This window comes from Elgaria multicarinata, chromosome 3 (genome assembly GCF_023053635.1).
Source record: "Elgaria multicarinata webbii isolate HBS135686 ecotype San Diego chromosome 3, rElgMul1.1.pri, whole genome shotgun sequence".
In the NCBI taxonomy this organism is placed as follows: domain Eukaryota; kingdom Metazoa; phylum Chordata; class Lepidosauria; order Squamata; family Anguidae; genus Elgaria; species Elgaria multicarinata.
Window position 1 is genome coordinate 40,319,287 of NC_086173.1, and position 113,439 is coordinate 40,432,725.

Here is a 113,439-nt window from a genome sequence, read left to right on the forward strand (position 1 = left end):
AGCCTCACTTCCTCGGCTGTTAAATGGGGGCGTTGCCACGTCCTTCAGCTAATCCCCTTTCTGTTTATAAAGTTGGCAAGTTCTTCGGAGAATAGTCTTTATCTTGTTGATGACTTAGAATGCAAGAGGAATCCATTTCCACTCAGGTCCTGAACATTTGTCTTGAAGTGCAACCCTATATATTAAAGCAACAGAGTGGCGCAACTCTGAGGTGGTACATCAACATTTCTCAATAGAGAGAAAACTATAAAGGTTTATGAGCCAAAGGGCATATCAAGAAACCAAACCTGCATAAGGCAACTAGAGAAAAGATTAGATGTTCCGTGTAGTCATTTGAATACTAAAGCTTTTTACTTTTTTTTTTTAAAGGATAAACTTGTCCTATGGATCAGTTGCAAACGCACACACAACAATCCTGTGCTTAGGGGTCATGGCAGAGGTCCCTTTCTTTTCCATAACATATGACTGGCATATCTTTCATTGGACTTCAAAGAATCTATGGGTCTTAAATAACAGAGGAAATTGCACCTTGCTCTGTCCACTAGAATGGCAAAAAATGTCTCTGCTATAGTGCACTTTCTTGTGGTGAAGCAGTAAGAGTGGAGGAGCTTAAACCTGAATTTACCTGCTTCAGAGATAGAGAGCTGGTGCTTAGATCTTTTCTAAACACTGGCTGTATTCAGACTTCACGTTTCTTGCTCCAATCAGGAACAAGCTGTGTCCCTGGGTAATCTCTCCTCCTCCTCCTTCTCCTCCTCTTCCTCCTCCTCCTCTCATGCATCATGGTTTATTGAACACTTCCTGGTTTGCCAACCACACAGACAAATCCAGGTCCGAGCAATCCCTCCACATCAGGGGTTGGGTCCAGATTTAGTCTCGACAAATTATGGTTCAACAGACCAGGAAGTGTTTTATTAAGATGGATGTGCAGGAAGAGGAGGGAGCACATATGCACATGGCTCATTCCCATGGAGCTTCTTTAAACGAGCGATTTATAGCATGCTTGTTACTGGCTACTCAGGGGTTGCTAGCAGGTCCTTTTGATGATGACATCAGCCTCCTGCGCCTCTCCTTTTCTCAGGTTTAGCATCACAAAACAAACCTCAGAAAACCCAACTTTTCTGAGGTTGTTCTATAAAACTCCCAGTAGAGGGCGCTGTCCCATTGAAATGTACCGGCCACATGGTCACTGCTCTTTTCTCTGTGTAATTGTGCTAGTTTCAAATGCGGAAGAGAACCAGGAAGAGAGCAATGGTAAGGAGACGTGATTCCTCCCCACCCCCACCATGTTTTTATACTGTTTTTATGTTTTTTAAAAATTTTGCATACTTTTAATGTTTACTATTTTTAATTGTTGTAAACCGCCCAGAGAGCTTCGGCTGTGGGGCGGTATATAAATGTAAATAAATAAATAAAATCTGAAAATCCTCATGGTTTAGAGAATCCAAGTGCATGGCATTGTAGTGCAGCCATTATAGGAGATGTAAAAGAGGAATTGAGAGTAACTTGAGATTCCCTGTGCTTCTGCTGAAAGATGCAAGATGAAACTTCCACATCTCTCTCTCATGGGCCACACATAGACTATTTCTGCACCTGGAACATCTGCATCTCCCAATGGAGAAGATGTGCACATTTCCCTATTATGCATTACAGCAGAAGGGCAAAACCAGGACATGCATCTCTCTCATGTTTTCTCTTCCATTGTTTCCTGTTAGATTTGAAAGAACTCTTTTGATTCATACTAATTATTCTAGATCATCAAATGCAAGTGTGGAAAATATCCTTTAGAAGTAATGAGAACATAGTTAAGAAGAATTGCAGACCAGCTATAGATATTGTTAATCCATACTGTTAGCGTTCACATTTTCCTCGGAGGTGGGCAGAATTTGAATTATTATTATTATTATTATTATTATTATTATTATTATTATTATTATTAATTTATATAGCACCATCAATGTACATGGTGCTGTACAGAGTAAAACAGTAAATAGCAAGGAATTATGTCTCTTTACATAGCAAGAGAATTTTAGAGGGATGACCAACATAAGCACTTCTGGGTGAAATGTATACAGAAGGGAAAGTGACTTTGTGGATGTATTGCTTAATTATTTCCTTCTTGATTTATGGTTTCTGGTTGTTGTTTTATTGTGGAAAATACGCAGTTTTACTAACTGATGCATTGATGAGAGCCAGTGGGGTGTAGTGGCTGACTAAGGTGTTGGACTGGGAGTCAGGAAATCCGGGTTCTAGGCCCCACTCAGCCATGGAAACCCACTGGGTGACTTTGGGCCAGTCACAGACTCTCAGCCCAACCTACCTCACAGGGTTGTTGTTGTGAGGATAAAATGGAGAAGAGGAGCATTATGTACGCTGCTTTGGGTTCCTTGGAGGAAAAAAGATGGGATTTAAATGTAAAAAATAATAAATAAATAAATAAAATTAGTATGTTATTTTTCTTAATTTTATTGACTATAAGCTGCTATGAGGGCTGCTGAGTGTTAGAAAAGTGACATAAAAATGCTGTAACAATAACAATAGTCTCATTCGAAGGATAACCTCTAAAAGAACAATTTGGTTGTTCTTTTAGATTGGTGAAAGGTTGATGAAAAGAGAGATTGGTGAAAGGTTGATGGAAAAAAGAGATGAATGGTTTGAAAGATTTTATATGAGCAAATATGTTGAGAACTTTTTTTCCCTAACAACAACAACAAAAAAGGACAAAGAATGAGACCTTTGCTCATACATGATGGCATTGTAATCTGGTTAAAGAATATTAGATAGAGTGGTACCAGAGAAGTTACAGGTTTTGAGTTCAATTAACCACAGCAACCATACTTTAGGAATACATTAAAAATCACATCAGTAGAGACTATGCTGTGTGGTGGTAATGTATATGTTAGCATAGGGTGACCATATTTGGGAAACCAAAAAAGAGGACACCTAGTGTGGGGGGGGGGGAAGCAGCTTTGTGAGTCCTGCAGAAAGTACGTTATTCTCCCGCCACCTTAAAGAACCCGATTGGAGTGGAGGAGGGGAAAGGATTTCATTCTGCACCACCACCATCCACTCCAATTGGGGCCTTTTCTATAATGTCCACGAATGACCCACTTTCCCCTTTAAGACCTCAATTGGAGCTCGGGGTGGGGGAATGATGTGCCTCAAGAAAGCATGTCATTCCCTCCTGCCATGCTAATGGCAGCCTTAAAGGGGAAGGTGTGTCATTCCAGGACATTATTGAAAATTATAGAAAATCCCCCCTGACACCATGGAAAGAACAAAAACCAGGACAAATCCGGGGAAATCCTGACAGTTGGTCACCCTATGTTAGCAACAGCAAGCATTATGCTAGCAAAAACATAGCGAACAACTTGAATACCATCAATTAATCAATGGAAAAAGAGGATTTGGACAATCATACTGATAAGAAAAAATATCAGTTACAAATTGCTGTGGAATGGAAGGACAAACTCAGTACAGATTTTTTAAAAAGGTAACCTCTGTTTATTAACCATTGTAATAGGTACAGACCAGTTATATATCCATTGGGATATACTAAATACATGATATAGACTGGGTTAGGACAACACGATAACCCACAATGGGTTAAATAATTATTGTGTTTTGTGGCAGGATTTTTCTAACCCATGCAAATAACCAATGATGTGCAGAGTGAGTTATTTAAACCACCATTGGTTATCATATCATGTGGAGGGCACTGTCGGTTATTTTTGGCAGCTATAGAATCCCTAGGCAAGAGAGGTCAAAGTGGCAGCTTTCTCTCTACTTGAGCTGGCATAACTCCATGTTCAGCAGCAAGGGATGATGGGATAAAAACAGGAGGACTGAGAGGAGAAGGGAGGGCAGGGGATGAGTTCGTCATTGCACCGTGGATTAATAATCCACTCACAGTTGCTTATAACCAACTCGCATTTGGTTATTTCTCTGATCGTGTAGAGCAGTGGTTCTCAACCTGGGGCGCTCCAGATGTGTTGGACTGCATCTCCCAGAATGCCCCAGCCAGCAGAGCTGGCTGGGGCATTCTGGGAGTTGTAGTCCAACACATCTGGAGCGCCCCAGGTTGAGAAAGGCTGGTGTAGAGGGTAGACACAAAATAACTGTGAGTTGACTATCAACCCATTGTTGCCTATCGTGGCATCCAAACACAGCCATAGTCTATATATTGAAGGATAGCCTAGAATCTATGGAAATTCATAATAAAGAAAAGTGTGTGCTGTGTGGGGTGTAGGCTTTACACACTAAGAAAACAGGCTATTTTGATAAGACTATTCAATGCACAAAAGTTGCTCGACATACATTAACAGGCCCAGAATTCACACCTGTAAGTTGGAGCTGCTGCCTCCCTAGATCAGGGTGGCTAAACAGGCACAAGACATCTTAGGTCGGTTTCTTTGCAGCTGGTCTAGAAAGGAAACCAAACACTTTCCCTTTACACTGGATTACTCTGGAAGAAAGCCCTGTTTGTTTGAGATGGCCTGAATAGCGATGTTTGTTTCAAAGAATTGGCTTTGTATCTCTGCCTGTCCTTGAAAGGCTCCTGGAAACTCCAAAGGAAAGCAGCTTCACAGGAAATCAGTTGACATATGAGTCAGATGGACTGAAAACTATGTGCACAAATCTTATAATAAGGTGGGGAGGCAGGGGGAAACCCGAATCAAGTCTTTGGCAAATTATCCTCATCCCACAGGCCCACCCTGCCAAAAGTCTCCACTGTCTTCACAATTTGCAAATGGTTGAATGGCAGAGGCGCTAACATTTGTTTGACCAACTGGTGATGAATCTGATTATTGTAGCATCAACATCACCTCTCCAATAGTATATGTAAGATTAAGATGGGTGCAACCTATTCAGGAGATGAACCCTACCTCTGTGGCAGAGCCCCTGATCTTGCTGACTGGGGCTGGTAGGAGTTGGAGTCCTATTTATTTATTTATTTATTTATTTATTTATTTAATTTATATACCGCCCCATAGCCAAAGCTCTCTGGGCGGTTTACAAAAGTTAAAAACAGTGAACATTAAAAAGTGTACAAAATACCTTCCAAATGATGCCTGGAAGGCCACAGATTGCTCACCCCTGAGTTAAAGTAATCTTAGGTCACAAAACTAGGAAGGGCTGAGGCGCTAGAGCAGAAATGGCAGGCATGTGCCCCTCCAGATTTTGTTCGGCTGGAACTCTCCTCACCCATTACCATTGGCTATGCTGCCTAGAGCTGTTGGATGTTGCAGTCCAACAACATCTGGATGGCCACATGTTCCCCATTCCTGCCTTAGAGAGCCCTTGTCAGTCAGAGGCCTTAGCTAGACCTAAGGTTTATCCCGGGATCATCTCGGGGGTCATCCCTGTTCATGTAAATGACACACAGGGGATCCCGGGAGCAGGCAGGGATGACCCTGGGACGATCCCGGGATAAACCTTAGGTCTAGCTAAGGCCCCAGTCACCGGTACTTGGCTAAAAGAAGCGATGTTCTAACTCAGTAGAAGCCATGTTCATATGACCACCTGCTAATCGCTCCATCCCTCGTGCAATTAGACAGAGGGAATGTGTTTACTGGACCTGGGCCTTTATCGCTTCCCCTTCACCTGACCCCTCCACGTGTTGCATGGGGAAAAGTCTAAAGACTGGAGCCAGTTCTACCCGTGAAGGCTCCCTCCTCATTTAGAATCATGTGAGATCCAGGTTCTTACTTGCTCAGGGTGCCTACATGTTTAGGCTCCCTGCTTTAGACCATCTCCATCCAAAGTGTGGAAGGTGGTGGGGCTCTGAGCGATGTGAAATCATGAGGCGGGGCTGCCAATAAATGCAGCCCCTCCTTCTCCCTTACCCAATGAGGTTGAATGTCCAGATAGGGCTGTGGTCATAGGGTCCAGTGAGACGTAATCATAGCATGACCTGGGGGTTAGACTGTGGGTTAGACCCAACAGTTATAAAGCTTGCGTCGGGTGGGTAGTTGGGTGAGTGGGTTGATTGAAAGAGGAGAAGTTGCCAGCAGGAAAGATGAATGGATCCTTTCTCCAGCATTCCCCACCCACACATTTGACCACCCCCACCCCCCAGCAGCCAGAGCTAGCCCTACCATTACACAGAATGAGATGGCTGCCTTAGGCAGCTGATTTTGGATGTCATAAAAGGGAAGCAAATATTTAGCTTTTTCATTTATTGTTGTTGTGTTTTTGCTCCGCGGCAGCGGCATTTGTGGGATTTTCTGCCAAAACAACTTGGCCAGCCTTTGGTACGGTGTACCTGGACTGGATGGGGGTGGGGTGGGGTGCATTTCCTGCTCTGCTGCAGCTAGCAAAATATTTTGGGCCAGCTTTTTTGTCCCCAGCTGGGCTTACATCTGGTCTCAGAAAGCAAGTAGGAGAAAAGCAGCTGGCGGAGGATTTGAAAGGCAAAATCACGGAGATGGGAAGGGTTCAGCAGCGCCCCTTTCTGCCTCGGCGCAGTGACTTCTGCATTTCTTCTCCCTCTTCTGTTGTTTCTCTTGAGAAAGGTTTGGCTCTGCTACCGAGCACAGGAGTGGAGGAGAGGACACTTGACCTCTTGGACACAGAGATCAGGGCACTTGCGCTGTGCTGCAAGCCCATTATCATGAAGTATAAACTGAGGCTAAATTACACCAGGTTTGAGCATACTGATCCAAACACATTTTCTTGTATCTAGATGGGACTGGATTTTCTAACATCCTGAGAGATTTTCTGGAATCAATCAGGAGCACTGCTACTTTATTTTATTTTTTTAAAGATTTAAATTTAAAAATAATTGTTAGAATTTAAGGAGGCCGACAGAAAGCTCTGGCGTGGGCTGGTCCATGAAGTCACGAAGTGTCGGAAGCGGCTGAACGAATAAACAACGACAAGGGATACAATAAATCTCACTATAGTGTGGAACTGTGACTAGAGGCTTGTCTTGACGATGGGTTTGGCCCAGGGTGGGTTCACAGTAGCGGCAGGTCATCTACATGACGCAGCCGCCATTGCAAAGCCATCCAGAGGCAAACCCCAGAAACTCCACTGAAAAAAAGTTTGGCACTAAACCCGACTTTTTTGGCTGCGGTAGTGTGTCACAGCTGATGGCGCCCCCTGATTGGTTGCCGTCGGCTGGACAGGGAAGGGGCAGACCTCAGGGAGCTCAGCAGAGCCCCATGCATCCCTGTAAATAAAAATAAATAAAAACAGGGGGGAGGAGAGGAATGCCCCCCTGTTTTTTAAAATCTGTATCTGCGAAGCTGTGCTGATACAGATAAAAAAATAATAATTTAAAAAATGTGGGGGAGAGGAACAGGCAGCCAGAGGGAGGTCAGAGAGAGGAGAAGTGGTTCGGGCACTGCCCCTCCTTCTCTTCACCCTCCGGCTGCCTTGTTCCTCTCCCATCCCCCCCGTGCTCAGTGCGGCAGCAGTGGCAGAGGCAACTCCGCACTTGCGTTCCTTCCCATGCAGATGGCCTCTTCGTCACAACAGTTAAAACTGCAGGAGCCCTGCCCTCTTTTGTATCTGGGCACTCTAGTATAGCTGTTGGGAATTTCACCAGGGGCTGCATGCATACAAATGGCACCTGCTATCATTCCCTTTTCTATTCAACTGTCAAAGATACAGGAGTGCTGTCCTCCTTTTCATATGGTCACCCTAACCATACCGCCATGTGTGGCTCTATCATCATCATGAGTTCAGTTTATTTGTATGTCACTTTCCCTTGGTAAACCCTGCTCAAAGCAGCTCACAACACTGGGGGCTAGGCTTGCTCAGTAAAATCTTATGTAGAGTTTCCAGCTCCAGATATAATACCCTGTGGTTTTGATTACTTTTGCTCTAGTCTGTGTCTGTTGCCATATGCCAGATGTGCTGTTATTTTCCCATAATGCCTTATCAGACTAGCATGTAAACATTGCAGTTATGAAGATAGAAGTCACAAGTGCCTACTCATGGCTACAGTTTTGGCCGGCTTGGAGCACCATAAAATTGTAGTCAATGCTTTTATTTTATCTAATTGGGCATTTTTTAAAAAAGAAAAAAAGGGGAAAAAACCCTTTTGATTGTAATCTCTGGAAAATGACCTTTTGTTAGTGTCTAGAAACAGCAAAATAGTGCTGAAATTAAATTATGCATAAATCAAACAATGATGAATTGATTCAAGCATAATGGGAGTGTGTGTGTGTGTGTGTGTGTGCGCGTGTGACCAAAATATTGCTCTTAAAATTCAACTTTAAACTTTATATACCCATCTGCCAAAGTCCCTAAATCCAGCAGAATTCATAAATAGGAAGATGGACAAAAGATGTGAGTTAGAAAACATAATATTGCAGTTTGCCAAGCAAATTTGAGTTGGAAGAATTGGCTCTCTTCAGCCCCCATGTAAATACCTCGGTGTTACTGCTGAAGCGTTGCCGGCAGCCCCTCTGTGAATATGTGAAACAGAGCCATCTAGTGGTAAGTTAATGAAGTGCCTGCTTTCAAACCTGCAGCAGAAAAACGATCTGACATGGGGTGGGGGGGGGTGGGAGAGAGGATACCCCTGCCAGTTAGTTATGAACTGACATGTATCAATACCTGTTAATTGTCACATGTATTAATGACCTGATTGGCTGTAACACATTGCCTCTTCAGTTCTGCCATGAGATTATTTGGACTCAACAGTGCAGTTCCTGGCTGCAGACTGTAATGGTTCCACCGTGCAAATTGTAATGAGGTCATCATAACTTTATTCCTTTCTTTGGCTCTAATCTTTTCAAAGAACAACAACAACAAAAGCATGAAGAGTAAACACAGTATCTATTGTAAATTGGTGGCTTCTGCATTCGAATGATCAAAGCGTATTTCCTACACATGTGAAGCGCAGATGCAAAAAGCGATTTTTTTGAACTTAAATAAATAAAAGATTGAGTTTCATTTTTTTATTGTGATGCAAATGCTGAAAGAGAAATCTACCTGACTTACAGTTAGAGACATCCCGGGGTGGGCTAGTTATTCAGAAATAGTTGTCCTTCAGCTGTGTGATGCAGTTTCTCTTGATATTTGATTCAAGACTTTTTGCTCTCATCTGCTTTCATGTGCTATGATTTTAAGACGGTCCCACAATGAGTGCATATGCTTGTTTTGCTATTCTGACAGCACACACTACTTTTGCTTTTCCATTAATACTTTTATTGAACTTTTTCATTTTTAACAAAAATTGCATCCAAACAATATAAACAATAAACATACACACACATTTAAATGACAATATGAAATTGGGACGGGGGGAGAGAAATGCCAGCCTTAATACAAACCAGTTGTTAATAATAATAATAATAATAACTATGATACACAAGAATTATATTATGACATTGGCGTGTTGTGTGGTTTATGCCAGCAGCTGGCTGGGCTGGGACTCAGGCCCATGAAGGGGCCCACTAAGAGCTGGTTCTCCTTTTACAAATCTCAACCAGGGCAGGAACAGCAAGATCTGGATCCCACTTGGGCACAAAGCCCTCTGCAAGGGATCATGGGGAACATGGGTAGGAACATAGGTGGTTGCCTAATACTGAGTCAGACCAATGGTCCATCTTGCACAATATATCATTTACACCAGTGATCTTCACTATTTTTCAAGCAGGAGCCACTTTGGCTCCAAGGACCACTGCAGGGACCATTCCCTGCTCAGGACCCTCACCTGTACATTCCGTTTCCCCTCCATCTCCAGGGGCTGTGCAATGCACCACTGCAGCTAGCTAATCACATTGCTCTTTGTCTCTTGGGCTCCTCCCCCACCACAGCTAATTGGCTGATTGCTGCTGCATTGTCCTCTCCCGCTGCCCCCATGTCCTAGCTAATGAGAGGCGGGTTTCCTGACTCCCCACCCCTGAAGCCTCCTTTGATAGTCCAGAGCACAGCAGTCACCCCACTGCTAAAGCAAACAACAGGACATAGCTAGAGAGCTCCTACTGAGCTTGAGCAACTGCTGCAAAAAGAGAGTGTGAATGAAAGAGAGAAACACAGACATGTTAGCATGAGGTGATTGGGAGCTGCTAGTGGTCCTTGGGTCTTGCAATGAAGAACATGGGTTTGCACTGACTGGTAATAGCTCTCTAGGGTTTCCTAGCCCACCTGGAGATGTTGGCAGCTGAACCTGAGCAGGGCCAACCCAATACATTTTGCTGCTGGATGCAGAGGACAAGATGGCATCCCCTTCTCTTCCATGTAAAAAACCATGGACTGGCAGTTGAATCTGTATTTGTCTCCTCCACCACACTTGAAGGCAGCAGGCTAGCTTAAGGACCACAGGGCAGGCTTCATGCCCCAGTCCCACAGCTCCCTTCTCCAACAGTTCGTTGCCACTCTTCCCAGCATCTGTTGCTTGGGGGCCACTGCCTCAGTCTTCCCAATGGTAGGGCCGGGCCTGAACCCAAGGCAGGTGCTGTCCCACTGAGGTATGGCTCTTCCCATACATAGGAGATGCTGCCTGGTCAGTTTTAGTCTTGCAAAGAGACAGCGTATCTAAAGAGTTCCCAGACACAGACAGCAGAGGGAGTTCAGGGGATGTGGTTTCCAAATAGAAATGTCCTACAGTGCTTCCATGGGAAGAATTGGATGTTCCCTCCATTGGTTGCCTCACCTAGTTTGGCCCCTCACTAGCCTCACCTCCACCCTTTCCAAGATAGGTATGGAGCCTCCTTGCCAAAGAATTTAAAGGAAAAAAATCACAAAAATAAATCCCTTTGGCTAGACTTGGGCCACAGCTAGATCTAAGGTTTATCCTGGGATCATCCAGGGTTCGCCCCTGCTTGAGCACTGGATCCCCTGTGTGTCACCTAGATGAACAGGTTTGACCCCTGGACGATCCAGGGATAAACCTTAGGTCTAGCTATGGCCTTGGTCTTTAATATTGATTGTGATTCCTCTGGAAAAAATGTGAACCCTTTTAACAGAATAGAAAAGTCTACAATCAAACAAAATAACAACATGGAAAATGGTATGAGATGAAAATGGGAATGAGGAACACCGTTGTCATGCCGGCCTACAGGAAAATGTGTGTGCATAGTTTAGCAATATAATGTAGAAAGCCGTTATCAGATGCACATGGACAATGGCCCCTAAGTTTTGCAAGTAACATCTGTCAGTTGCAACACTAAGAATCACCCTTTAAAAATATTTATTCTGTTCTTCATATAGATGACGAAGAAGAAGAAGAAGAAGAAGAGGAGGAGGAGGAGGAGGAGGAGGAGGAGGAGGAGGAGGCAGCAGCGGCCTGAGCATGGAACTGGTGGAACTGCAGACACTATGGGAAAGGATGAAATTATGGAAATTTTCACATCATATTCCCAGATTCTCCTGATCTGAATGCAAACCAGACCCAGCTCTGTCACAAGTGATAGGAGTGCATCACTGATGCATTTGTGTAAATTAACAAGACATCTATACACATTATATTGGAATAAAGAGAGGTCCAAATAGCTCTAATTTTGGAGGTTGTGAGTGCAAATACACACATTGGAAAGAACAGTTACAGAGGTTGATAAATGAGATAAAAGATCATAATGACATTTATGCCTCCTGAGGATGTTATGCTGGTTGTGAATAAGCTGCCCTTCCTGTGCAACTACCATAAGCTTCCAAAAGCCACCAGGCATCTCAGTAATGCACCAGCAGGCAGTGGGGAGAGACGTAGCATCTACTGCGAATGCAGAAGATCCCAGTTCCAACCCCTGCCTCTCTAGAGAGCCTGGGAAAGACCTGTCTGGAACTCTGGAGAGTCGCTCACAATCAATCTAGGCAACGCTGAACTCGATAGACCAATGGTAGGGTTACATATAAGGCAGCTCCCTGTCTTCCCAAATTGCAAGGCTGGAAATTGGATGTAGCTGCATCTTTGAATAGGATTGTTACATTTTTTTTTCATGACAGCTCAGATGGCTGTAGTTGAAAGGTGTAAAAACAAAGTTACAGACATACTTTGTGCCTGTGTTTCATGGTGATGGAGCACTCTCATTCTTCTGCAGCTATCGTGTTTACTTATGTCTCCTGCTGACATTTATTTATTTCTATATTGCCCAATAGACAAAACCATTTGGGCAGTTCACAGAAGTTAAAACCATAAGTATAGCATAAAATATAATATGAAAGTTTAAAACCACAATGTAAAACCATAATACAAAAATACAACCAAATAAAACTGAATAAAATGCATCACAGGAAAATGAGGTATTCGAGTGCACCAGCAAATATGTGCTTGGGACAGGATCGTTCGGCTGTGCCAGGACAATCACAAAATGTCAGATTACGTCATCAGTGCAGAATAATGGTGATGGAACTTCTAAGGCACCGGGGCTCTCTAACAGTGGAACTAAGAGGTCTCTGATGGTTTGGCAGAGGGAAATACTGCTGGCCTACTCTTTGTTGGACAGCAACAATGGCCAATGGCCATCTCTGCCAATGGCCAAAGGGTGGTATTGCAGCTACCAACTCAGTAGAGATCATGTGACACAAAAGGCCAATAGGCTTCCACTTGGCCCTGTAAATCTGCTCGCTCTGACTGGACTCCTCTGCCTGAGCAACTCATTCCACTGGCACAAACCATAGATGCCACCAAAATTCATAATGACCCAGTCTGAAATGCAAATTTGTCCAACTCATTAAAGCTTAGCTATATCGCAAATCACGTATGATTTCCCCCCAGAAGTTCTTCCCTAGCTAGGAATGTAAAATGCATCTCTATACTTCTATAATCAGCATCAGACTGACCAGGACCCTTCATAAGCACACGCGGTCACATTCTTTAATGTTTGTCCCTTGCTCTCAGTGAAACTCTCATCGATTGCTGTGAACCGCAAGACCAGACCAGCTGACCAAGCAATCTTTGGCTTTCTGAGCATCTTCTTTCTATTTGGGTCTGCACCACCATGAGAACAGAGTGAGGGTTGGGGGAGGGGTCATTCTGACTTCTACTTTCTAGGTTTGATCTAGGACCTTTCTTCCACCACTTGCAGAATGATACTTCCACATCCTCTCCCTTCCCCTGCAGCCCGCTCCTGCCCTGCACCCTTCAAATCTGCACAAGGGTCTCCCCACCCTCCAGAGTGGATTTGGAGGGCATGCAGAGGGCTGCAGGGGCAAGGGAAAGGATGCAGACATCCCGTTCCACCAGAGGTGCCCTTCCACAGGTGGAGCAAAGGATTTGGATCCAACCCAATAAAACCACCTGCCGGAAAAGCCAGTTATCAGAGGCACTGCTTTCTTTGCATCTTTTTTTTTTTTTTGCCACTAGACTGGCAACCTGTGGGGTGGGATGCACAAGGCCCCAAGAGTTTTGGTTCCAAGAAAACTGCACAGGCAGGGAAAGCCGGGCTTGAAGCAGCTCCCTTGCTCCAATGTCACCCCTCCTTCCCCATGCTGCCTCAGCATCCTGGCACTGCTCTAGGACTCAGCCAGGCCATGGGCTTGTAGGTACCATCTGCATGGTATTGGGTCCCATCCATCTGAAATTAAGAAGTCCATTTCCCTTATTTTAGGGAAGAGAGGCAAAGGCAGGGGGTGGGGGGTGGCCCAGGGAGCTGGTGTATCCAAGGTGGCAAAATACAGCCAGTGGCACAGCGGGAGGCAACACCTTAGCATCAGGACCCCCAACTCCTATGACTAGACAGGAGCGCCAGCTTCTGCACTTCTCCTTTTGATTATGTTTCCTCCTCTGCTTTTTCCTTAATGATTGCTGATGTTTGTTCCATCATACTGTGAGCAGACCTAGTAGATCAAAATAGCCAGTCATCTAAAAAAAATGTTTTTTCTTTTGCCCTTTGTTCTTCAAAGGAATCATATAATCTCAAGCCTCTGAAAAGCTCAAAGGGTGAAGGCAAAGCATCGGGGCTGAGAAGAACAATGGGGGTGTATCCCCCAATGGAGATCCGTGTCTACATCTCTGCATGGTTATTACAATAATAATAATAATGGGGAAAAAACTCCACTGCTCTTGCACTGAAAAATTCCTGGGTCAATTACTGTCGCCCCAGGGATATTTCCAAGGATTTCTTTTATTGTTATTTAATGATTCTGTGCAGCTCTCTCTCTCTCTCTCTCTCTCTCTCTCTCTCTCTCTCTCTCTCTCTCACACACACACACACACACACACACACACACACACAGGTGCATTTTTACATTGCACTTTCTGCATCCCGAGTGACAGATTGCAGTAGGAGAAACATTTCAAGAGCGCTTAGGTTGCAATTCGTTGCCCAGTTTCAGAAGGAGGCCTTGTTTCTCTCGCTAGGACAGGCAGGCGTAACTGAATGCAGGACTGCAGGCCTTAAAGGCATTTGCCCTTTCATAGGAACAGATGAGATTGCTCAGCCCAACCCTCGAGCATTCAGCCCAGTCCTGAACTTTCTGCCAACCGGGGCAAGTATCCCTTAAACCTCAGCTCAGCCTCTCGGTTACTGGTATTGTGTGTTTCTCACTGCCACCAGCATTATAAGAACAGAAGCAGTCAGCCATGGAGGTCCAATCTCTTACGCAGCAGGAGGCCCAACACAGATGCAGATCTTCCAGTAACAGGGTGAGAGAAGAACTTTGGACGGAAGCATCTAGTAAGAAGAGCAGGCTTAATTTGCATCCAGTCTCTTTCAGATATGCTTGCCGGGGAGGTACTGAGAATGGCTTGGATCCAGGGTCTGCATTCCAAGGCCAGAAATATTCCTCTGTTTTGTGGGAGATCCCCCCCACCTCCCACAGACACCACAGCTCAAGCCTTTTACCTGGTTCCCCTGATCCTCTATGTAGCATTTTCAGGGGGGCAGGAGAGGCTGCCATAGGAAGCAGTAGGGAGGGAAGTTTGCTTCTATCAACCCAGTTGCAGGCATCTAAATCTGGATCTAAGCCAGTAACCTTAACTTTGGTAGCTAATAACCAATTGTCCTGGGTGGGGGTGGGGGGAATCCCTCTATAGACAGGGAATTGGTGCATTGATACTCTTCAGCCTACGTCCCTGGCAGTAGCCTCAGCAACAAAGGTGAAAGCAAGCCAAGACAATCAGCAGATGATCTGTTCCACAGTATTTCATAGTGGCCTCATTTTGAAACCTCAGGGTTTTTCCATGACCCTAAACAGCAGCATGCTGGCTAAAATCAAGGCATCAGATCTTTTGATAATCACTCATTTGGCTCTGGAATAGCCCAGCACAAGGGTCCCGAGGCCTGGGGCCAGTTTTGTGGTATGTGAAACACAACGCCAAAAAAAATGCTACTTGGTGGGAGGATGAGTAGTTAAGTTCTGCTCCAGAAATCTTAGTGCTTGAACACAGCATTAAGTTGGCTATAGGACATACTATGTGTTGGCAAGATCTAAGGCATCCTTCCCCAACCTGGTGCCCTCCAGATGTTTTGGACTACCATGCTAGCTGGGACTGATGGGAGTTGAAGTCCAAAACAACTGGAGGGAAGCAGTCTGGGGAAACCTATTTCTCTGCTTCTCTGCTTGCAGATCTGGGTCTGCTGTCATAAACTGACTTACAACAGTGTGCTGTACAACCACCTGGTTCAGCTGCCATCACTAGATGCAGCACAAACTTTCACATAAAAACAGCTGGTTGGAGAGGGGACATGGGAGGACAGAACTTGGAATGTTTTGCATAAGCAGCAAAGAATTCTTCACTTCTGCCTGAGGTTTCTTTCAGTGAATCCCAGCTTCTGTTGTTGTGATTCTAAGTTCTAATTTGTAGAAGACACACACACACACACCTGAACCTGCTCTTTAGTTTAAAATGCAGCAATATTAAATGGGTTTCATGTTTGTCGTGGTAACAAATGTGTTTGGGGATGTGCTCCAAATGAAGGCAAACATTAAAAACATATGACCTGGTACTTCAGAATGGGCCACAAGGAGTGGGAACATTATGATTATCATTGGGTTGGATCCAGACCAAGTTGGTTGAACTTAGTTCCCACTGAAACCAATGGGACAAGTTAGTCATGATTTAACTCAAGACCCATAGTTTTAAATGGGAACTAAGTTTAACTTTGAGAGCAATCCTTTATGTGTCTACTCAATAGTAGGTTCCATTAACAGAATGGAGATTATACCCAGGTAAATAAGCATAGGACTGCAGCATTAGTTTGGATCCAATCCGTTACTATTTATAAGATACCTAAATTTGCTAGGTGCTGTACAAAAAAAAATGTAGAAATGGCACAAACCCTTTGTTCAGGCTCACCATTGTAAAGTAAGGTGTTACACAACAGGCAGGAAGGAAAGGAGAATAAAAGAGAAAGAGAATCAATTAGGGAAAGGCAAGAAGTGAATCACTGCCAAAACAAAGTATATGTTTCCCTCCATCCCATATACTGATGCCATCCAAGAGGAAAGGAGGCAGGTTACAGGTAAGCCATAAGAACATAAGAAGAGCCATGTTGGATCAGACCAAGGCTCCATCTAGTCCAGCACTCTGTTCACACAGTGGCCAACCAGGGACCCACAAGCAGGACACAGCTGCAACAGCACCCTCCCACCCATCTTCCCCAGGAATTGGTATATATAGGCTTTCTGCCAATGATACTGGAGGTAGAACACAGCCATCAGGACTAATAGCCATTGATAAGCTTTCTCCTCTAGGAATTCATCCAACCCCCTTTAAAGCCATCCAAATTGGTAACCTTCACCACATCTTGTGGTAGTGATTGACAGCTTTGCTCTCCTGCTTCCTCTTCCCTAAATCTCCCATTGATGACTGTGCAAATGCCACTGCTCACGTTCAGAACGATATCTCTCCATAGAGCTAAGATTGCTGGCTAGTAACACAGAGACTGGCCCTATGAATTGGGATGCTACCAGCACTTAGAGAGAATACAGCTGCTGTCTCTCCTGCCCCATTCCTCCACCAATCCCTTGGCTCGCCATTTTTCTTTGCACCTGCTTTGGGGAAAAACTGGGACCTTGTTGCCATCGTCAAAACTATAGAATTTGCTACCACAGGATGGGGTGATGGCCCCTCCACTTAGTTTCAAATGCACTCATGTCCTGCTGGTGATTCTGTAGTGATTCCAAGACCTCCTGCTGAGATGCAAGACAATAAAGAGGTCTGCCGTGTAATCCACAAAGCTTTATTCAGCAAATAAACATCTCTTTACACCTGAAGGAAGTGAGAATGCTAGGAGCTTTCCTCTAAGCTTAATTAGGCTAACTAAGCAAGGCAGTTGTCCTTACAACTAAAACGGAGAGTTTCCCATGCAGTCCAAGAGCCACTTTAGCTCAGGGAGGGTCTTTCTCAAGAAGTTTGCTTTAAGGTGGATTCCTGCACTGAGGAGGGGAATGGACTCGATGGCCTTACAGGCCCCTTCCAACTCTTACTATTCTATGATTCTAAGTCTTTGGTGTTTGGCTAGCCTGGTAGACCGCCTCTCACCTGCTCGCAACTCCACCTGCCTCTCACCTGCTCTGTCAACTCCAAAGTCCCCTCCCCTTCCAACAGTGGATGAATTCTCAGGGACCAGGGGATGATGGGCGCTGAGTCATTGGCATGTTGAACTCTATAGTGTTGGATGTTTTGATCTGGTAATGGAACCAGTTACTTACATTAGGCCCTCTAACAGTGGAAATATTTAATTTCTTTGAGTGCCAAAGTCCGATTAATGCCACCTCGTCTAAATAATCTACTTTGCCACAATGGGGCCACAATCACACTATATGGATATCAAATAAGAAGAAACTGAATCATGTCTATCAAGCTTGAAGTCTTTGATCATCATCAGTCACTCATTATTTACACATCAAAGGTGGATGTTCAACTCCAGAAGGCTCCAAGTCAGCCAAAAAAGAGAAAAAGGACTGGCTGAGTATTTATGTCTTCAAGAAGTGAAGTCATTAAAAAAGAAAAAAGAAAGAGAAAAAGAAAGAAAGAACCAGTCAACCTCCTGAGGGTAGCTGTGTCTTATGCTCAGACAATTTATGCACGTTTCATTCAGCCTATTGCTCTGCTGTTCTCCGAGTTAAGAGCTCCCTTCATTTCTAATGTCATCAAGTAATTCTACCTCTGTTGCCCCTTACAAAATTATCCCATAGGATATCTACTCTATTATTTACAACCTTCCCTTAAAGTTGATATTATAGATTTATCATAGGGTTGTAGAAGAGAAGAGCATTTGAGTGTAGCGGTGGGCGGAGGCGGGGAGAGGGGGAGCCGTCCCCATTGTGTTTCAGATGAAGAGCTCCTGCAACTTGGCAATGCTTTTTGCAACGCGCATCTCTCCGGAGAGAACGCTGTTTGGAGGCCCAGGATGGAATTCTGGCCCCCCACTGAGGCAACTTAAAAGAATGCTGGGGTGAGGGCTGGAGAAGGAAAGTTTGCCTTTCACCTCCTTCGTATCAGGGGATAGGGAAAAGAATGCAAAATGCAGGCTTGTTTTTTTTGCTGAGAGGCGATCAAAAAGGATGGCAGGGAAAGATTCTGCAGGGGCTTTAGGATTACGCGGTTTCTTTAAAAGCCCTCAGACAGGCTTCCTATAAGGTCAAACAAAGTGCTACATGTCTCTCAGGGGGGAAAGTAGCCACCCGTGTGGATGTAAGGCTCAGTCTGGAGAAAGTTCATATCAATTGGCCAGCTTTCAGCTGCAAAGAGGCATTTCCTTTCTCTTTCAAAAACATTAGTGTTAAATCCCGACATCTCATTTCCACTTGTCTCTTTCTCTATGGGCTTCTCTAAATGAGCAATTTATAGTATGTTCATTTGTGGGTCTGTTATATGAAGTCATCAACAGCCAGAATATCTCTCCTGGAAATTGCACATTTGAAAAACCACAGATAATGGGCTTGTTCAGACAACACACTAAGCCTTGGTTAGGCCACTAACCCTTTTGTAGTAAATGGTTAGTGAGCACGTTTAAACCATGGTTATGTAGTCACCATGGTTAGGAATGGTTCACATGAAACACTATGCCTTGATGTTTAGTTCGAAATGCTTAACCACAGTGGCTTAGAGTGTTGTCTGAACAGTGTCAATATTAGGGGTGTGCATGGACCCCCCGCTCCGCCCCGCGCCGCTCCGCCCATACTCCGCTCCTCTTCGCCGCGGAGCTCCGGCTCCGAATCGGAGCTCCGCAGTGGAGGGGAGTGGTGCCAGGTAAGGCCGGGAGAGGAGGGCGGGGGGGGGGGTTACCGGGCCCTGCCGCCGTCGCCACCCATGCGGCGACGGCGGCAGAGCCCAGTAAGGGACCAAGGGGGAGGGGGGCCTTACCTGCCTCCGTCTGCGGTCCGTCGGCTTCTTCAATTGAGCCCGCGGTTCAACCAGGAAGTCTAGGCCGCACGGCCTAGACTTCCTGATTGAACCGCGGGCTCAATTGAAGAAGCCGAGGGACCGCGGACGGAGACAGGTAAGGGAGAGGAGGGGGGTTTACTGGGCCCTGCCGCTGTCACCGCATGGGCGACAGCGACAGCAGCAGGGCCCAGTAAACCCCACTTACCTTTCCGGCGGAGCTCCGGATCGAGGCGAAGAATCCGCCTTCACCTCAATCCTCTTCGCCACGCTCCGCTGGCCCCCGAATCCTCTTCGCCTCCGCCTTAAGGGGAGGCGAAGCACCCCGCTCCGCTTCTAATTCGCCGGTCCGATTAGAAGCGGAGCACATCCCTAGTCAATATGTGGTATTATCTGAATATCGCCGGATCTCTCTGCCACTAGATGGCACTGTCTCACTAAAACACAATGGAGCCTTTCCAAGAAGGGAACAAATCACATGGTCAAGTGTGAAGGAACGCATCACAGTGGTGGGATTAATGCAAGGATAAAAACCCTGGTAAGGTGCAGGATTTTTCCTGCGTGTAGAGAAGCTCTGAGTGCATGCATGGGGCTTAATCGGAATCAGGGCCAAGCCAAAAGGCATCATAGAATGCCTCTGCTTATCCACTGCTGCACAGCAGACAGCCTTCTCTGTATATCCACCGCTAGAGGCATGGCAGTGTCCTGAAAGTGGCTCATATCCCAAGCAAGACAGCTCTCTTTTTAGGAACTGGTTGCAGGAGCTGTCCGTGTCCTCATCCTGGAGTCTATGTGATCTGTGTGATCCGCAAATAGGAGGACCAGACGTGAAGGAAAATGAGAAGATTCCTGGGCCTTCCAAGGTTGTTTAGAAGGGTTCAGCCAATGAAGCTCTTCTCCTTCCCATCCACTCTCCACATGAGAAGCTGCACCTGTCAAAGTTCCCTCTTCTGCACCACAACTTTTAAGGTTTTTCCCCTCCCTCCCCTGTCTGTTACTGTGATTTTAGATTGCAAGCCATATGGCAGATTGTCTTGTTTTGTTTTATTCTGTACAGCGCCATGAACATTGATGGTGCTTTATAAATAATAATAATAATAATAATAATAATAATAATAATAATAAGAGAGAGCTGACCTCTTTTGTCACTGGCTTCAGCAACTAAACCCCAGGCATTTTGAAAGCCCAGTAAGGAAGTACACTAGATAAATGATCGACTGTGTTCATAAAGGCCTTCATGCTCCATTCCAGCAGGCTGGCCTACACAACCTAGAAAAGCAAACCTATGCCAAGGACTTCAGATAAAACAATCTCTCAGGCTGCCATTCTACATAGACCCACTTACCTGTCAGTAAGCCTTGTTGAATTCAATTAGACTTCCTTCAGAGTAGACATGCATAGGATTTACACTGTCAGAGATTAGGGGGTTTAGGGCACACTTCTATGCGTGTTTGGCTGGCTGGGGGATGCTAGGAGTTGTAGGAGTTATTTCTGTCTAAATATTCATAGGACGGAGCTCTTACTGAATTATACCGCTGGTTCTGTAAATTAAGCAAGAGTACTTCATTCACAAAAATGCAGAAATACTCAATCATTCTGGAAGATGTGGCAATGGCAAAACAAGCTTAGAGGGCTAAAAAATTAATTAGAAAAAATGATGGGGTTGGATCCAGATTAAAGCTGGATCATCTGTGCTGGTAGAAGTGGATTTTTGCACCCCTTTCTTCCCACAGAAGCCCTGCAGCCCCCTGAAAACGATATTTTCAGGGGGCTGGAGTCAGGAGGCCCTGCTGAATGGAGTGGTGGATCCTCCAAAAAACAGTGGAGAGGAAGCTTCTTCTGCAAGCGGAGCCCTTCCTTTTGCCCAAGGCAGATCCGGGATCCAACCCATTATGTGGGAATGCATGATCTAGCATTTTCAGATAGTATCGTTTATACATTTCTAGATTTTGTTTTCTAGTATGGATCCAACCCATGGTTATACACAGCTGTGATGATATCTGAAAAGAACATCTAAGTCTACAGGCAGTCTATGTCTGAATATCAGATGCTGAGGACCAAAGAGCAGGAAGTGATCATCTCCTGGCCACTGTAGGAAAAAGCGATGCTGGCCTTGGTTCTTAGGACCACAGCTGCACAATCTAATTCTGGATATGTTTACCCAGGAGTAAATCCTATGGAGCTGAATGGGAATGACTCCCATGTAAGCATGCCTAGGATAGCAGCCCTCATTGAATTTATTTTGACATTAGGCTGAGGAAAGTGAGAAAGAGAACAATGCCACATGTACGATCAACGTGAGATCATTATATTACAAAAGCTTTCAATGCTGTCTCGTAAAACTGCAGCAGAAATATCTGGATGTATTTATAATGAAAGAAATTTTAAACAGCCATATACCTTTTAACATCCTGGACTTTTAACCAAAGGCTGAACCTGTGCAAGTTACAGCGTCTTTCATATTTAAATCCAATCAGTGTTTTTTATAGAGCAGAAGAAAATAGATCTGTCTGTCTATATATGCATGTGTGTGCTCACACACATATATATCTTGCAAGAGAATGATATGGAAGGTTTAAAATGAAGTCAGTGGGGTGGGAAATTTAATAGGAACATGAGCAGGGTTGTGTGTCCTCTTCAGCAAGAAAAAATAAAATTCTATGGGCAGTGCAACACCACAACCTCGCACACAAGGCTTTGACACGCACACCTCCCTCAGGCTAAGCACCACCACTTAAATACCTGAGGAAGGGGTAAAAAGAAAAGTATAACCTTTTCCTTATAGCAGAGGGGAAAGGTAAGGAGATTTGGAAAAGGCTTTTCTGTGAATATAGCAGGCTGAAGGTTTAATGTAATGTGTTTATTTATGAACTAATTGAGCAGGAGACACAGCCAAACTGACATGAGGTTTTATGGTTGCAAAATAAAGAAAATGTTTATTGTTGTTTTCCGTTCTTAGTTCCTTCAAATTTTATTTAACTCCTGCCTATTCTTAAGAATACTGGTAGTAACAAATCTAATATTAGCCATCTTTAGTCCCTATGATCTTATTTTCACTCACTCCTCACACAACTCCTGATAAGAAATCACTCAGCTAGACACATCTACCCTCCAAACCCAATCACCAACCGAACTCCTCAGACCACTCAGCTCCCCCATATATATACTCCTCCCCCTTTCTACAGCATCACCAGCCACACCCACTCAGTCCAACATTCCGTAGACATACTCACTCAGACATACCTAAGGGAATAGAAATGTGGATAACGCCACAGGCAGCCAATCCAAATTCTGTGGCAAGAAAATCATTGGATTCTGCAACTTGTTCACATTATATCAATTAAGCAAATCTATATAATGTATAGCATTTTACATATTATTCTGCAGTGTTTATATGCTTTACTCTGGCTTAGTCATTCACGGAAACACTAGCCACTGAAGCCCCACCCCTGGCCAATGGAACACTTGGTCGCTTCTGAGATTTTAGCAGGTACTTTTGAGCAAACATTTCCAGCATGTCTGTGCCCATAAAGTCTAGAAAGACTTTGTTTGTTTGTTTTAAAAAAAATGAAGGCCGAGGCTCTCAAGAAGCTTGTTTATGCGAACTTCTGAGAAAAGCCACATTCTGAGTTTTTTTTCCTATGCTCGCATTCAGTTGCAGCATGTACATAAGAAGAGATGTATTGGATCAGACCAAGTGTCCATCTAGTCCAGCATTCTGTTCACCCAGTGGCCAACTAACTGCCCACAGGAAAGCCACAGGTAGGACATGAAGGCTAAACCACCCTCTGGGTCATGTTACCCAGCAACTGATGTACATAGGCACACAGACTGAATATGAAGTTCCTCTGTCCCATGTCCTAAAATAACCCACAACCAAACCATTTTTTAAAATATACAGCTAGAGTTATAGGATTAGAACTCAGGAGTTGGAGAGTGTATAAGCTGTCCATGTTGGGTTGCTCCTTCGTTCCTCCCACAAGATTCTAAGTAGTCATTTGTAGCGCAAGTCACAGTCCACAATGAGTGGAGAAGTTTAAATGCAACAAGCTGCTTCTGTTGAAAGGATGTCTTTCAAGATAGGGGCGGGGGGGGGGGGGAATCGAAAGTAGCCTTTATGTCTATACTACTTTGGCAATCCTGACAAAGTGGAAGATTTCATAGCAGCTTAATTAGATAGGAAAAGCACATGACGCTTATTAACTAATTATGAAGGGAAATCCCTGAAGCAGCTGTCTGTTGTCATGCAGAGTGCTCTTAACTAATGACTTTGAAAGGAGCAGTCCCAAAATTCATTGTAAATTGTTTCCTTTTTTTTAAAGACCCCCATTTATCTGAAAGCTTTTTTGAGAGGAATACACACACACACACATACATACACTGAAATGTTGTGAAGGATGTGAATGCACGATAATAGCCTGTCCTCAGATTTTCCTCAGCCAGAAATAAACTCTGCCAGTCCTATCATCAACTACTACACTATGTTCTGTGAGTGTGCCTTTGGTGTAGGCCTGTTTTCAGGGCCAGTGCTACCATTAGGCCAACTAGGCAGCCGCCTAGGGCGCAGACCTCAGAAGGGCACAGTACTGACCTTTAAGGGTCACATTTTTAAACAAATTAGCTGGTTTAAGAAAAAAATATAATAAGTTCAAGTTTTGTGCTTTTTATTTTTTCTACAAAACATGTTCTTAAAAAACGAAGTTGGCAATTTTGGGTGGTGGTGGTGGGGCAAGTAGCTCGCCTTGCCTAGGGTGCAAAATAGTCTGGCACCGGCCCTGCCTATTCTTTGTGACATGGCCTTCATAACCTGACAATACAGGAACTCCCTCAGCAAGCTGGGGCCATTTCAGATATCAGGTGGGGCAAGGGAGAAGAGGTTCAAAAGAGCAGGCAAAATTTAATGGGACTGAACACTCCGCCCTTAGATATATGTTCACTTCACACAGCTGCATTGCAAGTGAGTTTTCTCTCTCTTTTTAATGTCTCATAGTAAATATGCCAGTGGATAACACACCTGATGAGGACAGAGGACAGGGGTGTGTGCATGCAGGCTGCAACCCCACCCTATATGTGTGGAGGAAGAATAGGGGGGGCTAGAGGACACAATTAGATATGATGTCAGCAGATACACAGCTGTGGCAGCATCCCTATAAATTGGGGGAGGGGTGATTTAAAGTACATTGCAGATGAGCTGGACAGGGAAACTGAACCCTGCCAGTCCCCTCAATTTTCTCTCCCAGCTGATCTTTTGCCCAAAGACTTTGCAACCAATAGCACACTGTCCTCTTTGGGGACCAATTACGAGTGCAACTGAATGTGAAAGCAGATGGACCTAATTTTGAGTCTTGCCAATTTATTGTATAATGGTAGAGGGGTGTGCGTGATATTTAAATGCAGCATGAGTAGGCAAGAAGGGGACATCTAACTCTTCTCCACCCACACTTTCCCACCCAAAACCTTATTTTTATTATTATTATTATTATTATTATTATTATTATTATTATTATTATTACGCTGCAATATTATGCCCACTTACCTGGGAGTAATCACCGTTTAACTCACTTGGGCTTCCTTCTGAGTCGACATGTATGGGGTCATGCTGTTAGCTCTTTTCTTCCCGTGATGGGAAGTAACCCTCCAGGTAATAAACCCCAGGAACCTATTATTTTGAAGAAAGAAGGAGCTATGTCTATGTCTACACTACTGCTTTATAGTGGTATTGAAGTGCACTGTTGGGCCACAATCCACATTCCTTAGACAGCTTTCAGAGTGCTATTTCCTTCTTTTTATTCCACATTCATAATGTGGACCATTCATTTCACACAAGGTGTAGATCTGGCCCCGTCTATTAAAATAGGCACAGTTAAAAGTTATGTTCTCAAGATCTTTCTTGCGTCTACTAGCTTTGGGGATTTTTCTATACTATAAACATTCTCTGAAGACAAGCTTAAAGGCATTCCATAGAGAATCACAGCAGCCAGAGACCTTTGCATTGGCAGGTAGTTTTGCAAAGGTAGCAGTCAAGGCTTTTGATGCAGAGACCTAGAGCTTTATCACACCAGCATTATACTGTACAATCACTGCGAATTGCATGAAAAGGACTGAGAAGTTTTCCACCTTATAATCTGCTTTGATTGTGAAGTACTCCCATGCATCCTGCCTTAATTGTGCAATAAAGCAAAAAGATTCGCCGTATTTAGCCCCTACATTTTGAGCGTATCTTCCGAGCTGCTGCTGGGGTGCAGGAGCAGGATTTTAAAGAAATGCTTACATCTGCGTAAGCTTTAAAGATAAAGATACCAAAATTGGCACAGTAATAGATATTCTGGAGCACTTTAAGCATACCAAATTTGAATTGAAATGGGTCATCCATTGATTTTTTGTGATTTTTTTTTTTACATTTCCCCCCTTAAACTCACTTTCTGGTATGCAAAGGATCGCTGTCACCCGGTAGCAAAAACAAAAACAACCGCGAAAGCTTAGCGCTACAGGGATAATCTGAGGGAAGCAGGTACATGGGATGAAGCTTCTAGAATGGAATACAGAAAAGTGCAGAGCACAAGATTGCCATAAAAGGCAATGGCATTCTTGTCTCCACTTCAGCTGCAAGCCTTCTGCTTAGGGTGACCATATGGAAAGCAGGACAGGGCTCCTGTATCTTTAGCAGTTGTATAGAAAAAGGAATTTCAGCAGGTGTCATTTGTATGCACACAGCACCTGGTGAATTTCCTTCTTCATTACAGCAGTTAAAGCTGCAGGAGCCCTGCCCCCTTTTGTATCTGGTCACTGTCTTCCTTTTCATATGGTCACCCTACTTCTGCTTCTCATACTGACCCACTTGCTCATAAGCATCTGATGCGTCAATGGTGATATGTTGTAGCTGTCATCGCTATTCATACCACAGAGACCTATTGGAGAATCTTGTGGCTGACAAAAACTGAAATGACTTAATATGGCCTTCCACCAACCTGAGGCTCCTCCAGCTGTGAAGGTTGACAACTCCCAATATGTGAGAGTTGTAGTCCAAAACAGCTGGGGGGCACCAGGTTGAGAAAGATTGGCTTAGTAGGTCCTTTTGTCATTGCCTCTTAGTATGTCAAGAGCTGTTTAAAATAAATTAGTGTAAGGAAAGTATCCCCCCATCCTGTGAACAGTACAGCTTTTTTAAAAAGTAGAAAGGTACTGATAAAGATGCTCTTTTTCCCCCTAGCAGCTACTAGGGCTGATAAAATTCTGGGTTATTCAGTTAAATTCTGCTGGTTTGGAACCTTAGAAATAAATCCCAAAGGAGAAAGGGGCTCTTCTGAGCATGAGCAGGGTGCATTTTGCTGAGCACTAATATCGATATCTCATGACCCATATATACAAGCATTTAGTCGTAGTAAATAAATATGACACCCATGGTTTAAGACAGGATTGGAATAGAGAACTGGAGTGTCCTATTTTGCCTAATCAATGGATTGTTGCTCTAGCTTCTGTATCTGGAGCTTCTATAGATCTTAGGCTATGACTTATTCAGAAAAAAAATCTTGTCTCAGGTTTATTGGACACCACAATACCTTTTCTGGTAAGGGTTTGTCTAACTTGCATAACTGTTGGAGATGCAATGCACCTAATGCTTCTTTAATTCATGTGTTTTGGCAATTCCTAGTAGTTGCTTCCTTTTGGAAACAAGCCATAATAAGGATGAACTTTGCACTGAAACAATCTTTAATATGGAATGATGTGCATGTCCTCCTAAGCTACCTACCCCTACCGTCTTCTTGGAAGTTAACACATGGTCTGCGGAAATGGATTTTCAGAGCTTTTATGACAGCTAAAAGACTTGTACTATCACAATGGAAGGACAAATGCTCGCCTCCCATAATGCAATGGATTGAGGACTTAACAATGCTATCAATATTTGAACGGGTGTTATATAGGCACGACTTATGAGTGGATAAATACATGGATATATGGTCTGCTTTTCTTGAAACCTATGCATAACTCCCCCCCACACTTTTTTTTAAAAAAAATGAACAGTATATCTGATAGAAAAAAGATGATATTCCTATATATGTGTTTTTTTTCTTTTTCATGATGTATTTTTGTTCTGTTGTATTAATATTCTCAATAAAGAGGAAAATATTTTCCATTGTGCACTGAGCACAGCCTCACTCTTCCATAATATCTTGCATTTTGTGTATGTGTGTGAGTCTTGAAATCTCAGCTACAGTGTGAAGTAGGATTGTTTAACACCCCCATCCATCAGCTGCCTCAGATAACCAATTTCATGTCTTGAGAGAGAAGCAAATTGTTTAATTTCGTTTTATGATTTGTTTGTTTTCTCTTTGGGAAAGGGGAGAGGTGCTTATAGGATTACCTGCTGAGGATGCCAAAATAACTTGACTAACCTTGGGTACCATGTATGGTGACAGGGAACCATTTGCTGCTTTACCTCAGGCAGCAAAATGACTTAGGTCAGCCCTGGTGAGGAAGACAGACGGTGCACCTCGCTATGGAACCGGTTTTGTGAACCGCCCAGAGAGCTTCGGCTATTGGGCGGTATAAAAATGTAATAAATAAATAAATAAATAAATAAAATAAATGGACACAGAAAGTGTTATTGGACGCTTGGACCATATTCTCTAAACCCTTCCGTGACATGAGGAGCTAAAACATACAGGAGCGCGCTGACACAATTCGCTAGCACGCTCGGCTTGAGAGAAGCCTACTGAGGTCAGTGTGTGGAAATGTTCGCAAAAACTGGTCACAGCATGTGCAACGAATAACAACCTAGTATTCGTTCTTTAAGCATTGGGTCTGAAACAAATGCAAGAAGCCTTCTGGCTACATGATCCCATCAGCAATCAAAGCCCGCCTGCAAGTACTTCTAGGATTCTGTTCCCAACCTATTAGTAAAAGGCCATAATTAGGGACCATTTTAGTCGTGCAATTTATAATTTACAGTAAAAAAAAATTTAAAATAATCAGCATGGGAAACCCCCCTAAATCTGGAGAACTGAGGAGATAGTGGTGAGGAGAAAAGGCTGGGGAAGATGACTTGAGTCACCATATATGGTGTTTTGGGGTTGTTTTTTCTTTGGTAATATGTATACATACACACCATGGAACTCAATCCACCAGTCAACAAACAGATCAGTTTGTAACCATAATTAATAGATTTCCCTGTGGTCTGTAATAATCCCTCGCGGAACAGCACAGCCTCTGTTTTTGCTTAGGTATATTAGAAAGCCTCAGGGCTGTTTCAGACAGAGGCTTTTTCATGAGGCCCATTCATTCAACACCTTTATAAGGGTTGTGGTCATAGGGAGGGGGCAAGTTTACACAGATGCTAGTGTCCCCGGGAACTGCTAGCAGGTGCCTCCTAACTTTTCATAGACCACCCTCACACTGAAGGGATTCTTTTGACTTTGAGCCTGTTTGAGTTACATGGCGGTGGTCTTTTCACCTCTTGCACAGCCGGTGATTTATGACCTCCTTGTTGATAATGCTGCAAAAAGAGAGAGAGAGTTGGGGGTGGGGAGAGAGAGAGAGAGAGAGAGAGAGAGAGAGAGAGAGAGAGAGAGAGAGAGAGAGAGAGAGATGCTGTTCGCAAAGCAGAACAGGTTTCAGAATGCCTTTTAAACATCAGGGATTCGACAATGGCAGTTTCACACACTGAAAAGGTGTGTGTGTGTGTGTGTGTGTGTGTGTGTGTGTGTGTGTGTGTGTGTGTTTGCATGTACAAAAGAACAGAAATATATGAAATTCACCCACATTATTAAATACTGCTGGAAAGGGTGTTTTCCCTGAGCAAAGAATAAGAGCCTTTCTTTTTCAGAATTCAGGTGTAGGTGTGTCATAAGTGGGAGGGGGATGAGATGTTCTCTCTCTCTCTCTCTCTCTCTCTCTCTCTCTCTCTCTCTCTCTCTCGTTCTCTCTCTCTCACACACACACACGCACACACTACATGGAGGGAGGGAGGGAGAGAGAAGCTAGGATCATTTCTTCCTGTCAGTCAGTTTTGCAAATCCCAGCTGCAAAATCAAATCCACACTTTTATCTCTCATGCAAAAGCCAAACTCTGATGGGTTCTCAAAGATCAGGGATTTGCTGTACTACTGTGAATGAGCTTCAGGGACATCACATTATGAGGAAAACACAAGACACCCAATCCCATGTAGTCTTCATAACATTAATGTGAAGACTAGGGTTGTGGGGCAATTGCAGCAATAAGCCTGGCTGGTAGGGGGAACCTCTGAGAATGGGGGGCATTTGCAGAGGAGAATCCGAGACTGCCGGGGGTGGAGTGGGGTGGGGGGAGCTATGCCCTCTCTCCCTCCTGTCCTCTCTCTTCAGTTGCTGAGAAGGGTAGCTCTGCCTTCAGTGTGATGAGGATAAATAACAGCTGCTAGTTGTATTTAGGACCTCTACCCCACCCCCACCATGCGATTCAGAAAACATATATGAAGGGCAGCAAGTGTCTATAGATACATCTGTGAGTATCCCACATCATCTCACAATGAAGTGTTTGGTCCACAGTACCTGCTAAAGTGTCCTATTTTGGATAGCATTTCACAATTCATGAGTCAACACATCATATACTTTTCAAAGTACAGAAGCCAGGAATTGACTCAATATTTCAGTGGTTGCCAGACTCACACAGAGATTATACTAGCTCCTTTGACTTGTAATCATTGCTAGGGGTACAATTGTATCAGTATCCAATAATCTCTGATGTGCTCTTCCACAGTATATTATTTAGTTAAAATATTTCTTCATGGCGCTTCATCAACATTTATTCTAGGGTAGTTAAATATAAGTAATAAAAATACTTGGCAAAAAGAGCTGACCTCCAGAGAAGAGTGCATTTATCAGACACAAACCAATCTGGAGTTGGGACAACCATGGAAATTCTAGAGCTTACACATGCTGATGAGCACTGTCCTCCGGGGATACCTTCTCCTCCACAGACACCCTTGCCTGCCCTGCTTACATATGTTGGATAATAGGAACTATACTCTGCATGCTTCCAGACACTAGAGGGTGAGAAAGAATGCCCTGCAGCTTGACCAATTCCTATTTCCTGCTACCTCATCTTCCTCTTCATCCTTCCTTCCTCTGCCTCTGCAAAAGTGCCATGGGGCCTCTCCAGAAAGGAAGCACTTAATTATATCTCATGCCTTCGCTCACTTATAGTCATGCACCCAGTTTTAGGGGGTGCTTGTAGTTAAACAGTGTTAGATAGCCTTCTTTGATAATGTGTATAAAAGCACTAATAAAGTAAGTTGATTTGAACTTTTAAACTGGCTGTAGCATGCGTTTATTGCTTGCAATACTAAATGCTGTGTTGCCACACTTTCTCTGTATAAAGCAACTCTGCTGAAAGTCACGACAGACTTTCCAAAAACATATACTCCACCTCCTTCCATCATACATGCCTAATGTATTCCACTCCAATAAACTTCTCTTTGCCTAAACATTTTTCCTACAATAAAAACAATAACAATTAGTAAGCAAGATGAATTGATCATGCAAGCTACTATCTATAATAATAAAAGAGGATGTGTGGCTGTCGGTTGTCTGAAAATCAGTACCATCATACCAGGACCATGAAACCTACACACCTGACATGTGGCAGGCATACTAAGGGAATCCTAAGGAGTGTTCATCCCAGGGTAATTTGTTTTAAAAATTTAATTATTAATGTAAATTCATTTAAATATGCCCATATGGTTAACGCCTGCAATAACATCTTCAGCCACTAGGGGCAGATTTGCCAAAACAGCACATAATTTTACAGTCCATTTAGGGCTCCATCACACCAGCGTTTTATCGCATTCTCACATGACTGATTTGCTGTTTTGCTGCGCAGTATTCATATGATGTTGTGCCTGCCCTGCAGTCACTCCACCTCTTCCCCTCCATTTTCTGTGTTTTCCTAGGGTGGGAAAAGTCAGGTTTATTTCCACCATGTGGGATTAAAGTGCCCTTCCGTGTATTGCCATCCTTGCGTTATGTCCTTTGTTTTTTTTGGGGGGGGGGGGTGCATTGAAGGGAGGTCTTGCTGATTAAAGAGAAAGACAGGGCAGTTCTCCTCCAGCACACTGTGTCGAATGAATGGGCTTGTGCTGACTCAGTTGAACGACAAAAACCAATGACCTGGAGGGGGAAGGAGAAGGGGCGGGGTGGAGTGGGAGAGCAAACAAGCAAAAGGAGGTTTCACTGGTACAGTGGAGATACTACAAATAAACATGAAAGGGACCATTAGCTTGACCCGCTAATGAAATGGAGGTGGAAATTGCTGAGGCAAACCAGGGGGGAGGGGAAAGTAGGTGTGATGGAGCCCTTAGCCCAGGGGAGATTAGTGGATGAAGGGACAGAGTTATATGCCTCTCCCTGCAGTCTCCACTCCTCAGGTGAATGAAGAGGACAGAATGGAACTCTGTGCCTTAGTTGCATACGGATCTGACCTCAACGACATTCAGCTCATGCTTCTGGTTAAACACCGGAATATGCGGATCAGTTGTAAAAATCCACTTCATCCCTTTATGCACATTTTCCTCCCCTTTGTCCAGAGAGAAAGAAAGAGGCTCAAATGTATTGCCTGCACCCATTTGCTGGGTCAACCAGCCAGATTCTCTGCAGCCTATAAACATGTTTTTTTCCTCCCTCTCTCTCTCTCTCCCTCCCTCCCTCGGTCCACAGCCATGCTACTATCCTACAACACTCCCTCCTGCTTGCTTCCCAGCAATACACCTGTGTTGCACATGTTTGGGAATGGCACAGGTTATGCCCACCTGGTAAGTTTCCAAGCCAGCTTTGCAAAGCTGCATTCCAACTGGTGCCAGAAACTTTCAGAAACATTCAATAAGCCAAAGGGGCTTGAAAGAAGATGAAAAAGAGCCTTCCTTAGCTCCTGAGCCAGCTGATCCCCCCCCCCAAGCTGTGTGTTTTAAATTACAATCCAGACTGCTCACTTTGTATCACCATGGCACACAGGTGCACACAAGAGCCTTGGGGCTCCACCAGACTCCACTTTCCCAAAGTATCACAATTACAGAGATCTTTCAGGTAAGCCCATTCCTTCTTTCCCTTCCGGATGGAGGCCCTGGGTTTGATAGTGGGATGTTTCTCCTGCTTTCAGCAGGAATTCTGAACTGTTAAGAATGGTAGCTCTTTCCTTTCTTCTTTTTTTGTAATGCACAGGTGCTGAAGGAATTTATTAGTCTGTTAGGGTAGGATGAAGTCAGGGAAAGAATGGTCCAGGGTTTAAGTTATGAATCTAGTCCCTAAGAGTGTTTTTACATGAGGCATTTTTGGTGCGCTTGTGATTGCCCACTTTTTATGAGATCGTCAACTTCCATATGCCTCACTTGTCATTTGTTAGGTTTATTTCGACATTTTAAATATCACTAAAAATGCAGTAACATATAAAAGATGCCAAAAACTGCCATCAAAGAGGTGGTATAATTTAAGAATCATGCCTTATTTTAGAAATCTTGCAGCACCATCTACTGGCTGTATAAAGGAAACTTATGGAATGTGCCCACAAAGGAACTGGGAAAAATGGGGGGGGGAGTACATATATTGTGCCCATTGTAAACCCGTAACGACTCTGGAAGAGGAAGCCCTGGTAAGGTTGCGGGATTTTTCCTTAATGTAAAGAAGCCCTACAACTGCAACACTTCCCAGTTTCTAGTCAGATTTGCCAAGGCCCTGATACTTCAAATGTACATTTTTTGTAAAAACAACAACAAACAAACCTCATATTATTTCAGTGGGGCCAGGCTATTTCAAATTGTCCAAGATGAGGAGCAATTTATTTAAGAGGAAAATTCTATACAACTTCATAATACCCAACGGATATTTTTAAATAAACTACACTTCCACTTCTATAATCACTTAACTCCCCCAAAATTATCCCAGGTAGAGAAATAGTTCAGACACAATTCAGCTTTGGGCTTTGGTGCATCACCAGGAGGAGGAAGTCTGCAGCTTGGAAATCAAGGCTGATTGGTTGCTTTCCTGGATGTTTGAATGCTCACCAACAAGAAAGAAGCCATCCTGCTCTTGAAAAATTAGTATGTCAGGCAAAAGGGACCTCATTGAGCCTAGCCTTCTTTCTGGCTAATTTTTGATGTGCAGGGAAACCATTCAAACATGTAATCGCAAAGTGATAGAGAGAGTCCCAACAGGGCTGTATCATGTGCTTTTTCTGCATGCACAGGCTAGCTTTCCGTCATTGAGAAGGCGTCAACCTTGCTCTATAGTTTTGTTATTTATTTATTTATTTATTTATTTATTACATTTTTATACCGCCCAATAGCCGAAGCTCTCTGGGCGGTTCACAAAAATTAAAACCACAATAAAACACCCAACAGGTTAAAAACACAATTACGAAATACAGTATAAATAAATAAGAGCTCCCAGCTAATGTGAGAGCGATCATAATGGGATACACAGGACAGGAAACCTACAGCACTGGAATAGTGTCTCTCTCTAGTTCTGCAACAGCACGGCCCATACAGTGCAATCCTATACATGCCTACCAGAAGTAAGATTCACTGAATTCAGTGGGACACACTGCCAGGTCAATGGGTACAAGATCCTTGCAGGCGCTGTGGTTGGGCAGTACACTCCTTTATATTTAAATATTTATCAGCATCATTAGTGTTTCGATGCTTGCAACCAGCATCTGTATGGGAATAAAGCACTTTTCCTGATCAGGAAGTTGAGAGATGCTTTGAGCTCACTAAAGTCTATGAGATGCTCAAGTACCATAGGATGTTAAGATACTTATCGTGGTAACCTGGAATTGATAGGTGAATAGGGACATAACCGTAACATTGTACAATCCACCCCGAACGCTCAGGTCCTCTGGGAAGAATCTACTTCAGTCAGCAAAGATTAGGCTGACAACCATTACCCAGAGGACCTTCTCTTCTGCGGCTCCCAGACTGTGGAATAGCCTGCCGGAGGAGACTCGTCAGCTTGTCTTTTAGCATTCAAGAAAGCTATCAAGACTGATCTCTTCCACAGGCCTATCCAGTGTAATTTTAGGATACTTTAAGTATACTTTTGGGATGTTTTTAGGATGTTTTTTAACAGTGTTAAAAATATTTTTAATCAATATTTTATGTATTTTATGCTTGCTGTTGTTCCCCGCCTTGATCCAATCGGATATTATCATCATCATTATCATCATCATCATCATCATCATCATTTCCCTTTAGTATCCAGGAGTGCACTTTGCTTTAAGGCCCAAGGGTGACTGTACAGCAGCTGACATCTAAGTGGGACCACAGGGTGAGGCTGCCCATTCCAAATTCTCCAACTACTAATTTGTAACCTTATGAACATCAATCAGATTAAATAGTCTTAAATTCTCTCTGGGTGAATTGGTGTCAGGGTCCCATTCATTTCAATGGGACTTCTGGAACTGAATTCCAAGTGTTCCAATCTGCAGATTACCAGATTTTTCAGGCAGTTTCAGATATCGCCTCTAGCTTCCTAACGTTGGCTCAAGCCCACACAGTTTGCATCTCCTGCAAGCATCAGTGCTGAGGTTAAGCGTGTGGCAGCTGATGCTGTCCCATCTTCAGCAGTCATCGGGATTCATTTCTGGGTTTACCAGAAACCTGGGATTTCAGTACCACAGGAATATTCCTTCAGCCCTACCAATGTAAATACTAAGGCAAATGTTTACATTTGAACAGTCAGCCACACCAAATAAATAGGCAGCAGTGGTGAGCCACAATGAAAACTTGATTTCAAATTAGTTGTTGTTTATAACCCTAGTCAGTTTTGCCAGACAGATACCTTGAGACAAGAATACAAGGCCTTAATCCCCACCCCATCCTTAAAATGACCTGTTGCCAACTCATGTTGCCATAGAAGCAGTTTAATCCACACCCTGCATGTATTTGTTCACAGGGCACAAGAAAGAACCCCTTCCCCCAGGGATTATTTTGGCCTGAGGCTACCAGTTCCTGTCCCCTCCCCCTCTATGATCTGTTAAATTATCTTGGACAAGTTGCAGGGCTTATTATTATGATTGTTACTACTGTGGGATAGATAAAGCTGAGAGATTGTAAATTCACTGAGGATCTGAACTATAGACCTCATGCATATGTTCCTGATGGGCTTCCCTGTGGTTTTCCCATCTCACTAGTAATGCTTGGATAGAGGAATCATGTTGGATAGGTAGAGCACAAGAGAAGGAAATAACCACATCAGTGCCATTGCTCACCATGGGTTGTTCCAATGACAACCCACACCGTGTAGCTTATTTCACAGGATGGGTTGTCATGTCATGTGAACTCAGCCACAAAGCATTCTTCCCCAACCTGGTGCCTATCAAATGGTTTGAATTACAGTTCTCAGCATTTCTGATCATTGGTCATGCTGGCTGGGACTGATGGGAGTTGAAGTCCAAAACAGCCAGAAGGCACAGGTTGGGGAAGAGCCATTCTAAAGCAACAAAGACTCTTGTTGCACCTTAAGTGCTGTCCACTGAAAAGAAACAATCCCACTGTACAGGCAATAAATGAGAGCTCCATCAGATGAGTGTTTTATTGCACACTCGTTATTGGGCACTCACATCTTTTTGCAGGTCCCTCCCACAGCATTGTTTGCCTCCCATGCACCTTCCGCCTCTTCTAGCCTTCTTTGCGGTGGCGCCACAAGAATCCCAGTAAGTCTGACTTATTTTTAAAGATGGGAGTTTCCGCTAACTCCTGCTGTGAACAGGAGAAGCAGCAAGTTCAAAACAGCCCACTGAATGGGCCACGTACAAGTTGCTTACTTCCTCTTTCAAAAGAGGAAGTAATGAGGGACAAACGCATGGGTGGAGAAGCGTTGGTAAGGAAATGTGATTTCCCCCGTGTGATGAGTCTCTAAATCAGATCTCATGGCCCAATCCTATACACACTAACTTTAAAGTAAGCCCCACTGAATCCAATGGGAGTAACTTTCATTCCAAGTAAATGTTCATAGGATCTTAAGTAAACATGCTTGGGACAAAATTACACATTTCCTGTTCCCAAACTCAGCACTTTGTCTGTTGCATCACATTTTCCATCTCTTTCCTTCCTTCCTTCCCAACCCAGCTTGTCAACAACATCCTAAGCTCTGTACATCAGAGCCCAGATTGTAGTGATCTGTTCTCAGTCACACAAGACTTAAAAAATCACAATGCACCTTACATTTTTAGCATCTCTACAAATCCTTGAAAACCCGTTTGGTTCGCTGCCAGTGATGTATCCCTTCCCCTCACCAAAGCTTACCAAATCATTTCCCCCTTGCTTGAATAACTCTGCAATGTGTTTGAAATTCAGATGTGGGCTTGTTTTTCTATAGAAATGGCATGATGGCAAATGATGAGGGGATTAAATTTCACTTCAATCAGCTCAACCCCAATCCAGTAGGGAATGAGGTCCCTGTGGAAAATATACACAGAGTTCCTTAGCTTCCTGATTTGAATCACTTTGTTTTCCTTCCAGACAGAGGGAAAGGCGGTGGGTGGGGGGGAGAGGAGGAAAATATAAAAGGGGGAGGAGACAGAATTTGGCCTCGAATGAAACGTTTTCTTTTTAAGTTGAGCACTTGAAAATGGCTCAGAGGAAAGAGCTGGAACATTGTAATACCAGATACTGAAGACTAAACGAGCAGGCCAGGATGTTCGCTTTTTTTGATTTGGTGGGAAGGAGGGGGGAGAGGGAAGAAGCCAAGGAATGAGCGACAGGACGGAAACAAAATGCAGCCCCAAGAAGGAGGAGAATTGCTGCATTTGATCTCCTCAGTCACTGAAACTTCCTGATTAGTTCCACTGGGACCTTCTCATTCTTCTCAGTCCACTGGGGAAAGACAGCAGGCACTGCAGGAGCAGACATGTTATCACTTCCTAGCATTAACCACAGTGGCAAAAGCCCGTTTCTGAAGTAACATTTCCCACTCACCCAATGCCCTTCTGAAGTTATCCCATAAGCTGCTATTGTATGTGCCCTGCTGCCTCTGGAGCAGTTGCCTTATAACCAGGTTCCTGGGACAGTCCATTCCAGCGAAACGTTCTCCTGTGTATGTCTTAGCATGTACAGGAAATGTTACAGAAGAGGTGGACCGGAACTATTTTTCATTCGTGGCACCCTCTCCTTTTATTTTTTTCTTTGCTAATTCCTCACACCCATAGCTTGCGCATGAACGACGTGCATGGCATCCTCCTGTGTTAGAAAGCTCCTTTGCAAGTTGTGTCTGTATGTAGAGGTACATCACTGTTTCAATTCCCCTTCCCAGTGCATTGATCCTTTCCTGTCTTTGTAATAGGGCCTGTGCCCTCATTGCATTGACAGGGAAACCTGAAAATGACCCCTGAAGCCCCTCATTCCAATGTGAATAAAGATGCTCAAACACACTTTGACACTTTCCTTCTAGCCCCCACCTTCATGAAGAGACACAGGAAGCCTCAAGGCTGTCCTGATCTCTTGGCTCCTTATCTGCCATGGTCCTGTGTTACTTTTTTCAAAACCACATCTGCTTGTGTTTGGGAACCAGGCTGGGTAACATAGACTTAGAGGCACATAGTGTCATCTATTTACCATCTAAAGCCCTCTGACTAGGCATTTCTGAAGGGTCAGAGCATATTTTGGAATTCTTATTTCTCCTTGAGGTGCTTATCAAAGAACAGAATGCAACATTTTGTCAAAATATGGCATTGTTTATGTAAGAATGGGTTTCTGTTTATGGAACGTGTATAAGACTTGTGATCAGTCACGGGGGGAGAAGGGAAAAGTAAGACTTCATCAGAGCAACTTGGATGAGTGTAAAAGTATGCTGATGTGGATGATGGGTAGAGAGTCTTCGCCATCGGTTTGTATGATGTGAGCGTTCTCCTATGTACATAGTAAATAAAGAGCCTCTGTGTCTGGACTGGTTGTGAAGTCGTTCCTTCCCTATCAGGTTAGGGGAATTTCCCTAACGCCATGCTTGCTTCACCCTTTCCAATTAGCCAAGCAGGATCTCAACACTGTGATGAAGACCTCCTGGCCAAACACTTTGGTTTATTTTCCCATTTCTGTCCCCCACCTGCTAGCTTACTGAGTGCCCCCTGATGTAGGAGGACCACTTAGAAATCATGCCCCCCAAAAGAGGAAACATATCTCACACACCCCAAAAAATGACAAAAGAGGATTGTGATTTGCATAACATCTCCATAGGCTAATTTATATGGACAGTTGCTAATTTAGAAGTAATTATTTAATTTAAATAAATAAATACAGTATATCTCACCATAGTGTGGAACATTGTGACCACTTGCCCTTTGTGCCTGCCTCTTCAGCTTGCTGCCCAGGTACTCCCTGTTGATGGGCAACGGTTCTTATAGCTCGTTATCTTTAAACTGGAGCCCACTGACTAGAAGACACCTTCAAATAGAGAATGGTCCTCTGGCAGCCCTTCAGACAGAAGACTGTTTTCTGTAAAAGAGGGCACCTGGATGGGAAGTGGGGAAAAGAGACTCATGCTTCTTCTTTCCTGACTTCTGTGTAACAGGCAAAGTGGTCCCCTTGTCTCAAGGTCTCCCCAACACGTTGCAGGAAGGAAGGCATGGATTGCAGAGGGTCACAACAATGTGCAAATGCCCCTGCTGGAATTCAGGCATGATTATTTTCTCCGCTTGAATTCTAGCCACTGGAGACATCTCTCCATTTGAAACTCTTTATTTCTTATCAATGTTCTCTCTCAAGGTAATAGATTTCGCCAAGGAGAGTATTTTCAGGAATAACTGAAACAATAATTCCCAAGAAATTGCTCCCTCCTTCTGTTTCATGTCCAAGCTATTCACATGACACCTCCACTTTCCAAAGCAGAAATCAAGGAGAACACTCGGGGTGAGCGGAGGGTGGGGGAGGAATCCAGCACATTAGATCCAAATCCGTTCAGCCTCTGAGGGTAATAAAGACTCCGAAAAAGATGTATAAATTTAAATGGTTTTTGAATAAAGGTGGCATTTCAAACAGCAGCGGGATTGTTGCTTTGAAATAAGCCATTATTTTCCACTTTTAAAAAAATCGCTTTCTTAGATGGGCAATGAGATCTGGACCACAGAGGAGCGAGGAGAGTTTGTGATGCAAATGAAATTGCAGGGAGGGAGGCAGAGGGAGGGAAGGAGGATGGGTATCTCTGTGCTTCACTTAGGCAAACATTTCTAAAGCAATTCTGGGGGGCTTCTGGTCTTTCTTAAGACCGAGAGCCAATTCATAGGTCACTGCCAAATGGACAGATGCCGCATCACCATATGCCTCCTAGTAAGTGCCCCAGGGCCTGAAGGGTCGCTCTGTGTAGGGTTGCCAGTTTTCCAACCAGCCCTTGTAGCTGAGCCTTTCACAAGCACTTGATCTGCAGGAATTAGCAGGTGAAGCTTTTCATAGGGTGGAGTTAAACATCCTCCTCCTGCTAGCGGCTGCAGATCACAGTGCAGTGAAAGGCACAACTACAGGGGCCGGCTGTTAAGTTGGCAACCCGAACTCTGATGTCCGGAAATACATACGGTGGGTATGTGTGTTCTACATATATATGGTGGTGCACATCAGGAGGGAAGGTTGCAATAGCTGTGATTGTTCAGCTCTGGAAAAAAAGGAGGCTAAGGGGACACATGATAGAGATTTACAGAATTATGCACAGTGTGGAGAATGTGAATAGGGAGACATTTTTCATCCTCTCTCATAATACTAGAACCTGGGGTCATCCCATGAAGCTGATTGGTGGAAGATTCAGGACAGATAAAAGAAAGTAGTTCTTCACACAGCGCATAGTTAAACTCTGGAATTCACTACCACAACATGTGGTGATGGCCACTAATTTAAATGGCTTTAAAAGGGTGTTGGATAAATTCCTGGCGGAGAAGGCTATCAATGGCTACTAGTCCTGATAGCTAAGTGCAATGTCCAGTATCAGAGGCAGTAAGCCTGTATACTAGGGCTGTGCAAGGTTCAAAATTCAGCTTCAAAAATCAAAGCACGACAACCATTTTATGATGGATCCAACAGATCCACCATTTTAATGAAGAGCCCTAGCCCCCTATACAGCCTACAACTCCCAGCATGCAGTGCCTGCGAGGACTATACTTACCAGGGCCCAGGAACAGAGGCTATACATGTCATCGCCACCACCATTGCCTGCTGCTTGGTGTGATCAGCAAGGTCGCAGGGCTGGCGGGGAAGCCGGCGATCTCGCAGGGCCAGCAGAAACGCTGGCCAATCTCATGGAGACGCCAGTGATCACGCCAAGGAGTGGGCATTGGTGGCGGCAATGACATGTATAGCTTCTGTTCCTGGGGCACAGTAAATACAGCCCTCCCAGGCACTGCATGCTGGGAGTTGTAGGCAGTATGGGGGCCCAGGGCTCTAAATGAAAATGGCAGATCTGTTGGATCTGTCATAAAATAGCTGTCGTGCTTCAATTTTGAAGCTGAATTTCAAACTTTGCACAGCCCTACTGTATAATTTAGTTACTGGGAAAATGGGTGGGAGGGTGCTGTTGCACCATGTCCTGCTTGTGGGTCCCTGGTTGATAGCTGGTTGACCACTGTGTGAACAGTGTGCTGGACTAGATGGATCCTTGGTCTGATCCAACATCAGGGCTCTTCTTATGTTCTTGTAGAGTCATGTAGATCAATGTTGCCCAACCTTGCACTCTCCCAATGTGTTGGGCTTCAACTCCCATAATTCCTAGCCCAATCATACACATGTTTATTTCAAAGTAAGTCTCAGTGAGTTCAATGGGGCTTATTTCCAACTAAGGATTGCAATTTTACAGAGTAATCCCAGTGTGGCAACAGGCAGGGGGAGAAGCAAAGCTGGAGGATCTGGCATATCCAAAGGCCAGGGAAAAGAAAACAGGAGTGGCCAGGTTTGACTTCATCAGGAGAGGGCAAATATTGTTTCATGTCTAGTCCCCTACATCATTTTCTGACCCCTGCTGCTTGATTGCGAACAGTGGTGCAGCTAGGGAAGGACTTGCAGGGGCCCATAGTCCAGAGTCACCAAATGAGCACTCACAGAGTGGCAGGTGATGGGGTCAACAGCAAACAGGTTTGGGGACAGCTTCTGGGACCCACTTATGCTGACCATTTCAGCATATATCTCAGGGTGTGGCCAGGCTGGCACGTACAGATAGGTATAGATAAAGGTGTGTGTGTGTGTGTGTGTGTGTGTGTGTGTGTGTGTGTGTGTGTGTGTGTGTGTGTTTTGCTAAGTAAATATGTTTAGCACTAAGGTAGCAGAAGTAAATTCCTTTTTATACCTGCAGACATTATGGTGCTATGATTTAAATGAGTTTAAGTGACAATTCTTTTTCTTTCTTTCTTTCTTTCAATCATGGTTGGCAAATACTTTTTGTTGGCTTGAAGGGTTTTCTTTTCTTTTTTGCTCTAAGATATTGTAGAACACAAAATGGTGGTAGAGAGAAGAAAGGTGTTCGCAGAGGGTTGCTAGCACTAGCAATCAGAAGCATAACTATGTTAAGGGGAAATCTATTGCTTACCTGGGACTTTGTGCTTTCTGGTTCTTTGGTGCAATTGTTATGGGCTGTATTACACTGGAAGGGTGACCATATGCTTTGAAGCAAATACTTTCTCTCCCTTCACTTCTATTGAGACAGTGCCATCTAGTGGTGGAAGATCCCGCTTTCCCCCGGATATTACCACATTAAAAGTAGTATTTTTCATACCGAGATTTCCAGGTGATATTGCGGGAGACATCCTGATTGGTGACGATGTCATGTAATGAACCTGAAATTTCTGTGAGTGGTCAATCACAAGTGTGCAATACATTGCTTGTTTAAAGGAGCCCAGAGTGTAGAAATTCAATATTTTATTACTTAACTGGATAGGGAAAATGTGCACTGGGAAATGGCAGGAAAACCCAGGAGGCCTATGAGTGAAAGATGAATAGTCTGAAAACTGCTCCCACCCCAGAAAATAATGTGAATGAGGCAGAACAATGGTGAGATAAAATCCTCATCTCGGAAGCATCTCAAGAGAAATGTTAGCCATACCTGTCTAAAGCGCCACCTGCCTCAATAAAACCATTAAGTCTAAGGCATAAAGCAGGGGTAAACAATCTCATGCCCTTCAGAGGTTTTGGACTACAACTCCCAGAATTCCAACCATTGGCCATGCTGATTGGGGATTATGGGAGTTGTAGTCCAAATCATATGGTGGGCACCAGGTTGATCACCTCTGTTTTGCAGTTTGGATGGGCATGATGTAAAATTACTTAACTGCACCACTGGTTGTGACATTTTACCAGATCCCTTAAGCCAGTGAGAGCATGGGTCTGTGTGTGTGTGTGTGTGTGTGTGTGTGTGTGTGTGTGTGTGTGTATGTGTGTGTTCCATTTATCTTTATCTGAAAAAAGAAAGAAATTGGGGAGAGAAAATGAAAGGATCTTAATAAAGCTGGCTGGAGCTCAGAGCAGAAGGCCCAACCTAATTCATATACATCTATTTAACAAGCGAACTCATTGATAAGCAAACCACCTGATGCTTGCACAGCAGAAAAAGAAAACACCTGGTTCTGCCCGTGGCTTGATAAGCCAATATCTTTAATCTCAACCTTCTTTCTCTCCATCCCCCCTCCTACCCTTGCCTCAGATGACTGAAGTACACACTCTGTGAGACCCTCTGCTCCAGCCACACTGGTAATAGTGACAAGGCTTTGATGTGTCCCCCTCATTCAACAGAATGTTGTTTAGTTCAAAGCAAAGAACAGAAGCGCTTCTTTGCTTTTAAATTATTAGCTCCCTAAGTCTTCTGTAATGATATAGTTTGACTGAAGTGTGCAGTTTATTAACTACATAAAGACGATATTATTAGAGCGGAGAAAGGCAGCTGAAAGTTTTGCCTTTCAGTTCAGCAGCAGGGGTTTTAAATACTTTGATCTCAATCAATGCTAAATGTCTTTGTATGAGAGAGAGAGAGAGAAGCTGAAATTACCTTTGGCACTGGGGCTGCATCAATTATTTAGCTCTATTTCTTACAAATTAAAGTCTTCTTCAACTTTTACCCTAATTTCTTCCTGAGCTCCCCCCACCCACCCACCAACCACCATTTTCGGTTGACTGGTGGGAGGAATACAAATTGGAAGACATTTTGCTGCATGCATTAATAGTGCCCAGGCTGACCTTCCCCAAAACTTGGCAGCATCCTCTGGTTTTGAATTTGCTGTAGGGATAAAGCAATATTAGCAACTCTTTAAAAATGGCTGACCTTAGTTAATTGGTTGTTTAGCCCTATGATGGCCAAACTTGCCCATGACAAGCAGACAAAGTTTCATCCAAGGATTTTATTTTGTCATTACCATCAAAGGCCTCCATGTCTTACCACCGCCAAAGCTCTCTGTCTTCATATTTCAGTCCACCCCTGTCACCTTCACACTCCAACTAGTACCACCCATTGATCAAATTCCCTTAAACATCTTTGAAATGCATTGGGGTATTATACACTACCCTGAGCGCCTCTGAAGAAGGGCAGGATAATGTGTGTGGGTTAAGTCCAGATTTAGGTGCCTGCAACTGGGCTGGCAGAAGCTAACTTATCCTCCTCCTACTCTGCATGGCAACTTCTCCAGCTCCTTAAAATCCTACACAGAGGGTGGGGGCCATGGTGAATGGGGGGAACTCTGGTGTGGTGGGGGGAGCACCCAATTTTTAGCAATGGAGGTACCATCCATGAGCAGAGTTCTGTCCATGGAAAGCAAATCCTGGATCCAACCCAGTAAAACTAAAATATGGCCATAAACTTCATAACCCAACAAGAGGGTAAGACCAAGGCCAAATCTACACCAAGCAGGATATAACACATTGAAAATGGTTTGAAAACTGTATATGGAGTGTATCTTGGGCCCCAACGGTTGTCACTACTGTTATAAACCGTTTAAGGCAGTAGTGTAGATCCTGCCCTAATCAGCTAAGATTTGAGAATGTCAATAACCAGCAAAAAACAAAATGGGTTGAATCTTGTATCTGCCTTCCAGAAGAGCTCTGCTTATAGAAAGTCCAGTTCCCTGATTTGGGGGGATTCCCCCACCCCACATACACCAGCATCCCATTCAGCAGCATCCCCTGACTCTATGCATAGTATTTTCAGAGGGCTTGAGGGGTTGTCATTGGAAGGAGGATATGGAGAAGTCCACTTCTGGCAGTGCAGTTGATCCAGAGTAAATCTGGATCCAACTCAGTGTAATAATTCAAATACAATACACTTTACTATGATGAGCAAAGATGAGATGAGTGAAAATGAGTACATTAGGAACTCTACCAAGTTGTTATGGCCACAGGAATTTTAATGAGTAAATTAGCTTAAAAGAAACACACACACACCACGTTGGAACAAATGCTAATAAAGGGATCTGTTATACATTAATAATAGCAAGTTGTGAGCCATTTGCAAGCTTCATACAAGTGTATGTGTAAATGTACGGCTGTTAAATGTGCCACAAAGATCTATTTAGGCCAGATCTATACCATGGGGCTGTCTACACAGTGCTGAGTTGGCGCCGCCTTGCACCCAAACTTCATGGTTTTAGTCCCCTGTGATGGGGTTGAGTAATCTCAATGCCAAGGAGGAAGTGTGGGGTTTCCGGCGGCCATCTGGGTACCGGAGCTACTGCCCCTGCCCTCTTCCTGGTGAAAGGCAACCAATTGGTGGTTGCCTTCCACCAGGGACCAGCCCCAGATTGGCCCCAGAGTGACCTCAGATGGTGGAAGAGCCATACTGACGTTGCTCGCATTGAAAACGTCAGGGTAACTCCCTGACTTTTTCAGTGCGCAGCTTTGTGAGAAAGACCCATGGTGGCTGCGAAGCTGTGGCATATAACTGACACAGCACAGATTTGTAGCCCTCTCAGGGCTTTCCTTACAAACAGACAGACCCCTTGTGTCAAATCATTATGAATGTGGAATAAAAAGCAGGATATAACACTATGAAAGCGGTATATGGAATGTGGATTGTGCCCCAACAGTTATCAGGGCACTTCAATAGTAGTGTAGATCTAGCCTTAGAGAACACAATGAAGAAAAGTGGCCTCTTCCACCATGATCCCTCACATGAATATGAACTTTGTTAATACAGGCCTGTTCCACCCCATGGCTATTAAACTGTGGAGTGGCACCGTGGTTGTGGAATGCCCTCCCCTTGGAGGCCTGAGTGGTACAGACGCTGGCTTTGTTTCGGCACCAAATTAAAACATGGCATTTTATCAAAGCCTTTGAAGGATAAATCTTCCTAAAGGTAGTTTTAATTGTTTTAATTGATTTTAATCTTTTAGCTTGATTAACAGTGTAATATATTGTTAGTTGTATACATTATTTATAATATTGTTTTAAACTGTTGAATTGGTTTTATCTGTATGCCACCCGGAGATCTCAAAGATATAGGGCGAGATACAAATATTTTAATAAATAAATCCATAAATAAATGTGATTTCCTCACAGGATTGCTACGATGGTGAACAAGATAAAAGAGAAAAAAGAACTTTGCAAATTCACAGTTGCCTATTAGTGATTTAAAATAATCATAAATCATAATCAGGGTTGGACTATCAATTAGTTAAATTAAAATGCTTTGGTTTAATTGGGATATGGATTATGTTGCAGAGTAGCCAACATGCTACCAGCATTTCATCAGCCTAACAATTATCCAGACATAGCGTTGTCCAGAAGGCGAGTATAATTTAACTAATAGCCACAAACTGTCTATCAGAATTAGGGATGTGCTCCGCTTCTCCTCGAACCGGAGAAGCAGGAGCGGAGCGGGGGGCTTCGCCTACCCTTAAGGCAGAGGCGAAGAGGATTGGGGGGCCGGCGGATCGAGGCGAAGAGGATCGCCTCAATCCGGAGCTTCGCCTGAAGGTAAGTGGGGGGGAAGGGGACTAATCTGGCGCTGCCGGCGCCGCCATCCATGCAGCGGCGGCGGCGCCAGGTAAGGGAGCAGGGAGGAGGGACGCTTACCTTCCTCCATCGCCGGCTTCAATTGAGGTCCCGGTTGAAGCTGGAAGTGAAGGCTGAGGCCTCTTCCGGCTTCAACCGGGGCCTCAATTGAATCCCGCGATGGAGGAAGGTAAGGGGGCGGGTGGTTTCTGTGCCGCCGCCACCGTTGATATAGTGACGGCGGCGAAGCCGGATCTCGCTCCGTGGAGCGGAATGGGAGACGGGCGGAGTGGTGCGAAGAGGATCGGGCCTGATCCGGATTTTCCGGATCGGGCCATGAAGCTGATTGGGGGGTCCATTCACACCCCTAATCAGAATGCACCCGTCCTTGACATCATCAAAAGTCATATGGATATGGCAAATAACATCTGGCATGAAAAAAAAAATGAACAGAAGAATGTGACCAATTGCAATAGAAGTTTCCAACATGATAACATTTATTTTTCCTCCACTTGTGTTTGTAAAGGACTTTATAAAGGGCAATTGAAAATCAATGAAAAAATAATACCTGTCTGATAATGTTACACCAGCCATATCACTCCACTGCAAGACTTCAGTCTAATCCAAGGTTAGGTGCTGGGCCTGAGGCTGTTATAGTGTTGAAACTGAGCAGATGTCAACCCTATCAATTCCTGTATATGAGAACACGAGGAAATACATGTAAAACTCCCTAACCTTATAAAGTAAGGAAAGGAAAGGAACCTCTCATGCAAGCACTGAGTCATTACTGACTCTTGGAGGGACGCCAGCTTTCGCTGACGTTTTCTTGGCAGGTCTTATAGCGGGGTGGTTTGCCATTGCCTTCCCCGGCCGTTATTACCTTTCCCCCAGCTAACTGGGTACTCATTTTACCGACCTCAGGAGGATGGAAGGCTGAGTTGACCTGAGCCAGCTGCCTGAAACCAGCTTCCACTGGGATCGAACTCAGGCCGTGGGGAGAGTTACAGCTGCAGAAACTGCTGCTTACCGCTCTGTGCCACACGAGGCTCATTATAAAGTAAGGATGGGCAATTTCTAGCCCTCCAGATGTGTTGGCCTACAACTCCCATCAGCCCTAGCCAGCATAACCAGTGGTAAGCTCTGATGGGAGTTGTAGGCCAAAACATCTCATGGGCCACAAGTTGCCCACCTCTGTTTAAAGGACTTAACTATAATATATAAAGACACAAAATACAATAGTTCCAAAAAACGAATTAAGCAGGAGAACTCTGTAGGATATATTTATTTAATTATTTTAAACATTTATATCCTGCTTTATATCTTTAAGATCTCAGAGCGGCATACAGATATATTTAAATGTAGTAAAGATTTGTGGAGAAACCAGTAAGTGATGGGGCTGAATTGACAAGAATGGAAATGGGCCAAGAGACATCTTAAATGTCTGGATTTTGAAAGAAAGGTATATCTGAGATCATTATTTATAATCCATGTGGTTTGATGCTGGATGATTCTCGTTGATTCTTCCATTTCTCTCCTTTTAACATCATGATTCATCAATCAAACTGTAGTTGATTATACCTGCCAATTCATGGCTAGGAAAAAAAATAGTCATACGTGAGTCACAGCCTAATAGCCTCAAAGTCTCCTTATTATCCAGCTTTTCCTTCTTCTATCAGGTTCTCCCATGGACAGATAACTTGTTTTGCAGAACCATTGTATGCCCAATGGCTGTTCACTTCTTCCTCCTCAGAGTCTATTGGATAGATTTTGCTCTCCAGAGGAGCATCCACTTTTATCTGGAAGAAGCTGGGATACAAAAGAAAATTCATCACAATTCAGTTACTTTGGGAAGGCTGTGATTGGGCATAAAGACAGCATATTTGTTGAAAAATACATATATGTTTATGTTTGTGATAGGAAGACTATACATACACACACACACACAGAGGCCTAAACTACACCAAGCAGGATATTCCACTATGAAAGTGGTATATAAAGGGCAGGAGCCACGCTACTGCTTTCTAGCAGTATTGAAGTACACTGACAACTGTTGGGGCCCATTGACACATACCATATACCGCTTTCATACCACTATATCCTGCTTGGTGTGGCTCCTGCCTTTTATATACCACTTTCATACCTCTTTCATAGTGCAATATCCTGCTTGGTGTAGATTAGGCCAGAGAGAGAGAGAGAGAGAGAGAGAGAGAGAGAGAGAGAGAGAGAGAAGAACTTCAGTGTGTTCCATGGGTAAACATGAATCCACAACTGAGTTATTGCAACCAGTTCTTACCTACACATCTGGGCTTAGGGGCCATTGGGCAGGGCCTCCTCTTACAGCTTATGTTTTTTCCCAGCGAATTGTTGATGATGACAGCAACAACGATGATGCATGTATATCAGCCTTCACAAACCTGATGCCCTCCTGCTGGTTTGGACTGCAACTCCCAGGATTCCTGACCATTGGCTGTGCTGTCTGGGGTTGATGAGAGCTGAAGTCCCCAGCACCTGGAGGTCCCCAGGCTGGACAAGGCTGATGTATATATGGTGCTTTTGAATGTTCAAAGCTCTTCAAACATATATTTATTATAAATATCAAAACAACTCTGCATGGTATGTGAGTATCATTATACCCTTATTGCAGATGGGGAGCTGAGGCTGAGAAAAAGTAGTTTGCCTAAGGCCATCAAGGGACCTACTGATTTGTAGCTCTGTCCCTTAGCCACTATTCTACAACATCTTGCGTGCAATTTTTTGACTCCATGACCAAGTCAGCCCTATTCAATGACATAAGCATGGGTTGCTGTGTCGCCTTTAGGGGAATTTTCCCTGGGGTCCTCATTCATAGTTCAAAGGAAAAGCTTCATTGCCCGATTAACACTGCAGAATCCAGCCATTTACGTGCAGCTTTCCATATTCCTACCTGGCAGCATCAGTAAAGGACTGGAATCCTCTTACTGAAATGATTGGGAAACTGGTATTACTCCCAACAGGCCACATCAGCAAACCCACAGGAGGAAAGGCTACAGCAGGTGATGATAGGATTAAGCCAGTAGAAAATATTGAAGTGCAGGTGCAGTCCCCATAGCCATGCCTCCAAGGAGAGTCCAAAAATGCAGGCAGCTTTCTTGGTCCTTATGAACAAACCAGCTCTAGCAGTTTTCATCTCCATCCAGGGCAGATTTTCTGTAAAGCTAATGGGTCTTAATTGCCCATTCAAGACCAAGCTACCCTAATACTTTGCATTACAACAGGGATAGCTCACAACACTAGATGGTTGCTGAGAAAATCCATTCCCCCCAGCTACTGTGAAGCTCAGCGAGAACAAACAAATTCCCCCACCCTCACCCTGTTTCTCTCCTCTAAATTCTTCTCTCTCTTAGCTGTTTCTTAAGGATAAAACGAAAAACACACGTCAACACTGGAGCTCTAGTTACACACATTCCCATGTCATGTGTTTTGATCGGTTGTATTTTATGATTTTAATTGTGAATTGCCCAAAGAGCCTCCCCTATTGGGCAATATAAAAATGCAATAAATAAATTCAAAGTTAGTCCCAAATCAAAGTTCAGAACAGGGCAACCAACCATTGTGTCATAACCAGAATTGCCATGGAGCTGCAAAATGTAGGGTGACCATATGGAAAAGAGGGCAGGGCTCCTGTATTTTGAACAGTTGCTTAGAAAAGGGAATTTCAGCAGGTGTCATTTGTATATATGGAGAACCTGGTGAAATTGCCTCTCTTTCACAACAGTTAAAGCTGTAGGAGCTATACTCAAGTGACCAGATTTAAAAGAGGGCAAGGCTCCTGAAGCTTTAATTGGTGTGATGAAGAGGAAATTTCACCAGGTTCTCCATATATACAAATGACACCTGCAGAAATTCCCCTTTTCAATATAACTGTTAAAGATACAGGAGCCCTGTCCTCCTTTTCATATGGTCACCCTACAAAATGTCTCCAGTACTTGCTTATGACTGGTGATCAAGAGGGCTGCTCCTGCAGTTTGGCATCCTGACTCTCAGCCTCAGCCAGCCCCAGAGTCCACCTGCTGCTCTTTGGGCCCCATCCCTGGACAGGAAAGAGCAACTTGTATCACCACCTACTACCCATGGCCAGAACTGACTGCCAAGAACACCTCTTTGTATCCCTGTTCGAGTCTACCTTTCTATTTTAATTGTAACATTGTGGATTTTAATCATAAGCTGCTTTGGGAGCCAATCTTGGTTAGAAAGTGAGATATAATAAGTAAATAAAGGTACTGCGTGAATTCTCTGTTCAGCACTCATGAAAGTGCAAGAAATGTTTTTTTTAAAGGTGCCTTTTAAAACCAAACCAAACCGAACCTCTTTTTGGTGTAGGCTGAAAGTGCTCTCCATGCCATTCTAATTGGGCAGCCGTTCATGTGGCATAGAGCCTCGTGTGGTGCAGAGCGGTAAAGCAGCAGTTTCTGCAGCTGAAACTTTCCCCACGGCCTGAGTTCGATCCCAGCGGAAGCTGGTTTCAGGCAGCCGGCTCAGGTCGACTCAGCCTTCTAAATTCCCGAAGTTGGTAAAATGAGTACCCAGTTAGCTGGGGGAAGGGTAATAACGGCCGGGGAAGGCAACAGCAAACCACCCCGCTATAAGGCCTGCCAAGAAAACGTCAGCGAAAGCTGGCGTCCCTCCAAGAGTCAGTAATGACTCAGTGCTTGCACGAGAGGTTCCTTTCCTTTCCTTCATGTGGAATAGCGAGTTCTGGAGTAAGAGCTATTTCCAAAGGCACCCTCAGGCTCCAAGTAAATATTGCTAATTCCAATAGAGATGCAAGGGGGTGCATTCTGTCTATAATTTATTTATTTGTATTTCATTTCTATACCGCCCAATAACCGAAGCTCTCTGGGCGGTTCACAAAAATTTAAACCATAAAGTACAGCTTATCGTATAAGCTGTGGAAACTTAAACTGCAATATAAACTCTCAAAGCAAAGCATAATGGGAACAATCCAGAGAGGTACTCACCTGGACACCTTCTTGGACTTCTGTTGCAGTTGTTGGTTCAGGTCATCTAATGGCTGCACTTTCCCATGGCTCACTGCAGGGCATTTGGGTGAGAGTGTCGCAAACACAGGTGAGTTCAAACATCCCCGTTTCAAGAACCTGCCGAGGGACAAAGTCATCCGGGACTTGGGCAGCAGTTTGGCCTCAGAGTTCATAGGGTAGTCATTGCTGTGGCAGGTCCCTGATTCAGAATCCATTGAAATCTCAGTGCTTTCTGTGATGGATGGAAAGGGATTAGAGCTAGACCCATTGGTGTCCCAGTTCCTATCCATGATGGAGGTGCTGTGTAGGGCTACACTAATAGGTGAGGAGTAGCTAGTGCTGCTTGGCAGATTTATGTGCTCCGGGTACTGAAGAGGAAGAGCATGGCAGGAGGAAGGAAGAGTATTGGGAGGAGATGGAGGATCAGAAGTACCAGTGTAAACAGCCAGATGGGGAACTGGAGCTGTGAACTGGCATAGCTGCAGGAAAGAAAAGGAGAATAATTACAGCAGAGAAAGTTACATGGAATTCCCAAGGAGTGCTGGGTTCCCAATCCAAAGCTACTTTTCGCTCTTGGCCATCTCATTATTTCCCCCTGTACTGTACTATTTTGTAATGTCTGTGCTGCTTCTGACTCCAAAAACATGGAGGTCCAGTACATATACTGATAGAACCCCCATTGCTTACTTCTTTCTATCCTTGTCTATATTTATCTATAGACATGACCACTGCTAGAAGTCACAAATATACACATAAAAGAAGGGAATACCCCTAACCAATACACCAGTAAATGTATATATAGAATCTAGGGTTGGAAAACAAACTAACAAACAAACAAATCTTGTATATAATAGAAAGATACAAAAAACACTTTTACTGGGTATATCACTATTTCCAAACAAATATCTGAACCATAGTAAAACTAAGGTGATGCCATGAAACACCAAATCCACAACCCTAAGAATTCTGATAGCAAATGCGTTTCAATGTCTTCCTTAAAAGAATAATGTCCCGCTACCAAATCAAGGAAAACTAGTCCAGACTTGACCTGATCTGTACCTCCTAGACCAGGAGTGGACAACTTGTGGCCCTCCAGAAGTTGCTGGACTGCAACTCCCATCAGTCCTAGCCAGCATAGCCAATAGTGAGGTATGATGGGAGTTGCCACTGTCCTAGACAAATAGAAGCTGTTGTGTAATTCCATGCAATCTGTATGCCGCCCTGAGATCCTAGTGATATAGGGAGGGATACAAATGTTTTAAATAAATAATAAACCATTAAAATTAAACCATTGGTTTCTTGATATTTTATAGGTTGCTCTGAAGAGGATGAATGGGTTTCAGCATTTACATATTTCAGCATTTTTACATATTTTTAAAACAATGCATTCGAACCTTCTGGTTCTTGTTATCAATCTGGCCACTGCATTTTGCACAAGCTGCAGCTTCTGAACCATCCCCAAAGGCAGCCCCACATAGAGCGCATTGCAATAATCTAATTTGGAGGTTACCAGAGCATAGACAACTGTAGCCAGGTTATTCCTGTTCAGATATGACATTTATTATTTTATACAGGATTGCTATTTATGCTATATATTTATAGAACTCAAGATTTTAAAAATATTTTAACAGAAAGACAGTATGATGTTTCATGCAAAGCTATAAAAAGATGAAATAGATAGGTTGGTTTGCTATAATGATATAATGTATGCATCAAAATGCTGTAATTCACAAAAATACTTCCTTGTTTTCAAGAGAGGAAATGTCCCATCATTAATATTGACATTATTTTATTCATCTTGGTATTTTTAACGTTGAAATTATTTTTAAATGGTTTAACTGTAAGCTTGGAGGATCATAAAATATAGGTTTTCTGGGCAATAGAATGGTTTTAACACATCACAAATGGTGTGTTACCAGTGCAGTTTATAAGCATGTGTGCCTTAGTATTAGTCACTTAGTTAATAGTCATTGTCTTCATCACTCATCAACCCCTACTGCATCTGACTTGTTTCCATACTCTACTACATCTTGTCACATTCTTCATTGCACCTACACATCTCAGAACATGTTAGACATGTATTCAGACAACTGCATCTGCTGCAATACTTGCATTTGCATTTGATCAGGACTAGAATGGACTGTAGTATACCAGACTGATATGTAACTGCCCTCTTTATCACTCCAGTTGGGGATGGAAGACTGGATTGTGGATCACCAGAATGGACCCAAAACATTGTCACATAATGTGTACTGTTGTTATGTGTGGTTGTAGAGTCAATCAGTTGAAGATAGTGGGCTATTTGCCACTGGCCCTAATGTAAATGACATTGCAGTAGCATCAGCCACCTCTACCAGAATGCCAATAGTGTTTGCTGGTGCAATATATTTTATGAAGAAACCTGTCACACCAGCAAATGTTATACTTTGAATGTTTTTAATTTTTGTGAACCGCCCAGAGAGCTCCGGCTATTGGGCGGTATAGAAATGTAATAAATAAATAAATTAAATAAATAAATAAATAAATAAATAAATGTTATTGGCATTATGCTAGATGTAGCTTACACTAGTGCAACGTAATTTACATTAGCCCTGGTGCTGAAAAGGATAGCTATAGAGTCTACATATAAATCTATGGATATCAGTCCACCAGCAACAAAGCGATATAAGTGTCAGATGAATGTATGTCCAACTTTCCTGTCAGTATGAATGTTTTTGTTTTTATTAAAGGTAGCTTCTGATTGGGAAATCCAGTTATTTCCCCCAATACTTTCATGTCATGACTGATGGAGCAAAAATGAATGCCACTTCTGTTCACCTAATTTTTTTCCTGGTTGAAGTGTGTGCCATGTGTCAGGAGGGGTGTGCTGAAGCTCCTGCATCTCTGCCCAGTACACTGGACTCTGGCAGGCACGGTTTATGTCATCATGAGCAAAGAAGTACTTGAGAAGTTCTTCTTGAACTGAAGGATGTGATTTCCAGTTTGCTTGCCTTGAAGCTCTTGCATGTTTTCAAATTGCCCCATGCTGTTCTGAAGAAACTTTGTCATCCCTTGGCTCTTACTCTCAAACCCCTGCATCTTATCAAGTAGATTTGTCCTTACTCTTATGCCTGTCATGGATGGATATCTATCTATCATCTATCCATCCATCCATCCATCCATCCATCCATCCATCCTTCCTGTATCTGGTGCATTTCTTTTGCCATCTGCTTGATGAGGTCTCTTTCAGTGGTGTGTTCCTTCCACCTTTCACTGAAGAGCAGATAACAGAGTGCTGCTAGTGTTAATAAATGTGCTTCCATAGAACGGTTACAAGTGTTTGCCATCCAGTATTTGATGGACTGTTGCTGGAGGGAATATTCTTGTTTCTACCCACACCTGGTCAAGTCCACTCCCCTCAATGTATTTGCCCAGGACTTTCAAGAAAGAAAATATAGCGTGGAGCCTTCAAATTGCCCTTCATACCCACTGAGAAGTTTTTGTGCCTTCTGGTACAACTGCAGATTCAAGGTGACAGTTGTGGGCACACCAGATCCAACTACAATGGCACTGATGTGCTGTGTTCTCATCTGTGCAGTGTATATATGAGGCCATTGCATTGGTGAACATCTTAAGATAGGGGGCTACAATGCCACCATTGGTTTTCGGTTTGTAGGCAGCATTTCTACGGTGAGTTTCTATGATGCTGTACATTTCTCTGCATTTCTTCAGCTGAAATCATATTGTAGTCAACTGGACACATCAGTAGTTTCAAACATTTATGGATTCAACCCACCTTCAGAGAAGCCATTCATCTATTCTATCACATGTGATTGCTATCCTCAGCTAGTGTGTTGCATTCACCATAAAAGGGTCCTGGAACTGATTCTGACATTCATGGAGCAGGAGCCATGCTAGGTTAATCAGCTAGTGAGACTGTGATACATCTTGATTCTGTCCTATTTTGAAGTGAATATGTTCCACAGAAGGGCATTTCGTGGCATGGCACTGTAGTAGTCGGTCCACTCATAGTGGTTCTCTTATAGAAGTGTGTTTACTGTGCAAATCAAGAGTGATGAATGAGGTCATGCTATTTGTTCCACATACCATAAGTTGGTACATAACCAAGTCTGTTGTTTTTAAAAAAGAATCTCTCCCCCTACTTCGTTTTCCTCCTTTCTTCCACATGCTGATAGGCAGCATGTTAAGAAATAAAAGCAGCTGGGAGATATATTCTCCTTTGGGCTAGTGCAGTGGCTTCCTAACAGGCTGCTTAACCAAAAGGAAACCCCAGTGCTTGCTGGGCCATGTACTTCTCGCTAAGGTTGCTGCAATTGTGGAACTCATCTCCCTGCAGTGAATGAGCTTTGCTTCAGCATGTTGGAGGAGAGCGGCAACCTGGGTTTATTGTGGGACTCAGAAATCTAGTGGATTCTTCTAACCTCCTGCCTAGTAATGTCTCTATAAGATGTGGGGTGCACAACCTAGGGATGGGTTAGAATGTTGTTTCAGTTAGTTTTTGATAAGCATTTACCAAATGCATACAGTTATTAGGTGCATAGTAGGACTAAGGTACTAGTAGTAGTACTACTGCAGCTGTGGGTTGCATCGAGTCCCCCCATTTTAACTCCAAATGGCCACAGAGTCTTACACAAAGCCTTCCACTTCCAACTCCAATGCAAGGTTACTACAGATAGAATTATGCCAGTCAGCCCCTGGGGACAGGCTGTTGTTGTTGTTCTGATGTACTAGCAAATCCAGTCAATCACCTTGTTTCACTTGAAAATGAACGTATATAAATTGTACAACTAAATGTAGAGAAAAGCTAAGACGCAGAATCAAATATAAATAAAAGCAAACTGCAGGATAAATAACTCCCATCCAAATCACATACAGTTAAAAGCTTTCTGTAATAAAAATGGTCACTGAAAAGGCCAAGAGAGGAGGGCCTGCTAGGTATAATTTAACTTACTCTAGTGTCTCTGTTCTTGTACTCAACCTTTGTCACACTGTGACCATAGCTAGACCTAAGGTTTATCCCTGGATCGTCCTGTTCATCTAGGTGACACACAGGGGATCCAGTGCTCAGGCAGGGGCGAACCCTGGATGATCCCAGGATAAACCTTAAGTCTAGCTGTGGCCTGTAATACATGTTTATGTGTATTACAGTGTGACAAAGGTTGACTATTCTATGGAAAAAAATATGGACCTAGAAAGAATGTATTCCACTTTGAACTTCAACTTCAGGTCTCCTCTCTTTCCACATCCTTAAACATGTTTTTAATTAGCATTATTTTGGGGAATAGGTTAACAAACACTTTTCCTCTTCTTTTTCTTTTCTCAGTGACTGACAGTGCAGTCCTATATGCACTTTCCTGGGAGTAAGCCCCATTTAACTCAGCTGGATTTTGTTCTAAGTAGACACATATGGGATGCCACTCTAAGCCAAGTAAATCCAGTATCAAATGGCAAAGCCAAAACAGTTGATGTAGTTATCCTGCTAGTGGGATGAACTCATGAAGACAAAGGGGATGACAATATAGGGGATGGGGAGATGGATTCATTCACACTGTTGCTAAAAGTCAGGATAGAAAAAGCAATGGAATTCCATGAGACATGCTGATGCAAAGTAGTAGGAAATGAAGTCTGACATATATCCAGGGATGATGCAAAAATCTTCATAGTTTGAGAGGAATTTAGATGTTTCACTGAAATAACTTTTCATAAAATGGTTTGTTTCTTTTCTCTTAGCTTTATAAAAATTGCATATATTTTGCTTTTAGTCTCTTGTGTACTTTTAAGGTATAGCTTGTTTTGAAATTGTGAATATCTTATAGAAATGCAACAGAAATATAATAAAAGCAAACTGTAGTAAAATATTTAAACATGGCTATCAGTTTCATTGGATGTCCTTGACTTCTTGAATATTGAAAAATGAATAATAATAACACTCAATCTCTGCTAAATGCATAGTTTCTATAAAGTTCTAACTTTGCCTTTTTTCTAAGCTAAAAAAGGAGGGCTGCAACATTTAATTGGAAGCTGATCACTGAAGTGAGCAACAGTTTACATTACACAAGCCTGCCTGACCATTAAAATCTTCTGAGACCATTTTCCTAGGACTTCTTAACATGAGGCTTTACTGAGAGTTCTGCTTCTGGATTCTTTGTAGGGTTAAGATCAGCTCCTTTACACCTTTTTCCCCCAGGGGTTTTCTTTCTCTGCCTTTCTATATGTTTCATTACACTCCCACTAGGTGGCACTGTGATAGCAGAATTGTGCAAATACACCAGGGGTCCATGCTGCCATTCATGGAAATATCAGACTTTCCTAGTTAGGAAAAAAAAGAGACTACAATGGTTGCAAACAATAGGAGAGGCCCTTGAAGATGACAACATTGCGTTAGGCACCCACAAACTACCATAAGTGAGGAATCACGTGCACACAATAAATAAATGTCTCATGTAGAAAGGCTCCTAATGCCGCCACCTGATGAAATGAGGGAGGTTGCTCCTGGAGAGAGGGCCTTTTCAGCAGTGACACCTCGTCTTTGAAATTCCCTCCCCAGATAGCCCTTGGGAGAGGGTACCTTCTCCAGGGCTAGCCCAAGACATTTTGCTATCAGGTGAAAGACAAGTTGACACCCCTTCTCCTATCCTACATTCAGAAGCTGACTGGATTGCTAGTTGAATCTTACTTCAATACTGGTGATGGGATAGCAGCCTCTATCACATCTGAAGGCACCAGCCCAATTTTTACAGGGATTAGGTCCAGCCATGTGGCATACACATCTCTGTCCTCAGTGAATAACCAGGGAGCTCAGGAGGAACAGCCAGGGGTCTGTCACTGATATCCCCCAGCACCTGCTGCCTGAGGTGGTTGCCTCAGCCTGCTGGTAGAGCCAGCCCTAGCCTTCTTTGATCTCATTTAGGCATCAAGTCAAACCTATCTGTTTAAAAAGTTTTTTTCTTTTAGTTGAGTTCTGCTTTATGGTTTTAGTGATGATTTTGTTGTTTGGATTGCTTGTTCGTTTTGTGTTTATTATAGCTTAATGGTTTAATGTTATTGCTATTTAACTTTTTGTATGTTGCATTGCATACACTGTAGAAAAGTAACTCATAAATACTTCAAATATATACCATGGGGAATTAGATGAAGGATGTATAGTAAAAGCTGGCAGATATATTCCACCAAGCAGTGATAGAATGGTGTGATCTTGTACAGTAGCTGCATTTACTTTGTGATCATTAACAACAATAATTTTTCATTTCTGAGTTAGGGTGATATTTAGGCTGACACACCTTGGAGAACAGATCCAAGTGATATCTTAGCTTTTTGGAAGTCTGGTGTTTTTGTTTTATCTTTGCCTGCCATAACACTGAGGAGTTAAGGAGCAGGTAATAAGAATTAAAAACTGCTTTCTTTCAAGAAGTCTACACTATTTAGGAATAAGTCCCATTGATTTCAATGGGACTAACTGTTAAGTCAAGGTGCATAGGATCTGACTGTGTGTATTTAGGGTCAGGATTTAAATGATGAACTTCTGGCAACAATAGCTCTGTTACTGCTATAGCTAGGTCTTACTAAAATAATGTAACTACATTTTAGAAGAGGACACTTTTATTTATTTATTTATTTATTACATTTTTATACCACCCAATAGCCGAAGCTCTCTGGGCGGTTCACAAAAATTAAAACCATAATAAAATAATAATATTGATAATATATTATTATTATTAATAATAATAATAATAAATTTATGATCAAGATATGTAGCAAAATTTAATGCTGACATATTAAATAGTTGCCTACTCCACTTAAAACGGTTCTCTTGAAATATTTCATCTTTTTGTGCTATTCACCACACATATACCATTTTAATCACTGATTAAAACCAAAGTGATAAAGGCAAAAACATGAACAAAATAAAGACATATGGAAAGGAGATAAAGACATGACAGACAAGCACAATGATTGGTTTCACTTTCTAGTTTTATTTGACAAGAGGAAGGAAAGAAAGAAAGAAAGAAAGAAAGAAAGAAAGAAAGAAAGAAAGAGTGACAAAACTAAGAGGGGAAGAAAAGAGAGCAGCATTGTGAAATTCCAGTGGAAGCCCATTGCTTGTCGATTAACAACATGTAAAGCCCAATCTATTTTGGACATTTAACAGAAAATGAAAAGCAATGATATCATCCATGCATACTGACATGTTTTCATGTGGAAAGAACACATTTTTGAAGATAGTATGATATTAGAGGCAAACAACAAGTTTACAGCTTTGTTAATTCTCTGGTCCACCAGTATTCAAACTTTCTATCTTGAATTTCCACATTGACTAGTCTGCTGAAGAACTCCTGTTCATTGCAGAGGATTCTGGGATACATTCCAGGACAGACTACTTTCTTACAGTCATTCCGCATGAACTGAGAGTATAGCCTGGAGCAGACTTCCCCAACCTGGGGGCTTCCAGAGGCTTTGGACTTCAGCCCCAACCAGAGCAGGATCTACACAACTGCTTTATAATGGTTTATAACGGTATTGACAACTCTTGGGGCCCATGACACATTACATATGCTGTTTTCAAACCACTTTCAAAGTGTTATGTCCTGCTTGGTGTAGATCTGGCCCTGAATGGCCATTGGTCAGGAATGCTGGGAGTTGTAGTACAGAACATCTGGAGGGCACCAAGTTGGTGAATCCTCGCCTAGAATACATCCAGCACTGTCTTGCCATAGTACATTGCAGGGGAAGGTCAACAGTGATGGACAAATGGTCTTTCAAGGAAGCTTAATTGCCACTGCTGAACTTTGCCCTGGGGCTACAGAGCTGAAGGGAAGCAACCTCTGGCCTCTGCCATCAGCCAGGGGATCTAGAGCTAGGTTGAACCCTCTGCTTCCCCATGCGAAGGGAGAGACACGCCTGGCTCTATCCATCAGCCAAAGAAGGAGCAGCTGTAGGGAGTGTGTTTTCCCCATCTCTGGCAGCAAGAATGCTCAGCTCCAACTGCCAGTTGTCCTCCTTCCAGGTCATTCTTGCTGGCAGAGATAGGAAAAGCACATCCCCTGCAGCTGCTCCTGTGGCCAATCGATGGAGTCAGACTTATCTCTTTTGAATGCTGAATTTTTGTTGCTGCTTTTAAAAGCAATACTTTTAAATGTGGTTTTATTATGTGGTTTTATCATTACTTTTATTATGTACATCACCCTGAGGGCTTGAGCGATTGGGTGACTCATAAATTGAATAAATGAAGGGACACATACATTGGCTTCTAGCACAGGCCAGGGGAGCAAGGAGTGTTGGGTTGTGTGGGTTTGGGGTTTGTGTATATTTTTTATAATATTTTGTAAGCCCTCTTGAGAATTATTCAATAAAAAGACAAGATGTACAGCTTCTAAATAAATAACTTATCATTGAAGACCCCCTGATAACTTTTAAGAAATCTCATGGTTCCCCAGAACACAGTTTAAAAGCCAAGGCATTGGTCTATTCTGTAATCTCCACGTTGGCCTTGATAAAGAGGGAGACAGAACATTTCAATGAACTAATCTCCATAGTTGCATTTTCAAATTTGAGAGCTTCATTGAGCTCTGCTTAAAAGTATAGCAATGCTCCTGGCCTACATTTAAACTTCTTATATCTAGTAGAAGTTATCACTCCTAAACTGTTTTAAAATCGTGTTCTTAATATTTTTTCATGGCCTTTTTGGCAGTGGTATTCTAACTCTACTGCTATTACAGTGATTCCCAAAGCTTTTCTGGTATTTTACAAGAGAAAATGAAATGCAGTGATAAAGAAGACAGAACTGCAAGCAAGCCCAAACAGAGATGGATCAAATGGCAGAGGTAGGAACTATACAGTTGAACTAACCTGATGGAAAAATAGGTGGCTTGCAGTGAGCCTACAGAGAATGTACATGATCCCTAATTCTACTTAGTTGCTCATAAGTTCCTGGAATATTCAAATGCTTCTTGATGCACACTTACTAGGTGCTGATCATTTAAAGTCAGGGGTGGGGAACCAGTGGCCCTCTATTTGCTGTTAGATTCCAAACCCCAGCAGTCATAGCTAGCATGGCATGTGACCAGGGATGATGGGAGTTGCTGTCCATCTGGTGGGCCACCAGTTCACTACCCCTGATTTAACTACAGGATTGATTCCATCAGTCATATTTTTCTTGGCTTTCTGACTTTGCTGTGATGGAGGCAGCACGTCGAATCAGTACAACTCAGAGGGCTTTGACCTGTGCTTGTGTCCAGTTCACATGGCAGTCAAGGATAGATGTGGGACTGGTATGGACTGTACATCACATTCATCTGGTTTTCCATGCTTAATGAAAGTTTATATTCAGAGAAAAAGACACCGGCCTGGAAGACAGCAGTCCAACTCCGGACTTTCAGCTGATGTTTAACAAGTCTTACTGTTTGGTTCTGCAAGTATGTTAGAAAAAAATACTTTCCTATAAATCACTTGTCTCATTTCTTTGCATTCCATCAAATCCATGTTTCCCCACATAGTCTCTAAGAGATTAGATTCCCCAGTTTGGGAAACTTTCCCGAAATGAAAGGCAAATGCCATTTGGAATTAAGAATTGGGAGGAAGACATTGATGACAGCATATTCTTTTATGCAAAATAAAGTAACCCCCACAGAACCCAAATGATCTATAAAGGGCTCCCCTTAAAATAAGGGACATTTGGCAATCCTCTCTATGAGCTACCTATACCCCTCCCAGTTGATACTCAAATGAACAAGCAGGTGCCTTCAATTGCTTAGGAAAGTTGGAATTTATGTCACATATGTAAGAATACATCCTTCTACAGCATGCCAATCAATCTGGACAAACTGCAGATTGATTTGCATCCTCGGTTCCATACTTAAACTAGTATTTACTGCTACATCATACACAAGCATATTTTGAAAAGAAAGGGAAATTATCTACCCTTTGTTAATATTTGACTACTCTAATTGAGAATATGACAAGGTCTAGGGCATTCATGGATAATCAACCTGTGTTAAATAATCTGGAGTATGCACCCTTATTTAGGATTCTCCCTACATCGCATCTATATACTATCACAGTCCCTGAACTGTAATAGTATATAGACAAGAACCTCCAAGCAATGACCAGATGCTATATAGCTGGAAACCAGATTCAGGTCTGCTTAGTGCATCACAGCACATTTTTTTAGTCCTTTGCCTCCATCGTCTGCAGGCAGTGAGAGAAGAGGCAGCCAGTTGCCATGGTATCTAGACTTTTGAATTTTTAGAACTGGGAGGGATGTTTCAGGCCGTTTATAGAAAACATTGTTTCCTTGGCTTGTAAAACGAGCTCATTTGATATGGGAAAAGTCACTGCGATGCTCACAAGGCGACTCTTTTGCCATCTGCGTTCTATGATTCTATCGGCAATGGCTTATGAAGTGACAGTGCTCTGGATGCCATGGCAACAGCATGCTGTGTAATGGAGGGAGGGAGAGAAATGGGTCACTAATGATGAAGCACCACTGCCACCTGCAGGAAAGGGGGAGGAAATGCAACCCTACATTCATCCATCATCCTCATAATTCTGTTTGGTCTTTCCCCCTGCAATACGCTTTACAACATCTAGGCCCTATTTAGCAGGCGGAGCCTCCTGTTTGAGCTGGCTTCTACGATCCAGCTTGCTCATAACCTGGGTGATGTCCACATTGGTCGCTGCTTCTTTAGCCTTGGCTTCTTCCTCCAGTTGCCTCAAGATGACAGGGCTGGGGCTGGAGCGGAGGTGTTTGCGAGCGAACGGATTATTAGAGCTAAAAGGAAACAGAGAGTGAGAGAAAACACAGTTACCATGGATGACAATAAGAGGGAAATGGTGACCGGAAACACAGGGAATGTAGGAGTTTTGAGAAACTGCGTCAAACTAGCTTTGAGCTGATGGATTAAACACCACCTGCTTACAAAATCAATTATCCTGGGATAACATTCTCTAAAGTCATTGATTTGTTTATACATACAAGAGATGAATCAGGGATTGAATCAAACTGAAATTGAGGCAGTAACTGCTGATATGGTCAGGGTACTTGCTTCTCCTTCGTCCTAAGCAGCTCCACCTTTTATGCAGCATATTGCTGCATGCATCCTGACGATGCACACTTTTCACTGAAAATGTGCAGATACCAGTGGTACACATTAGAAGCCCTGAAGCAAAAACGCAAATTGTGGGGATTATATGTGCATATATACTCATATAGAAACAATAAAAAACCCATATTCATGGGTCTGAGATCCAGTTGTGTGTACACAATTTATTGTGGGGAAACACTTGTGTAACTTTAGTGTATGTGTAGCAACCATTTGCCATGTGCAATTTGAAGCTGTTCTAAATCATCAAATTAACAAAAAAAGAAGTGGCCATCTCTGATGGGAGACATTCACAGTTCTATAGATAATTACAAGAGAACTGTAAATTCTCCAAAGAGAGTTACTAAGGTTGAAAGATCCTACAATTACTTGATCAAATGGAGAGAAATTAACAACTGAGACAGCATGCTGAATGTGTAAAGCAAACACCAAAACCACTCTTCAGTTCTTTCTCTCTCAGGTGTAAATACTGACTCTACAAATATGCATCCCCTAAATACTCAGCAAAACATAACCGTATCAACAATAGGCAGTACTGGTGTTATTAATGTTAAGAGCCAAACTCTGTTTTATTCCATTTGGAAGCAGAATAAGGTCCATACATAGTACTTCAACATGCAAATACTTTCAGGCATGTATTGGGCCTGTTCATGGCTAGCCATGGCTAGGACACTAACCCCTTTGCAGCACATGGATTAGTGAGCATGTTTAAACCCAGGTTTTGTAGCCACCATGGCTAGGAATGGTTCACACAACACACTAAGCCATGGTACACATGACATGGTAAGCCAAAATGTTTAGCTCAAAGTGCTCAACCACTATGGCTTACTTTTGTCATCTGTACAGGGTCACTAATGGCAATAGGTTGATAGCAGACCACTTTCCCAGCCTTGTTGGAAAAGCATTGCCAAGGCTGCTCCCCACTTGTTCTTTGATGTTTAAAGATCTTAGTGCATCCCCCTTTTCATGCTCCACACCCCAGTTATTTTATCCCCCCTCTCCCAATCCCAATTAATAACACTTAACATAGGTTCACCGCACCCATTTTTCCCTGCCAAAGTCCCAATGAAACAATCAACAACTTTGTAGGTAACCGCAGAAAATCCCAGACCCATTAGTATACCCCTGTTGTCTAGTTTTACAATGTTTCATCAGCTGGGTGCTGTTTCTGCGGGCAATGAGAGTGGGGTTGAAGTCTGTTCAATGCACAAGCTGGCATGCTGGAAAAGGAGAACCGCCCTGCCCTCCTCTTTCATCAACAAGACCTCCCTTCTAAGCACACACCCCCAACAAAGGACATAGCGTGAGGACAGCAATACCTGGGGGTGGAAGGGTGCTTTAATCCCACAGGGAGGAAATAAACCGGCGTTTTGGTGTTTCTTCTAGGAAAACACAAAAAATGGAAGGGAAGAGGCAGGGTGACTGCAGGACAGACACGCTGTCATGTGAGTACCGCGGTGCAAAACCGCAAAACAGGCATGACAGGAGTGTGATAAAACGCTGGTGTGATGGAGCCCAAAGTCTTGTTTGGGAAGTGTTGCTTTGTCCTGCCATCTAGAGGCCATCAAAGGAAGCAGCAAGGAGATTATTTATTTTATTCATCAATGTATTTATTTTTTAAAAAATTATAAGCTGCATCTTTATCCAAAATGGAATCAGAGTGATACACCTGGAAAATTGAAATCTACAATTCATATGCAACATATTTTTAGGGTATCTTCAGTTTAAGGTATGCAATGGTACTCCTCCACAGTAGACCCATTGAAGTGAATAGTTTACGTGGGACTAGCATAAGATATTGCCCAAAGACAACATTTAAAGAGAAACTCCCAGATTTGCAATTTGCATGGCAGACATATATTCTAGGAAGTAGCAAGCAGGAGTGTCCTTTCCACCACACTTCAGACAGGCTGTCTTATTTTTACTTTTTAAAAAGCGGCACACACCATTACCAATGTATATGTTCATCCCTTTTGTTATTAAAATGAACGCAGACATTTCTAAAAGAGATATCAAACTGCTCTGGGGGTTGGGAGTGCAAAACATCTTAGTGAGATCATAGGTGCTAGTCAAATTAGCACAGTGCACAGATAGTTTTTGCTGCAACCCTACCAGTACTATAGGTAGCTCTTTTTTTATTCCTCTCCCACCCCAGAGTTTAGCCTTAGTGAGCAAAAGGGACATTTGAATTAAATACAGCGAGGGTGCTTTTAAGCTGGCTTCTTCACCTATGTCTTCCCACACCCTTAGGTGTTGAGAGGTGCTGGGGAAATTGCAAGGAAGGTGTCTTCTAAGTAAGAAGCAGTTATGTCTTTAGGCTCATTAAAAATCAAGCCCAAATATGGCAGGTGAGCAACTGAGACTACCATAAACATATCAGCCAAATATGGATTAAGTATCTGTACAAAATGTATGTGTTTTCTTAATATGAAGCCATTATCAAGGGTTAATATGAATGTGTCTAGAGTAGATTCCATCAAGACTTGTAGTAGAAAATAGGGGGCACATTATAAAGGGATTGTTGGTTTCCTTTTCCAGAGCATCCTCACCCATCTTTTCTCTGATGTAGCTTGTACTGATAAGTGATGTAGTATGTGTATGTGGTATTAAAAAAACATGGTATGAATCTTACCTCTGCATAAGATTTAAGGAAGCCACTATTTCTTAGCAATAGCTGCCCCCTCTGTAATATGAGGGTAACTTACAGGCCTACTATTTAAGGTTGTTCTTAAAGATATTGAGAAAATGCATGTGACACTCTTTGGAGAAAATGTTATATGTATACACTACATATTTATTTTTATTAATGTTGTTATATGTCAATAAATCAGTCTCAGAAGCCTTGAGATTGGACTTTTGCAGGATGGTTCCCATGACAACTAACAGGTACAAGGTGCAGCTATTTCTGTTCAGCTAAGAGGAGGTGTTGTATGTTAGTGGCCAGAGCATATCTAAGCTATTCCATTGAAGTCAGACCTTTCAATGTAAAAGAGGGTTATCCTTCTCTAAGCCAGACTTTTATTTTCTTGTGGAAGACCTACTTCCACAGGAAAACAAATGTCTAAATCACAGTCATTTTTGCTCAGGATCTGCCACTTTGTTTTTAGTGCCCTCATTTAAACCAATAGCAAATAACCCATAATCAAACCCAAATCAACTTGCCTTTTTTTCACTACTTCTTGTGGTACAACTGCCTTGGACAATATTTCCTTGTATATCGGAGACTTTAAATAGCGACCATAAGAATCCTACTGGGGAGAAGAAAGAGAAACCAGTAGTTATAGATTACAAGCATGCTAATTAAAATCATCTCTCCTTATAGCTGTATAGGAGTCAAAGAGGCTGGGATGGGATGGGAAGGAGAGGATAATCTCGCCCAGTAGCACAAGAGAACATCTCTTCTCTCCACATTAAATATGCATTATGAAAACCACTGGGTAAATTAATGTCCATGTGGTTGAAGCTGGGGTCTATTAAGTCATTTTCTCAAATGCCAACACATCCAATAAAGGATAAGTATACCATTCGTGTCTCTCCTCCATTTTCCAAGTACATGCTTTATCAACTCATGGCTGCAAATAAGGAGTGGGAACTGTCTTACTGAAGGTTCTGTGCTATGAATCCTTGAGGGCTATGGCATAGTACATTAGCCCAAGTCATCCAGAGCTATTACTAATGTAACTTTCTTTGCAGGGCACCTCCCCTATGTGTGACCTAGTGTAGATGGAATTGAGGCTGGATTGAATTATTGATTGTGGCTGGAAGAGGTATGATGGTCTTGACTTTGGATATGGATGTGCCATTGCCTTCAACTGTATGATTATATGGACCTGGGACTCTTGTAGTCACACAAAAAGACTTTTTCTTTACTTGGGTGATTGCTTCTACTGCTATTATTCTTAGATCAGCCATACTGACAAGGAGGGAGGGAGGCCCTTATGTAGAAAAGGATACCCTGAGATGGAAAAGGAAGAAACCCCGTGACAGTTCAATAAGGAACTACCCCAGAAATGAAAACTCTATCTTAGTGTAACTTTGGCAAAGGTCAAGGGCACTCTACTTTCCCTCAGATTTTCAAAATTGCTCCTATTGTACACATTGAACGTCCTTGACTCTTAGGTCTCACAAAAGCCTCTTATGCAGAAGGAATACATCCCTTCTCTCCGCATCAAAGGGTAAACTTTCAATATATTTGCATGGCCAAAAGCAGGCATAAGCTAACCCCACAAGGTTTCAGCTCTCTCAAGCCTAGGTTTCTTTCATATATTTTCTTCAAACTCACTTGGAACCAAGTAATTGATTCACTAGGATGGATTTGGACTATGTGAAAATACTCTTTCTTTCAAGTAAGTTCGTGTGGGAGTTACAGTGAAGCCACTCGAATAGCTGGAAAAGACAATCTGGATTTTTAAGTGAAAATGACAAACCTTTTTCATGAGCATATAAATATGAGTCTGTGCAGCATCTAAGACATAGCGATGAGGATGCTTGAGGCCTCTGACTGTAATGCCCATAGTAGTGCCATCAATATTGATCCAGCGCCTTGCTCCGGGTGCCAGGAAAGTTCTAAAATTAAAAATAGGAAGAGATAATTATATAGTAAAGGAAAGAATTCAGAGAAATTTTTCAAATTCCAAGGCAGATCTAAATGTTCTGCTTCACCAAGAGAATGCATTTCTCCCTCTTTGTCATGAACTGATATTGTAAGGGCTCCCTGTATCTCAAATGCTGTGCTAATGATGTGCAGCACTAATGTTATTGTGGAGACCAACCCCAACCCACATTAAGAGTCTTTTCTGTGACTTCAGCTGATATCTCAGGATATTCTAAAACCTCCTTAGTGCAAAGGTCTCAGGCCAAGTGGCTAGTTAAATCCTCCTGGGCTAGGGGGAAAAAGAACAGAATTAATTCTGAATAAAATTCTAACAGAGAGCCAGTGTGGTGTAGTGGCTAGAGTGTCGGACTGGGAGACAGGAGATCCGAGTTCTAGTCCCCACTCAGCCATGGAAACCCACTGGGTGACTTTGGGCCAGTCACAGACTCTCAGCCCAACCCACCTCACAGGGTTGTTGTTGTGAGGATAAAGTGAAAAGGAGGAGGAGGATTATGCACGCCACTTTGGGTTCCTGGCAGGAAAAAAAGGCAGGTTATAAATGTAATAATAAATAAAATAAATAACACTTCTGAATTTCATAGCACTTATTTCCAGTTAAGTATGCCTATTATTAGAATGGATTCTAATAAGGCCCACTTTAATGTGGCCTTTTGCAATTTATCTTGTGGCAAAGATCTACGTGCAACTAGATTACACAAAGGCTTTATCCAAACTAAGTTTTCATGGATTACCAATGCCATAAAATCCTCCCAAGCACACCAAGGGTGTCATCAAACGGGGAGAAATCGCATTTACTTACCGCCGCTTCTCCACACACATGCTTGTCCCTCATTACTTCCTCTTCCGAAAGAGGACGTAAACAACGTGCATGTGGCCCATTCAGTGGCCCATTTTGATCCCACTGCTTCTCCTGCACACAGCAGGAAATAGCAGCAACTTCTGTCTTTAAAAATAAGTCGGACTTACTGGAGGTTTTTTTTGTGGCATAAAGAAGGCTAGAAGGAGCGGAAGGTGCATGACGTCATGAGTGCCCAGTAAAGAGTGTGCAATAAAACACTTGCCTGATGATGCCCAAAAAGAAATTTTCAATCCATCTCTATATTTTTTTTAAGAAATAGTACTAAATAGAGCAAGTTAAGAAAAGACTTTTGTAGCGCTATGCTCACTTGTAAATTTCTTCTGCTTTTTCTTTCACCTTGGATTGGTCTCCATATTTCAGATCTTCACATGCTTCCCAAAACCCCAGATTCTCTCCTATATTAAACAGGAAAAAAGAAATAGCATAGCATGATCTCGTACATCGCTATTTTAAATGAAATGTATATAATTGCCAAATGCAAAGGAAGTCCTTGAATAGTTTTTTATAAGAGGAGGTTTGGTAGGTACAGCTTTTTCCACCCCCTGTGATGAGTTTCCCTTTCCAGAATTCCCTCTTTTACACAAGCATTAAAAGTCTAGGAGAACCCTGTTTTCCTTCACATCTAGCTATTTTATTTCTTTGCGAACTTCCAGATACAGAGAGAACTGTAAAGTGCAAAAATCCATTGTGTTTTCAGGCCATTTTAATATGCCACATAAGTCCTTTTTGTGGTTACTATTGCTGTTTCATGTCCTGAACCACTTGATGTCTTCCAAAATACATGGACAAAAGCTATAAATTACAGTTTTATACTCTTTGTGGGGCTGCACCGTTACCTTAGATCAGGGAAATATCTTTCTGTAATGAAATTTATCTAATTTGTGATGTCGTTGTCCTATAGCACTGTAAGGGGGAGCTAGAAAAGTGAAAAACCATGCACAGTTTCATACCTACCACTAAATTCTTTCTTCAGGAACAGCTGGAAGCTCTGCCGGCCCTTTGGATCCCTCATCAGCTCACTAAAATTGAAGGCCCATCTCTCCACTCGTGTTTTGGTGGGGATATCCACCCTGCGAAAGTTTAATTACAAATAAGTGGCTGCAAAGAGATTCCCCACCCCCCACTTTCTGATATGCCATTATGTGCTCCTGAGGTCAGGCCACTAAAGTAACTTGTAATTAAGTATTGTTTCATATGACAAGATCATTATACCCAAAGAATCTGCTTTGATTGACAACACAATTGCTTCCCTGAGTCGGTATTCATTATATTCATTGTCAGAGAACAAAGTATGAATCCTAATTACGTTTTGGAGAATGTACACTGTAGCAAGAGGATTCATTTTGTGAAGGCATCTACATTCAATAGCAAAGCATGCTCTCTGATCAGCTCTTAGACCACACACATATAAGGCTTAAAGTGGCTCTTTTTAAAATCGGATTTGTAATGTGAAAGTAAAACCTATTGTCCAGAATGCTCATCCATGCTATGAATTTCTTCTGCTTTCCAAAGAAAGCTATGCCTGCTACATCTGGGCATCACTAGCAAAATTGAGAGGAAGATCACCTCCTGAGAGGAATATGATTTTGCAAAGTATCCATCCAGATGCGGTGCTCGTCCCTTTAAAATACAGGTGCTGAACCTTAGACTCACAGGCCAAATCTGGCCTGCTTGGGGTCTCCCAAAGGGCCATGCCCCCTTCCCCTGACTCCTTTCCCCTTTCCCCCAACAAATCATTTAGTGGTTTCCCGGCTTTTGCACAGTTTTTCCCCATTGCAAAAAGCTGAAATGCCTCCCAAGGCGTATCTACTAGCAGGAAGAGTTTTAACCTACAATGGCCCCATTCAGAAGACACCTTAAACCACGGCTTTAACCACAGTGAATAAGGCTTTCTGGCTTAACCACCATGATTAAAGCCGTGGTTTAAGGTGTTTTCTGAATGGGGCCAGTAGGTTGGTGTCTGTGGCCCCGCCCCTTTTACATTTAGTCCCACCCATCACTGGGATTTGGCTCCTGAGGGCTTCTCCATAATTGAATTCAGCCTTCTGCCTTAAAAAGCTCTAAAAGATTAAAAGGGATACTGCTAACGCACCTACTGATCCATCAATCATTTTAGCAACACTTTTCTTAACTCCTGCTTGCTAAAATGGGCAGAAAAGGAGAATAAGATAAATGGGAACAAGAGGGCAAGAAGCACAGCACCAGCACCTTCTCTCTATAGCTTGCAACTTTTATAGGGACAGACACCATCTCCAGGTGAAGACATGGCAACTCTACTCACTAAACCTATCAAGCAGAAAAGAAGAATTGCAAGGAAAAAGAATTCTTTAAAAAGGTAAATGTTGCTCTGATGTTAAAAGAAACACACAGGTCAGCTAGAGTCAATTCAACTCACAAGCTGAAGGTAAATGAAATACGTACAGTTTTGCATTGAGATCCCAAAAATCAACATCATCTGAAAGCCAGGGGTTGCTGGGAAGGCATCCTGAAATTATAGCATCATTGGAGCGGAATTGTTCACTGTACTTCACTATTCTGAAAATATTGGAGAGGAAAATAGGATGATCATCTCTGGGCAGTATTTTAAGCAGAACAGAAGGAAGGAACGAAGAAAACTATTAACACAGGTCTTGGGTGACATTATAACATGAAGAATATTTTAGGACTGCTGTAACGCAAATTATAACACTTGGAAGTTCTCATCTAGCCTACAAGTGATTTTGTACACACCGTTTCACAAAAGTGTTGTATAACTATGAGAAACCCAAGGATAAAAATACACATTTCAGAGTATCACATGGTATAGCCCTTCCTGGGCTATGGTGAGGGATCATGATGGGAGGGATCACATATTTGGATGCATTCCACATCAAAAATAACCCATCCATGGAAAACTAGTGTGTCAGGGAGATGTGTTCTAGCTTACCCTTCTCACAGGTGTGCTAGTTTTCTATCTGCAGAGATATTTTTTCTCCATGGGAGATCGTTCAAACATGAGATCCCCCCACATGAAGTCTGAAAAGCTACAGCCTAGAAAGAGATGTATCAAATTATGTTTCTAAACATTTTCATTCATCAAATAATGAGCTGTTCGGAATTGGGCCTCTATTGGCAAATGCTCAACCTCACAAATAATTTCCAATTCCCTGTTATCTTTTTTTACAAACTCAAAAACAAGATCGCACTCCTGAGGTCTACATGTTCCAGTGGAGGCACGCACTTGGGCTTCTTATATTAGCACCCCTGACAGTACTTTCCACCATTGCCTGCTCGTGCTTGCCAACAAACAGGTAACAACTTTTTCCCCTGTAACCCCATAGAAAGCTCCTGCTTCTAGACCAGACTTCCCCAACCAGATGCATTCCAATGTGTTGAATCCCCATCATCCCCAGCCATCATGGCCAATTATAGTTGATGGGAATTATAGTTCACCAGGTTCAGGAAAAATATGATAGATGCTTATGCTGGGGAAGATTTCATTTCAATGCAGATCTCGCCTGCATGCCATGTTGGGTTTTCAAAATTATCTCATGATGTTTATGGGGAAACTAAATACCCAGATCTTAGATTTGGAAGAACCCTTTCATCTAGAACCTATATGTAGAGTAAATTCAAAGGCAGGAACTAAGTTACAAAAATCTAAAGACATTTTAGTGAAATTTTGAAGTTAAGGAATGAGACAATTAGTTCTGAGGTCTATCTATGAAAACAATAACTGGTGGTCCAAAATTTTAAATATTTTCAGGTGCTGCTCACAGAACCGTTAATGAGAAAAATGTAAGGATAATAACTAAAGAACTAAAAGAAGATGGAATTAAGATTTCTTGCTTAACTCAGGCTTAGATCATGTAAAAAATCAGAAACCAGTGAACTTACCCTGAGTGAACTCAGAAAGTAATGAATTCATCCATGAGAGCTCAGAGAAGAGTTTTCCATTAATACAAGATCTTGTTCTGTGCATACAATTTTTGCACAGGTGCAATATCAAACTGCATCTTGGAAGCTGTAGTTTGGAATTGCATAGTGTGGCATGACATCATCGTCTTAAGTGGGCCCTTTCTGACTGGCTGTTTTCAAGTGGCCTGTGTGTGTGTTGATGATGTCATGTGATGTTTATTCGCCCTTGCTGATAGTCAGTATGAAGATGAACCTGCAAAGTCCTCCCCATCCTTGCCTAGCTGTGATGGCGGTGACAACAAGGGAGGCAACTAATGAGACTCCTTCAAGTAATTGGGGTTGGGATCCGACCAGGTCAGATGACTGAAAATTTAGGCAGGAATCTGTGTACTATTTTACTGTGCACGTCCCAACACTCACAATCAAGTCCAAATGTAATAGCGAATTCATAATACATCGATCCAAGCTTGCTATAAAAGTGAGCATTACTAAGGGATGAGTTTCAACCAACGAGCCGAGTAATTACAAAATTTGGTGGTGTCACTAATAGAAACAATCTTAATCACCCACATGTTTAGTTTTTTAACGGTTTTTAATGCTTTATGTGTGTATGTTCTGTGTTTTAGAATTTTAAATTTTGTATACTCGTTTTTATCTTAATTTTAGAATTTCTGTAAACCGACCAGAGAGCCCTGGCTATGGAAGCGGTATATAAGTGCAATAAATAAATAAATAAATAAATAAACAAACAACTACAGAGAATACACATATAATATGACAACAACCCCCCCCAAAAAAAAAACCCTGCCTTTCTTAGTAAAACAAATCCAACAAAAGTGATGTGTTTTGGATCTTTGTGGCCAGAAGATTCATACTGAAAATCATTCACTCAACCGAGGTGGTAATGTCAAGTGAGAAGCCGTGCTTTGGGGTAAGTATGGCTTTCCCGTGAAAAGACTCTCTCTCTCTACATGACAGCTGGTCATTTTAACTGGTAAATTCACTGAAAAATCTGGGGAAAGAGCCAAAGAGATCTAACTTCTGTCAAATTCCAATTGCTCTAAAAATGTATTGTTCTGTCTCCAAAACAGCTACTATTCATATAACTATTCCTTTCATCAAGTTGCTGAAAGGAAAGAATATTAATGTTGGAAATAATATTGGCAAGGATTCATATGGGCTAACCAACTATGGAAATGTTAAACAGCTCATGCAAGTTGCTTAGGGGAAAGAGAAATAATGCTGACAGTGCCCACACTGCATCACTCAGGATTTGGTAGTGAAATCGTCTAGACAGACGCTTTTCCCCACGGGTGCTTCGGAGTGGCGGTAGGTGATCTACATGTTGCAGCTGCCACTCCAAAGTGATCCAGGGGCAAAGCCCCAAAGCTCTGCACTAAAAAAAGTTGGGCATCTGCCATTTGGCGCTCCTGCTACGGAGCTGCTGCGAGGCATGCCACAGCCTATGGCGACCACTATAACAGCCACACTCTCTATGCTCGGCCTTCTGTGCACAGATGCTAGAGCGTCTACTAGACGATGCTCTAGCCACTGTACTCAGACGTCCGACAACAGAAAATGTGACTGCTAAAGCATCATCCTCTCCAGCTCAGTATAGGCCTAAAGGAGGATCGTGACAAGGCGTGTGTGCAATTTTCATGGGGATTGCCAGGCAGAAGGAAAGGGAGGCCCTAGTGTGTGTGAATGACACAAATAGTAATAATAAATAATAATGAATGACACAAAGAGGAAGTGGGGGGGAAGATTAATGTTTGTTTGCCTGGGAAGGATCAAAGATGTCTGACTACAAGGAAGGAAATATGTATGTGCATGTGAGAAGAGTGTGTGTATGTAACTGTGTGTGAATTCCCTGGCTCCATCCACCATCAGCCCCACCACCAATGTGGCCCCCAAAGGACTCCCCAGACCCCAGTGCAGCCCTCCACCCAAAAATGTTGCCCAACTCTGTGATAAAATAAACACAACCAAAGGAGCAATCTCAAGACAGGCATCAGTTCTGATATTTCGATTTTAAAAATATACACCTAGCTATGGAACATTATTGAAAGCATTGAATTAATAGCAAACAAATTGAAGGGTATGAAGTAGAAGCGGACAACTTTTTGCCCTCCCGATGTTTTTGCCTACAACTCCCATCTGCCCTAGGCAACAGTGAGGGTTGATGGGAGCTGTAGGCCAAAACATCTGGAGCACCAAAAGTTGTCCACCCTGGCATTAAGAATGTCAGAACTTACCCTCCCAGGGAGACAGATGACTTTACCGTAGTCTTCATGATGGCCTGCTGGTAGTACATGATCTGGAAAGGCATATCGTTCTCATTATGTTAGCAGAATAGCAGAAACGTAACTGAAATCCTCATCCACCAAAGGCCAGTAATCTTCTTCCATAAAACCATCTAACCCACCACAAGAAGATGCCTAGGTTAGTGCCCAGAAGGCACCTTCCTGCATTGTTAGTGTGTGTATAGAAATAAACATATTAGGTATTTTACTGCAGGTTCATTGCACACACCCTGCTGTGCAAAATGCCCAGCCTGCACTGTTCCTACAATCACTTCCATCTAGAACAGGGGAGGGCAACTTGAGGCCCTCAAGATGTTTTGACGCACAAACTTGTAGTTTGTAGGTCAAAACATGGTGAGGGCCACAAGTGAGAGATCATGGAGTTGCAGGCCACAAGTTGCCCAAGCCTGATAACAACATGGAGAGGCAGGGACAGCTGGGGCCACCAGCATGGGATGGAATCGCACGTGTGTGGGGGGGGGGGGGCTGCAGGGGTTGAACATGAAGTGACATGTAAGTGACACAGTGCAAATACAACCAATCCAGCATCGGGTTGGTAATTCAGGCTGAGAATTGGCAGCTGGGAGAAAAGAAGGCAAAGAGCTCCTCCTCCTTCTCCTAAACAAAATGAGATGGCCAATAGTTTTATTTAATAATCTATGGTTTGGTAACTAATTTAGAATTAAATATATATTCTTCCATGGTGATGGTGGGGAGGGGGCAATTTGGTTTTCCTGCCTGAGGTTTGGGATGTACAGATTTTGTTAAATCCATTCTGTCACTGTTTGGTGGATTGTTGGATGTCTTTCATTCTGTTGGGAATTGGATATTTTTAAGGAATGTAAGAGAATTTCATTCTACTCGTGTTAATTTGCATTAGCACAAGTGCAAATTTGAACAAATCTCCCCCAAAATAAAAAAAAGGTCTGCAAGTCTGCACAACTTGGACAAAGCCAGGCCCACTGGAGAATCTGTTGGTTGGATTCATAGAAATCGGAACTCATTTGAATCCATTGCAGATTTCACCAATGTCCCTACGTGAGGTACCAAAATATCTTGAGACATCCAGGAAATATATTGTGCACACTGTTTAAAAAGCTGGGGCCAAGCCAAGGATGCATGGGAATAAACTCTGATTGTAGATTCTCCATGAATCTTCACCAGCTTGGGTGTAAATGAAAGGGTACACAGTGACAGCAGTACTGGATGTGGGCTTGAGAATGAAATCTGATTGGTTTAGTTTCACTCATACACTTAAAAACAAAAAATCACCCCAGACTAGTCTTGAACATGGCAAACGTATGTGGTGCCCCAGGGCAGTCTTTGGACTGTTACAATAGGACTTTTATATTCGGCATCTAGGAGAGTAATACTTTTATTAGGACTGGATGTCTATCATTATTAATACAAACAAACACTGATTAATATTTATTAAAGAAGTGAAAAAGAAATTACCTCTCTCCTGTAAACATCCATTGTATTTTTCTGTAAAACAAAGAAACGTAATAGCAAATAAAAACAAAAACTGTTGAGTGTGTGTTCAAAACTGCATTGGATCAGAGCAACTCACCCCACCCCCATAACAATTAACAACTAATTTCAGACTAGTATCTACACAGTGCATCTAACAAGGAGTGCATTGATGTGAAGAGTTTCCACCCACCATATGATTTTGTTATTTAGCAGATACTGTTGCCTGCTCCTTTTCAGCCTACATGAGTGCATGTGCATTTAATTACAGGGTTATTCTAATGTAGCTAATATAGATTCATTTAGGAGACAGAGAATAGATCATTCAGTATTAGTTAAAGGTGACAGGAACTGACACATTGCAAAACATAGACATTGCAATTAAAAGCCCCAGAAACAATATCTGCTGCGCTTATGTTGTGTTTTAAATAGCTCAGATGATGTTATGTGTCATCCACCAGCCAGCAAGCAACTGAAAGCTAGAAATTAACTGCAGACTGTTTGTTCCTGAAGCGCCCTTTGAAGTATCATGCCATGACTTTGTTTGGAATAAGCTGATGGAAACAGAGGAAAGGCATGCCAAGCACAGGCTCTCAGGAAAGCCCCTAAGTTTTGTGAAGGCCCTTTTGCTTCTATGGCTCTTATTCAATCACCTACGAGCTCCAGGACAAATAAAACGAAGTACTTCTTCACACAGCACATAGTTAAATTTTGGAACTCACTACCACAAGATGTAGCGATGGCCACCAATTTGGATGGCTTTAAAAGGGTGGGTGGGTGGATAAATTCCTGGAGGCAAAGGCTATCAATGGCTACTAGCCCTGATGGTTGTGTGCTATCTCCAGTATTCGAGGTAGTAAGCCTGTGTGCACCAATTGCTGGGGAACATGGGTGGGAGGGTGCTGATGCACCATATCCTGCCTTTTCGGTCCCTGGCCAATGGCTGGTTGGCCACTGTGTGAACAGAGTGCTGGACTAGATGGACCCTTGGTCTGATCCAGCATCAGGGCACTTCTTATGTTCGTTCTTATGATCTCATGTAGCGCAAGTTTACCATGTGTGAGGGGCTAACTAATTATTATATGTAAATGTGTGTAATAGGGGTCCGGACACCAGTTTTCATTATTATTTTAAAAGCAATTTCATGAGATGGGGGAGGGGGACTTTCAGCAGAAAAGCAGCGAGGGGTAAGGGGCTGCTGTATAACCTATTTCTTGCCAGCCAGTTTTCCACTCAAAATCCCCAACTGCAACACCTTCTACAGGATTCCAAAAGCATATTTACATTTTATGAGGAGTGTTTCCTTCCCCCGCCCCCCACAGATAATCACCAGAAGTTAAATGCCTTTCCTCTCTTCCAAAGTTGCTCTTAAAGAAGAGCACTGAGGTAATGTTAAATACATGAACAGGTTAACATGTAGCTAGGTCCTGTATCCGATATGCAAATAACCACTGATGGCCAAATGCTACAGCAGGGGTGGTAAGCCTTTGGCCCTCCTGATGTTGCTGAACTTCAACTACCATCAGCCCAAGCCTCCCATTAGGGATGATGGGAGCTGTAGTTCAACATCTGGAGAATCACAGATTCTACAGACCAGTGCTACAGCATACAGTGAGTTGCATGCAAGGATTAATCAGCACAGAACCAGCCAAACTATACATGACAATAGAAGATCCATACAGGGCCTGTAATCGCAGCCTTCCCCAACCTGCTGCCTTCCAGGTATCTGGGATTTCAACTCAGTGAAGTCAGTGTGGCCAATGGGCAGGAATGCTGAGAGTTGTAGTCTAAAACATCTGGAGTGCACCAGGCCGGGGAAGTCTGCTGTATGATACCTGCATATTTGGCTCCTCAGGACCAATAGCATCTTCAGTGACAATTTTCATCACAAAAACAACATCTGAGGAATGGGTTAATCCCTGTTCACCAGCACCACAGCCCCAATTGAAGTCAAAGCTACCCACAGCTGATATTAAACTTTAAGGGCAGCATCCAACAGGGCCACTGCACTGACACATTTGATGTGGCACTAGCATAAATGACCTGTAGTGCAACGCCAATAGAGTGAGCGGGCACAACTGGTTTCTCTCACAGACCCAATGTCTTCTGCCAATTGAAATAATATAGTACCAGCAAAAGAAAGCAGTTGCTTCATATTACCATGTCATTGACTTCTGAGACTATGCTGTGAATATTTATTTATTTATTTATTTAAAGCAATTGTATCCTCCCTTTTCTTAAAATGTCTTAAGGTGGCTAACAATTAAAAAAACAAAACAAAACAAAAGGAATTACATATAGAAATTGGTGTTTAAAGGTTAATATTACCTTACTAGCACTTTAATTGCATGCAATAGCACTTCAGAAGAAGATGGTTGTATACTATTTATTGAAGAAGATGTTGAATTTTTAGAAAATATAGATGAATTTTGGATGTGGTAGACTGAATTAGGTCCCTTGATTTTTTAATTTATTTTTTGTGGGAGCATTGTAATTAATGTATTATATGTGGATTATAATGTATTACATTTATGCAATTTATATACGTTTTAAAGTCTAAGTATAAATATCAAAATAATTACAATATTGTAGCTAAATATGTAGACTTCTTCAGAAGTTACACCATACATTTGACTTTACATGCAAGTGTAAGGGGAAAAACTATCCATGTAGGTGTTGACCTGAGAACCACATAAATATGTGCTCCCAAATTGAAAGCCAAGATTAGCAGGCAGCTCCCCTTCCAATGTAGCTTGCCAGTTGCTGTTCCAAAGGTTTCCTTTGGGCTAGGCCACTGTGTCAGGGTTAAGTGGAAGAATTATCCTCAAATAAAACAGTGAATTTACCTCAGTAGACATCAACTGTTCACTGATAGTTGAGAAAATAAGGGAATGGACACTGGGACTTCACTGAGGGCCCTACACCTGGTGTGTGTGTGTGTGTGTGAATGTCCACTAAGTTTTTACTCTAAAATGGAGCTTGTTAGGACACTTCATTATCCCACTAGAGAGCCCACAGTCACAATCAAATCCCAACAGAGTTTCAAACAATCACCTGACAACATTGAACTGTGTGTGACTAATCCACCGGAAGTAAACGTTTACCATTATAAAATCAAAATATCTGCTGAACTGGACTAGATACATTCCTCATTCCCATTAAGCTCCATTTTCCCAGGCTGGTGTTTCTTAAATATACAGTTGTAAAAGGAGAACAGCGGTGATATAATAGAATGTGACTCATAGTGCTTTAGTCTTCTACAGAACAATCAACCAAGGACTTCACAGACAGGGAGGCCATACACACACCGGAGAAAAATAGACTGGAGAGAAAAAGAAAAGATAGGAGGGAAGTGGTTAATTAACTATTTCAGAGAGCAACAAAGCTCTTAATGAATCATAGAATCATAGAATCATAGAATAGCAGAGTTGGAAGGGGCCTACAAGGCCATCAAGTCCAACCCCATGCTCAATGCAGGAATCCACCCTAAAGCATCCGTGACAGATGGTTGTCCAGCTGCCTCTTGAATGCCTCTAGTGTGGGAGAGCCCACAACCTCCCTAGGTAACTGATTGGGTAACTGAAATGGGTGTTGTATTTGCTATTTTAAAATGAAAAGTTTCACCCATCTATCCATTTTTCCATCATTTTGTTTATTAGTTACTTATGCCTTCTCCATTTATAATTTGTTATCTAAATGCTTCAAACGTCTGGTTTAGGGTTGCCACCCCATGATTCATTACTTAGGGATTCAACTGTGCAGTACACATCCAAGAATTCACTGAGAACAGTAGCAAAATTCCTGAAGAGTTGAATTGACTCCAGAATTTGCAGCTTTTTCACCCATCAATACACGAGCTCATGAAAATGTCTCTCTACATTGAACACTTTACTCATCTGACATTGATTACAAAGTTTATGCTTTGAATCTGTATTAACAACAGAGCCTGTAGGGCTCGGATTAGTGTACACCACATGAAAGTGCCCAGGGGTGCCTTATTATCTATTTTTAAACCACATATGATGCTGTTCCCCTAATCAAAGAGATTGACAATATTCAAAATAAACATAGAATAGTCCAAATCTAAAATATAAATTCACATAAACACCAAGAACAACCATATGAAATACATAAAATCACCCTGGATAGTGGCCTCCACATTTCAAAAATCGGCCATAAATTAGCCGTATGAAAATAGGATTTCTTTAAGGAGCTAGTTACAAAAATATATTATTTGCAATGATATAGTCCTATGATCTTTGCATAATTCCCCTCCCACTCCCCGGATAAGACCTTTCCACTTGCAAGTGATACTCATATACATCTATAGCCTGCTCCTGAGGAAACATGTCTGTAACTGAGAGGAAAGCATAGCCTACCCTGGCAATAAAAAACATATTTTTTGTGAAAACAAAAGGAAATGTGGCCAAGAAACATCCACACATTTCGCCTTCCTAATCCTCCTTTACCAACATACAATCGCAGTGGGCCTTGACACATGATGGTCTTTTTGAGCATTCCTAATAAAACTGTTGTGTGTGATCCAGATGACCTTCCCCTGCTAGGGCATCTACTATGGAGGAATTCAGACATCTTTCTCCCACTAGTCTGTCAGCTGCCAAGGAACCACATCTTCCCAACATTCAAGTCACTATTTGCTGTTGCTGGGGGAAACCCAATTTTCCCAGCTACCAGTCCCATCATCCACTCAGCTCCCCAACTCAGCATGAGGAGAAAAGAACCAGCTCTCCCTCCCTCAACCCCCTGACTCCCAGTAAGTAATGGGGCTTCTATTCTATCTCTTTAAAATCTATTGCCCCCACAGCTTCATCTCATAATAAACTCATTTATATTTTTTATAAAGTCCTTTCAACTCCAGTCCCCCCTCTTCAATCTATACCCCCTCCTGATTGGAAGAGATTTTTCTGAGGCCTGAGAAAATCAAGGGCTCACCTACTGAGGGAACAAGAGGTTTTAAAAGAACGAAAAAGGTCTTATTAGGCAAGGGTGGGGAAAGGATTGAATGTAGCACATTTTGAAAGTGTTGGAGCTTGTATGTGTGTATAAGTCTAGTGTTAGTAGCTTTCTATAGCATTCAAAATCCTCCCCCCATCCCACCTCTACATAGGTGGTGAGCAACATAGGTTGGCTTGATAATCTTTTTTTCCCCAGTTTGTGTTTGGATGACAGACTCTTGTTCTCCTTTCAAAATGACGTGTCAACCACCTTCTCTTAAAGGTAAAAGGTAAATCCTAAACCCTAGTATTTAGCTCTCCACTTCAGTCTCCATGGCAACCAAGCCCACTTGGCCATAGCAATTACCTGCCTCTGACAGCTGAAATGGCTGAGAACCCTTACACAAATGAAAAGTTTATTAGCACTGTGAAGGGTTTGCTGAAAACAATTGCCATTGGGAAGGCTTTGACTGCATGCACACAAAGAAACATCCAAACCTCACCTTCAGTGGGAGGCCTATTGGCCTAAAAACATCAGATTGCTTCAACTGCCTGGTCCTCTCTCCCTACCTTCTCTCTAAACAGCTACATTACATGACTAGCATGTACATCCAGACAGTCCTACATACCAAAACATCTTTTTCATTCATTTTGTGCAATTAAATTAAATCTGAGCTTTAAAGGGTTTAATTCTCACTGAGGCACTGAACCTAGATCTGGACTGTACCGCTTCAGATCACAACAAATGCGACTTCTGTATCTTTAAAATCTGTTGCCCCCACAATATCTCCTCCTGGCGAGATAATTACATGATGGGATAATAAGATTTCCAATCCCAGATCTCCCTCATCTTGTCTAATTTGGCCTAGAAGTGTAATGGCCAAGTCACAGATTTATTGTCTCAGTGAAATCTAGGCCAAGAAGGCCACTAGTTAAATAGATAAAAGTTGTGGGCAGTATCCAGTGGGGCACAACTGCTAATTTAAATTATCATATACTATCTTAACCTTCTCTAGCGGAACACCAATGGTGCTCACTGGGGCACTGATTTCCTGGGGAAGTCATCGGTTGCGTCCCGTTGGGTATTGCTCTCTGATTTATATTCCTGTGTGCTATTCTACTAAACTGAGGAAAAGGAAAGGCAAGAAACTCATCTGGACGTCATGACAAAAGTGGATAAAACTCCCATAATTTTTGCTAGTACTCTAAGCTTATAAGTCAGTGTGAATACAATGCTTTCTGGAACTTGACACTGTTTTTATGGTACTCCATACCTCTTAGTGCCTGCCCATTATCACCACAGGCAATCGGCCTTTTGGTTCTTATTAGCTAATCAAGGCTTGTCTATGAGTGTCATCAGATAGGGAGGGGGGAATCGTGTTGCCCTACTGTCGCTTCCCCCTTCTGTCCCACAATACTTCTTCTTTCTTTACACAGGGAAGAAAGAGGAAGTAAACAATGACCATGTGGATCATTTTCTGGGTCTTTTTTCCAACGGGAAAATGAGCAGAAGGAGCGTGAGAGGCAGATGGTGGCAAAAAAGAAACCATGAGAAACCATGAGTGGCCAGTAACGAGTGTGCGATAAAACGCTCGTCTGATGATATTCTAAGACTTATTTAAGAAGTCTTAAATAAATACACATTTAAGAATAGAAATGCATTACAGTGTACCATCATTCAAAAATATAATCAAAGTAATACTGTAAAATGCAAACTTACCTAGTTTACCTTATTCTCATAGGGCTCAGTCACTCGGTCTAAGCCATAGTCAAGTGTATCCTGCATCCCTGGCTGTTACACAGAAACAAAACAAAGCCCAACAATGACATATTTGTGCCGTATTTCAATTTATTCGTTCATAAGATGGTGTATGATTACATCTACCTATTAGCTGGCAGTTAAAAGACAAATTAATTTTGAAACAAGAATATGTAGACGTATTTGATAGGTCCTAAATAGAATAGCTTCGCCATTTTGTCAACCAGATCTAAGCCTAAACCAGGTAAGAACTTTTTTAATGTTGTAATTTTTTTTTTTTTTTTTGTAGAAATAATGACATGCCTCAATGAGAACTGTGTATTTTGCAGTTCTGCAGAAGCAAAGGGGATATAATGGGTGGAGAATTCTGCATCCTCAGGATCTCAGTTTCTGTTTTTTATCTCAAGTTTCTAGCCCTTATGATTGTGAAAGCAGGCTTTGATATAATAATAATAATAATAATAATAATAATAATAATAATAATAATAATAAATTTATTTCTTACCCGCCTCTCCCTTTGGATCGAGGCGGGGAACAACATTAGAACAGGAATCAATACATCTTAAAAAATCATGATTTAACATTGATCTGGATAGGCCTGCTGGAAAAGGCTAGTCTTTAAAGCTGCCTTAAAATCATACATAGTGTTAATTTTAAGAATCTCCTCCGGTAGGCCATTCCACAATCTGGGGGCGACAGAAGAAAAGGTCCTTTGGGAAACTGATGTCAGCCTAGTTTTAGCTGACTGAAGTAAGTTCACCCCAGAGGACCTGAGTGTGCGGAGCGGACTATATGGGAGAAGGCGATCCCACAGGTAACCTGGACCCAAACCATTTAGGGCTTTAAAGGTGATGACCAACACTTTGTACTTTGCCCGGAAACTAATTGGCAGCCAGTGGAATGATTTTAATGTTGGTGTAATGTGGCCACCCCTAGGTGTACCGGTGACCAACCTGGCTGCCATATTTTGAACTAGTTGAAGTTTCCGAACTAGGTACAATGGTAGCCCTATGTAGAGCGCATTGCAGAAGTCAAGCCTTGAGGTTACCAGCGCGTGCACTACTGTCTTTAGGTCTTCTGACTCTATATATGTGTGAGTAATACTGGGTACATTCTCTAGAGAGAGAGAAAGGCTCATGTTTCCAGTGGTCAGGCTTCAATTCCAAGAGTACCTCCTGGCCCCAATCTTAGAACTAGGAGAAACAGACTATATTCAATATTCTGCACCAGCTAATTCAATATGGTGTAGAAATAAGCAACAATGCGCAAATAGATGCATATTTGTTTAATTTGCAAAATGTATAAAGGTCACAGGAGTTTGGGTGCATGTTTTTTTTTACTTTAGTTTGATTTGTTTTTAGCGCAGGATACACATGGCCAAAGCTGGGCCTGGTGTAAGCACCCAGCACCATTGGGTAGCAGTGCCTATGCCAGGCAGCTGACTGGGTCTACAAGCCACAATTTTAAATTTCCCTCAATGCAGTGTCACTGCAAAACATTATGGGAAAATAAAATGGTGCTTCCTCTTATAATGCCCCAGTGCAATGCTGCATCACGGGCATTGTGGGAATTATTTAATTGCAGCTCTCAGCTGCTATCAGGGAAGCCCACAGTTGGGGTCCTGCCAAAATAGGAGACTACTAGAGAAGCCTTTGCTGAGGGCCCCCTTCAAACCTTGGCCACAGTAGGCAAAATTACCTTTACTATGTATATATTAAAGGTACAGGAGCAAAATTGCCTTTACTATGTATGTATTAAAGGTACAGGAGCAAAATTGCCTCTATTATGTGTCTATTAAAAGTACAGGAGCCTTCTCCACCAATACACCTGACAACTTTAATAACAGGGGCACTTTCTGTGGGTTCTATCCAATGGTGGTGTTCTGCCAACTGGCAGAACAGATTTCCCCTTCCCCTCTGCACACCCTCCCCATTCCCCAAATCTGCTCCAGGGGGTTGGGAGACCTTCTGGAGCAGATTTGGTCCATGCATGGGGATGGGGACTGTGGGAAGTAGAGGTTGGGAAGGAGCGGCGACCCCAAGTATGTTTTAGCAAAATCTTGGCATGGGAAGTTGGACCATAGAGAGAAAATGCTACCCATTGAAGGAAGGAATGCCTTGACATGGCAAACAGATTGGTACCACTATCAGAGCTGCTTTGAGCACAGCTGAGTTTTGATCAGCTATCTGATGTCTGCTGAAGTTTGGTCATCAATAATTAAACCTCAGCCAGTGCTATCTTAAAAGGGTGAAAAGAGGGGAAACAGCTCAAGAAAAAGAAAGATCCAAACGCAGCTCTAGTGTGATCAAAGGAGCTTCAGCAGGGAGGATGAGCCAGGACCAAAGGGGCTGTGCAGCATCTAGGCCCTTTCTACAGATGGTGTGTCTCTCCCCTCCACCCCCCAAGCTAAGCTCCAATTACTGTCTGACATTTGCCGGAGGCTTATACCTTCTCTGTCTGTTAACTGCTGGGCTCTCAGTTGGCCGCTTACACAGTGTGCACAATTAAAAGTGGATCTTTGATTATGATTTGGGATTAGGGAATGTAGCTTCTTGGCATGTGTCAAAGCCATATGGCATGCTGTGATCAGTGTGGTACTGCTCAGGAAACACCCCACTGGCATCTGCCAGAAGTGCCTCCAAAATAACAGAAGCTTGGTGCTGTTGCATGCCCAGCTTGGAGTCTTTTTTTTCCAGTATGGAAGATTTACCAAAAGCACCCTTCAGAGCAGTTCAAGGCAAGGAGGATCAATGTGGGCAAGTCAGATAGTGCGGGGGCAGATGATGTGTTTATGTGCATCATTTGTGCCACTGCTCTTGCTATTGGCACTGGTGTTGGGTGGGGGCATTATAATTACAACCCTGAAGAAACATACATCTCTTAGGTAAAACCACAGTGGCTGAGTTCAAGGAACCAAATATGCACAAGACAGATTTATACAGCATACACAGTTCTCGGAAGATGGGCTCATTCTCTAACTGCTTCCTGTGTGACTTTGTGTCCCACTTCCTCCACCTGTAGAAAGGACAGCTGGACTTCCTTAACTTTTTTTTAATAGAAGAACCATTTCCCCTTCTCCTACAGCAATAACTGCCCGCTACAAGGCTAAGGATCCAATCCAACTAATTATGCAGAAGACCCCAAACTCAGGGGCATCCAATCATCCAAAGCAGGGCAGGAGGTGCAGCAGAGATGATCTTCGCCTCCCTGCTGCCCACCCTGCAGATTTCACCAGACGGGCTTTTCAGCCCAACTAGCAAGGGTGCATCAGAGCAGGATGGAAGGATGCTGGAAGATCCCCTCCCCGCCAATAGGGGCATGTCTACACAAAGGATTTGCCCCGGGGGTGGCTTCGTGGTAGCGGCACGTCATCTACATGATGCAGCTGCCATTGCGAAGCCATCCGGGGGCAAATCCTGGATACTATGCTACAAAAATGTTGGGCACTTAACCCGACTTATTTTGGCAGCAGAGCCCATGGTGCCCCCTGATTGGTCGCCATGGGCAGCCCCGCACCTCTAGAAAAGTAAAAAAAGTTAACACCGGGGGGAGGAGAGGAATGGGCTGTTCCTCCCCTCCCTTTTTAAAATTTTATTATCTATATCTGCGGAGCTCCAACACTTTATACTTCGCCTGGAAACTCATACAAACACTAAAAGCAAACCTTTTCATGAACAAGAATGAGGTGCACTTCTGATTTTAATTTGGGGTGAGGTTGAGGAAGCAGTCACTCTCGGAGGAGTTGGGAAACAAACACGGAGGAAAGACATTCAAAGCAACCCAGACCTCTGTCTTTGAAACAAGCCATACACCCACAACGCATGTAGTTCCCCTCACTGTAGGATATAGTGATCCTGGTGAAAGCAAATATGTCCCCCCACACACACACCCCTGAGCAACCCTATGACAAATAAGAAACCAGCTGTGCAAATCCTACAATTCCTCCCCCCACCTTTTCAGGTACATTGTGTGTACAGGTGTGTGACACCCTCAACATTTATTGAATACATATGGCCTATTGTGATTCAGATTATAATTGTAATAAGTATCTTAAAACATACTATTCCTCACTCACAGGTGTTCGGTGCACTAGCCAGTAGGCTTTCTCCTGACAGTCCAAAGCGTACCGGTCTTCCTTCTTTCGTTCTTTTCCTGTCCTGCAAAGCCAGGAAGATTATTACACTTTGAGCTTCATCACACCAGGGTTCTACTGTGCCATCACTGTGAATTGCGTGCAAATGACTCAGTTTCCACCTTATAATCCGCTTTAACTGCGAAGTACTCCCATGCATCCTGCTTTAATTGTGCTATAAAGCCAAAAGAAGTGCAATATTTAGCTACCAGATTTCAAGCGTATCTTCCGAGCGGCCACTGATGTACAGGAACAAGATTTAAAAGAAAAATTAAACAAATGCTTACACCTGCATAAGCTTTGAAGATAAAGACATCAAAATTGGCTTTAAGCATACCAAATTTGAATCAGATTGGGTCATCCGTTGATTTTTTATGATTTTTTAAAATTCCCTCCCCTAAACCCACTTCCTGGTATGCAAAGGATTGCTGCCGCCTGGTAGCAGCAACAACAACAACAACGTCAACAGTTTAGCGCTGTAGGGGATAATTAGAAGGAACAGGTACCTGGGATGAAGCTCTTTAACAAATCAAAGTAAGGGATTACATCACTTTCCTGGGATTATTTGTGTATCTCTGGCAATAATTCCTGCCCAGTTGCATAATATTCCTGCCCAGTTCCATTGTATTTCCATGCTAGGAATGACCAGGGCGATGTCTATATGACGCTGCATTGGAAAGAGATCAGCTCTAAAGCCCGCAGCATCGCTGCTGCGAGGCTAAATCGAAAAAGCTAGACAGGGGCAGGAGGGAGCGTGGGCTGATGGCCTTTCCATTGTCAAGCCTGTCCCTGCCCCATGCCCTGTGTTCCCGTGCTTACCCCAGATACACTGGAAAACCTGAACTGAAGCTGCTAAACAACAGAGTGACCTTGGAGCAAAGGTAAAAGTCAGAGTAAATTTATCGTTTGAAAATGTGCAGCTTAGAAGGGGAAATCCCAATGTGGCTATGACTTAGCAGCTGCGTAGCCACTATGGGGTTAATAGAGCTTATACACACACACACACACACACACACACACACCAGCAGTGAAATGATATATAATGATGAAGAGCGATCTGCTACATTAGATTTTTCCAAGGTTATTCTCTTGCTTAGATTCAGGGACTACTCTTCCACCTTCCCTCTCCTAAACGTGTGACTATTGTAACCTTTAGTTACTGAACCAAAGGGAGAAGCAGAAATTGTCTAAAGCAAATAATCAAAAGAATTAGAAGGGATCAGAAAGGTCTCTAGCCCTGTTCCCCGATGAAAGGGGGCATCATGCACCCACCAGTCCCCTGAAAACCCAATTAGCATTTCATCTTGCCACAAGCAGACAATGCTTGAACTACAGTGAAGTGAACTTAAGAAGAGCCCTGCTGGTTCAGATCAGAGGCCTATGTAATCCAACATCCTGTTTCCCACAGTGTCCAACAAGATTTTCTAATGGGATGACCACAAGCAGGACTTGAGGGCAATAGCATGCTCACACTCACGTTCTCAGCAATTGGTATTTAGGAGGTAACATATAGCTATCATGACTAGTAGCCAAGCACCTGCAGACCCTGTTAGGAAAGGTAAAGCCAAAATTATAATGGTCATCCCTACCCAGTTTGATCTAGAGATGGAACTTTTTCTCAGTTTCACGTGTGGTGGTAGCCAGTTAGCCCTAAGAGTAACAGCAATCCGTGCTCTGAATTGTTCCATGGGAAAGGCTCACAAAATCCTAGCTGTTATTTACCACACAGATTACTGCACAGTCTTTGTAGAAATCGTCACTCTGCCTTTGCACTTCTTGGCTCACACCCTTTGCTGCTATGCTTCTAAAAAGAGCTACTGAGAATCAGTAAAAGAATCGGCCATCAGAGAAAAAGAAAGCAACTTTGACTGAAAACAATATTTACACCTTTCAGGCAGACTGTGCAAACCGTTGCCCGTGTGGTTATTTGTATGCAAAACGGCAAGCCAATTTAATTTTGGTTAGTTGCAAGAGCAAAGTCAAGAGATTCACATATAGATACCAGCCATCTATGTTAACTTTGAAGGCTTTTTGTTTGTTTGTTTAAAAACAACAACCAGGGGTGTCTTAATAATTTTTTTTTTTAAAAAAAACCCACCATTATTGAGAACTTGACAGGCGTTTATTGCACAACCCTTCTGTCAAATAAAGTAGAAAAGCGAAACTAAAAAAACTGTTAAGAAGTGCCTTACCTATACTGCTCCTTGGCCTGCATAATAATAAAGTCCCATTTGTGGTTGATTTTTTGGTTCAGCATGTTGTAGTGTTCCTAGAAAAACAACGGCAATAGTGAGACAACGACGAAAGCAACAGGTTTCCGCTTTGCTCTCAAAGCGGAGAGTGCAACGAGGTGCCGCAGCACACAACTATGTGTTCTAAGCATAAAATGAGTTCGATCGCTGTGATTTTTCAAGATAACTTATGAAAATAAGCCACTAGAGTTGTAGTGATGGGGTAAATATTTAAGTTGATGCCTCTGGTTTTTTCAGACATAATTTAATGTGATTTTTTAAAAATACTAATGAATTACAGATAAATAATAATTCAAAAAAATGCTACAGTTATGATTTTCTGTGGGTACAGGGATATGTTATCAGAAACACAGGGCAGCTGCTAATCTCGGTAGCCCTTTGATGAGTTACAGGAACATAGGAAGCTGCCTCATACTGAGTGAGACCATTGGTCCATCTAGGTCAGTACTATGCACACTGACTGGCAGCAGCTCTCCAAGGTTTCAGGCAAGAATCTTTCCAACCTTACCTGGAGATGTCAGGGGTTGAATCCAGGACTTTCTTCATACAAAGCAGGTGTTCTACCATGAAGCTATAATGACCCTTCCCCAAAATGTGACTCCTTTTTTCTTCTGTGCATGGACTTTGCTGAGTTCCCCTCCCTCCTCTGTAATATAGTTCATTCATCCATTCGTTTCATTTCTATACCATCCAAAAATCGAAGCTCTCTGGGCGGTTCAAAAAAAAATTGAAACCCCAAAATATAACATAATAAAAACATAATATAAAACCTTTAACAGTTTACCTCAAGTCCTAATGTCATTACACTGTGTTTTTCCCTGGCCTTGCTCCACATCATTGGCTGGCAAGGGTAGGGAAATACTTTGCCCATTTATGTCAGGAGGACACGAGGTCAGCTGAGCCACATGCTATGGAGGGGGACAAGGGAACTTGATATGGGACTGCCATTTTTACTGGTGGCCCATTGGTTCTGAAAACATGGAGCTCCACCCTCATTCTAACCTGGCATGGTGACTAAGGGAGCAATCTTATGCGTATTTATACAGAAAGAAGTCCTACAACTCCCAGTCTGAACATGCATACGATTGTGCCTTAACTGCTTTAGCTGGTCAATCTGTTTATTATTATATCTTTTTAAAAAAATCCTTCTAATAATACAACATGTAATTCAACATGTATCAACAAAAATCTACACAGTGCATCAACATTACATTAAAAAAACACCACCTGACTTATCAGTTTTATTCATCTCCTCTGCAGTCCATCAGCTTGTAAATGAATTTGTGAACTTCTTTATCACTTTTCTATAGTTCCCAATAGTTAAAATAATAAAAGACAGCAAAAGTCACCATCACAAGACAATTTGTTGTTAATAATTTCTGCGGACTTTATAACAATCCTCTGAAGAAGGCCTAAAAAAGCAAGAGGCTGAGACGCATGAGGCTTTTGTATAATTTTTTTTTCCTATAGCATCCTGAGACTTTTCTCCCTTGCTGTGTACATCTTCAATGTTCACCCACCTTGCACCCCTAAAAATTAAAACTACAGTATAAAACCAGAGTAAAAAATGAATGAATCTTCCCTGCACCCATTTAGTAAATAAATGAATTTGAACTAGGGATGTCAGAGAAACCTACTACCAAAACAAATGAGTTCAGATTTCTATGAATCCAACCCACAGATTCTGCAGTGGACCAACTTTTCCCCAGTCAGGCAGATTCTGCCAACTTGAGGACAGTTTTTCTAACTTTCCAGAATTTTGTGCAATTTCAGTAATAGAAAAATATGCATTAAAAACAAACAAACCCCCAACTGAAAATGTGCATTTCCCCCATAGGCTATTTGGGTGTGTGTGTTCTCATTTGAGGGATGGAGGAATTTGCACATTTTTACAATTGTGGATTTTCACACATGTGAATTTGTGCAAATGCAAATTTTTGCAAATTTGGAAACTACTATCGGCTTCAGCTGATACGCCAGCTGCTTCCCTTCCTAGAGACCATAGTACATGCGCTGGTAACTTTGAGGCTCGACTTCTGCAATGTGCTCTTCGTAGAGCTACTTTTGTGCCTAGTCCGGAAACTTCAACTAGTGCAAAATATGGCAGCCAGGTTGGTGACCACATTACCACCCCACATCTAGGGGTGACCACATTACACCAGCTTTAAAATCACTACACTGGCTGCCAATTAGTTCCGGGCGAGGTATAAAGTGTTGGTTATTACCTTTAAAGCCCTACATGGTTTGTGTCCAGGTTACCTGCAGGATCGTCTTCTCCTGGACAATTTGTCCTGCACATTCAGGTCCTCTGGGAAGAATTTACTTCAGCCAGCAAAAACTAGACTGACAACTGTTACCCAGAGGACCTTCTCTTCTGCCGCTCCCAGACTGTGGAATGGCCTGCCATTGGGATCTCTCTGCCATTGGGAGAGATCTGCCAACTCCATAGCCTTTCTGAACATAAAAAAGCAATAAAGACTGACCTCTTCCAGCAGACCTACCCAGTCGAATTTTAAGAAGCCTAGCTGTTATTTTAATAATGTATTAGTTTTATATGTTTTAATCAGTTTTATGTATTTTATAATATTTTTGTATTCTATGTTGATCCCCGCCTTGATCCAGAGGGAGAAGCGGGTAAGAAATAACAGCAACAACAACAACAAACTCTGATTCTGTTGCTGAGCACACAACAGAGCAAAAGGTGCCTGACCATCTGCAGAACACAGATGGATCAGAGTTTACACAAGCTGTACATCCCTAGTTTAAACTTTGCCAGCCAAACAGCCATTTTGGCCAGATATATACTCAATAGTGACTTTCTCAAGGATCTATGCAAGAGGAAATAACAGACATCGTGAATAATGTTTTCCACTTCTCCCACTCCACAAGCATTTCTCATATGAAATGCTATATCACTTAATCTATGTCCATTGCCTGAAAGCAAAGAGCACAGAAAACTGTTCTAAGGTTAAAAGGTTTTAGTTCAAAAAGATCATTTCATCAATTTTGTAACTACTTCATAAGGAAATAAACAGACAAGATTCTGGAAAGCAGTATTGGCCAATCTTTTCACCACTCAGGATTTCAGAATTGCCTTGGCATTGACTGGCGTTGACTGAATAGGAATCCTTTGGCCAAGCTACACCTATTCAAGATCCTATTGATGGGAGCTTGCCAGGAATTAGAGGTTCCCATGCACATCAAATTAAATCAAAATAATACAGCATACTGATCCAGAGCAGAAATTGTGGTACTAGTCACATGGTATTAGGCAAGATGCTTAGTCAAAAGCTTGCATAAGACGATAGAATACCTTCCTACCTTTTCATATTCTTCTAGAATTCCTTTCCGCTTAATATTTTTCTTGGCTAGGTAGATGGCTGGGAATTGGGGGGGAAAAGAGGACACACTATTTTCACAATTACAGAAACCAAATACATGTACTTAATGAGATGGCAGAAGAGCAAAATTACCCAGAATGGCATATTTTTTCTCCAAAGACAGACCCTGTCCTGGGTGCATCCTCATGGTTTTTCCAAGAGGACAGATCTGATTCCAGTGTATGTCCAACCCACGTGTGTCAGTGGGCTGGACATACTGGTCCATGGTTCATCCCTATGAATTCACACCATAGGTGTGGTGAAGGCAATACCAATCTGGGTTACAATGATAGCAGTTGTACAGGTGGAAGCTTAGGGCAAGAATGGGGAGAATATTCCAAGGGCAACAGCCAAATGTCTCGGACAACTTTTCCTACTGACAAATGAATTTCTCTGTAATAGTTAGAAGTTTTTATACGAGTGTAGATTGTGTGCAGGTCTAAGATCAAAATGGGTGCACTCTTTATGTCCCTGGACAGCAACTAGTTTTGCCCCCTAAAATGCTCTGCTCTGTGGGGAAAAACCTGCCCCATCTGCAGAATGCTACCATATCAGGAAGATGGGTTTCTAGCCCAGCCTTCTTGCTTGTTGGTCAGTTTAGTGTACAGGGATTCTTTTTACAGAAGGAGCATTCTAACATGCGATCTTTCCACAGACACCCTAGGATGGGATGCACCACACAATTTAACTGAATGTGTTCTGAGCTACTATTTGAAAGAATAGTTAAAGTGAAGAGAGAATATGGGGATGGACGACTCTTTAAAGAGGGGTATATAACTCTTCTCCAGAAATTATTGTTAATATGAACATTACCAGCGATGGCTCACTATGACTCTGCCCAGGGATACATCTGTCGTTTAGATTTTATCAAGAAGGCAGAGAGTGCCTCCCCACTGTTATGGCTTACCATAGTCTGTATCTTCCGCTGCCCACTGCTGGGTTGGCCAAAAGTAGGGTGTCTGTAGGAAGGAACAAAATAACTATGACTCGAATTATCAATCGATACCTTAAATAAAGTCTCTGAACAAGGAGAGGGGAACCTTTTTCAGTCCAAGGGCTGAATTGATTCTGCGCAAGCATTTCAGGCTTGCATGGCAGCAGGAGGGAGGAGCAATATCCTAAAGTGGATAGGCCACAACACTGATGGCATGTTGCCACCCCATAGCAGCAAAACTGTGGGGTTTAGTGAAGAAGCAGTGAAGATGCAGCACCATCAAGGCAGGGCCCTTGCTGGTGCAAGCATTAGACCTTTCCAAAGAGCCTTCAGAGAGGCAGGTGGATAGCTTTTCTCTTGTCTGTGGCAATTTTTATTTTTAACCCATCTTTCTTCCAGGATGGAATTCAAGGTGGCATATGTTGCATTCCCAGATGGTCTCCCATCTAGACACCAACTAGACTCAGATTGCCTTCATTTCAGCTGCAACACCTGGGGCTACATCCTGGGGTCACCTTTGCCTTTTCTTAATGCTTCCTATTTGTATTTGAAGCTTTTTATTTTTTATTAGTTTTGCACTGCTGCTACTGCATCTCAGAGATGGCTTTATTAAGTTTTTGTCTTACATTTTAGTTAAGCTGCCTTATTGATCAGGTTGGTGGAAAAGCCGCACGATCGAGAAAAATGCGCTGTGGGTCTAAACTGCAACGCATTGCAGCCTACCTTTCCTATGCTTTGGCTATCACTGTGCTTACCTGAAATCTGTAGAGGCTGCTATCTGGCCTGAGAGTGAGATTCTTTGGTTCCTGAAGAGGATAGACGTATCCATACTTGACAATCATACTTCCCAAGCTTAGTGCCTCTAAAAACAAACAGGGCCAACTGCTTTCATTGGTGCATACACAGGAAAGCCAAGCATTCAGAACCAACTCACTATTTAAAAGACAAGAATTCGGATACCATGAAAACAACAACGGATGCTCAAAGCCTGTCAAAGCACCAATTGGTTTCATGTGTCTACCTACCTTCATCGGTTATTTGCAGGCGCTGAATAATCCACTGTGACATATCAGAACCTGCAAGGCAAAATCAAGAGCAGACAAAGTAAATGGTCAGAAGCCCAGTTCTTTACATTCTGACCTCAGTGACCTGCCAGTAGTAACTATCTCTAATAAAGAGGCCTTGGGAGGAAAACAGATCCAGACATGCAACTACCACCCTGAGCCATAAAATAATTGGAGACAGAACATCATCATCCCCCACTCCAAGGGATTTAAAGATGGTTAGGAAAAGTGATCACTGTCCTAGTGTGCATACTCATTTCACGTTCGCGTCTGATAAACAGAGTTTGCAGATTTTTGCATTATTTCTACAAACACAAAAAACCTGTTTGACCAGAAGGAAGACTGAGACAACAGAAATACATGTGTATATGCCATGGGAAGCAAAACCCTTTTTCAAACCAGTTGAATACTCTTAAAAACAATTGCTTGCTTCCAGCCTTAAAGGGGGATGTTTGATACTGCATCCAAATTCGTAAGAATCCATCAATACTGTGCAAAAAAGCTGAGCCAAGACTTAGTTGTACAGTATTCCCATATACTTATCTGAACCCTACTCTCAAAACATTATGCACAGTGTTTTTCCTAGTTTTCCATCTACTGTAGCTGTAAGTGCCGCTGCTAGCTCATCTCCCAAAATGACATCTAGCTGCAGGACTCACAGCCATGAAGCCCGGGGATCAAGTTGTCTATCTAATAACAAACTAGTTGCAGCATGAAAGTGAAACACCCTGGCAATTTGATTGGAAGGGCCAGAGTGTACATCTCAGCAACCTACCAATCAGTGTGAGAGAAATGGAGTGGAAGGAGATGTCCTGCTATAGTGGAGAAGCTGCCTTTTCTGTACAGCACTCCAAAGCCCCACCCCCACCCCCAGTAATGCACCTGCAGTAGAAAGGAACTGCCTTCTCACACTCTTCAAGGCAAATGGCTTAACTTTTGATTTCAAAAATATTGGCTTCCCATGCAGGGTCAATATGAAATTATACACAACCTGCCAGGTCATAGGTAGGTCCAAGCTAGAACTTGGTGGCTTGGAAGCAGAAGCAGCAGATCAGAAGTATGGTGAGAGCTAGAGTGATGTAGAGGCTAGAATGTCAGGCTACAACCAGGGAGACCAAGGTTCAAATCTCCACTCAGCTGTGAGGTTCACTGGGTGGCTTTGGACCAGACACTATTTCTCAGCCTCACCTGTTGTGAGGATAAAATTGTGGGGAGGCATTTACATTATTTGGGGTTCATTAAAAGAAAGGTGGGATATAAATGTAATAAATAAAATAGATGGCAGAGGTAAGAGTGTGGTGGGAGTTAATTAAAAAAACACTGTGAACTGGATTTCAGGTTTATTGGCTTTCCAGATCTGTCTATATGCGGGGAAAGCCCCGCAGTGGCTGCAGTTCCGCACTACGTCAGTTAGATGATGCAGGCGCAGTTTTGTAGGCACCGTGGGGCTTCCCCGCGAAGCTGCGTATTGAAAAAGTAAGGGTAAATCCAACTTTTTAAATTCAACGGCGGCAAAGTCAGTATGGCTCTTTCATCATCTGACGTCGCTCTGGGGCCAATCCTAGGGGCGGTCCTGGTGGAAGGCGACCAGCAATTGGTCACCTTCCACCAGGAAGAGGGCGGGGTGGCTCTGGTACCTAGATGGCTGGCCAGCCTCCTCAGTGTCCACCCTCCTCAGTGTCGGGATTACCTACTGCCACCCCGGGAGAGGGAAACTGTGGGGTTTCGGAGGGAGGTGCCGCCAACCTGGAGACAGCACCTCGGGATACCTGATACAGCTGATTAGTAACTTTATCAACAAACATCCAACAAGCATTCAGTCAGATAAAGGTCAAGGAGAAGATAAATGGAGAAACAACTGCTCCAACATGCCAAAGTAGATGACAGTTATGTGTTAATGCCCTGTGGTCATATTTAGCTATCTACTATAAAGCAACCCACCCTGTAGCCTTCAGCATATTAGAACAAACTTTATCCCACAATGGTCATAGAAACAATGTAAACCAACCGGTGAGTTTGAGGTGAAGTATGCTGGAGTGAGAACCTGTCTTAAGAGAAAACCCCTGTAACCTGATCCTATCAGAAACAATTATAACTCATGTTTAGCCTAATGGCAACCCTGAGCTGCCTATGGATTTTAAAAAAAAACACTTCAGTAACTACTGTTGTGTCTCTAATTATCTAAATCCACTTGCTTTTTTAAAACGCATATTCCTTCCACTTCACAATGCACACGTCTTGCTGCATATTGTCTTTAAATATTAAGATTTGCAACTTAAGGGATAAATCATAAACCAACGTGAGGGGAAATGGGAACTGAATTGTGTTCTCTTGACAAGATGACTCACTGGGAACATATGATTTCCTGCATGAAAGAGAAATGGTGAGATAGCCAGGAATCGTGCAATTCAATTAGAGGACCTGCTCGTAAATTAAAGGTCAGGGCCTATTACTTAAGGAGTAAAAAATAAAGATATGCATGGAACTAATGCAAAAGGATGTGTTACAGTCTTCGATAGAGATATATTGGGTGAGTTGTAGCAAAATTGCTGGTGTGGAGGAAAATGATACATAAAGACACCAAAATCTTTGTTTCGGAGTGATTTTTTAAAACAAGAAGAGTATAGTTTTTATCCCATGTTTACTAAACAGCCCATTAGAGCTGGGGGATTCATGAATCTGGAATTAAGCCTCCCCCAGCCCTGCCATCTTACTCTGCAGTCAGCACTTTAGTGTATGTTAAAATTAAAAGTTTTAAATAGGGCAAGGCTTTAGGAATGCACTGATTCTCCAAACATGTACAAAGCTTCATCTCCAAATGCCGTCAAGATGTGGATTACCATGTTGACCTTTCCTGACATTACATTGCTTGAGACTCGCACCAGCAGTCAGGAGCTCTTATCCCCACTGACTGCTTCCTGAAATAGATGAAATTAAAAGATTAGCCTGTCATTCAGACCTGACCTAGCCCAGCTTGCACCTGTTCTTCTCCCTTAAGAGGTGATGCTTCTTTTAAAAATCCTGGGGAAAGCTCACCAACCTCTGGCTTATCGTGAGTGAAGGTACTCCCGTTTATTACAGAGGAAAATGTGGCCTAAGATACCCAAGCTTCCCTTCTCCTTAAATACACAGAAACACGTTTTTCAGCAAACCTCATCAAATCAATAAAATGCAGCGTTGGCAGGACTGTAAAGGTGTTTACAGCCTGGAGAAAGGTAGGCATGATTTAAAAGTGGAGAGGAGGATACCATCAGATTGCACTTGAGATAAGGCTGACGTCAATATGTATGCTACTGATGTTCAAAGTTCAGCAATGTTAACGTTCTCATGTGAATGCTGACAATCCCAGATTAATTTTATTGTTGTTTGAGTATGTGAATTCTTAACCAAAGGGCAACATACAAATATATCAAGCAACTAAATAAATACATTTTGTGACCATCCAACAAAGATGTACATTTCTCTGCTTCTAAAATGTACATGTACGTTTAGGTAACTCTCAACATTGACTGGTGTATCTCTGAATTATAAGACATTTAGGATGCAATCCTATGCTTGTTTAGATGCATAGGAGTGCACCCTTACAAATTTGTCTGAGAGTAGCAGTATTCACAATTTAGACAATTACCACATTTTGGATATTTGTTGTATACATATTTTAAAATAAAAGGTATCCAAAGAAAAATAAGGAATAACATTTCCCAGTAACTGTCATATCAGCATTCAGGGGTTATCCTTTTCCCAATAACCTATTCATTTGTATTAATGTGTAATCAGTCTTTCAAATAAATCTAAAACTGTATTGGCACTTGCTTTCAAACATGCCATTTGATTGACTTGTCACTTCCTTAATAACTAGTTGCGAAGGGAATGTGTACACTGCCTTGGGTTCTTTGGAGGAAAAAAGGCAGAATATAAATGCAATAATAAAAAATAAAAAAATGTGAATGTGCCTATTCTGTATGTTAATTTTTCATCCACCTTGAAAGTTAAAAGTCATTTATTTATTTTTAGTTATTTATTTATTACATTTCTATACCGCCCAATAGCCGAAGCTCTCTGGGCGGTTCACAAAAATTAAAACCATAATAAAACAACCAACAAGTTAAAAGCACAATTACAAAATACAGTATAAAAAGCACAACCAGGATAAAACCACGCAACAAAATTGATATAAGACTGAAATACAAAGTTAGAACAGTAAAATTTAAATTTAAGTTAAAATTAAGTGTTAAAATACTGAGAGAATAAAAAGGTCTTCAGCTGGCGACGAAAGCAGTACAATGTAGGCACCAGGTGGACCTCTCTGGGGAGCTCATTCCACAACCGGGGTGCAACAGCGGAGAAAGCCCTCCTTCTAGTAGCCACCTGCCTCACTTCCTTTGGCAGGGGCTCACGGAGAAGGGCTCCTGTAGATGATCTTAAGGTCCGGGCAGGTACATATGGGAGGAGGCGTTCCTTCAAATAACCTGGCCCCAAACCGTTTAGGGCTTTAAATGTCAATACCAGCACTTTGAATCGGGCCCGGACCTGGACTGGCAGCCAATGAAGCTGGAAAAGGACTGGCATAATGTGATCTCGCCAGCCAGTGCCTGTTAGTAAACGGGCTGCCCTGTTTTGTACCAGCTGAAGCTTCCGGACCATTTTCAAAGGCAGCCTCACGTATAACGCATTGCAGTAATCCAAGCGAGAGGTTATCAGAGCATGGATAACTGTAGCTAGGCTATCTCTGTCCAGATAAGGGCGTAGTTGGTATATCAACCTAAGCTGAGAAAAGGTGCTCACCTGTGCCTCAAGTGACAGTTCTGGATCCAAGAGCACCCCCAAACTACGGACCCCATCCTTTAGGGGGAGTGCAACCCCGTCCAGGACAAGGCAAACATCACCTCGCCAGACAGATGAACCACCCGCTAACAGTACCTCCGTCTTGTCTGGATTGAGTCTCAGTTTGTTAGCCCTCATCCAGTCCATTACCGTGCCCAGGCACTGGTTCAGAACAGTCACTGCCTCACCTGGGTTTGATGAAAAGGAAAGGTAGAGCTGGGTATCATCCGCATATTGATGACACCTCAGTCTAAAGTATAAATCATCACTATGGTCAAAAATGCTCTTTCCCAGGTCGAGGGCCTTTCCAAACAATCAGTAAACATTGAGTTCCTGAATTAGAAAGATCAAGCCAATAAAGCAGCTTCCCATGAGAGGCCACTGTGAACCATTGCTACAATTTTCCCATGCACTTATATCTGCCAATTTTGGAGGGCTTCATATGTACAAGAAGGGGAAAAGGTAGCAAAGTATTTACATGCTGTGTGTGTGTGTGTGTGTTGTATAAGAAAGGTGTTTATAGTGTATTTCCAGAGTTGCGTTGAATGAACATAGCCGGCAGGCACCAAAGGAGAGCACAATTGTTATACCAGACTGTACTGACAGGTTCAAGACATCAAAGCACCGCTACCTAACTATTTCTTATTTAGTATCTTTGAGGGAAGGAGGCAGTAATTTACAAGCATAGAATATGGCTTAGACATCAATCCTAAACCCACTGAGCTTAATAGGACTTACTTCTGAGTAGACTGCACCGTTTTGCTCTTGTTTGGTGTTCCACAGATGATACATTTTTTAAAAAAAAAACACTTAACTTCAGAAACACATTTAAAAATGTAAATAATTGTTTAAATCTATAATGTAAAAATATAAATAAACAATAGAATTTCTGGAGTAGAAATTCAGCTATTTGCCCTAACCCATGTGATGTGCATGATTTAATTAAAAAAAACTTTTACTCTCCCTATGGGGGGTGGAGAAATTTATTACAAATTTTATTTCTTCATGGTGTCAAGATGGCAGTGTCAATAGCTTTGAAGACATCTCCCTGTGGCAGCAAGACTGGGTTGTTGTAACAGCCCTGCCAACATCAAAGGGGGAGATAAAGTGATGATGAATACCAGATGGTCTTCTATAAAGGAGATTAAGGCGTAATCCTATGCATTTTTAGAGATGGCTGGCTGGGGATGCTGGGAGTTTTAGAATTTTTGTTCTGTGTAAAGATGCACAGGATTGTGTCCTAGGTGCCTGTTGTTGTCTTCTATTCTATCACACTTACCTGTCATAGCATGTGGAATGTCGGTGACCATGACTTTCTGAGTGTGCATTTTGATGCCAGAATTTGGATCCTGCATCTCCACCAACAGAACTTCCAGCTGCAAATTATAGCGGATACATGTTAAGAAACAAAAGGAAAACGTGGGAATTGCGAGTGTGTGCAAAATAAAGTCAAGATTAAAACAAGAGGAGAGGATCAAAAGTTTCAGCAAACTCAGTTGATAGCCATGAACATAGCTGAATATCCCAAGATGCATGTCTTTGGTTGTAACTTCCAAAAGGGGTAGCCAAGAGAGATGTTAGTCTGTTACAGAGAAAACAACAGTCTTGTGGCAAGTTACATACTATCAAGTGACTATTTGATTTGCCTCAACTGTTTATAGTTGAAACAGATCAGTAATGCCTATCACTTAAGCTATTTACAAGCAATCAATTTTATCAGTTGTGAGATGTCTGCACAGGTTTCTGCAGTTTATAACTTATAAATATCTTAGACCAAACATATTTTAGGGGCTTCTTTACACTAGAGTTTTATCCCATACCTTTATTGGGGCTTCTGTTTATGGATTCTTCATGGGATTAAGATCTGCTCCTTTACACATGCTTTTGGGGGGGGATTTCCTTTCTATGTGTTTCATTATACAGCCACTAGATGGCGATGTGGTGTAGTGGAATTGTTCAATTACACGTAGCCACTGTCACACTTCTAGAATAAAATGCAAGACTTTCTCCGATCTTTTTTATTAAAAAATGGTAAAGGTTCTAAAGCAAAGGAAGGTTGACAACGGTATGCAAAGGACCAGCAAACTTCCATGAGTGTCCAATCTACACAAGCCTTGTGTAGAGATGGCCTAAATATCTCCTTTTCCTATGTGCCCTATTATACACTTTGTGATCTATGGAAATCTCCTTCTAAATGGTGCCACCAGGGTATCAGGTTGAGTCAGCAAGGGCAGGAAGAGAGGTATCCTTGGGGGCTAACTCCAAAGTATGTGACTCTCTCTCCCACTGCAGACCATCCAAAGTCCAAGCCTGACACTTTTCCAAAGCATTGCAAGATTTACCTGTTTGAACTAGCTTAGGATAAAATTGAGAAAGGTGAGATGGGTTTAATAAATGTTATTCTGTTTGGGGAGTTGGGGACAGTTTATAAGTTTCTATAAATAAAATAATTTTGTATTTCCCAAACAGAAGTAAAATCTCTGATGATGTCCAAATATGCAGTTTACTAGGGTTTGGAAAGAAAAATATTTCATGCTTCCCCAACCTGGCCATCACCAGACAACACAGCTCAGTTTCCCTTGGAAGAGATTCCACTGAAAATTTCACTTTACTTCATAATAAACAACTTATCCACAAATATATGTAAAAGTTCAGCAGATATTGACCTGATTTGCAAGTCGCAGTAGCAATTCCTGGGTTGTTTAACTCGGGAATTGTTGGGACAAATGAAATGATGAGACTACTATCTGCCATGTGGTCGTAGCTTCTGTTTTTCAATAAACAAGAAATTTTGTGATGTGTGAACAGAGAAACTCTTGTTTAGCCCCTAAACAACCCAAAGTTAATTCAACAATTGTTTGTGGTTTGTTTTGGGGTTAACTCTAGACTTTTAACCCATAAACAACCCAGAGTTTCTGGGTTCACACCAGTGTTCCTGGGTTGTTAATTGAAAGTGAAAATAATAAGTGTGCAGCTCAAAGTCAAAAAAAGGCCTCAACAGTTTAAAAAAATGGGAGAGGGAAGGGAAGCTGGCAACCTTCTACCCTCTGATATTTCACATAGAATTGTCTAGCAGGCCAGTGGGGGTGCATGAAACTGTGCGAGGTAAATAAGACAACAAAAACAAGAACCATCTCTATCAATATAAATGAACTTAGCATGTATACAATTTAGAGGACATTTAGCATATACTGATCCAGTTTGCATGACACAACAGTCCACCGAGGATTAATTTAGCTATGGGGGCTGTTGTGTCACATCAAGTGAACATGGGCAACCTTTTGTATGGCTTTGACATGTAAATCCAGTGTCATAGATTGTTTGAGGGGGCAGACAACCCTCAAATAACTCTAAAACAAGCTATGGGTTATTTGAGAGTTGTCTACCCGCTCAAACAACCCAGGATCTGGGTTTGCACAAAATGACAAGCTATGAGCATGCTGCTACCACTTGCATATTCAAAATTGCAGCCGCTGTGCTCCACTAAGCCCCATGGGAAAATTAAGCCATTGTGGCTAGTGTTACAAGCAAAGGAAGGAAAGGAACCTCTTGTGCAAGTACTGAGTCATTACTGACTCTTGGAGGGACGCCAGTTTTCGCTGACGTTTTCTTGGCCTTATAGTGGGGTGGTTTGCCGTTGCCTACCCCGGCCATTATTACCTTTCCCCCAGCTAACTGGGTACTCATTTTACCGACCTCGGGAGGATGGAAGGCTGAGTCGACCCGAGCCGGCTGCCTGAAACCAGCTTCTGCTGGGATTGAACTCAGGCCGTGGGGAGAGTTTCAGCTGCAGAAACTGCTGTTTTACCGCCCTGCACCACACGAGGCTCAAGCAAACAACAAGCAAACAAGCCCACTTTTCCTGTCTCACAGGTGGTGACCACCAGAGTTAACTGGGTTAAAGTCCCAGAATTTGCTTTCAATGTCAAAAATTGACACCCAAAACTCTCATCCCCAAATCCCAAAACAAAAAAGACACAGGGTGCTTTTTGATGTGGATGATTTAGCAGCACCCAATTGCTGTTGTAGCAACTTTGCTTCCAGACTTCTGGAATCCAAATGACACTTTGTAGCCGGGTGGGAGCATTCCCCCTTTCCAAGAATAAAATTTTTGGAGGGGATAATTTTCATGGGAATCATAGAGTAAGTTCAAAAGGTTAAACACCCTCTCCCTACATACAGACAGCTGGAGTAGATGACTTTAACCCTGCTGTTAGTGTGGGATAGGTACTTTCCCCCCTTGCCATGTCATATTGGCTTTAAAGAAAAACACTTAATATATTCAGGAACAACTGCAAGATCATTTGACCTGTGCAGGAAAAGGGCAAAGATTATGATCGCCCAACCATAACACCACATGACCTGCATAACACAAAGGCCTGGACTGTTTCCTGATTTAAAATAATTGACTTCCTCTCCACACTTGGTATAAAAGGGCTTTGATTCCTCTCTTCTCCCATCTCTCTTTATATGAGTGGAGTGATTCTGTCCTGGTTTAAGGAGTTGTCAGAGGAGTTGAATCAGTGAGAAGCCGTGTTACTTGCATCTCTTCCATTTTACCCAGAAGGTTGTACCTATGGTGGAATACAATAGGTTGCTTAACCCCAACAGCTTGGAGAGCTGGCTGCATTTCCCAAAAGTAAAAGAAGCAATGCATCCTGATGCCATTGCGGGTTCGTTACATCTAGCTTATCTTTTGCTCATTTGAATCATAACTCAAAATGCACTTGACATAGGATTTGTCATATGGCTACTTTTCAACACATATCCATTAATACCTAAAGAAGGGCAGCTCCACACATTACAATTGCAGCAAAAAGGCAGTTATATATCCATGGGCTAAGGTTCTGGACACATGCAGATATGTATATGACATCCACATTTTGTGAGTTTGCTGCAGGAAACCCGGGAATAGTACTTATAGCAATAATAATGTATAGAGTAGTCCTTCAAAGAATAGGAGAACAAGCCCTTTCTAGGATGAACGAATGCCTGGGTACAGACTCTCTTTGTCACTCTCAAGCCTTCAAACCTCACACACTAGATTCCTACTCAAAATATTATTGGTTCAGCACTTTATATTGAAAGAAATTAGTACATTTCAGGAGAACCTTAAGCATCAGAATCTTGCTGAAAGTCTTGGCATGTACAAAATGAAGCATCTTTCCCAAGTGTCTCCACCCCTTTATCCGAAGTCCTTTAATTAGGGTAGGTTCTATTTTTTGAGCCTGCTAGTTCTGAACAGACAAACAAAGGGTTCCCAGTATATCCCCACTGTGCCATCCAGTTCTGCTTCCATCAGTTAAGAGCAAACATATTTTTGTTCAGAAAAATAGTATCAATCCTCCGGTGCAGGGCACACTGTTTTCCTAATGAGCAATGAACTCCAGAGGCTTGTCACTTCCCTTTCCCTGCTGAGTCCCTCTTGTCATTTAAAAAATAGTATATATCAAAGGGAACAAGGGAGATTAGCTAGGAAGTTTCCATTGGATGCTGCCCACTGACTCAACCACAAACCAAGCCCTTGGCTGATGAGAACTCAGCAGGTCTTTTCCCACTTCTCAGAAGGGAAGTGGCTGTTTATTAAGAGTCTTGAAATATTAAAAATTGCTAGTCATGCGAGTATGTCAACCGAGGTCGCAAAGGGCTAATATAATGATGATCTGTTTTCTACTTCCTGGCTTCGATCACATTTTGTAATAGAACTAATGTATTTGTGTAAATTTACGGGGTGGGGGGGCATCACAAAACATGATGCTGAACAAGTGGCTCTATGTTTGCCCTGCACGAATGCCTCAGAGCTTATTGACATGAAAGAGAGATTCCCCTACCTTGAAAAGAAGTCCAGCTTAACAGCAAATTAAGGTCAGGACATTGCCACATTTCCAGGGTCCTTGAAATGTTATATTAATACAAAAGCGGGGTGGGGCTAACTTGAACCTGCACACTCTTTAAAAAGAATGCTTCAGGGTATCATGGCATCATACTGCATAGCCCTGCTGGCACATGTACCAACCACACCCTTTGTGGTTTGTGGCCATACACACGTACCAACTTATGTACATAGAGCTGCTCTACATTAGGTTGGACCTGGGGACAACTGCATCCCTCCTTAGGTGGAGGAGTTCTACACACATATGTACCCATGTACAGCCTCCTCATGTAGCCACTGAAGGAACAGCCGGTTGGGTCCTGGCCAGAGAGCATGCCAGCAGCAGGTTGGTGGCGTTAGCTGATGAGACCCCATGATCCCCTCACATATTGGATGAATGCATGTGGGGGAGGGTTGTGTGTACCCCCTAATGGACCTTTGGCCTTACCCGTTAGCTCCATCCCTTTATATACAGCTTATTTTCTTCCTTCCCATGTGCATGAATGTGGAGGTCTCCCAATTATGATTATTTTATTTTATTTCCTCTTCCCTATTCCCCTCAGATCAGTCTTGTTCACATCAGTAGCATACAATGAAAATTGGTTCTTCTAGTGCAGGAGGCGGCAATATTTTGGGGCCATGGACACATTGGGCAATTTGAGAAACTGTCCTGGGCATCACGACAAAATGGCTGCCACAGGAGACATGGCCATGGAAAATAAATCTGCCCCAAAGACTGAGTAAAAGTCAGAGGTGGATTGTGAGCCCCAACATACTAAACAACTCTTTTGAACTCACAGTTTTCAGCACCAACAGAAGCCTATCTCACCGTAATCCCAGTATTAATTAATGTGTTAATTTTTTTAAAAATAGTAAGGGTAAGAATAAGAGGGGGAATGAATGGTCCTCCAAATGTAGTTGGGCTACATCTGTCCATCAGTCCTAGAGTAGCCAACGGTGAAGGATTATGAGAGATGTAATCCAACAACATCGGGATGGCACTCACTTTCACCTGTGGCTTAGAGGTTAGCTGTGGCACAACAATTAGTGGGCAAAAAGCAATGCTATACACACACACATACACAGAGAGAGAGAGAGAGAGAGAGAGAATAATTGATATACACTTAGGTTTATTCAAGATGCACTTTTTCTTGTGATACATCCTATATTATTAATGCAAAACTTACCCAGACTGGAGTGTGTGTGTGCGCACACGTGCTTTATTACCATTTTTCCCGAATATAAATGATAACCCTCTTCACTCCCCCCTCCTTCGTCACTTACATTTGCTAAGATGAAAATTCCAGATCCATTCTCTGGCTGATAACAGCATTTCAGCTAAGTCTGTCCATCACCCTCCCAATTATTTATTTTTATTCATTTATTACATTTTATGTAATATATTATGCTAACCAAAAACATGTGTCACTCAGACACAACTAAGATCGCACAATATTTCCCAAAGATGAGTTCATTTATGGACCCTCAAACACTGGGGTTGTATTAAAAAATAATAACAATTCTACTGCTGAAAGCACGTTTCCATAGGACTAAGGTCTTCTACGCTCCAACAGGAATAGAATATAATGCTTTCGAAATCAGCTTTCATACCCCACAGTCAAAATGTCTACAAATGAACACTTAATGGATTTTGTCACTACCTGGCATTCATTTCAACTTTTGACACTTAGTATAATTATCCCAACTGGTTGCCACTAATGAAGCCTGCACTGGCATAAGGACAAATAAATAAGAATGAGGGCTTACTCCTTTGCCCACCTGCATTGAATTTCCTCATGCCCCGATGCCAAGGACTCGTGTTTCCTGTTTCCCAACCTGCCAACCCTCTAGGCTGCCCAGCAACACCAAAGCTAGCTACTGGAGCAGGGACCTCTCTTAACAACAAGCACAGACATTCGTTTCATTTCATGATGATTTTATTTCAAGCTGCCTCAGGCATTTTGAAAAGGCAGCAACAAAATAAATAAGGAAAGAATGCAGGTAAGGGTGCTTCCAGGCGTGGCTTTTATCATGCAATCGCCTTGCCTCATTCACAGAAATTTCTAAAGGGTCCAGATGACGTAGTCTTCATCTTGTAACCCTCCTATCCCCCCACTTCTTCCACCTTTTTTCTTTTCTCAAAATTGCCATTATTGATGAAAAGATAGGAGTGCCTTTTGACTGGTAGAGCTAGGAGCCCTTTGTGTGGAAGCTAAACGCCACTCTATCTGTGTTTTGGAATATAACCCCACAGTTGGCTCGTCTTAAGAGGGGTCATGCCAGTAAACTATCCGGCTGACATTTTGTAAGGACTGATTTCTTTTAAAATCTATTTTAAAGTGTTTTAATCTGTTTTTATTTTATTTTACCTTGTACCTCTGAAATTTTCATTGGGGAGCGGTATATAAAAGTTGTAAATAAATAAATTTGTTTACATGACAGACAACACTGGAAAGGGAATAAGAAACTTGAGCAAAACAATAGGAAGCTGTGCCAATGTGCCTTGAAACTGGGTTATTGAGGGCCAAACCACATGATATATTTAATTGGGTGGCTAGCAATCATGCCTAGTTTCTTTTCTTTTTAATTAATACTCATCATGCAGTGGGGGAACGGAACATTTTTATCAGGAACACAGTGCATGAAAAAGGGAGGGGATTAATCCCCTCCTTCCCCAGCTGCAATCCTAATGAAAATAATTCCCACCCCCTTTGCAGCACTGAATGTTAGGAAAAAAGCTCCTCTCAAAAAGGCAAACTGAAGGCACAGCAATGGTGGCATGGCCACATGGACCGGATTTGCACAGTACAACAGCCCATGTGGCTTAAATTACCCATGGTGGCTGTTGTGTTGTGCCGGGCACCAGCAGGTACCATTTTTGCTTGGTGCCTACAGGTATCCGGCTTGCCATGGCTTGTTGTATTGTGCGAAACCAGGCAGCACGAGTCATTTGAGGATTAGACTCCTCAAATAACCCTTGACTTCTTTTAGGGTTATTTGAGGTTTGTCAAAGCCTGAAACAACTCCTGCAAGACACAAAAAGCCATGGCAAACTAGGCACTCATTGACGCCATACAAAAATGGCATCTGTGGATGCTTGGCACCATGTGACAGTCCCTGTGGGTAAACTAAGCCACATTGGGCTGTCATATCTTGTGAACCAGGCCGCTGAGGTCTGGGATGAAACCTGCTGTTTACGCAGCTACTTTTTGCATGTCTGGTTTAGTACTCTTGCGCAAAATCAGAAGCAGGGAAAGTTCCCATGAGAACATCCTTAATCCCCTTAACCCAATGTATGTCCGTGGGAATAAAGGCCAGTTTACAAGTTACAATTTACACACTGATGACTGGCTTGAATTGCTCTGTCTGGGAAATGCTACCACTGGGCATCTTTCACCATGCTAAAGATTGGCAGTGGAGTGGTGAACATCCACATTGACTGCACAACTAAACAAAGCCCACCAGCCACATATATTGCCAGATACATAAAACCTTTTCCTTTTTATGGTCCTGGGAAGAGCAAGGATCAGAAGGACACATCGCTGGTGGGATGCATTTGGCTTGGTGTGTCACACGTTGCTCAGACCTTTCCTTACCTGTTTGCATTGTGTCTGTGTTACATCATTTCACCATGTTCTGGGGTTGCCGGATGTTATGAAGTGGAATATACACACATACATACACACACACACACACACACACACACACACACTATAATAGATTCCTCCCCACATCCAACATTACAGCTGCACTAAACAGAAGCCCAAGCATTTAAGTTTTCTTCCTCTATTAATGAAAATGTGAATGTGGCAATCCTGTCAAATCTTTCCTCGTTGATCCTTTTTCTAAGGTGAGCAATATGACTCATTGGAATAGTAATTTACAGCACAATACTATACAAGTCTGCTCAGAAGCAAGTTTAATTCAGCTGGGCTTACTCCCATGTAAGTAAGCATAGGATGGTAGCCTTAATTCCATTACAGTATAGAGTAGCTTTCCCCAACCTGGTGCCCTCTGGAAGTTCTAGTCTAAGAGCTTTTCTACACAAGGTTGATAATTGCTGTACCTACTATCAGAATTGAAATCCAAGCTCTATGCAAAAAGCTTTCCCCTTTCTAATTTTCTCCTATATAACCTCTAGGTGGAGCTGTGTTAGAGGAATAGCACAAATACACATGTAGAAACAGTGCTTTCACAAAGAATACCCCTTTTTCCATTCTTAAAAATAAAACATAAAAAATTGCTCTGAAATTACAGAAGCAAAACTGAAGGATCATAACACTGTCTAAAGAATCTGTAAACAACCATAAGGAATCATGAATGCACAATAAATGCCTCATGTAGAAAAGCTGTAAGACATCTGGAAAACTCCAGGGTGGGGAAGGTTGGTATAGGATCATATCTCACAGTAGGTTCCATTTTTCTTAAAACATTTTGCAGACATTGGTGGGATCTGCTACTTAAATTTTAGATGTAAATAATGGGGGCTTAGTCTGTTGCAGTAATGCTATGAGACCTCAAAATGGAGAGGGAGAGCCAATCAGCTTGATTTTAAATATTAGAGGGAGGAAGGACAAAATCCAAAAATAAGAGTGCATGATCTCTACCACAACCACTCTACTATCTCTGGGCAGTTTAAATAAATGTGGCACTGTCTTACATTGTGCTTTTATACAAGTGAACAGTGTAAGGATAACTTATTCTAATCTGTGCCCCCCCCCCAAAAAAATGTTTTTCCTCCATATATGCAGCTTCCTAATATAAGTGGAATGCAGTTCATAAGCTGGTCTTTTGTTCCTTCCAGAGTCAATCCGTTTGCCTTCTGTGGAATTTGCAACCATATAAATCAAAACAGAGTGTGGCCCAATTGCTCTTTTCAAGGAATGTTGACAGACTCTAGGAACAAACAGTTCCAAAGGAAAATATTGTGGTATCCGTTGAGCGTGAAAAGTACAGTATCGGAGATGTATAACAAATATTGTGACATGGAATAAAATCACACTCCCTCTCATCTCTTTCCTTTTCACTCGTATTCCTGGCAGCTACTCCTATGTTGATGCTCATCTGAAACAGTGGAGATGTGAGTGTGTACCTATGCTATGGTACAGCACACAAACCTGAAATGGACAGCTGTATATATCACTGGGAATTCAACTAATTCTATTCACCAGGATAAGCCCCAGACAAGAAAGGCGGAGCACTCATAAAAGAAAAGCTGGTTTAAAATCTTTTCATACTGGGGTTCTATTAAAACGCTTTTCTATAGATGCTTTGGGGGAAAGGAGGGAGGTAGTTAATCCCAAATATAGCTAACTATCAACATGCCTTCTCTAAGCCTTAAACAATTGTAACAGCGTATATACAGCCTCTTCAAGGCAGATGATAAACAGGCAGCTAATAGTCTTACACTGTCCTTTGAAAATAGCCCACATCAATATACCATTATGGGTGCCACTTAAATACTTGCTATAATTAATATGGGTTAGTTACCGCCGATACAGGGCGTAGTTAATAGATTTTTCTCACCCTTTCTCTTTACACTTGAGTGAAATAAGGATTCTGATATATGGGAAGTGGTGAGTTCCACCCCAGAGGGATAACCCCAGAATAATGACTGCAGCATACAAGTGTCTAATCTTGTTATGTGGGGTCCGGATATACCTGCAGCAATGAATGACTTCTGGGGTAAAGTGGGAGCGGGGAGGGAAATTAACCAGATTATGATTTGAATCAGAATTAGGGCTGTAAATTCTGGGGGCAATTCCTTTTATGACTCAGAATTAAAATATTCTGAGGCATCAAAGGCATCAAAGAAATAATGCACACAACACTGCAAATGCAAAACTTGTGAACAGAAATGAAAACAGCATGGATGAAGTAAAACAGCAAGGATTAAGAATGGCAGCATTTGTTTAAGGAATCCAAAATTATAGTCACCGATGCCTGCTGAATTTTATTTCTAGCCGCTACTACTGTGCCCATGTGCAAACAGGAGCACGTAACAGGTTGCTTTCCTTTGGAGACTCCAAAGAAAACAAGGACATTTGTCTCTAACTGTGCTACTGCAAAATAGTAGGGAAGAAGAAATAGAGAGGAACAATTCATTTTCAAAACTAAATGAATAAAATCACAGGATTCCCCCCCCCCCCGCCCCAAAAAAACATTTTTAAAAAACTAACAAAAATGGCACACTTCTCCTGATAGCATGCTTATTTCTTGCATGCAAAATCCTTGTCCTATACCATTCTGGTCAAAGGACAGATGTTTCATAGATGTGTTCAGGGTCCCCGTGATAGGTACTCCTATTCATCTGTTAATCAGGTAGGTTCTAAAAATAATAGCGAGTTACCTTTTTCAGGAATGCCATTCTTGGCCTGTAACGCTGCCCTTGATCTATGCGTCTGATGGTCATCGTGTTCTAGTTAGTTAAGCCAAAAAGGTACAAAAGAAGGGGGGAAATGAGGCTTAACCAACTGCAGAGAGAAAGATAGTGGTGGTGGTGGTGGTGGTGCTGTTAGCGATTTCAGGCAAACAGCATTACTCAAACTCCCCAGTCTAGAGAATAAAGGCAGCTGTGGAATCAGACCGCCATAGCCAATCGGCAAGGAGCAATGAGGTCTTATTTGCATATGTTTGGGAGTCTTTCTAGCCTGCCAGGGATAGGGGGAGCCCGTTCATCTATTCACAACACTGACAGGCTAAGGAACTGAAGATGAATTCATACTCCCTCCCAGCAAAACCTCTCGATGTTCTGAATAGTTCAAGGATTAGAAACTGTTAGCAGGTTGCATGCTAGCATCAAACACAATTAAAATAAGCAATATTTTCTTTCTTTTTTGGTAAGTATAGATAGATTGGGAAAAAGTATTCTCAGGTAAAACAATGTTTATTTGTTCTCCAAATTCAAACATATATCTAGAATTGCTGCGTTTATTGAGATTCCCAACTGCAGATAACGTGATAAACCAAGGATAGGGCCCAGATTTATGCTGGATCAACTGGGGGGTGTAAGAGAACTTACTTATTGAATTTATTAATCACCACATCCAATATAAACTTCTCCTGTCGACCTTCAAAGCTTTTCATGGTCTAGCTCCTTCCTATCTCTCCTCTCTCATCTCACACTATTGCCCCGCTCGTGCTCTTCGCTCCTCTGATGCCATGTTTCTCACCTGCCCAAGGGTCTCTACTTCCCTTGCTCGGCTTCGTCCATTTTCCTCTGCTGCCCCTTACGCCTGGAACGCTCTTCCAGAACATCTGAGATCCACAAGTTCAATCGTAGCTTTTAAAGCTCAGCTAAAAACTTTTCTTTTTCCTAAAGCCTTTAAAACTTGATGTTGCTTGGACTTTATACTGTTAGTTCTACCCTACCCTGTGCCTGTTTACCCTACCCAGTGCTTGTTTGCATTCTCTTCCCCTCCTCATTGCTTTACTATGATTTTATTAGATTGTAAGCCTGTGCGGCAGGGTCTTGCGATTTACTGTTTTACTCTGTACAGCACCATGTACATTGATGGTGCTATATAAATAAATAATAATAACACATAAATAAATAAATTTCTCTGGGAGTTTTACAATAAACATATCACTATAAATAAAATGACAGTAAAATTAACAATGTAAAACCAATGAACGTGACAACACAGCATAAAATATAATTTCAGGCATATTCCAGGGACTAGGATAACAAAACACAAATACACAGAGAGAATGATCCTCTGGTTCCTGGGCGAGTGTCTGAGGGACCATAGGATGGCTTGGAAAATCCCTTCCAATGTCGGAGACAGTGCTCCAACCTTGGAAGGGGGAGTTAAACATTTTATTTATTTATTACATTTCTACATTGCCCAATAGTCGAAGTTCTCTGGGAAGT

General features: G+C 42.5%; 1 protein-coding gene across 1 annotated transcript; it reads right to left on the bottom strand.

Moving 5' to 3' along the window:
• Positions 1-47,783: 47,783 nt before the first annotated feature.
• On the bottom strand, positions 47,784-112,068 carry RGS9 (regulator of G protein signaling 9). The gene is made up of 19 exons (XM_063120041.1): positions 111,916-112,068; positions 100,974-101,070; positions 94,832-94,882; positions 94,562-94,668; positions 93,780-93,831; positions 92,814-92,872; positions 89,433-89,509; positions 87,184-87,265; positions 83,079-83,141; positions 76,380-76,409; positions 74,877-74,938; positions 71,146-71,259; positions 69,679-69,794; positions 69,032-69,119; positions 67,678-67,816; positions 66,413-66,498; positions 62,802-62,919; positions 51,132-51,631; positions 47,784-47,940 (listed from the first exon to the last, which is right to left on the bottom strand). The coding sequence occupies exons 1-19, from the start codon at positions 111,976-111,978 to the stop codon at positions 47,784-47,786; spliced, it is 2,061 nt and encodes a 686-aa protein (XP_062976111.1). The 5' UTR covers positions 111,979-112,068.
• Between the last annotated feature and the right edge of the window lie 1,371 nt (positions 112,069-113,439).

Bases quoted from the DNA above. Each gene is read 5' to 3' on its own strand.
- RGS9 (XM_063120041.1), bottom strand. From the start codon at position 111,978: ATGACCATCAGACGCATAGATCAAGGGCAGCGTTACAGGCCAAGAATG. The intron at 67,817-69,031 runs GTGAGCATAGCG...TTTTAATTTTAG, and splicing joins AAAGCAGAAGAAATTTACAA to AACTTTCCTGGCACCCGGAG. The intron at 66,499-67,677 runs GTTTGTCATTTT...TCTCCCCAGTAG, and splicing joins TTTATATGCTCATGAAAAAG to GATTCTTATGGTCGCTATTT.